The sequence below is a fragment of the Rattus norvegicus genome, chromosome 16, assembly GCF_036323735.1.
Source record: "Rattus norvegicus strain BN/NHsdMcwi chromosome 16, GRCr8, whole genome shotgun sequence".
Taxonomy (NCBI): domain Eukaryota; kingdom Metazoa; phylum Chordata; class Mammalia; order Rodentia; family Muridae; genus Rattus; species Rattus norvegicus.
The window spans coordinates 22919253-23063431 of NC_086034.1; the positions used below are offsets into that span (position 1 = coordinate 22919253).

The following is a 144179-nucleotide window of genomic DNA, read 5'->3' on the forward strand; positions in this document are numbered from 1 at the left end:
CAGGGCTTAAGAAGTAGTTCTAGCGTAATGAGCTCCAATTGCCAAAATGAAAGCCAAAGATGATTGCACTGTGACATAGGAAGAACCTATATGGGGGTTGCAGGGATGGCTCAGTATTGATAAGGGCCTGGTGCATTTGCCAAAAATCTATGTTCTATTCTCAGAACTTATCCAGTGGCTCAAGAGTACCTGACCTTATCTTCTGGATGCTCTAGATATGACATAGGTGGCAAACACAGACGCACATGACAAGCGTTTATTATTTTGATGTTTGACCTGTATAGATATTTTGTCTGCATGTATTTCTGTGCACCGAATGAATGTAGTGCCTGAAGCATTCAGAAGTGGGTACCACTGCCAGATCTCCTTCAAACTGTAGTTACAGACAGCTGATGGCCACCATGTACAGCTAGATATTAGGCTCATGTCTCCTAGAAGAGCAGTTAGCCAGTGCGTTTAACCACTGGGCCACATCTCCTAAAAATATTCTAAATGATAAAATACTATAGAATCAATTTTAAAAGTGCTCAGAAAATCTCAGAGTTGCATAAGAGTGTAGGGGGTTGCGATTATTGCAACCAAAGAAACAACAAACTAGTTGTAGACTCATAAACAGGGAATTTAATGAGAGAACCACTTTCTTGATCACTAAGCATGGAAGTGTAGGAATCAAGTGGACCTCACTCTCCTACAGGATTGAGAAAGGTGACAGTCAGTGAAAGAGATTAACCTTAAGAATGCAGAAGACAAATTTGTGTTCAACATACAAAATGAAATGTTTTGAAGTCTCTTGACATCGTCTAAAATTGCCACAGCCATGTACTTCTTTAAACTACTCTTAGCGAATGATTTAGCTCCCTTGAATTTAAGTTTTTATAGGAATAGCCCTCCACTGTTTTTTATTGCTTTTATTAGATAATTGCTTTATTTACATTTCAAATGTTATCCTGCTTCTCTGCTTCCAGTCCAGAAAACCGCTACTCCATCCCATCTCCTCAACCCCTGCCTCCATGAGGGTGAACTCCCACACACCCACACACTCCCTCCTGCCTCCCTGCCCTGGCATTCCCCTATACTTGTCATTGAGCCTTCACAGGACCACGGGTCTCTCCTCCCATTGATGCCCAACAAGGCCCATCTTCTGCTACACATGCTGCTGGAGCCAGGGTTCGTTCCATGTGTACTCTTTACTTGGTGCTTTAGTCCCTGGTAGCTCTGCGGTATCTGGTTGGTTGATACTGTAGTTCTTCCTATGGGGTTGCACATCCCCTCAATTACCTCAGTCCTTTCACTAACTCCCCCATTGAGGTCCCAGTTCTCAATCCAATGGCTTGCTGAGAGCATCTGCCTCTGATTTGTCAGGCTCTGGCATATTCTCTCAGGAGGCAGCTGTATCAGGCTCCTGTCAGCATGTACCTCTTGTCACCCCAATAGTGAATGGGTTTGGTGACCTCATGTGGGATGGATCCACATATGTGTTACTCTCTGGATGGCCTTTCCTTCAGTCTCTGCTCCATACTTTGTCTTCATATTTCCTCCTGGACTATTTTGTACCCCCTTCTAAGAAGTACTGAAGCATCAGATTTTTGTCGTTCGTCTTCTTGAGCTACAAATAGTCTCTAAATTATATGGTCAGTATTCTGAAATTTTGGGATAATATCCACCACTCCACTGTATGTTTAGATTCACCAAGCATGCTGCGGTTTAGGCAAATTAGGGAATTTTAGGATGTGGACATCAGTGGGACTGCTCCGTTATCCACCAGAAAACTCAGGTTTCCTTAGCTATTAACTAAAGATTTAGTGAGTATTATCAAGGAATAAAAACATTAAGATTATGAAGAATCAAGTTAAAAAATCTATTATAATTACAGCCATGATAAATATCCCAGAAAGTTTTATAAAGAAAAGCTTACCAGACAGCCTGAAGTCCGTGGCTTTCATATGAGAGGAATAGTGTAGATCCACAAATTAATATTTGAAGAAGTAACATTTCTAAGAAGAACTTAAAGCAAATTGTGTGAATGAGGAAATAGAGACAGAGTAGCAGGATCCAGCCCACGAACATCAAAACCTAGGGTAGGAAAATGAGTGCTGCCCGTTCAAACGAACTGCAATAAGAAAGGTGTGCCTGGCAAAGAGCCAGGGAAAAACTGCAGAAAGAACACTGTCTCCTAATGTGATCCCGATTTTCCCCCTGAAAATACTTCAGGAAGCACATTCAACTTACATCCATTGTTATAAAGAATTATTTTGCACCTAGTCTCTGTGATTCTCTCTGAAATATCTACACACAAAACCTTGAATGTTTCACTCTCTGACTGTCTTAAATGGCATCTTGTTTCAGCATTTAGTAAGTAAAAACTCAGAATTATTGGCAGAAGGTGAATTAACCATGTGGAGATTAAGCAATGGCCTATCTACGGTACTGATCAAGATATATCAAAACATAAAACCTTTGTGTGTGTGTGTGTCTGTGTGTGTGTCTGTGTGTCGGTGTGTGTGTCTGTGTGTCGGTGTGTGTGTGTGCATGTCTGTGTGTGTGTCTGTGTGTCGGTGTGTGTGTGTGCCTTTCATACAGGAACGTAAACCATTAAAGCAGGTTACAAACCTGTCAATGTGATTTACTCATAAAATATTAACTCTACGCTCACATTGTTAAAAACATTGGTGTTTGTGTGTCCATGGTAACCTGTGATCATTCAGAATGAGGAGTTTCCTTTATTTTTTCTGAACTTTTCGCTATTGTCAATATAATCAAAATAATATGAGGATGGACTCTTGAATGGACACAAACTTGCTGCCTTGTTTTCCTATTATACAATCTTCTGCTTTATCAGGAGCTCTGAAGAATTAGCTACCTGTATGCAGAAAAAGTGTTCTAAATCCTTCTGAAAATGTGCTGTCAACAGAAACAAAATCCTGCGCTTCCTTCACTACATTATTTTTCATAAAGAATAAATACATGAAGTTCATCATCACAAACATCTCCCCATTTTATTTCAAGCAGGCATGGTAACAGGATCGGCTCTGCATGGCAAACCTGAGGCCTGAATGATGTAGGAGGAGGAGCCTGAGGCAGAGATGAATCTTTGCTCTCGGCATGATTTATTGTGTGCTGTCTCCCAGGTTTATCACGTCCCTATTTATGATATCAGTGTGTGAGGGTTGTGGGTTTTTGAAATTTTTCTGTTTAATCTTAATTGAATACTGTTGCTGTTTACTTTGGATAATTGAAAGACTGTGTGAATTTTCTCTTGATAACTGACAGACTGTTGGAGATTCCTATGCATGATTTACTGGTTGTGTTCATTTCCTTTGTATGCATGACAGGCACTTAGCTTTTCCTATGGATGACTCTCACGCAATGTATGTGATGTGTGGATGACTGACAGACTGTGTGTGTTTCTAATAGATGACAGGATATGGTCATTTCTTATAAATGATTCTAAGGCTGTAGGGAATTCTTATGGATGATTGATAGGACGTAGGTTCTTCCTCCAGATGATTGCCAGCTTGGGGGTGTGCCATGTGTATTGATGACTAACAAGCTGTAGCTATTTCCTATAAATGATTGACAGGCTGTGGGCATTCCCTATGAATGCCTGACAGGATGTGGGTACTTCCTATGGATGATTTGCAGGTAGCACTCAGTTAATATGGATGACTGACTAGAAGGCTGTACATGTTTACTGTGCATATTGAACAATTGTAGATATGTACTATGTATGGTTGACAGGCATTGGGTGGTTTTTTTTTGTTTTTTTTTTTAATTAACTTGAGTATTTCTTATATACGTTTCGAGTGTTATTCCCTTTCCCGGTTTCCAGGCAAACATCCCCCTCCCCTCTCCCCCTCCCCTTTCTTATCGGTGTTCCCCTCCCCATCCTCCCCCCATTGCCGCCCTCCCCCAACAATCTAGTTCACTGGGGGTTCAGTCTTAGCAGGACCCAGGGCTTCCCCTTCCACTGGTGCTCTTACTAGGATATTCATTGCTACCTATGAGGTCAGAGTCCAGGGTCAGTCCATGTATAGTCTTTAGGTAGTGGCTTAGTCCCTGGAAGCTCTGGTTGCTTGGCCTTGTTGTTCATAAGGGGTCTCGAGCCCCTTCAAGCTCTTCCAGTTCTTTCTCTGATTCCTTCAATGGGAGTCCTATTCTCAGTTCAGTGCTTTGCTGCTGGCATTCGCCTATGTATTTGCTGTATTCTGGCTGTGTCTCTCAGGAGAGATCTACATCTGGTTCCTGTCAGCCTGCACTTCTTTGCTTCATCCATCTTGTCTAATTGGGTGGCTGTATATGTATGGGCCACATGTGGGGCAGGCTCTGAATGGGTGTTACTTCAGTCTCTGTTTTAATCTTTGCCTCTCTATTCCCTGCCAAGGATATTCTTGTTCCCCTTTTAAAGAAGGAGTGAAGCATTCACATTTTGATCATCCGTCTTGAGTTTCATTTGTTCTAGGCATCTAGGGTAATTCAAGCATTTGGGCTAATAGCCACTTACCAATGAGTGCATACCATGTGTGTTTTTCTGTCATTGGGTTACCTCACTCAGGATGATATTTTCCAGTTCCAACCATTTGCCTACGAATTTCATAAACTCATTGTTTTTGATAGCTGAGTAATATTCCATTGTGTAGATGTACCACATTTTCTGTATCCATTCCTCTGTTTAAGGGCATCTGGGTTCTTTCCAGTTTCTGGCTATTATAAATAAGGCTGTGATGAACATAGTGGAGCACGTGTCTTTTTTATAAGTTGGGGCATCTTTTGCGTATATGCCCAAGAGAGGTATAGCTGGGTCCTCAGGCAGTTCAATGTCCAATTTTCTGAGGAACCTCCAGACTGATTTCCAGAATGGTTGTACCAGTCTGCAATCCCACCAACAATGGAGGATATACTGCTTGAGTTCAGGGATAGTGATTCGTGTTGGGTGTTTCTTATGAATGATGGTCAGGGTGTAGTCATTTCTTATGAATGACTGACAGACTGTAGGCTTGTCCTTTAGAGAAGTGACAGAGTTGGTATGTGTTTCTTGGGGTTGATTCACAGGCTGTTGACATTACCTATGAATGATTTACAGGCTCTGAGACTGGGCACAGAAACAAAAGGTTAAGAATGGGACGATTTTGAGAGATAGTAGAATGTGTATTGTACTCAGTACACATCTAAGTTACATGTGGGGAGTAAATGGACTGACAGAATGAAAAACTACAGTAGGACAAGTCAGTGTATTTAAAGAAAATATTCAATAAAGAGGAAGATCTTGGAATTCTAATTCAGAATTTATTATTTATATGAAACTGTAACTTAAAGACTAAAGGCCTTTAGATCTACAAAATTATCAAGAAGCATGTGGATTATGGAATATCTACTACTGTGCTATGGTTCTCCTTCATAACCTAGTACAGCCTAACAATAGGAAATAAGGATTAGAGCCTGAGGTGTTTGGTAAAACACGTTTCCTGAAAACCTCACTGCAGATGTGGAAATAAGGGGATCCCCAAAACTTGCTTTCATGCAAGGATGAAGATCAGTGTGCTCCAAGACACTAGGATTTGAGTGAATGAACATGTCCCCAGAACTGAGGGACCAGGGGTGGAACCCATACAGAGGGATGATGGCCTGAGTTCAGTCCCTAGAACCCACAATGTGGCGGAACAGAACTGTAGAGTGGCATTGTCCTTTGACCCACACAATTACACATGTGAGTGGGGTACAGGAAATAGAGAGGAAGACAATATCAGTCTCTATCCTTCACATGTGGATCAATGCACACACAAGATGTACACAAGGTTTATACTGGGGTTCAGGGTTATAGATCCAATTCAAAATGTCTTTGTTTGACCCATCTGCAAGCACAAGTCATATTGGTGTAAATATCTCTTGGTGAAAATTTTTGCACTATACTAGAAAATTTATTGAAGTTTCATGATAAAAATTTATCTTATGGTGAAATTTACCATGTTGTATAATATTAACATACATATACATATACATACACACACACACACACACATACATACACACATATGGCCTAGAGAGATGGAGACGCAGTTAAGAGTTCTAGTTTTGTTTGTAGAGCACTCAGTTTTAATTGCTAGCACATCGCTGGCCACTCAAAACCAACCATCTGTAAATCCAGTTCCAGGGGAACCAGCACTGGGTTCTATCACACATACTGCATAGAAAACGCACAGCAGTAAAAACTCCTACATATAAATCTAATCAATTTAATGATAGACAAAGAAAATAAAATGTATTAACTTCTTGACCTAAAACATGTGCCCAATAACGGGCTCTAAAGGAGACCATGGAAAAGAATTGATAAACTAACTCAATGTTTCTGTTTTCTGTACAGAAGGCCTATGAGCTGCTGTCTTCAGGTACGCAGCTCTCATATGCCTAGGAGCCTAAAGTAGGTATGCAATCCAGTGGGGCTCAGTGAAAAGGAAGCTAAGCATGACCTCTCCCCTCTCAGTAAGGAGCCTATAAAATAAAGGATGCCCAGTGCTACACTCCACAGAGCCAAGAAGACTGAACAAAAGAAGGGCACAAGAAAGGATAATTGAGAATATGGAAGGGTCATGGAAGGCATATGGATGAAGGGAAGCAGTTGGGAAAGGAGAAAGGAAGGAATAGGGTCACTGAGGGTCCAGTGTGGGGAGGGGGAGGGAACTATGATAATGAATGGAAATCTGCAACAGATAGGGGTGGTGAGTGAGGAGGCGACCTCAGAGAGAGACAGAGACTGAGGTAGGGGAGGCAACAAGAATCACTGGAGCTTGTGACTCACTGCACTGGGGATACAGAGCATGGGGATCCTGGCTCTTCTCGCTATGCAGGAAGCCCAGTGGAGGAACTGGAACATCGACCCAACCACAAAACTTTAAATCCAAATTTTTTCCTGTCTACAGGAAATGAAGGAATAGGGCTGGAGGGGAGACTGAGGGAACAGCCAACCAATAACCCACCCAACTTGAAACTGATCCCTTGAACAAGCGACAGTCCCTGACTCTGAATGATACCCTGTTATGCTAGCAGACAGAGTCTAGCACAGGCTGTCTGGAGAGGTTGCACCCAGCAGCTGACTTAGATGTACACACCCACAGCTAAAATTGGATGGATCTTGAAGACTCTTATGGAAGAAAAAGTAGAAGGATTGCAGTCCCTCAGAGGATAAGAACGCAACAGGAAGACTAACAAAATCGATTGACCTGGACTCTTAGGGCTCTTAGAGACTGATCCACCAACCAAAGAATATACAGAGGCTGGTCCTAAGCCTCCACACACATAGGTAGCACATATGGAGCTCGATCTTCGTGTGAGTCCCAAAAAAAACTGCAGCAGGGACTATCCTTAAAGCTGTTGCCCCTATGCGGGATATGTCCTTCTATCTAGACGGCCTTGTCTGGACTCAGTGGGAGAGGAAGGGCATAGTCTCACAGAGACTTCATGTTCCAGGGTGGGAAGATAACCAAGTGGCCCCTACCCTCTCAGAGGAGAAGGAGGTGGGGCGCAAGGGAAGGATTGTGGGAGAGGCTGACAGGGAGGGGGCAGTGAGCAGGATGTAAAGTAAACAAGTAAAAAATAAAATTGAAAATAATTGAACATTTTTTCTAGGAAGCATCACATGGCACAACTGAGTCTCCAGTGAAACAATAAATTTTTACTTCAGTCTACTATCACATTATACCTTTAACTCTACAATTTATATATATGATCAATTCTCCCACACAGACTGCTGTGGCATTCCAATCGATCCTGGAGGAATATCAAGGGTCTAGGGATCAGGAGCCGCAGCCACTAGAAGAAAAACAAGAATTATCAACAGCATCATCAGGCACATCACTGGTGATATTGTCATGCCCAGCATCAACAACATCAGTATCATTATCATCGGGATCAATGTAGTGAGAAACAGTGAGAAGGTGGATGCTTCTCTTGTTATTTTTAATCTCAGAAGTTGCTTCTTTTGGAATGTTGCGGTCAAAGGCTATGCTAACCTCAGAAGTCAGAGTTCAGAATGACAGCATTAAATAGACAATAACATTTAACAGGAAGTTACCCCTGCTTAGTCATTCAGGAAACACAAGGTCTTCACTGGGAGTGACCATAATCTCCTCATTCTAGACTAGAAAACAACCAATCAGAAAACAGTTTTACATGTCACTTGTATTTGTCCAAACTGGATTTATCATGTTACTAAAAATATATAAATTGAAAAAAAGTTTCAGGTTCTAGGTTATTCATGAATAGCCCTATAGAAGCATGAAATTTATTAACAAAACAGACCTAGGTTTCAAGGGAAAAAAATTCATCTATTTTAAGCTACTATTTTTGTCTAACTAATCTGATCCAACTTTTTTGTCAGTGGGAGCTCCTTGGCCATTTTCTTCATGCCATGCATGTTGAATTTGGATTTTCATCCATGTTATGACAGAGAAAAGTGAGGATACAAGCCATAAAAAAGGCAAAAAGGGGATGTGTGCTATCGCTGGTGCCGGAAGATATCCACCCACCCTGAGAGGGTTCATGCTGTGGTTTATTGGTTCAGCTGACGCAGAAGCATCAAAATTATCAACAGGTGCCTGAGTAGCAGGCAGACCTTCTTCTATGTCAGGAATAAAAGAAGATTCCTCATCTGAAGAAGCAGTATAAAATATTTCTTCTTCACTAAGGGATATCAAAAGAGTCAGGTTAGTCATTTGAATGGAGTCAAGGGAATCACAAGTGCAGGAACCAGGAGTGGGCTCTGGGTCAGCATGGGGTTTGTACCTTGTACTCTCCTTGTAAAGAGGTAAATCAACTACATAATCCAATCCAATGTGACTAGCTGGTCCTGAGTCACCTGACACAGTACTGTCATCAGCATTTGTATGGGACAGCTCGGGCTCATCTGCAGTCAGACCGTCAGCGGAATTGGTGGACTTAGTCAGCGCAAGCTCAGCTGCAGTCAGACTGGCAGCGGCAGTGGTGGACTTAGTCGGCACAGGCTCAACTGCAGTCAGACTGTCAGCGGCATTGGTGGACTTAGTCGGCACAGGCTCAACTGCAGTCAGACTGTCAGCGGCAGTGGTGGACTTAGTCGGCGCAGGCTCAGCTGCAGTCAGACTGGCAGCATCCTTGGTGGACTTAGTCAGTGCAGGCTCAGCTGCAGTCAGACTGGCAGCCTCCTTGGGGGACTTAGTCTGCGCAGGCTCAACTGCAGTCAGACTGTCAGTGGCAATGGTGGACTTAGTTGGCGCAGGCTCAACTGCAGTCAGACTGTCAGCGGCAATGGTGGACTTAGTTGGCTCAGGCTCAACTGCAGTCAGACTGGCAGCCTCCTTGGTGGACTTATTCTGCGCAGGCTCAGCAGCATCCAGGCTGTCAGCAGTAGAAGTGGAAGGTCCAACATCAGCAGCAGCCTCAGAAGGCACGGAATGGAAATTTTCCATTTTAGTTTTTTCATCCTATAAGGAAAATTATCATTGTTATTTTTGATTTAAAATTCACTGATTTTATTCATTTCATCACCCTTCTGATAAAGTCAGGACCTTGATTTATAGTCCCCAAACTATTTCTGTATTCCGTCGATATTTAGCACTACATTCAATGATATTCAGTAACGTCTGATTCCTTTCAGGATGAGTAAACGGCCCAGAGTCTTTAAAAGTCTTTAATGTGGACATGCTTAGGTTTAAACTTACCACTATTCTGCTCTTTGGGATCTAAACTCATGGTACCTTTTAAGATGGAAATATATAAAAAGAAGTGACAAAATGTGTTTCTTGGCCTCTGATGTTTTGCTCTGCTTCTCCTCGAAATAACGATTTTGTAATATTCTCTCTCCTTCACATTCTATGGTTCATCCCAAAAGTTCCACCAGAGAACTACTACACCTGATAAAAAACTTCAGCAAAGTGGCTGGGTATAAAATTAACTCAAATAAATCAGTAGCCTTCCTCTACACAAAAGAGAAACAAGCCGAGAAAGAAATTAGGGAAACGACACCCTTCATAATAGTCCCAAAGAATATAAAGTACCTCAGTGTGACTTTAACCAAGCAAGTAAAAGATCTGTACAATAAGAACTTCAAGTCTCTGAAGAAAGAAATTGAAGAAGACCTCAGAAGATGGAAAGATCTCCCATGCTCATGGATTGGCAGGATTAATATAGTAAAAATGGCCATTTTACCAAAAGTGATCTACAGATTCAATGCAATCCCCATCAAAATATCAATCCAATTCTTCACAGAGTTAGAACAATTTGCAAATTCCTCTGGAATAACAAAAAACCCAGGATAGCTAAAACTATCCTCAACAATAAAAGGACTTCAGGGGGAATCACTATCTCTGAACTCAAGCAGTATTGCAGAGTAATAGTGATAAAAACTGCATGGTATTGGTACAGAGACAGACAGATAGACCAACGGACTAGAATTGAAGACCCAGAAATGAACCCACACACCTATGGGCACTTGATTTTTGACAAAGGAGCCAAAACCATCCAATAGAAAAAAACATAGCATTTTCAGCAAATGGTGCAGTTCAACAGAAGGTCAACATGTAGAAGAATGCAGATCGATCCATGCTTATCACCTTGTACAAAGCTTAAGTCCAAGTGGATCAAGGACCTCCACATCAAACCAGATACACTCAAACAATAGAAGAAAAAGTGGGGAAGCATCTGGAACACATGGGCACTGGAGAAAATTTCCTGAACAAAACACCAATGGCTTATGCTCTAAGATCAAGAATGGACAAACAGGATCTCATAAAACTGGAAAGCTTCTGTAAGGCAAAGGACACTGTTGTTAGGACAAAACGGCAACCAACAGATTGGGAAAAGATCTTTACCAATCCTACAACAGATAGAGGGCTTATATCCAAAATAGACAAAGAACTCAAGAATTTAGACCGCAGGGAGACAAATAACCCTACTAAAAAATTGGGTTCAGAGCGAAACAAAGAATTCACAGCTGGGGAATGCTGAATGGCTGGGAAAAAACCTAAAGAAATGTTCAACATTTTTAGTCATAAGGGAAATGCAAATCAAAACAAACCTGTGATTTCATCTCACACCGGTGAGAATGGCTAAGATCAGAAACTCAGGTGACAGCAAATGCTGGCGAGGATGTGGTGAGATTGCAGACTGGTACAACCATTCTGGAAATCAGTCTGGAGTCTCCTCAGAAAATGGGACATTGAACTACCCGAGGACCCAGCTATACCTCTCTTGGGCATATACCCAAAAGATGCCCCAACTTATAAAAAAGACACGTGCTCCACTATGTTCATAGCAGCCTTATTTATAATAGCCAGAAGCTGGAAAGAACCCAGATGCCCTTCAACAGAGGAATGGATACAGAAAATGTGGTACATCTACACAATGGAATATTACTCAGCTATCAAAAACAATGACTTTATGAAATTCATAGGCAAATGGTTGGAACTGGAAAATATCATCCTGAGTGAGGTAACCCAATCACAGAAAAACACACATGGCATGCACTCATTGATAAGTGGCTATTAGCCCAAATGCTTGAATTACCCTAGATGCCTAGAACAAATGAAACTCAAGATGGATGATCAAAATGTGAATGCTTCACTCCTTCTTTAAAAGGGGAACAAGAATATCCTTGGCAGGGAATAGAGAGGCAAAGTTTAAAACAGATGCAGAAGGAACACCCATTCAGAGCCTGCCCCACAAGTGGCCCACACATATACAGCAGTCCAGTTAGACAAGATGGATGAAGTAAAGAAGTACAGGCCGACAGGGGCCGAATGTAGATCTCTCCTGAGAGACACAGCCAGAATACAGCAAATACATAGGCGAATGCCCGCATGAAACCACTGAACTGAGAACGGGACCCCCGTTGAAGGAATCAGAGAATGGACTGGAAGAGCATGAAGGGGCTTGAGACCCCATATGAACAACAAGGCCAAGCAACCAGAGCTTCCAGGGACTAAGCCACTACCCAAAGACTATACATGGACTGACCCTGGGCTCCGACCTCATAGGTAGCAATGAATATCCTAGTAAGAGCACCAGTGGAAGGGGAAGCCCTTAGTCCTACTAAGACTAAACTCCCAGTGACCAAGATTGTTAGGGGGAGGGAGGTAATGGGAGGAGGATGGGGAGGGGAACAGGGGGGAGGGGCTAGGGGGACGTTGGCCTGGAAATCGGGAAAGGGAAATACAATCGAAATGTAAATAAGAAATACTCAAGTTAATAAAGAAAAAAAATAAAAATAAAAATAAAAAGTACCTGAGTTCCATGTCTTTGCTAAGTTCTTCCTAGAATAAAAATTACTCAGGTTCATCACCTGTAGTAGTTAATTGGAAACCAAATTGATCTAGGCATAAACGAAGAGCATTTGAGTTTGGTTTCTATAAATTTACAGTTTCTAATGATTCCATTATGTGTAATAATTATATCTGAACTTCCTCTTTCCTAATGATGAAATTAGAGGTCTAGAGGAAGGTAGTTAGCTATGTGTTGACAGTATGCAGTGGAGTAAGGAGTAAGTAGTGTGTGTAAGATCAGCAGACACACCCTTCTGCTTGCTTTGTAACTTCTGAAAGGGGATTTAAACAGGAAAGATGGCTGTTGCTTTTGAATTTGTTTCTGTACTTTCTGTGACAAAATATCTGATGGGGAAAACCAGTCACTTATTTCAAGGAAGGAACAGGGAGGCCTGACTTTTGGCAGTACATTATTGGTTCTCACAGGCTGGTAGACCGGGAAGCAGATAACACAGTACTGGTACCACAAGTAGTCACAGCCATTAAAATCTACCACTGAAAACCTTCTGCTAGCGAGGCCAGACCCCAAAAGTTAAACAATCTCCCAAACAGTGGCCAAGTGTTCAAACACATGAACTCACATCTCTTTGTCTGATCCTCCCATGCACTGCTTAGCATTTGTGTTAATGTTAAATAACCCCGCCCCACACACACACATGCAGAGTTTATCTACTGTTTGTCTGTTAATGCTAACCAAAGTGTAAATCATGCTACAAATGTGATAAACCTACTTGGAAGCCTGACTGATAACTTGAATTTGATACCTGAGACTGGAAACAGAGGAAGGGAAAGATTGATTCATACAAGTTATCTTTTGATACCCACAATTCAACTTACATTCTCCTACTCCCCAAATAAATTAAGAACAGGACGTCCTTGAACTGACAGAGACCACCCTGCCTGCTTTATGAGTTCGTGAATTAACTGTGTACTCCAACATACCCAGCCACATGTTGTGGGCACCCTGCCTATAAGTACTTTGGACTTCAATGGGTAAAACCAGAATGCTGAGGTCCTGTCCAGGAAGTTAAGAAATATCAGAAGACTGACTTCTTATTTCCCCTGATGATAATTTTAATCTTTTTGCCTATCAAACATATTAAATCTGTGTGCTGGAAAAGGGGCTGAGGAGTTTAAAACATTCATTGCTCCTCCAGGACACCTGGCTTTGCTTTGTAAAACACATAATATTGGCTGACAAAGTTCTGGAACAACAAGAACAAAGGATGAAATGACCTCTTCTGATTTTTGTGGGAAGCACACGCACATGGTATACAGACAGAATACACGCAAAACATTCACACACATAAAGTCAGTCAATCCAAAGTAAATGAAACACAACTATGGTGGTCGCTTTCATGTTGACTGTACCTATTTCCAGGAGCATGTACTATTTGGTTTCTGTATTTTTATGAGTTCTCCTCAGTGAGTTAAAAACATGCTCATTTTCTGTTTTTTCTTCTGTTTCCATAGTCTAATTTACTATTATTACATTTTATGACAGTGATTCTCAACCTGTCTGTCATACCCTATTGGAGGAGGGCATAGAACAGTCTCACACAGGTTGGCAAAGACCTTCTGAAAATACCAATACGACATTACAGTTGATGATATTATCAATCTGACACTGATGCAGTAGCAACAAAACAGTTGTATGGTTGGGAATCACCACAGCATGAGGAACTGTATTAAAGGTCACAGCATTAGGAAGGTTGAGAAGCACTGCCTAATGCAGTGACTGGCAAGGAGTGAGGATATGGAGAGTGTGAAGGGAATGCTCAAGGCTGATCTTTCTCTACTCGTTCACTACTTGCACTAGGAAGGCATAGGCACAAACACCCATCACTCCCCTTCACAAAAGGAAATAGGTTACTTCTCACATCAGTGGGGATTACCGTTGCAGATGTATTTTCTTCCCATACTTCAAGAATTGGGTCTACCCGAGAAGACACATAAACTCCAGATTTTCTAAAACTGTTCTGGCTCTTCTTAGGTTTTATGTGGATCTTTCTCCCTGATTCTCCCTGCAATGCAGAGGGGACAGTTAACTTTTTATTTGGTCCCGAAATTAACTCTTTTCTTTTAGGATGCATGCTTTTAAATCAACTTTATTACTTAGGAATTACAGGATATTGACACATGAAAATTAAAATTCATTATTAAATATAAAATATCTTCTAATATGCCTACTTACAACTTAGCAGAGGAGGACGGTAATGGGGGGAGGATGGGGAGGGGAACACACATAGAGAAGGCGACAGGGAGGGGCTAGGGGGATGGGGAGGGTTTAGGGAGATGTTGGCCAGAAACCCGAAAACAGAATAAGAATCGAAATCTAAATAAGAAATACCCAAGTTAATAAAGATGAAAAAAATTGCATGCATTTTCCTGAGGGTCAAGTCACTTAGGAGATTCCTGGATTATAGAAATGTCTGGACTTACTAAGAAGTACTTATTATATATAAGTACACTGTAGCTGTCTTCAGACACACCAGGAGAGATCATCAGATCTCATTATAGATGGTTGTGAGCCACCATGTGGTTGCTGGGAATTGGATTCATCAAGACCTCTGGAAGAGCAGTCAGTGCTCTTAACCACTGAGCCATCTCTCCACTCCAGGAAAACCCGTATGGGAGAGGGTGAGGGGGAAGGGATGGGGGCTCATGGACAGGAAACCGGGAAGGGGAAAAACATTGGAAAAGTAAAGAAATATATCTAATAAAGAATTTTTAAAAAAGAAATATTATGGTCTAGTAAGAGTCACATTTTAAAATCAGTCAAATGTGTACTCATCTCTGCAAACAATACTTGTCAAACATCAGACATCTTCTATTGTACAAGGACTGTGCTCAATCTTCCACTCACTATGTATTTTGAGTCCATTCTCTTATTGGCCACCACTACCCACAAGGACTTACTGCTCACTTGCAGTTTGTAGAAATCTCCACATCTACAATGTAGACTCCCTTGAGCAATCTTTCCATATAAAACTGATCCCAGTTACACTATTGCTGAATTATAACAAAATTCATAAGAAAATTAATTTCACAAAGAAGCATTTTACCTTCACAGAGGAGGTAGAGCTGACATTATCCACATTCACACACCTAGGAACAACAAAGGAGGGCTTGTCAGGGAGCCTTTAGAATAACAGCATGCAACATTCTTCCAACCTCAGTTAGGTGGCTCAATCCCTTCTTCTTGAATAAGAAACCCAGGCAAACTAGCCAGTAAACTTCAGGGGATTCTCTGTCACCACCTCCTGCCTCATCGTACGTGCCCCAGGATTCAGATGCACGTGAGATCATCAGACTTCATGTGGATTCTGAGAATCCAAACTTCCATTCTCACAGACTCATGGCAAGCACTTTATCCACTGAATCATCTCCCTTCCTAAGGATGTTTGTCCATATCTCATGCTGTGTGGGAGATAGGTCTAGTAGTTTGAACATGGTTTGCTCTACAAATAATTGTTTAGCTTGTGATTATAGAAGAAATAAAGAAGCTGAAATCGTTGTACACAAAGGCAAAGACAGTGTCATGTTCTGAACATTATACTTTTTACAGATTAATGTATTGTACAATGCACACATTCTTACCACGGTGATCTTCCTGTAAGTTGCATACCAGCTTCTAAATAGGGAAGCAAAATTTGTCACTAAACAACTATAGGAAACATGACAATAAGTGCAAAGGCTAATATTTGTGACCCTATATCTTTTGGCACCATTTATGAAAAGCCTTTAAAGTGAATAATTATTTGTAAATAATAAATATATGCAAAAACCTTCCTTCCCATTTCCTAGTATATTTTAAAGACAAAGAGAAAATTTCATCAAAAGTTACTACTTATAAAAATTGTTGTGCAAATTACCTATGATCCTGATCACTATCAGACACAGAAATTACCATCTTAGCCTGAATTGTTGTCCCATAGTGAAGGGTTAAAAGGACAGCGTCATGTTGCCACTGCTGCTTTTTGCCTCTGGACTGGGGTTGTTTGCAGCGCTCTAAGTGAGCATGCTCATCTCATACAGTAGTGAAAGGGGCTGCTACAAAGGTCGACTTGAACTTCCTTCACTGTGGAGGAACATTCATTGCTACCACCGGGAAGCACAGTCTCTGGTGACTGTCATTGCAGGACAGTCAAGTATAGGAGACCCAAAGAACTTTACAAAACATTTCCAGCTGCAAGTGTGACAAAGCTCTTGAGAGATCAGTGTGTTACTGTAGTCGAGATCTTCTGAAGAAGATGTTAAGGGCCCTCAGATCTAGCATTGACCCCTAGCTCATTTCCATCAAAAAGAAGTTCAACATCAACTTCCATTGCCGGCCATGGCAAGAGCAACTGGAAAGACTTCCTTAGTAGTTATGCAACATGAATTATTACTCCAGAGAGAGAAGCATGAAAGAAACTTGCAGATAGAGCAGCAATCTCACATAAAACATTTTTAAAATATATTTCCACATATAAACCATAGTGTGTCTCAAGTTTCACTCTCTGGATAAAGCCTGCCCTCGAAACATGCTTCAGAGAATGAACAACCCTAGTTCATTTCCTTTACAGTATGTAAAACTCCACTGCACACCCCTTGGCATTGCCCATGACCAGAGCAAGTTTTTTGTCCTATCAACAAATGGGCTGAGAAAATGTCTCTATGGTGGACCGTATGCTCAGCATGTGTGGGGCCTCTTTCAGTCCTCGACAACACAAACAAAACTCCAGTGCTGAAATACATTTTTAAAAAAGACACCCACATTATGATAATTCTGTTTCCCTCAGGGTTATGTGAAGAGGGTCATTTAGGTTCCTCTACACTATTCTCTGGCTGGCTCTCTCCAAAGGCACAGTAGGTATGAGAGATGCTGTGGTGTAGGTTGCTGAAAGGATAAATTCTGTGGTGCTTCTCCCACTGTTGGAATCTAATCTTATTCAGACTCAATCAAGGGATCATTCAGTGCTGTGTACTGGAGAATGATGTGGTTTTTCAACCTTCCATCTACTGTGTCAATGTTGTTTTTACTGGAAATTTTGTCTTGCAGCATATAAATCAAGTAGCACTATATCTTTTGCTAATTAATAGGACTACAGGGAAAAGGTGCTGTCAGAGTAGCCCATATGGAAGCCGCTTTCATTGAATGCTAAGAATATCAGTTTTTATTCCCCAGCACTACCTACAAATCTCACACACTATTCACTTCTCCAAGGGTTCCTGAGTGAGCCAGATATTTATAATATCAAGATATTTACATTAAATGGAAGACATCTAAAAATAACTATAAGATAATCTATGAATTATCAAATAAGTATGATTGAAATATTATGAAGGGAAAAATTCCAGATTATGCTAAAAACATTTAGTCTCCAAAACATAATGAAAGTAATTGAATATTGTTTTGGTTTGTTTTTTAACCTTATCATATTTTACAGACACTAACACCTATAATACGTAGCATTAATCATATATATATTATATATAAAAACTGAAATAAAAATGTATTTTATTACAAAGTCAACTTACTGCTATGTGTCTAGAGAAGACACAAATCATGGAATAGTGTATTTTTTGTATCATAAGACACTACACGCATGAGTAGTTCAATTTGAAGAAGCTAACACGTCAGACGGTATAATTTGAATTTGACATTGCTTAGAAACAATACCTTAATAAATCTATAGTCTAAAAATGGTTGCCAGCAAGTGAACAAAGAATATAAATATATTCGTATTTGATTTCCTTATTCTTTTTATAGTAAGGGTAGAATCAGTAGAGGACTTACACTTAATCTTACCTGAATTATGCTGGATAGATGTTTTCAGAATGGATTTTAGCTGTCTTGGTGATCTTACTCGACTGCGGGGTATTTTAAGAATGTTATGTTAATATTCATATTAAACATTAATCCAATGCATTGAATTACTTCTTGTTTGATTTCCTAACTTATATTACATTACAAGTCTGGGAATACTTTCCTTTCAACTTTTCCCCATGTGGAAAAAAGGGAAGGAATTTAGCAACACAAATGAAACCATTACACAGTTACACACACACACACACACACACACACACACACACACACACACCTTTCCAGCTTTTGCTCTCATAGCTATACCAAGTGATATTTTTAATCCGTAGATGCAATGGAATTAGTCCCCTGACTACATTAATCATAACAGTCTCTGCCCCTGATGCAACAAAGCACCTTTTCCCATGATACTTTGTGAATATTTCACTATCTATGATGGTATCACCCAAGTGGTTTGCTTGTCGAACATCAAATAGATTTCTGTTGCTGCTAGAACTCTTCAAAACCCACCACTGCTTTTGTAATGTTCAAGCTGCTCCTTCTTAACTCATGCATGAATGAATCCTGAAGTCACAATATGCCTGTTTCTGTGCCATTTATGCGTTTTTATGAACATAAGAAGGTAATAACAGAAAAAAAGAACAATAAGACTAAGCGCATTGAGACTGTGAAACTGTTTGCACTTCCAAGTATAAGTTAAAATGCATATTTTGCAAGGAGTCTTTGAACAGTTTTAGTATGGAAAAGTTTGAATCTTGATTTTTGACATTAGCTTGTATGATTTAGGAAATTTTAAACATGGAGGAAATAAGTCATTTGATAGTATTTATAAAATGTTTTCCTGATGTAGAGCCCAAATAAAGAGAACAACATAATTGTCTTCTCTTGTGGAGGTAATTACTCTTAATGAGCACAGAATTAGCTTGAAATACACCTTTTAATTTTCTACCAAACCAGTGTCTAACCTAGCATCCTGGACAGGAATGGATGGGCCTTCACCTGTATGTTCATGTCCAACTGATGTGGAAGGCAAAAACCCCTTTTATACAGAGATAAATAATTGTCACATGGTCATTTAGTTCTATACATTCAGCTAACCTATTGAGATTCAAAGGATCTGTTACTGTGGAAAGCAGATCATATGAATGGATAATTGACGGGTGGAACTTTCAGGAAGACATTGGACTTGTGGAATAATTAAAAGGTGAATGATTCCCTCGAGTTCCAATGCCAGGTGGAATTACATGCTCTAGATGTTTCTCTGTCCTCCATTTTCACACACTGTCTCCATAAAGGGTTGTTCCCAACCTGAAACCCACATCACGTTCCGTGGGCCATGCTAGTGTGGCCAAATGTCAAGCTAGCCCCAAGCATTCTATAGCCTAGCACGGCTTCCTGTCACAGACTCTTCTCACACTCCCAACAACCCAGTGAAGTCATGACTCAACAAACTGTAGCCCAGCAACCAGAGTCATATGTTAATTACTTAATGAACAATACATTCGCACAATTAACTTATAACTAACTTATAAGGACATAAACCGCCCACCAAGATAAGATATAGTTTGTTCATCTAGACACCCAAAATCCTGTACATATCCATCCCTTCAGAATAACCATAACACCCAATAAATGTACAGAGAGAATTCTTAACATCCACCTTCAAATTCTCTCAGCCTGTCATTGGATGGACTGCAACTCATGGGTGTCTTCCAACATCTATGATATATGCTACACCTTTGCATTCATAGCTGGTGCCAAAGGAGGAAAGAAATTGTTGCCATCCTCTAGTAATGACTGACTGAGAATCATTCCAAATTATGTAACATGTCAGACAAGATGAATGACTGAAATGATAACTATGAGTGTGGGTCTTAGTGTACAAGTATTTAGTAAGGCTTTGAAAAGCCAAAGAATCTTAAGTAGACACTAACTTGCACAGTTAATCCTAGCAGGCTCTTTTTAAAAACTGTATAGTTTGTTCTTGGAAATGGTGGGTGAGTATAATTTTCATTTTCTTATGAAATACACCGAACAAGTTTTCAACCTAAAATTATATTCAGAATATTGTGGGACCTGTAAGACACAAGTCTCAAAGTATACCCAAAATAATTTACTTATTATCTTTGCATTTCTCTAGTATTAATGTATTGTTAAACCTTACCGGGACAAAGGCCTTTCATTGTTAAAAACAAATACTTCTGAAAATAAAAACAAAGAATGTATTATTACAAGTATAGAAGAATATTACGAATAATCAGACTCATTATTAGTATCAATGTCTATAAGAGCAATCTAGAGAGTATTCTAGAGTAAATATTCATTTGTAGCCAATTACTTCACTTAGAACCAATCCATTCCCTATATATTTCAAATCAAGGATGACAGCAATTTATCAAACATTAATGTCTAGAAATAAATAGCCGTAAACAATTGCGATGATCCTAACTGAACTCTCTCAGAATGACAGGAAGCCCAATCCTTACCAGTATGAATATAATCAACTGTGATTCTTTTTACTCTGGGCTAATGATTCTGGAAAGAATAACAGATTGGGTCTGGTGGTGCATAACATGAATACCAACACTGAGGAAGCAAAAACACATTGATCACTGTGATTCCTTAGACAAACAGAACTACAATTTAGTGAGACAATGTCTCAACTTCACCCGTAAAAAGAGAAAAACCCAGAGCCCACCTCAGGACACTGCACCTGAAAAACACCCAGGGATAAACAGTTGGCTGAGGGCCAGCATGAGAATACATTCAACAAGAGCCAAATCAACATGACACATCCTGAGCCCAGATATCCTACTACAGCAAGACCTGGATATCCTAACACAATCAAAGCACAATGAAATTACTTTGAAACCAATCTTATAGATATGATAGAGGAATTTAAAGGAGAAATTAATAAATCCCTTAAAATGTACAGGAAAATATAATCAAACAGGTGAAAAATGAATAAAACATGTCAATACCTGCAAATGATAAAAAAAGAAATAAAGGAAACAAACTGATGGAACCTTGGAGATGGAAAATCTACAAAAGAGAACAAGAACAGAAGCACAGCCAACACAATAAAAGAATTGGAAGAGATGATCTCAGGCATAGAATATATACTTTAAGAAATTAATACATCATCCAAAGAAAAGGTTACCTAAAAAAATGACTGACCCAAAATGTTCAGGTAGTCTGAGACACTGTGAAATTTCCTACTAAGAATAATAGCCATGAGCAAAAGTGGAGAGTACGAGCTCCAAGGATGAGAACATATGTTCAGCAAAATCATAGAAGATAATTTATACAACGTAAAGAAAGAATGCTTATGAACATAAAAGAACCTCACAGAACACCAAATTGATTAGTGTTCCCAACACATAATAATCTCTTCACAAAACGAGAATGGTAGGAATTAACACTCATTGGCTATTAATATCTCTCAATATAAGTGAACTCATCTTCCCCACTAAAAAGACACAGCCTGACAAGCAGGATGTGAAATTAGGACCAAATCTATGAAAAATAAGAATGGAAGAAGTTTCCCAGATTAAAGGCACAGAAAATATCCTCAACAACATCATAGAAGAAAACATCCCAAACTTCAAGAAAAAGATGCCTATCTACACACAAGAAGCTTAAAGTACAAATAGTACTTTATTGTGCCAGAAAAGAAAATCCTCCAGCTACATAATAACCAAAACAGTAAATCCACCAAAAAAGAGAGAAAATTAAAAAGCGGCAAGGAGAAAGAGGCAAGTAACATATTACATATAAAGGCAAACCAATCAGAAATATACCGAACTTCTCAACAGAGAATTAAAAGCCAGAAGTGCCAATGAGATGTCTTCTAGAACCTAAGAGACTACAACTGTCAGCCCAGACTACAACACTTAACAAAATTTTCAAACAACATACATGGAGTAAAAAGATATTTTGTGACAAAACCAAATACAAACTATATCTTTCTACTAATCCATACCTACCAGGGATGCTACAAGCAAAACTCCAAGACAAGTAGAGTAACTGAACTCAACAAAACAGAAGAAATTAATAATCACACAGCAAAACCAATAGAAGAGAAAGACATGCAAACCAACATCAAAATAATAAGTAAAAGCAATCGTTAGTCATTAATACCTCTGAACAGGAACAGATTCACTTGCCAAACAAAAAGACAGGGTCTAAGAGAGCAGATGTATAAACAGAATCTATCGTTCTGTTGCATATCGAAACGGAACTCAGCCACAAAGATAAAAACTACCACAAAATAAAGGGCTGAACCAAAGGACTGAAAAGCAAATGGACCCAAGACACAAGCTGAAGCAGTCAATCTAATAACTGGTAAAATAGACCTTCGATCAGAAATAATCAAAAGAGATGGGAAAGGACACTGCATACAAATCAAAGGAAAATACACCAACATGATGTCTCAATTCTGAACAATGCCTGAGATGCAAGGGCATCCTGCTTCATAAAAGAAACATTTACTAATTTGGCTAAAGCTTAAACCACACCTCAAACCTCACAAATTAAGAGTAGGGGGCATCAACTACATATTATCACTATTATGACCAAAGGACATGTCACCAAAAGAGAAACTAAACTGAAAAATTATGCAACTCATAGATGGCATGTACCAAATGGACCTAACAGATATCTACAGAACCTTTCACACAAATAAAAAATATGTACCGTCTCAGCATCTCATGGAATGTTCTCCAAAATTGAACATATATAGATACAGATCTACATCAACAGATAAAAGAAAAGGGAAAAAAAGAACCAACAACAATCCCCCCAAAAAACTCTTGCATCTAATAAGGTCACCATGGACTAAAGCTGGACTACATCAACAAGAAAACAACAGAAAGCATACAATCTGATAGAAACTGAACAATGCTATGCTCGGTGACCACTGGTGCAAGAAGAAATCGAAGACTTTCTAGAATTCAATGAAAATGAAGGCACAAAACATCCCAACTTAGGGAACACAATAAAAGCAGTGCAAAAGGAAAGTTCATAGCACTATGTCCCTTCATAAAATGGAGCGATTTCATAAAAGCAGCTAAACATCAAATCTGAAATATTGAAAAAAAGAAGCAAACAGGCTCAAGAGAAGATGGTATGAAAATTAAACATAGAAACATGGCAAACAATACAGAGAACAAAACCAAGGGCTGCTTACTCAAACCCACTGACATGTGATTTGACACCCATCACAAAACAAGGTGACAAACTCAAGTGAGAGTAAATGCTGGCAGGATGTGGAGCAAAGGGAAGTCTACTCCATCACTGGTGGGTGTCAACAATAACTGGATATCAATTGGGTGGTTTCTCAGAAAACTGAGAATAGTTCTACCTCCAGGGCCAGCTATAACTCTCCTGGGTGTAGTCAGAAAGATGTCACACGATACCAAAGAACCACATCTTAAACTATGTTCTAGTAGCTTTGCTATGAATTTCATAAAGGCATTGTTTTTGATAGGTAAGTAATATTCCATTGTGTAGATGTACCACATTTTCTGTATCCATTCCTCTGTTGAAGGGCATCTGGGTTCTTTCCAGCTTCTGGCTATTATAAATAAGGCTGCTATGGGCTGGAGAGTTGGCTCAGCAGTTAAGAGCACTGTCTGCTCTTCCAGAGGTCCTGAGTTTGATTCCCAGCAACCACATTGTGGCTCATAACCATCTGAAATGGGATCCGATGCCCTCTTCTGTGTGTCTGAAGACAGCTACAGTGTACTCATATAAATAAAATAAATCTTAAAAAAATAAATTTTTAAAATGAAAAAAGACAATGTGGGATACCATTCACCTACTAAGGACAAAGATAATGAATTTTGCTGGTGAATGAATAGAACTTGAGAGTATCTTCCTGAGTGACATAACCCAGACCCAAAAGACATGGATGGTGTATACTCACTTCTAAGTGGATATTAGCAATAAAGTACAGGATATCACTACTATACTCAGGACCGAAAGAAGATGAGCAAGAAAGAACCAAGAGAGGATTTTGAATCTAACTTAGAACATACTGTAAAATAGTCAGAGGAGGCAGAGGAAGGAAGGAACTAGGTGGGAGTGGGTAAATTTGGGACAATTGAGTGTTTCAGGATCGGGTCTGGGGAGATACAGAGGAGATGGCTTGACAGCCATGAAAATGAATGGATAGCTGCAGCTGGTAGGGGTGGGGTTATGGAAAAATTTTACTTGATCATCACATTAGATGCTGATAAAGCCATATAAAAACAAACACCCCTTCATGTTAAAAGTCTTAGAGACCTCAGTGATCAAATTTGCATACCTAAACCAGCCAATAGACAATAACAACTTAAATGCAGAGAAACTTAAAACCAGAGAGTAAGCAAAGCTGCCCACATACAAAGGAGACCTCGCAAAATCTACCAAAGTACACCTACACCAAAGGTGATAAACCCTTACAGAAAAGTGTCTGGATACAAGATTAACTCTGAAAACCAGCAGCCCTCCCTCATACAATAGTTAAAAGAGATAAGAAAAAATTTAGCCAAGCAAAACCCTTCACAGTAACCACAGGGAACATTAAATAGCCCAGTACAACTCTAATCAAGCTACTTAAAGTCCTGTCTGTCAAAAACATTATGTCTCTGAAAAAGGAATTAACAGGACATCTGAAGATGGAAAGGTCTCCTATGCTACAGATGGATAGGATTAACAAGGTGAAAATGGCCATCTTATAAAAAGCATCATCACATTCACTGCACTTCCCATCAAAATTGCAAGACAGTTATTTACAGACCTTGAAAGAGCAATTCTTTCAAAAAAAAAAACCCAAGATCGCTAAGACATAGATAGATAGATAGATAGATAGATAGATAGATAGATAGAGTTAGATATCGATATAGATATAGATCTTGAATAATAAAATAATTCTTGGAGGTATCACCATCCCTGATCTCAAGACATATCACAAAGCAATCATAACAAAAGTTGTATAGAATTAGTACAGAAACAAAAAGTTGATAGGTGGAATCAAATCAAAGAAAAGACACACATATCTACCAACACATGATTATGACAAAGAAGGCAAAACCATACAATGGGGGAAAAATGAAAGTATCTTCAACAAATGATGCAGGTGTAACTGGATGTCTGCATGAAGAAGAATGCAAATAGATGAGTATTTATCACCCTGCACAAAACTCAAGTTCACATGGATGAAAGACCTCAGCATTGAAGCAGAAACATTAATATCCTTGGAACATTAGTACAGTAGACAATTTCCTAAACAGAACACCAATGTCCCAGCCTCTAAGACCAACAACTGATAAATGGGGACTCATGAAACTGAAAACCTTCTGTAAAGCAAAGGAAACCATTAAAGGACAAAACAGAAGCCTACGCATTGGGAAAAGATCTTCACCAGTCCTGCACTTGAAAGAGAAATAATGGTCAAATTATATATAAAAACCCAAGGAGTTAGACACCAATAAACCAATTGGAAAGTGAGGTAAAGTGGTAGATGGAGAATTCTCAACAGAGGAATCTCAGGAGGCAGAGAAATAGTAAATGTTCAGTCTTCAGTCATCACTGAATGCAAATAAAAAGAACTCTTAGATTCCATCCTACCCCAGTCAGAATGGCTAAAATAGAAAACACAAGTGACAGCACATGCTGGCAAGGATATTGAGCAAAGGAAACACTCCTCCATTGTTGGTGGGAGGACACATTTACAACCCCCTTTGAAAAGGAACTTGACAGTTTTTTTTTTTTCTAAAAATTAAGAATGGATGGGATTGGCAAACATCATAATGGATGAGGTAACTGAAACCGAGAAGGACAGGCATGGTATGTACTCACTTAAAGGTGAGGACCTTAGCAGCCATAAATTACAGAATAACCAGGCCACAGTGCACAGACCTAAAGAAGCTAAGTAATGAGGGCCCAAGGGAAGATGCGTGAATCTCACTCAGGAGAGAAAATGAAATAGATATCAGGATTCAATTGAGGGAGGGAAATTTGTGGGAGATGGGGAGGGGAACTAAGGTGCAGAGCAGGTGTGGTGTGGGAGCTGGGACAGAAGATACCAGTGGAGAGGCATCTCTATCGTGAAACAAAGACCAGGAACCATGGGGGCTCTTAGCAGTCTATCTATGGAGCTGAGACTCGCGGAGCCTACTAGCAGCAGGTGATATGCAGCTTTCAGTGGTCATCTTCTGTACACAGGGGAGACTTCCAGGAGAAGGAGGAGAACACCAAAGCACTTAGAAAAACATCAACCCAAAATTTATCCTACCAGCAAGATAGGCAGGTTAAAATGGAACGGACATTAAGGAGATACCAAACCAATAACTGGACCAACTTGAGACCCACCCTGTGGAAGAGAGCCAATCTTTGACTCCATTAATGATATTTTGCTATGCTTGCAGACAGAAACCTTGGCTAATTGTTCTGAGAGTCTTCATCAAGCCCTGGATAGAAACAGATGTGCACACCCACAGCCAAATAAATATCAGGTGGAGGTTGGGGCGTCTTGTGAAAGAGTTGGGTGAAGGATATTGAATTCAAAGGAGGACAGTGCCATTGAAGGTTCAGAAACACAACAAGAAAACCTACAGATTAACCAACAGGGGACCATGAGGGCTGACAGGGACTGAACCACCAATCAAAGAGCACGCAAGGCTGCACATAGACCCCATATTCACAGGTAGCAGATGTGCAGCTTCATGTGCTCTTCATGTGGACTCCTGGTTTACTGAACTGAGGGCAGGTTCACATTCTGTTCACATTTGGATTCCTTTCTGCTAGCTGGGCTGCCTTGTGTGGTCACAGTAGGAGAGGAGCTAAAATGTCTGCACTATTTTATCTAGGGTGAATAAGACCAGCTACAATATAGTAAATTTATATATGATATAAAAATCTTACCTTTGTTAAATCTGACATGCTTCACTTTTTTTTTATGTGCTGGTCTTCTTGCACTGTGGCATAGATTTTAAAGTTATGGTTATCGTACTATTCATAAGAAAAACATTTAGCGAGCATTTGAAGCCCTTTATATTTGAGTCCCCTGTGTCTTAGTTTAGATGTTTACAAACATTCTTTTTTGAAACCGGATCTCACTATGTAGCCATGCTGGTCTGAAACCCACCCCATAGACCATGTTGGACTTAACTCACAAAGGTCTGTGTGTCTCCTACCTCCCACAGTCTGGGATGTAATTCATGGAACTACAGGTCTAGGCAAATAATCTTTAATTCATTTTTCAGCAAATGATTATGATTATTGACTGGTATCCTCCCGAATTTCACAAGAGAAAACATGAGGCATGGTTAAGTTTTAAATAGAGCACAAACTAAAAGGCTCGAGAAAGCATACACACAATCTTTCCCTCTTTCCCTCCCTTCCTCCCTCCCTCCCTCCCTCCCTCCCTCCCTCCCTCCCTCCCTCCCTCCCTCCCTCCCTTCCTCCCACTTAAAAACTCTAATGACAAGATTTGCCTTGCTCAGGGATGTATGGCAGTAGACTCTTAGGGAACACTAGGAGGAAAGATTCCAGGTCTGCAAGGAGATAAGAACTCCAGAGGACAAACAACAGAGTGAAATAACCTGGACACCTGGGGCTCTCAGAGACTGAACCACCAACCACAGAAAATACACGGGCTGGACTCACACCTTCCCACTCATATGTAGCAGAAGAGTAGCTGGATTTTCTTATAGGTCCCAGTCAACTGGGATGGGGCCTATCAAAAACTGTTCCTTATACATGGGATACCTCCTTCTAGCTGAGCTGCCTTGTCTGACCTTGGAGAGAGAGGAAGTGTCTACCCTTGCAGAGACTTGAAGTGCCTGGGTGTGGGGATATATAGGGGATCCATGACTGCTCAGAGGTGAAGGGGAAGGGGAACCGGAAAGGACTGTAGAATAGGGAGACTGAGACAGGGTCAGTGAGTTTGATGTAAAGTGAATAAGAAAAAATAAAATTACATATTTCAAAGAGCATTAAAGTTTTGAAATGAGAGTGAGCTCTCTCTAGAAAGGCTCACCTTAAAGCACAGATCTGTTGTCTGGAAATAATGGCTCAACATAAACAATAGGTAAACATGTGTACTAAACAGGGAATTTCAGCATAAACAATTTTATTTCATATGGAAAGGAATATAGCTTTGTAAGATCATTTTGTAGAGCTAAACATTAACAAAGTCTAGGACAAGATTTATAATTCTACAATACCAGAATATGTGGAAGGAAATGAACTATTTATATATCCACATTGAAAGCTCCATCTGAAATATGACAAAAAAATGTCTTGGACTGCAGTATCAAGAACATTGCTGGTTCATTACAGGATGAAAGTTTACAGAAAACCTCCTAGCAAAAGGTAGTTTTCTGCTGCATTGGACATTTCAAAACTCAAACAGATCATTAGGAAACACTATTTATTACCTGTGATTATGTATGTATAATTCTAAACATGTGGCTTATGCTGTCATTTTTAGAGTCAGAAATTATAAAATTTCAGACTCAGGGACTGGGGGTGTTTATTCATGGTAGAACATTTGCCAATGACACACATGACCTTTAATTCAGTGGCAAACTGTGTCAAAATAAAAAATACTGAAGTGGACCAACAGCTGATCTAGCTTATTCTTTGTCTTGGTTCATGACTCACGAATTGAACTACTGAACTATGTAGTAATCCTGGTACTGCTGTTCTTTTGTTGTGTTGGAACAGTCTCCGTATATTCCTGTGTCATAAGCTTTCTAAATATTTGTCTCTGAGTTTTTCAAATCATTTAATATCATTTTAATATTCATACTTAAGTAATTGTCACCATCAAGAACAACACTAAGATTGTAGGGAAGGGAGAGGTAGCAATGAATATCCTAGTAAGAGCACCAGTGGAAGGGGAAGCCCTGGGTCCTGCTAAGACTGAACCCCCAGTGAACTAGACTGGTGGGGGGAGGGCGGCAATGGGGGGAAGGTTGGGAGGGGAACACCCATAAGGAAGGGGAATGGGGAGGGGGATGCTTGCCCGGATACCAGGAAAGGGAATAACACTCGAAATGTATATAAGAAATACTCAAGTTAATAAAAAAAAAAAAAAAAAAAAGAACCTATTCTGCATACAGGCAACATCCTTTAGGATAACCCATGCTGTAATTGTTTGGGACTCACACAAAGATCAAGCTGCACATCTCCTACCTATGTGTGTTGAGGCTTAGGACCAGCCTCTGTATGTTCTTTGGTTGGTGGTTCAGTCTCTAAGAGCCCTAAGAGTCCAGGTCAGTTGATTTCGTTAGTCTTCCTGTGGCGTTCTTATCGTCTGAGGGACTGCAATCCTTCCACTTATTTTTCCATGACAGTCTTCAAGATCCATCCAATTTTAGCTGGGAGTGTTCATCTAAGTCAGCTTCTGGGTGAACCCTCTCATGGGACAGCCTATGCTAGACTCTGTCTGCAAGCATAACAGGATATCATTAATAGTGTCAGGGACTGTTGCTTGACAATGTGATGGGTTTCAAGTTGGGTAGGCTAGTGGTTGGCTTTTCCCTCAGTCTCTCCTCCAGTGTCCCGCGCGAGCTCGCCAGCAAGAATACATGGGAACACACGAATTCTTACTGCAGCTAAACATTTTTTGAATCTTAAGGAGAGGCCCGGGACGCCGGCAGGGCGCGGCTTATATACACCCTAGCGCGGCACATCCACACCTGATTGGTCGCTTACCCAAGATCTCATTAGGCACACCCCGGAGTGGGCAAAGACCTGGCACGAAGGCACTCTTGCACATGCACACACAGTTAACTTCCTGAAAGGAAGTCGGCTGGCGCGGCGGAGGCCCGCGCCATCTTGTGGTGGCGAATGTTATTGCGGCCCTCTACACTCCAGCCCTGTTCCTTCATTGACTGTAGACAGGAAAAAAATTGGATGTAAAGTTTTGTGGTTGGGTCGATGTTCGAATTGCTCCAGTGGGCTTGCTGTGTAGCTAGAAGAGCCAGTCACCCCAGGTTCTGTATCCCCAAGGCTATGATTCATAACCTCCACTGATTCTTGTGTGCCTCCCCTATCCCATTCTCTGTCTCTCTCTCTGAGGTTGTACCCTCACTCAACACTCTTACAAGTTACAGATCTCCATGTAAGGTTTGTATGTAAGCTTGTGGACATGACCTGTGGATGATTAACAGACTATGGCTATTTTTTATGCGTGATTGACAGGCTGTGAAAATTTCTTCTGGATGACAGAGAGTTGAGAGTTGCTTGTAGATGACTGACAGGACAAGGAGGTTTCCAGTGGATGATTGACAGGACTTAGGCAATTCTTATTGATGATTGCCAGGCTGTGGGATTTCCCTATGGATAATTGACAGACTATGGAGGGTTTGCGGACAGATTTTTTGATAAGCTGTGTGTCTTGTGGATGAGTGACAGGCTGTGGGTCTTAGGCTGGATGATTGACACAATGTAGACATGACCCACTGATGCAGTTTTCAGACCACGTGTATCTATGTAAATTCTTACCAACAAATGAACAAGGAAACCCCCAGTCACTAGTACTTTGATTTTTTTTTCGTTTCCAAATTTCATTTTTTATGCCCAGGAGTAATGTTTCTGTATTTGCTTCCATCAGGATCACAACATGCTTCTTAGGTAATAGATACAGTATCAATGGTAACACAGGGACTAAAAGGTAGCAAAGCAGGACTTCACGCTTTATGGTAAAATGGTCAGTGTGTGCCTGGACTTACACCAAAATTGGTAAATATCACTATGAGGTGAGAAACAATGGCACCCCAGCTCCTGGATTTTAGATTCAAAATGGTTTAAGCAAAATGAAATGAGGGTCCCAAAGACCAGGGTTCATTTCATAATATTTAAATTTATGAAGTGTAAGGATCTTGACTGGCTAAAGAAACAAAAAGGTGTAAGAATGGGACAATCTTGAGAAATAGTAGAATGGGGATTCTACACAGTACATGTGGGAAGTTACATGTGGGGAGTAAATGGACTGACAGAATGAAAAATTCCAGTTCATCAAGTCGGAGTATTTAAAGAATATGTTCAATAAACAGAGGAATATTTTGGAATTAGAATGCATAATTTATTATTTATATGAAACTGCAGCTTAAAGACTAATTAATTAAGCCTTTAGAACTACAAGATGATCAAGAAGCATGTGGACAATGGAATGTCTACTACTGTGCTACTGGTTCTCCTTCCTAAGCTAGTACAGCCTAAAAATAGGAAATAAGGGATAGAGACTGGGGTGCTTGGTAAAACTCAATTGGCAAAACACTTGTCCTGAAAACCTCATTGCAGATGTGGGTATAATGGGATCCCCAAAGCTTACTTTCCTGCAAGTATGAAGATAATTTTGCTCCAAGACAGAAAATCAAACACACTAGGGATTTGAGTGAGTGAACAGTCTCCAAAATGGAGGGACCAGGGGTGGAACGAAAATGAGGGTTGATGGTCTGTATTCAGTCCCTAGAACCCACAGTATAGCAGAACAGAACTGTCAAGTGGCATTGTCCTTTGGCCCAAACACAGTAATCCACGTGTGGGGGGTAAAGTGAGAGAAAGACAATATCAGTCTCTATCTTTCATATGTGGATCAATGCACAAACAAGATGTACACATGTACACAATGTGAGTACTGGGGTTCAGGGTCATAGATCCAATTCAAAATGTCTTTGACCCATCTGCAAACACAGGTCATATTAGAGTAAAATGTTCTTAGTGAATTTTTTTTTACATAAACTAGACAATGTATTGAAATTTCATAAGATTTTATGATAAAATTTACCATGTTGAGATATATATATATATACATATATATATATATATATATATATATATATATGTATATATATATATATACCTTTAGAGATGGATGGGCTGTTAAGAGTTCTAGTTTTGACTGTAGAGCTCTCAGTTTTAATTGCTAGCACATTGCTGGTCACTCACAACTATCTGTAACTCCAATTCCAGGGGAACCAGTACTGAATTCTATCACACATACTGCATAGAAAATGCACAGCAGCAAAATCTTCTACATATAAATCTAATCAATTTAATGATATAAAAAAATGTAATTTCTTTAACTTAAACATGTTAAAGTGCTGAATAGATGGGCTCTAAAAGAAACATTGGAAAAGTATTTATGACTTAATTCAATGATTATGTTTTCTTATAGAAGGCCTAGGATTGGCTCTCTTTAGTTATACAGGCCTCTTATGCCTAGGAGCCCTAAATAGGAATGCAATCCAGTGGGGCTCAGTGAAAAGGAAGGTAAGCATGACCCCTCCCTCTCAGGAGGCAGCCCATAAAATACAGGATGCCCATGATAGACTCTACAGACCCAAGAAGGTAGAAAAAGAAGGGCACAAGAAAGGATATTTGAGAATATAGAATGGTCATGGAAGGCATATGGATGGATGAAAGGAGCTGATTAAGAAAGGAGATAGAAAGGGATAGGGTCAGGCAGGGTTCAGTGTGGGAAGGAGGAGGGAACCATGATAATGAATGGAGATCTGTAACTTGTAAGGGTGTTGAGTGAGGGTACAACCTCAGAGAGAGAGACAGAGAATGGGATAGGGGAGGCACACAAGAATCAGTGGAGGTTGTGAATCATAGCCTTGGGGATACAGAGCCTGGGGTGACTGGCTCTTCTAGCTACGCAGCAAGCCCACTGGAGCAATTCGAACATCAACCCAACCACAAAACTTTAAATCCAATTTTTTTCCTGTCTACAGTCAATGAAGGAACAGGGCTGGAGGAGAGACTGAGGGAAAAGCCAACCACCAGCCTACCCAACTTGAAACCCATCGCATTGTCAAGCAACAGTCCCTGACACTATTAATGATATCCTGTTATGCTTGCAGACAGAGTCTAGCATAGGCTGTCCCATGAGAGGGTTCACCCAGAAGCTGACTTAGATGAACACTCCCAGCTAAAATTGGATGGATCTTGAAGACTGTCATGGAAAAATAAGTGGAAGGATTGCAGTCCCTCAGACGATAAGAACGCCACAGGAAGACTAACCAAATCACCTGACCTGGACTCTTAGGGCTCTTAGAGACTGAACCACCAACCAAAGAACATACAGAGGCTGGTCCTAAGCCTCCACACACATAGGTAGGAGATGTGCAGCTTGATCTTTGTGTGAGTCCCAAACAATTACAGCATGGGTTATCCTAAAGGATGTTGCCTGTATGCAGAATAGGTTCTTCTAGCTAGATTGTGTCCTAGATTAGTCTCACAGAGACTTCATGTTCCAGGGTGGGAAGATAACCAAATGGCCCCTACCCACTGAGAGGAGAAGGAGAGTGGGGCACAAGGGAACAATTATGGGAGAGGCTGACAGGGAGGGGGCAGTGAGCAGGATGTAAAGTAAATAAGTAAATATTAAAATTGAAAATATTAAAATTGAAAATAATTGAAAAAAGTTTCCAGGAAGCATCACATGGCACAACTGAGACTCCAATGAAACAATCAATTTTTACTTCAGTCTACAATCAGACTGAACATTTTATTTTAAAATTTATATATATGATCAATTCTCCCACACAGACTGTGTTTTGATATTCCAATCGATCCTGGAGGAGCATCAAGGGTCTAGGGATCAGGAGCCGCAGCCACTAGAAGAAAAAGAAGAATTATTAACAGTATCATCAGGCACATCTCTGGTGATATTGTCATGCCCAGCATCAACAACATCAGTGTCATTATCATGTAGATATCAATGTAGACATATCAATGTAGAGAGAAACAGTGAGAAGGTGGATGCTTCTCTTGTTATTTTTAATCTCAGAAGTTGCTTCTTTTGGAATGTTGCGGTCAAAGGCTATGCTAACTTCAGAAGTCAGAGTTCAGAATGACAGCGATAAATAGACAATAACATTTAACAGGAAGTTTTCCCGGCTTAGTCATTCAGGAAACACATGTTTTCACTGGAAGTGACAATAATCTCCTCATTCTAGAATAGGAAACATCCAAGTAGGAAAAAATATTACCTGGTCAGTTGTATTTCTCTAAACTGGATTTGTTACATTATGAAAATTATTTTCTATAAATTGAGAAAAAATAAAGTTTTCAGGTTCTAGGTTATGCGTAAATAGCCCTATAGAAGTATGAAATTTATTAACAAAAGAGACCTAGGTTTCTAGTAAAACAATCTTAATCTATTTTAAGCTACTATTTTAGTTTAACTTACCTGGTCCGACTCTCTTCTTAGTGGGAGCTCCTTGGCCATTTTCTTCATGCCATGCTTGTTGAATTTGGATTTTCATCCATGTTATGATGGATAAGAGTGAGGATATAAGCCATATGAAGAGCAAAAAAGGTATGCGTGGTATCTCTGTTGCCCGAAGATATCCACTCTCCCTGAGAAGGATCAAGCTGTGGTTTATTGGTTCAGCTCGTGCGGAAGCATGAAAAATATCCTCAGCACCCTGAGTAGCAGGCAGACCTTCTTCTACGTCAGGAGTAAAAGAAGATTCCTCATCTGAAGTAGCAGAATCAAATATTTCTTCTTCACTAAGGGATATCAAAAGAGTCAGGTTAGTCATTTGAATGGAGTCAAGGGAATAACAAGTGCAGGAACCAGGAGTGGGCTCTGGGTCAGCATGGGGTTTGTACCTTGTACTCTCCTTGTAAAGAGGTAAATCAACTACATAATCCAATCCAATGTGACTAGCTGGTCCTGAGTCATGACTCTCAACTAACACACTACTGTCAGCAGCACATGTAACAGACAGCCGAGGTTCAAGAGCAGCCAGACAGTCAGCAACAATGGCAGGATCTGTAGGCCCAGCATCAATAGCAGCCATACTGTCAGCAGGGTGGGTGGACATACTGGACTCAGGCTGAACAGCAGGCAGACAGTCAGCAGTACTGGAGCAATTAGTATGTTCAGGCTCAACAGCAGTCAGAATGTCAGCATGGTGGGTGGCCATAGTTGGCTCTGGCTCAGCAGAGTCCAGACAGTCAGCAGCTTTGGTGGAATTAGTCAGTTCAGGCTCAATAGCTACCAAACTGTCAGCAGGGTGTGGGGACATAGATGACTCAGGCTGAACAGAATCCAGACAGTCAGCAGGGTGGTTTGACCTAGTTAGCTCAGGCTGAACAGTAGCCAGACAATCAGCAGCTTTGGTGGAAAAAGTAGGCTCAGGCTCAACAGATGCCAAAGTGTCAGCAGGCTGGGTGGACATGGTTGGCTCAGCCTTGAGAGAAGCCAGACAGTCAGCAGCTTTATTGGCATGAGACAGCTCATGCTCAAGAGCAGCCAGACTGTCGGAACGGGGGGTGGGCATAGCTGGCTCTTGTTCAATAGAGTCCAGACCGTCAGCAGCATTGGTAGAATTATTATGTTCAGGCTCAACAGCTGCCAAACTGTCAGCAGGCTGGGTGGACATGGTTGTCTCAGTCCCAACAGAAGCCAGACAATCAGTAGCATTGGTGGAATTAATCAGCTCAGCCTTGAGAGAAGCCAGACAGCCAGCATCTTTGTTGGCATGAGACAGCTCATGCTCAAGAGCAGCCAGACTGTCGGCACGGTGGGTGGACATAGCTGGCTCTGGCTCAACATAGGCCAGGCAGTCAGCAGCACTGGAGGATTTAGTCGACTCAGGCTCAAGAGCAGCCAGACAGTAAGCAGCATTGGTGGAATGTGTAGGCTCAAGCTCATCAGTAGCCATATTGTCAGCAGGGTGGGTGGACATAGTTGTCTCAGTCCCAACAGAAGCCAAACAATCAGTAGCATTGGTAGAATCAATTGACTCAGCCTTCTGAGAAGCCAGACAGTCAGCAGTGTTGTTGGAATTAGTCAGCTCATGCTCAAGAGCAGCCAGACTGTCGGAACGGTGGGTGGGCTTAGCTGGCTCTTGTTCAACAGAGTCCAGACCGTCAGCAGCATTGGTGGAATTATGTTCAGGCTCAACAGCTGCCAAACTGTCAGTAGGCTGGGTGGACATGGTTGTCTCAGTCCCAACAGAAGCCAGACAATCAGTAGCATTGATGGAATTAATCAGCTCAGCCTTGAGAGAAGCCAGACAGTCAGCATCTTTGTTGACATGAGACAGCTCATGCTCAAGAGCAGCCAGACTGTCGGCACGGTGGGTGGACATACCTGGCTCTGGCTCAACATAGGCCAGACAGTCAGCAGAATTGGAGGATTTAGTCGACTTAGGCTCAAGAGCAGCCAGACAGTAAGCAGCGTTGGTCGAATTTGTAGGCTCAAGCTCATCAGTAGCCATATTATCAGCAGGGTGTGTGGACATAGATGACTCAGGCTGAACAGAGTCCAGACAGTCAGCAGGGTGGTTTGACCTAGTTAGCTCTGGCAGAACAGTAGCCAGAAAATCAGCAGCTCTGGTGGAAATTGTAGGCTCAGGCTCAACAGCTGCCGAACTGTCAGCAGGCTGGGTGGACATGGTTGGCTCAGCCTTGAGAGAAGCCAGACAGTCAGCAGCTTTGTTGGCATGAGACAGCTCATGCTCAAGAGCAGCCAGACTGTCGGCATGGTGGGTGGACATAGCTGGCTCTGGCTCAACGGAGTCCAGACTGTCAGCAGCATTGGTAGAATCATTATAGTCAGGCTCATGAGCAATAGGAATATCAGCAAGGTGGGTAGACATGGTTGTCTCAGACCCAACAGAAGCCAGAATATCAGCAGTATTGGAGGAATTAGTCGACTGGGGCTCAAGAGCGGCCAGAAAGTAAGCAGCATTGGTGGAATGTGTAGGCTCAAGCTCATCCATAGCCATATTGTCAGCAGGGTGGGTGGACATAGTTGTCTCAGTCCCAACAGAAGCCAAACAATCAGTAGCATTGGTAGAATCAATTGACTCAGCCTTCTGAGAAGCCAGACAGTCAGCAGTGTTGTTGGAATTAGTCAGCTCATGCTCAAGAGCAGCCAGACTGTTGGAACGGTGGGTGGGATTAGCTGGCTCTTGTTCAACAGAGCCCAGACCATCAGCAGCATTGGTGGAACTATTATGTTCAGGCTCAACAGCTGCCACACTGTCAGTAGGCTGGGTGGACATGGTTGTCTCAGTCCCAAAAGAAGCCAGACAATCAGTAGCATTGATGGAATTAATCAGCTCAGTCTTGAGAGAAGGCAGGCAGTCAGCATCTTTGTTGGCATGAGACAGCTCATGCTCAAGAGCAGCCAGACTGTCGGCACGGTGGGTGGACATACCTGGCTCTGGCTCAACATAGGCCAGACAGTCAGCAGCATTGGAGGATTTAGTCGACTCAGGCTCAAGAGCAGCCAGACAGTAAGCAGCGTTGGTCGAATTTGTAGGCTCAAGCTCATCAGTAGCCATATTATCAGCAGGGTGTGTGGACATAGATGACTCAGGCTGAACAGAGTCCAGACAGTCAGCAGGGTGGTTTGACCTAGTTAGCTCTGGCAGAACAGTAGCCAGAAAATCAGCAGCTCTGGTGGAAATTGTAGGCTCAGGCTCAACAGCTGCCGAACTGTCAGCAGGCTGGGTGGACATGGTTGGCTCAGCCTTGAGAGAAGCCAGACAGTCAGCAGCTTTGTTGGCATGAGACAGCTCATGCTCAAAAGCAGCCAGACTGTCGGCATGGTGGGTGGACATAGCTGGCTCTGGCTCAACGGAGTCCAGACTGTCAGCAGCATTGGTAGAATCATTATAGTCAGGCTCATGAGCAATAGGAATATCAGCAAGGTGGGTAGACATGGTTGTCTCAGACTCAACAGAAGCCAGAATATCAGCAGTATTGGAGGAATTAGTCGACTGGGGCTCAAGAGCGGCCAGAAAGTAAGCAGCATTGGTGGAATGTGTAGGCTCAAGCTCATCCATAGCCATATTGTCAGCAGGGTGGGTGGACATAGTTGTCTCAGTCCCAACAGAAGCCAAACAATCAGTAGCATTGGTAGAATCAATTGACTCAGCCTTCTGAGAAGCCAGACAGTCAGCAGTGTTGTTGGAATTAGTCAGCTCATGCTCAAGAGCAGCCAGACTGTTGGAACGGTGGGTGGGATTAGCTGGCTCTTGTTCAACAGAGCCCAGACCATCAGCAGCATTGGTGGAACTATTATGTTCAGGCTCAACAGCTGCCACACTGTCAGTAGGCTGGGTGGACATGGTTGTCTCAGTCCCAAAAGAAGCCAGACAATCAGTAGCATTGATGGAATTAATCAGCTCAGTCTTGAGAGAAGGCAGGCAGTCAGCATCTTTGTTGGCATGAGACAGCTCATGCTCAAGAGAAGCCAGACTGTCGGCACGGTGGGTGGACATACCTGGCTCTGGCTCAACATAGGCCAGACAGTCAGCAGCATTGGAGGATTTAGTCGACTCAGGCTCAAGAGCAGCCAGACAGTAAGCAGCGTTGGTCAAATTTGTAGGCTCAAGCTCATCAGTAGCCATATTATCAGCAGGGTGTGTGGACATAGATGACTCAGGCTGAACAGAGTCCAGACAGTCAGCAGGGTGGTTTGACCTAGTTAGCTCTGGCAGAACAGTAGCCAGAAAATCAGCAGCTCTGGTGGAAATTGTAGGCTCAGGCTCAACAGCTGCCGAACTGTCAGCAGGCTGGGTGGACATGGTTGGCTCAGCCTTGAGAGAAGCCAGACAGTCAGCAGCTTTGTTGGCATGAGACAGCTCATGCTCAAGAGCAGCCAGACTGTCGGCACGGTGGGTGGACATAGCTGGCTCTGGCTCAACGGAGTCCAGACTGTCAGCAGCATTGGTAGAATCATTATAGTCAGGCTCATGAGCAATAGGAATATCAGCAAGGTGGGTAGACATGGTTGTCTCAGACCCAACCGAAGCCAGAATATCAGCAGCATTGGAGGAATTAGTCGACTGGGGCTCAAGAGCCGCCAGAAAGTAAGCAGCATTGGTGGAATGTGTAGCCTCAAGCTCATCAGTAGCCATATTGTCAGCCGGGTGGGTGGACATAGTTGTCTCAGTCCCAACAGAAGCCAAACAATCAGTAGCATTGGTAGAATCAATTGACTCAGCCTTCTGAGAAGCCAGACAGTCAGCAGTGTTGTTGGAATTAGTCAGCTCATGCTCAAGAGCAGCCAGGCTGTCGGCACGGTAGGTGGGCTTAGATGGCTCTTGTTCAACAGAGTCCTTACCGTCAGCAGTATTGGTGGAATTATGTTCAGGCTCAACAGCTGCCAAATTATCAGTAGGCTGGGTGGACATGGTTGTCTCAGTCCCAACAGAAGCCAGACAATCAGTAGCATTGGTGGAATTAATCAGCTCAGCCTTGAGAGAAGCCAGACAGTCAGCATCTTTGTTGGCATGAGACAGCTCATGCTCAAGAGCAGCCAGACTGTCGGCATGGTGGGTGGACATAGCTGGCTCTGGCTCAACATAGGCCAGACAGTCAGCAGCATTGGAGGATTTAGTCGACTCAGGCTCAAGAGCAGCCAGTGTGTCAGCAGGGTGATTGGACATAGTTGGCTCTGGTTCCACATCAGGCAGACTGTCAGCAGGGTGGGTGGACATGTTTGGCTCAGGCTCAAGGTCAGCCAGACAGTCAGCACCTTTGGTAGAAGTATTATGTGCAGGCTCGTCAGCAGTCAGAATGTCAGCAGGGTGGGTGGACATAGTCGGCTCAGGCTCAACAGCTGCCATACTGTCAGCAGGGTTGGTGGACATAGCGGGCTCTGGTGCAACAGCAGCCCGACAGTCAGCAGCATTGGTAGAAATAGTCGGATCAGGCTCAAGGTCAGCCAGACAGTCAGCAGTGTTGTTGAAATTAGTCAGCTCAGGCTCAAGAGCAGCCAGAGTGTCAGCAGGGTGGGTGGACATAGTTGGCTCTGGTTCCACATCTGGCAGACAGTCAGCAGGGTAGGTGGACATAGTTGGCTCTGGTGCAACAGCAGCCTGAAAGTCAGCGGCATTGGTAGAAATAGTCGGATCAGGCTCAAGGTCAGCCAGACAGTCAGCAGTGTTGTTGAAATTGGTCAGCTCAGGCTCAAGAGCAGCCAGAGTGTCAGCAGGGTGGGTGGACATAGTTGGCTCTGGTTCCACATCAGGCAGACTGTCAGCAGGGTGGGTGGACATGTTTGGCTCAGGCTCAAGGTCAGCCCGACAGTCAGCAGCTTTGGTAGAAGTATTATTTTCAGGCTCGTCAGCAGTCAGAATGTCAGCAGGGTGGGTGGACATAGTCGGCTCAGGCTCAACAGCTGCCATACTGTCAGCAGGGTTGGTGGACATAGCGGGCTCTGGTGCAACAGCAGCCCGACAGTCAGCGGCATTGGTAGAAATAGTCGGATCAGGCTCAAGGTCAGCCAGACAGTCAGCAGTGTTGTTGGAATTAGTCAGCTCAGGCTCAAGAGCAGCCAGAGTGTCAGCAGGGTGGGTGGACATAGTTGGCTCTGGTTCCACATCAGGCAGACAGTCAGCAGGGTGGGTGGACATAGTTGGCTCTGGTGCAACAGCAGCCTGAAAGTCAGCGGCATTGGTAGAAATAGTCGGATCAGGCTCAAGGTCAGCCAGACAGTCAGCAGTGTTGTTGAAATTGGTCAGCTCACGCTCAAGAGCAGCCAGAGTGTCAGCAGGGTGGGTGGACATAGTTGGCTCTGGTTCCACATCAGGCAGACTGTCAGCAGGGTGGGTGGACATGTTTGGCTCAGGCTCAAGGTCAGCCAGACAGTCAGCAGCTTTGGTAGAATTATTATGTTCAGGCTCATCAGCAGTCAGAATGTCAGCAGGGTGGGTGGACATAGTCGGCTCAGGCTCAACAGCTGCCATACTGTCAGCAGGGTTGGTGGACATAGCAGGCTCTGGTGCAACAGCAGCCTGAAAGTCAGCGGCATTGGTAGAAATCGTCGGATCAGGCTCAAGGTCAGCCAGACAGTCAGCAGTGTTGTTGGAATTAGTCAGCTCAGGCTCAAGAGCAGCCAGAGTGTCAGCAGGGTGGGTGGACATAGTTGGCTCTGGTTCCACATCTGGCAGACAGTCAGCAGGGTAGGTGGACATAGCAGGCTCTGGTGCAACAGCAGCCTGAAAGTCAGCGGCATTGGTAGAAATCGTCGGATCAGGCTCAAGGTCAGCCAGACAGTCAGCAGTGTTGTTGGAATTAGTCAGCTCAGGCTCAAGAGCAGCCAGAGTGTCAGCAGGGTGGGTGGACATAGTTGGCTCTGGTTCCACATCTGGCAGACAGTCAGCAGGGTAGGTGGACATAGTTGGCTCTGGTGCAACAGCAGCCTGAAAGTCAGCGGCATTGGTAGAAATAGTCGGATCAGGCTCAAGGTCAGCCAGACAGTCAGCAGTGTTGTTGAAATTGGTCAGCTCAGGCTCAAGAGCAGCCAGAGTGTCAGCAGGGTGGGTGGACATAGTTGGCTCTGGTTCCACATCAGGCAGACTGTCAGCAGGGTGGGTGGACATGTTTGGCTCAGGCTCAAGGTCAGCCAGACAGTCAGCAGTGTTGTTGAAAGTAGTCAGCTCAGGCTCAAGAGCAGCCAGAGTGTCAGCAGGGTGGGTGGACATAGTTGGCTCTGGTTCCACATCAGGCAGACAGTCAGCAGGGTGGGTGGACATAGTTGGCTCTGGTGCAACAGCAGCCTGAAAGTCAGCGGCATTGGTAGAAATCGTCGGATCAGGCTCAAGGTCAGCCAGACAGTCAGCAGTGTTGTTGGAATTAGTCAGTTCAGGCTCAAGAGCAGCCAGAGTGTCTGCAGGGTGATTGGACATAGTTGGCTCTGGTTCCACATCAGGCAGACTGTCAGCAGGGTGGGTGGACATGTTTGGCTCAGGCTCAAGGTCAGCCAGACAGTCAGCAGTGTTGTTGAAAGTAGTCAGCTCAGGCTCAAGAGCAGCCAGAGTGTCAGCAGGGTGGGTGGACATAGTTGGCTCTGGTTCCACATCAGGCAGACAGTCAGCAGGGTGGGTGGACATAGTTGGCTCTGGTGCAACAGCAGCCTGAAAGTCAGCGGCATTGGTAGAAATCGTCGGATCAGGCTCAAGGTCAGCCAGACAGTCAGCAGTGTTGTTGGAATTAGTCAGCTCACGCTCAAGAGCAGCCAGACAGTCAGTAGCATTTGTAGAATTTGTTGGGTCAGGCTCGGCAGCATCCAGGCTGTCAGCAGTAGAGGTGGAAGCTTCACGATCAGCAGTAGCCTTAGGAATAGAATTTCTATGCTCAGAAGACACCGCATAGAAATTATCTGTTTTATATTTTTCATCCTAAAACGAAAATTAGCAGTGATACTTTTGATTGAAAATTTACTGATTTTATTCATTCTATCACCCTTCTGATAATGTCAGAACCTGGATTCATAGTCCCCAAACTATTTGTGTATTCTGTCGAAAGTTAGCACGACATTCAGTGACATTCAGTGAAGTCTGCTTCCTGTCTGCTTGAGTAATTGGCCCAGAGTTTTTCAAAGTCTTTACTGTGGATCTCTTTAGGTTTATACTTAGATTTCTTCTGCTCTTTGCTACCTGAAGTCATTTTTCCTTGTAAGATGGAAATATATAAATAGAAAGGACAAAATGTGACTCTTGGCCTCTGATGTTTTGCTCTACTCTTCCTCTAAATAGTGATTTTGTAATATTCTCTTTCCTTCATATTCTATGTTTCATTCTGCACTGTTTCTCTCTAAAACTCTCCAAGTAAAAAGGCCACCTCCCTCCCTCCGCCCCTCCCTCCCTCCTCCCTCTCTCTCTCTCTCTCTCTCCCCCTGTCTTTTTGTACTTTCTGCTGCACTACCCCTCAAGTAGCCACTTTTCTTATTCCTTCGTGAGAGAGATGGGAATATTCTTTATACCAAATCTTTCTCTGGATAATCACCTTCTCTTTCATGCAATTAAGCATCACTTTTAAACGAGGTGCTTCATTCTATAAACTAAGGTTACATTGATTACTTAGCATTAAGGGTGGGTACTAAGGAAATGTCTACATTCCAGTTTGAGAGATTAAAGGTCTGTGCAAAGGCTGAACCACAGCAATTAGTAGAAATTTGTTTATAAGTAAACAACGCAATCTGGGAGGAGGGCACAGTATCGTCAACTATTCTGTAACATCATGACTATTGCTACACTTACAGGATGTATATTAAGACCTCATCCAGCACCTCTGTGGTGGCTTGAATGTCAACAGCCCCATAGGCTCACATTATGCTTGCTGTGCAGAGCGCTGAATTATTTTCAAAAGGAGTAGGTGGTGGGGCTGTTTTGTAGTAAAACTGTTGCCAGGATGAGGTTTAAGATTTCAATAGAGAGACAGAGCTGGAAACAGAGTAGAACAACAGTGCTTTCTTTTGGCATCTGAGACACCGCCAGAACCTGAAGGGACTGACCATATAAACAGTTCTCTACACCCAAATCCTGTGGGAGGGAGAGCTAAACCTTCAGAGAGGCAGACATGCCTGGGAAACCAGAAGAGACTGCACTCTGCACACATTACTGACTCCAGAGGAAAACACCAAACGCCATCTGGAACCCTGGTGCACAGAAGCTCCCGGAAAGGGCGGTCAGAACTTCCTGGTGGCTGCCGCCGCGGAGAGCTCATAAGCAACACCCCATGAGCAACCTTGAGCCTCCGGATCACAGGTAAGACCAACTTTTCTGCTCCAAGTGACCTGCCTGGTGAATTCAGGGCACAGGCCCACAGGAACAGCTGAAGACCTGTAGATAGGAAAAACTACACGCCCCAAAGCAGAACACTCTGTTCCCATAACTGGCTGAAAGAAAACAGGAAAACAGGTCTACAGCACTCCTGAAAAACAGGCATATAGGACAGTCTAGCCACTGTCAGAAATAGCAGAACAAAGTAACACTAGAGATAATCTGATGGCGAGAGGCAAGCACAGGAACCCAAGCAACAGAAACCAAGACTACATGGCATCATCGGAGCCCAATTCTCCCACCAAAGCAAACACAAAATATCCAAACACACAAGAAAAGCAAGATCTAGTTTCAAAATCATATTTGATCATGATGCTGGAGAACTTCCAGAAAGACGTGAATAACTCCCTTAGAGAACAAGTAGAAGCCGACAGAGAGGAATCGCAAAAATCCCTGAAAGAATTCCAGGAAAACATAAATAAACAAGTAGAAGCCCATAGAGAGGAGTCACAAAAATCCCTGAAAGAATTCCAGGAAAACACAATCAAACAGTTGAAGGAATTGAAAATGGAAATAGAAGCAATCAAGAAAGAACACATGGAAACAACCCTGGAAATACAAAACCTAAAGAAGAGACAAGGAGCTGTAGATACGAGCTTCACCAACAGAATACAAGATATGGAAGAGAGAATCTCAGGAGCAGAAGATTCCATAGAAATCATCAACTCAACAGTCAAAGATAATGTAAAGCGGAAAAAGCTACTGGTCCAAAACATACAGGAAATCCAGGACTCAATGAGAAGATCAAACCTAAGGATAATAGGTATAGAAGAGAGTGAAGACTCCCAGCTCAAAGGACCAGTAAATATCTTCAACAAAATCATAGAAGAAATCTTCCCTAACCTAAAGAAAGAGATACCCATAAGCATACAAGAAGCCTACAGAACTCCAAATAGATTGGACCAGAAAAGAAACAGCTCCCGTCACATAATAGTCAAAACACCAAACGCACAAAATAAAGAAAGAATATTAAAAGCAGTAAGGGAAAAAGATCAAGTAACATAAAGGCAGACCTATCAGAATCATACAGACTTTTCGCCAGAAACTATAAAATCCAGAAGATCCTGGACAGATGTCATACAGACCCTAAGAGAACACAAATGCCAGCCCAGGTTACTGCATCCTGCAAAACTCTCAATTAACATAGATGAAGAAACCAAGATATTCCAGGACAAAACCAAATTTACACAATATCTTTCTACAAATCCAGCACTACAAAGGATAATAAATGGAAAAGCCCAACATAAGGAGGCAAGAGATACCCTAGACGAAGCAAGAAACTAATCGTCTTGGCAACAAAACAAAGAGAAGAAAAGCGCACAAACATAACCTCATATCCAAATATGAATATAACAGGAAGCAATAATCACTATTCCTTAATATCTCTCAACATCAATGGCCTCAACTCCCCAATGAAAAGACATAGATTAACAAACTGGATACGCAACGAGGACCCTGCATTCTGCTGCCTACAGGAAACACACCTCAGAGACAAAGACAGACACTACCTCAGAGTGAAATGCTGGAAAACAACTTTCCAAGCAAATGGTCAGAAGAAGCAAGCTGGAGTAGCCATTCTAATGTCAAATAAAATCAATTTTCAACCAAAAGTCATCAAAAAAGATAAGGAAGGACACTTTATATTCATCAAAGGAAAAATCCACCAAGATGAACTCTCAATCCTAAATATCTATGCCCCAAATACAAGGGCACCTACATACATAAAAGAAACCTTACTAAAGCTCAAAACACACATTGCACCTCACACAATGATGGTAGGAGATTTCAACACCCCACTCTCATCAATGGACAGATCATGGAAATAGAAATTAAACAGAGACCTAGACAGATTAAGAGAATTCATGAGCCAAATGGACTTAACGGATATTTATAGAACATTCTATCCTAAAGCAAAAGGATATACCTTCTTCTCAGCTCCTCATGGTACTTTCTCCAAAATTGACCATATAATTGGTCAAAAAACGGGCCTCAACAGGTACAGAAAGATAGAAATAATCCCATGCATCTTATCAGACCACCATGGCCTAAAGTTGGTCTTCAATAACAATAATGGAAGAACGTCCACATATACGTGGAAATAAAACAATGCTCTATTCAATGATAACCAGGTCAAGGAAGAAATAAAGAAAGAAATTAAAGATTGCTTAGAATTTAATGAAAACGAAGGTACAACATACCCAAACTTATGGGACACAATGAAAGCTGTGCTATGAGGAAACTCATAACGCTGAGTGCCTGCAGAAAGAAAGAGGAAAGAGCATATGTCAGCAGCTTGACAACACCCCTAAACGCTCTAGAACAAAAAGAAGCAAACACACCCAGGAGGAGTAGAATGCAGGAAATAATCAAACTCAGAGCTGAAATCAGCCAAGTAGAAACAAATGGACCATAGAAAGAATCAACAGAACCAAGAGATGGTTCTTTGAGACAATCATTAAGATAGATAAACCCTTAGCCAGACTAACTAGAGGACACAGAGAGTGTGTCCAAATTAACAAAATCAGAAATGAAAAGGGAGACATAACTACAGATTCAGACGAAATTCAAAAAATCATCAGATCTTAGTATAAAAGCCTGTATTCAACAAAACTTGAAAATCTGCAGGAAATGGACAATTTCCTAGACAGATACCAGGTACCAAAGTTAAATCAGGAACATATAAACCAGATAAACAACCCCATAACTCCTAAGGAAATGGAAGCAGTCATTAAAGGTCTCCCAACCAAAAAGGGCCCAGGTCCAGACGGATTCAGTGCAGAATTCTATCAGACCTTCATAGAAGACCTCATACCAATATTCTCCAAACTATTCCACAAAAATGAAACAAACGGAGCACTACCGAATTCCTTCTATGAAGCCACAATTACTCTTATACCTAAACCACACAAAGACCCAACAAAGAAAGAGAACCTCAGAACAATTTCCCTTATGAATATCGACACAAGAATACTCAATAAATATCTGGCAAACCAAATCCAAGAACACATCAAAACAATCATCCACCATGATCAAGTAGGCTTCATCCCAGGCATGCAGGGATAGTTTAATATACGGAAAACCATCAACGTGATCCATTATATAAACAAACTGAAAGAACAGAACCACATGATCATTTCATTAGATGCTGAGAAAGCATTTGACAAAATTCAACACCACTTCATGATAAAAGTCCTGGAAAGAATAGGAATTCAAGGCCCATACCTAAACATAGTAAAAGCCATATAGAGCAAACCAGTTGCTAACATTAAACAATATGGAGAGAAACTTGAAGCAATCCCACTAAAATCAGGGACTAGACAAGGCTGCCCACTCTCTCCCTACTTATTCAATATAGTTCTTGAAGTTCTAGCCAGAGCAATCAGACAACAAATGGAGGTCAAGGGGATACAGATGGGAAAAGAAGAAGTCAAAATATCACTATTTGCAGATGATATGATAGTACATTTAAGTGATCCCAAAAGTTCCACCAGAGAACTACAAAAGCTGATAAACAACTTCAGCAAAGTGGTTGGGTATAAAATTAACTCAAATAAATCAGTAGCCTTCCTCTACACAAAAGAGAAAAAGCTGAGAAAGAAATTAGGGAAATAACACCCTTCATAATAGATCCAAATAATATAAAGTACCTCGGTGTGACTTTATCCAAGCAAGTAAAAGATCTGTACAATAAGAACTTCAAGACTCTGAAGAAAGAAATTGAAGAAGACCTCAGAAGATGGAAAGATCTTCCATGCTCATGGATTGGCAGGATTAATATAGTAAAAATGGCCATCTTACCGAAAGCAATCTACAGATTCAATGCAATCCCCATCAAAATACCAATCCATTTCTTCAAAGAGTTAGAAAGAACAATTTGCAAATTCATCAACAAAAAGCCCAAGATAGCTAAAACTATCCTCAACAATAAAAGGACTTCAGGAGGAATCACTATCCCTGAACTCAAGCACTATTACAGAGCAATAATGATAAAAACTGCATGGTATTGGAACAGAGACAGACAGATAGATCAATGAAACAGAATTGAAGACCCAGAAATGAACCCACACACCTATGGGCACTTGATTTTTGACAAAGGAGCCAAAACCATCCAATGGAAAAAAGATAGCATTTTCAGCAAATGGTGCTGGTTCAACTGGAGGTCAACATGTAGAAGAATGCAGATCGATCCATGCTTATCACCCTGTACAAAGCTTAAGTCCAAGTGGATCAAGGACCTCCACATCAAACCAGATACACTCAAACTAATAGAAGAAAAACTAGGGAAGCATCTGGAACACATGGGCACTGGAAAAAATTTCCTGAACAAAACACCAATGGCTTATGCTCTAAGATCAAGAATCGACAAATGGGATCTCATAAAACTGCAAAGCTTCTGTAAGGCAAAGGACACTGTGGGTAGGACAAAACGGCCACCAACAGATTGGGAAAAGATCTTTACCAATCCTACAACAGATAGAGGCCTTATATCCAAAATATACAAAGAACTCAAGAAGTTAGCCCGCAGCGAGACAAATAACCCTATTAAAAAATGGGGTTCAGAGCTAAACAAAGAATTCACAGCTGAGGAAGGCGAAATGGCTGAGAAACATCTAAAGTAATGTTCAACATCTTTAGTCATAATGGAAATGCAAATCAAAACAACCCTGAGATTTCACCTCACACCAGTGAGAATGGGTAAGATCAAAAACTCAGGTGACAGCAAATGCTGGCGAGGATGTGGAGAAAGGGGAACACTCCTCCATTGTTGGTGGGAAAGCAGACTGGTGCAACCATTCTGGAAATCAGTCTGGAGGTTCCTCAGAAAATTGGACATTGAACTGCCTGAGGATCCAGCTATACCTCTCTTGGGCACATACCCAAAAGTTGCCCCGACATATAAAAAAGACACGTGCTCCACTATGTTCATAGCAGCCTTATTTATAATAGCCAGAAGCTGGAAAGAACCCAGATGCCCTTCAACAGAGGAATGGATACAGAAAATGTGGTACATCTACACAATGGAATATTACTCAGCTATCAAAAACAATGACTTTATGAAATTAATAGGCAAATGGTTGGAACTGGAAAATATCATCCTGAGTGAGGCAACCCAATCACAGAAAAACACACATGGTATGCACTCATTGATAAGTGGCTATTAGCCCAAATGCTTGAATTACCCTAGATGCATAGAACAAATGAAACTCAAGACGGATGATCAAAATGTGAATGCTTCACTCCTTCTTTAAATGGGGAACAAGAATACCCTTGGCAGGGAATAGAGAGGCAAAGATTAAAACAGACACAGAAGGAACACCCATTCAGAGCCTGCCCCACATGTGGCCCATACATATACAGCCACCCAATTAGACAATATGGATAAAGCGATGAAGTGCATGCCGTCAGGATACGGATGTAGATCTCTCCTGAGAGACACAGCCAGAATACAGCAAATACACAGCCGAATGCCAGCAGCAAACCACTGAACTGAGAACGGGACCCCCGTTGAAGGAATCAGAGAAAGAACTCGAAGAGCTCGAAGGAGCTCGAGACCCCATATGAACAACAATGCCAAGCAACCAGAGCTTCCAGGGACTAAGCCACTACCTAAATACTATACATGGACTGACCCTGGACTCTGGACTCTGACCTCATAGGTAGCAATAAATATTCTAGTAAGATCACCAGTGGAAGGGGTAGCCCTTGGTCCTGCTAAGACTGAACCCCCAGTGAACGTGATTGTTGGGGGGAGGGCAGCAATGGGGGGAGGATGGGGAGGGGAACACCCATAAAGAAGGGGAGGGGGAGGGATTAGGGGGATGTTGGCCTAGAAACCAGGAAAGGGAATAACACTCGAAATGTAAATAAGAAATACTCAAGTTAATAAAAAAAAAGATTTCAATAGACTGGTGTCATTTCCACTAAGTTCTCTCTTTCCTGTGTAGGTCAAGATGTGATCTCTCAGCTGCTGCTTCATCGTCATGCTTGTCTGCCTGAATCATGATGGTGATTTCTGTATCCAATTTAACCAAGAGACCCACTTCACACCATCTCTTTCTTCTAAACATTTTCTTTCCCATGATATTTTTTACAACTATAGAAAGTGACTAACATAAGCATCAGCTAGTTACAATAAGAGTGTATTTAACAGAGTCTGAAGGATTCATTCAAAGCTGTGAAGTGGTGTTACCCAGGGGATTTGGTCACAAAATGTGTTATCAAATTCCATAAAGCTAGCTTAGATAGGATGCCCGGAACACTCGTTGATTTAAATAGATAAATTCAGGAAGTTGGGCTTGTGAATGGGTTTGATGCTGCATTGTAAATGGGAAGCCTCATTGACTCATACTGCATAAGAAATAAGATCTTCACATGTTTGTTCTTCCTTACACCTCAGGGAAACCCATAACATGGCAGTCTACTTTTGACTTTCAGTGCCAGGTTTGAGGATGATTTACGTTTCTTACTTGCAAAACTGACACGTCAAACATTCTCTGCATCAACAAGCAATATATCACAGAGAAGATTCAACAGAACAGGTGAAGGAGGACTGTTGATCAAAGAATAATGTTGAAGAAGCATGCATTTCCTCTTAGTGTTCACACTATTAAAATGGATCATGAGAGAATTTAAGTTCCTTGGATTTCCTGAGAAAGACAGACTTGAATATAGCAAACCATGGGGTATGTTACACACATAGTCATGTTTTCATATGCAATGTGTTACCAGACTACTTATCACTACCCCATTGAACCATCTGGCTGGCAAATATGCATATACACATGTGTGTGCACTTATACGCATGTATGTATTTGTAACTACATATGTGTACGTGAGAAGATGTGTATACATGCATATATATGCAAGTATATGTATATATGTATATATGTATATATATTTACTGCTTTTAAAATAAAAGGAGAAAGATTGGTGTATAGCCGTTTAGAATAAAAATGAAATGTAGTAAGTGTGAATTTCTCATTCATGTGATCTTTTTCTTTCAGCCAAACTAGGCATCACCTTTGAAATGTGCCTGTGTCATTGTAAATCCTGCTGGCTGTACTTGTTTATAATGACTTATACCTGGTATTCCGCTAGCATGGGGTAGAGAACTGGTATTAACTAGCTAAGGTCTTTCATTTTTTTATTTTATACTCATTACACTGCATTTCCCATGTAGTCTTGTGGGAAGTCTTGTGTTCGTTTGGTTTTATTCAAATTTAACATCAGAAATGATGTTTAGTTTTACTTCAGTGACATTTATTCCTTGGAAGAATGGAAACTACCTTTGTCTTAGTTGTCTCTGTAAGATCCCACTGCTGTAATGATATTGTGGATTGTATTCTAATCATGGGCATATAAAATTTAGTTACTATATTCATCACCATTATTTGTACATTCCATAGCATCATAAAATTCTAGTTAGGATAAAATGTGTTTGCATTAGAAATTTTAGTTTAGAAAATTCTAATGACTTTTCACTGCAATAGAAGGTGATTGCCGAGTGAATTTCTGTTTATTAAAGTACCTGAGTTCTATGTCTTTGCTAAGTTCTTCCTAGAATAAAAATTACTCAGGTTCATCACCTGTAGTAGTTAATTGGAAACCAAATTTATCTAGGCATAAACGAAGAGCATTTGAGTTTGGTTTCTGTAAATTACAGTTTCTAATGATTCCATTATGTGTAATAATTATATCTGAACTTCCTCTTTCCTAATGATGAAATTAGAGGTCTAGAGGAAGGTAGTTAGCTACGTGTTGACAGTATGCAGTGGAGTAAGGAGTAAGTAGTGTGTGTAAGATCAGCAGACACACCCTTCTGCTTGCTTTGTAACTTCTGAAAGGGGATTTAAACAGGAAAGATGGCTGTTACTTTTGAATTTGTTTCTGTACTTTCTGTGACAAAATATCTGATGGGGAAAACCAGTCACTTATTTCAAGGAAGGAACAGGGAGGCCTGACTTTTGGCAGTACATTGTTGGTTCTCACATGCTGGTAGACCGGGAAGCAGATAACACAGTACTGGTACCACAAGTAGTCATAGCCATTAAAATCTACCACTGAAAACCTTCTGCTAGCAAGGCCAGACCCCGAAAGTTAAACAATCTCCCAGCAGTGGCCAAGTGTTCAATCACATGAACTCCCATCTCTTTGTCTGATCCTCCCATGCACTGCTTAGCATTTGTGTTAATGTTAAATAACCCCCCACACACACACATGCAGAGTTTATCTACTGTTTGTCTGTTAATGCTAACCAAAGTGTAAATCATACTACCAATGTGATAAACCTACTTGGCAGCCTGACTGACAACTTGAATTTGATACCTGAGACTGGAAACAGAGGAAGGGAAAGATTGATTCCTACAAGTTATCTTTTGATACCTACAATTCAACTTACATTCTCCTACTCCCCAAATAAATTAAGTACAGAATGTCCTTGAACTGACAGAGACCATCCTGCCTGATTTATGAGTTCATGAATTAACTGTGTACACCAACATACCCAGCCTCCTGTTGTGGGCACCCCGCCTATAAGTACTTTGGACTTCAATGGGTAAAACCAGAATGCTGAGGTCCTGTCCAGGAAGTTAAGAAATATCAGAAGACTGACTTATTTCCCCTGATGATAATTTTAATCTTTTTGCCTATCAAACATATTAAATCTGTGTGCTGGAAAAGGGGCTGAGGAGTTTAAAACATTCATTGCTCCTCCAGGACACCTGGCTTTGCTTTGTAAAACACATAATATTGGTTGACAAAATTCTGGAACAACAAGAACAAAGGATGAAATGACCTCTTCTGATTTTTGTGGGAAGCACACGCACATGGTATACAGACAGAATACACGCAAAACATTCACACACATAAAGTCAGTCAATCCAAATAAATGAAGCACAACTATGGTGGTCGCTTTCATGTTGACTGTACCTATTTCCAGGAGCATGTACTATTTGGTTTCTGTATTTTTATGACTTCTCCTCAGTGAGTTAAAAACATGCTCATTTTCTGTTTTTTCTTCTGTTTCCATAGTCTAATTTACTATTATTACATTTTATGACAGTGATTCTCAACCTGTCTGTCATACCCTATTGGAGGAAGGCATAGAACAGTCTCACACAGGTTGGCAAATACCTTCTGAAAATACCAATACGACATTACAGTTGATGATATTATCAATCTGACACTGATGCAGTAGCAACATAACAGTTGTATGGTTGGGAATCACCACAGCATGAGGAACTGTATTAAAGGTCACAGCGTTAGGAAGGTTGAGAAGCAATGCCTAATGCAGTGACTGGCAAGGAGTGAGGATATGGAGAGTGTGAAGGGAATGCTCAAGGCTCATCTTTCTCTACTCGTTCACTACTTGCACTAGGAAGGCATAGGCACAAACACCCATCACTCCCCTTCACAAAAGGAAATAGGTTACTTCTCACATCAGTGGGGATTACTGTTGCAGATGTATTTTCTCCCCATACTTCAAGAATTGGGTCTACCCGAGAAGACACATAAACTCCAGATTTTCTAAAAATATTTTGGATCTTCTTAGGTATTATATGGAATTTTCTTCCCGATTCTCCCTGCAATGCAGAGAAGAGAGTTTACTTTTTATTTGGTCTTGAAATTAACTCTATTCTTTTAGGATGCATGCTTTCACATCAACAATGTTCTTTAGGAATTACAGGATATTGACACATGAAAATCAAAATTATTAAATATAAAATATCTTCTTATATGCCTATTTACAACTTAATAGGATACCATCAAGAAGTTAAAATATTTATGCTAGCCTAGATTAAGAGAAAATCATTAACTGACAAACTTGACCTTGTTCTTGTTGAGACTAAGCTTAATTCATTATCAGTCAATTATTCTGCTTCTAGTTTAAGATGATTATTAATATTAATGAGGCCCCTTCTAACAGTCTTCCTCTTCCATTGTGGGGAATCACAAAATGCACAGTTTTCATTTACAAATAAATGGCAATTTAATTGCTAGCACTGTCCATACCATAGAACCGGTGAAACTGCTTTATAGAAACACAATTGTCCACTGAGTCACATTCAAAAATCATTAAATTGCCACTCTTCATTCACACAGCCCCTCACTATAGGGCTATAGGTTATATAGAAACAGGTTTCTTAACCTGGAGCAGCTCACAGTGATAAAGCAGCCTCAGACTGGATATGGAAATATCTAAGTAAAGCACTACAATATTTTAACTGTTTGAATGTGGCACAAAGAATATAAGTTTATATTATTTTAAAATCCATAAAGAAGAACTTAAATGGAAATATACAGTAATTGACTCCCTGCATCTAAAAATGCTGGATAATTGGGAAAAACACTTGTTGTTTTTCTAGATGAAGAGCTTTCAACATACCCTCATAGAATCAAATAGAAAATGCTCTATTCTCATAAGACAAACTTGATGAACATATTACAAACTGCTACATAGCCACAATTTCTCCTTAGTGTAAATACACATGAAATAGAGAAACCAAGGAGATGCTCTCATACAGGATCCTAAAATAGCAGTGTCCAAAGGTAGATAAAAATTGCATGCATTTTCCTGAGGGTAAAGTCACTTAGGAGATTCATGGATTATAGAAATGTCTGGACTTACTAAGAAGTACTTATTATATATAAGTATACAGTAGCTATCATCAGACACACCAGGAGAGATCATCATATCTCATTATAGATGGTCGTCAGTCAACATGTGGTTGCTGTGAATTGGATTCATCAAGACCTCTGGAAGAGCAATCAGTGCTCCTTTTTTTTTGGTTTTTTTTTTTTTTTTGGTTCTTTCAGTCAGTGCTCTTAACCACTGAGCCATCTCTCCAGCCCAGGAAAACCGATATGGGAGAGGGTGAGGGGGAAGGGATGGGGGCTCATGGACCGGAAACCAGGAAGGGGAAAAACATTGGAAAAGTAAGTAAAGAAATATATCTAATAAAAATTTTTTAAAAAAGAAATATTATGGTCTAGTAACAGTCACATTTTAAAATCAGTCGAACATGTACTCATTTCTGCAAACAATACTTGTCAAACATCAGACATCTTCTATTGTACGAGGACTGCGCTCAGTCTTCCACTCACTATGTCTTTTGAGTCCATTCTCTTATTGGCCACCACTACCCACAAGGACTTACTGCTCACTTGCAGTTTGTAGAAATCTCCACATCTACAATGTGGACTCCCTTGAGCAATCTTTCCATATAAAACTGGGATAGTTACACTATTGCTGAATTGTAACAAAATTCATAAGAAAATTAATTTCACAAAGAAGCATTTTACCTTCACAGAGGAGGTAGAGCTGACATTATCCACATTCACACACCTAGGAACAAGAAAGGAGGGCTTGTCAGGGAGCCTTTAGAATAACAGCATGCAACATTCTTCCAACCTTGGTTTTGTGGCTCAATCCCTTCTTCATGAATAAGAAACCCAGGCAAACTAGCCAGTAAACTCCAGGGGATTCTCTCTCACCACCTCCTGCCTCACCATAAGTGCCCCAGGATTCAGATGCACATGAGATCCTCAAGACCTCATGTGGATTCTGAGAATCCAAACTTCCATTCTCACAGACTCATGGCAAGCACTTTATCCACTGAATCATCTCCCTTCCTAAGGATGTTTGTCCATAACTCATGCTGTGTGGGAGATAATTGTTCAGCTTGTGATTATAGAAGAAATAAAGAAGCTGAAATCGGAGTACACAGAGGCAAAGAGAATGTCAGGTTCTGAACATTATACTTTTTACCTATTAATTGTAAAATGCACACATTCTTACCATGGTGATGTTCCTGTAAGTCTCTTACCAGCTTCTAAAGAGGGAAGCAAAATTTGTCACAAAACAACTATAGGAAACATGACAATAAGTACAAAGGCTAATATTTGTGACCCTATATCCTTTGGCACCATTTATGAAAAGCCTTTAAAGTGAATAATTATTGGTAAATAATAAATATATGCAAAAACCTTTCTTCCCATTTCCTAGTATATTTTAAAGACAAAGAGAAAATTTCATCAAAAGTTACTACTTATAAAAATTGTTGTGCAAATTACCTATGATCCTGATCACTATCAGACACAGAAATTATCATCTTAGCCTGAACTGTTGTCCCATAGTGAAGGGTTGAAAGGACAGCGTCATGTTGCCACTGCTGCTTTCTGCCTCTGGACTAGGGATGTTTGCAGCGCTCTAGGTGAGCATGCTCATCTCGTACAGCAGTGAAAGGGGCTGCTACAAAGGTCGACTTGAACTTCCTTCACTGTAGGGGAACATTCATTGCTACCACCGGGAAGCACAGTCTCTGGTGACTGTAGTTGCAGCATAGTCAACTATAGGAGACCCAAAGACCTTTACAAAGTGTTTCCAGCTGCAAGTGTGACAAAGCTCTTGAGAGATCAGTGTGTTACTGTAGTCGAGATCTTCTGAAGAAGATGTTAAGGGCCCTCAGATCTAGCATTGACCCCTAGCTCATTTCCAGCAAAAAGAAGTTCAACATCAACTTCCATTGCTGGCCATGGCAAGAGCAACTGGAAAGACTTCCTTAGTAGTTATGCAACATGAATTATTACTCCAGAGAGAGAAGCATGAAAGAAACTTGCAGATAGAGCAGCAATCTTACATAAAACATTTTAAAAATATATTTCCACATATAAACCATAGTGTGTCTCATGTTTCACTCTCTGGATAAAGCCTGCCCTCGAAACATGCTTCAGAGAATGAACAACCCTAGTTCATTTCCTTTACAGTATGTAAAACTCCACTGCACACCCCTTGGCATTGCCCATGACCAGAGCAAGTTTTTGTCCTATCAACAAATGGGCTGAGAAAATGTCTCTATGGTGGACCGTATGCTCAGCATGTGTGGGGCCTCTTTCAGTCCTCGACAACAGAAACAAAACTCCAGTGCTGAAATACATTTTAAAAAAAGACACCCACATTATGATAATTCTGTTTCTCTCAGGGTTATGTGAAGAGGGTCATTTAGGTTCCTCTACACTATTCTCTGGCTGGCTCTCTCCAAAGGCACAGTAGGTATGAGAGATGCTGTGGTGTAGGTTGCTGAAAGGATAAATTCTGTGGTGCTTCTCCCCCTGTTGGAATCTAATCTTATTCAGACTCAATCAAGGGATCATTCAGTGCTGTGTACTGGAGAATGATGTGGTTTTTCAACCTTCCATCTACTGTGTCAATGTTGTTTTTACTGGAAATTATGTCTTGCAGCATATAAATCAAGTATCACTATATCTTTTGCTAATTAATAGGACTACAGGGAAAAGGTGCTGTCAGAGTAGCCCATATGGAGGCTGCTTTCATTGAATGCTAAGAATATCAGTTTTCATTCCCCAGCACTACCTACAAATCTCACACACCATTCACTTCTCCAAAGGTTCCTGAGTGAGCCAGATATTTATAATATCAAGATATTCACATTAAATGGAAGACAACTAAAAATAACTATAAGATAATCTGTGAATTATAAAATAAGTATGATTGAAATATTATGGAGGGAAAAATTCCAGATTATGCTAATGATATTTAGTCTCCAAAACATAATGAAATTAATTGAATACTGTTTTTGGTTTGCTTTTTAATATGATCATATTTTCACACACTGACACCTATGACATGTAGCAATAATCATATATATAGTATATATGCTAAAAACTGAAATAAAAATGTATTTTATATCAAAGTCAACTTGCTGCTATGTGTCTAGAGAGGACACAAATCATGGAATAGTTTTTTTTTTTATCAAAGGTCACTACATGCATCAGTAGTTCGATTTGAATATAGTAGCATTGCAGATGATATAATTTGAATTTGAAATTTCTTAGAAGCTCTGGTTGGTTGGCATTGTTGTTCATATGGGGTCTCAAGCCCCTTCAAGCTCCTTCAGTCCTTTCTCTGATTCCTTCAACGGGGGTCCCGTCCTCAGTTCAGTGGTTTAATGATGGCATTTGCCTATGTATTTGCTGTAGTCTGGCTTTGCCTCTCAGGAGAGATCTACATCCGGTTCCTGTCGGCCTGCACTTCTTTGCTTCATCCATCTTATCTAGTTTGGTGGTTGTATAAATTTTTAAAAATCCCATAAAAGAAAAAAGGAAAAAAAAGAAAAAAAAAAGAAATACAGGGTAAAAAATGGAGCAGAGAGGAAAGGAAAGGCTGTCCAGTGACCGGCCCAACTTGGGATCTATCCCATGCATAGGCACCAAACCCTGATACTATTACTGATGCCATGTTGTGCTGGCAAACAGGAGCCTAGCATGGCTGTCCGCTAAGAGGCTCTACCAGAAGCTGACTAAGACAGACGCAGAGACAGCCAACCACTGGATTGATGTCTAGAATGCCTATGGAAAAGTTGTGTAAAGAAATAAAATGTAATTCAATAAAAAGAATGCAAATACATAAAACAACTTTAAAAGAAAAAAAGAAATTTCTTAGAAACAATATCTTAAGTAAATCTGAATTCTAAAAATGGTTGCCAGGAAGTGAAGAATGGATATAAATATATTCATATTTGATTTCCTTACTTTCCTAGCACAAACAAAGTTCTTTCTATAGTTAGGGTAGAATCAGTAGAGGACTTACACTTAATCTTACCTGAATTATGCCGGTTAGAGTTTTTCAAAATGGATTTTAGCTGTCCTGGTGGTCTTACTCCACTGTGGTGTATTTTAAGAATGTTATGTTAATATTCATACTAAACATTAATCCAATGCATTGGATTACTTCTTGCTTGATTTTCTAACTTATATTACATTATAAATTGTTTTAAAAAGCTATTCATTTGTTCTTTAACCAGTTGAGTATGTCTGGGAATACTTTACTTCCAACTTTTCCCCATGTAGAAGAAAGGGAAGGAAATTAGGCCCAAAAATTAGCCCAATGAAACCATTATACAGATACATATATACACACAACCACCTCTCTAGCTTTTGCTCTCATAGCTATACCGAGTGATATTTTTAATCTATAGATGCAATGGAATTAGTCCCCTGACTACATTAATCATAACAGTCTTTGCCCCTGATGCAGTAAGGCACCTATTCCCATGATACTTTGTGAATATTTCACTATCTATGATGGTACCACCCAAGTGGTTTGCTTGTCGAACATCAAATAGATTTCTGTTGCTGCTAGAGCTCTTCAAAACCCACCACTGCATTTGTAATGTTCAAGCTGCTCCTTCTTAACACACGCATGAATGAATCCCGAAGTCACAATCTGCCTGTTTCTGTGCCATTTATCCATTTTTATGAACATAATAAGGTAATAACAGAAACAAAGAACAATAAGACTAATTGCATTGAGACTGTGAAACTGTTTGCACTTCCAAGTATAAGTTAACATGCGTATTTTGCAAGGAGTCTTTGAACAGTTTTAGTATGGAAAAGTTTGAATCTTGATTTTGACATTAGCTTGTATGATTTAGGGAATCTTAAACATGGAGGGAATAAGTCATGTGATAGTATTTATAAAATGATTTCCTGATGCAGAGCCCAAATAAAGAGAACAACATAATTGTCCTCTCTTGTGGAGGTAAGTAATCCTAATGAGCACAGAATGAGCTTGAAATACACCTTTTAATTTTCTACCAAACCAGTGTCTAACCTAGCATCCTGGACAGGAATGGATGGGCCTTCACCTGTATGTTCATGTCCAACTGATATGGAAGGCAAAAACCTCCTTTATAGAGAGATAAATAATAGTCACATGGTCACTTAGTTCTATACATTCAGCTAATCTATTGAGATTCAAAGGATCCATTCCTGTGGAAAACTGATCATATGAATGGATATTTGATGGGTGGAGCTTTCAGGAAGACATGGGTCTTGTGGAATAATTAAAAGGTGAATGACTGGTTCCCATGAGTTCCCATGCCAGGTGCAATCACATGCTCTAGATGTTTCTCTGTCATCCATTTTCACACACTGTCTCCATAGCGGGTTGTTCTGTGGGCCATGCTAGTGTGGCCACATGCCAAGCTAGCCCCAAGCATTCCATAGCCTAGCACCGCTTCCTGTCACAGACTCTTCTCACACTCCCAACAATCCAGTGAAGTCATGACTCAACAAACTGTAACCCAGCAACTGTAACCCACAGTCATATGTTAATTACTTAATGAACAATACATTTGCACAATCAACTTACAACCAATTGATAAGGACATAAACCACCCACTTAGGTAAGATATAGTTAGTTCATCTAGACACACACAAACCAGTATATATCCATCCCTTAAGAATAGCCATAACAACCTATAAATGTAAAGTGAGAAATGTTAATATCCACCTTCATGGAATCTCAGCCTTTCATTGGATGGACTGCAACTCATGCGTTTCTTCTAAGATATATGATATATGCTACACCTGACAAAAAGTTCCTTTGCCTTCATAGCTGGTGTCAAAGGAGGAAAGAAATGGTTGCCATCTTGTAGTAATGACTGACAACTGAGAATCATCCCACATTATGTACCGTGTCAGAGAGATGAATGCCTGAAATGATAACTATGAGTGTGGGTCTTAGTCCACAAATACAATTTAGTAAGGCTTTGAAAAGCTGAAGAATCTTAAGTGGACATTAACTTGCAGAGTTAATCCTAGCAGGCTCTTTTTAAAAACTGCATAGTTTTTTCTTGGAAATGGCATACTTGTGAGCATACTTTTCACATTCATATAAAGTACACTGAACAAATTTTAGGCTAAAATTATATTCAGAATACTGTGGGACCTGTAAGACACAAGTCTCAAAGTATACCCAAAAAGAATTTGCTTTTTATCTTTGCACTCCTCTAGTACTAATGTACTGTTAAGCCTTACCAGGACAAAGGCCTTTCATCTTTAAAAAACAAGACTTCTGAAAATAAAAACAAAATGTGTATTATTACAAGTATAGAAGAATATTACAAATAAAATTATGAAACTCATTTTTAGTATCAATGTCTATGAGAACAATCTATTGAGTACTCTAGAGTAAATATTCATTTGTAGCCAATTACGTCACTTAGAACCAATCCATTCCCTGTATATTTCAAATCAAAGATGGCAGTAATTTATCAAACATCAATGTCTAGAAATAAATACCCGTGAACAATTGTGATGATCCTAACTGAACTCTCTCAGAATGACAGAAAACCCAATCCTTACCAGTATAAAAACAATCAACTGTGATTCCTTTTACTCTGGGCTAATGATTCTTGAAAGAATAACAGATTGGGTCTGGTGGCGCACAACATGAATCCCAACACTGAGGAAGCAAAAGCATATGGATCACTGTGATTCCTTAGACAAAGAAAGCTACAATTTAGTGAGACCATATCTTAACCTAACCCCTAAAAAGAGAAAAACCCAGAGCCCACTTCATGACTCTTGCACCAGTAAACACCCATGGATAAAGAGTTGGCTAAAGGCCAGCATGAGAATACACTCAACAAGAACAAAACAATATAACACACCTGGAGCCCAGCTATCCTACTACATCAAGACCTGGATATGCGAATAAAATCAAAACACAATAAAATGACATTGAATCCAATCTTATGAATATGATAGAGGAATTTAAAGGAGAAATTATCAAATCCCTTAAAATATACAGGAAAATACAATCAAACAGGTGAGCAAAATGAATAAAATATGTCAACACCTGCAAATGATTAAAGAAGCAATAAAGGCAACCCAAAATGATGGAACCTTGGAGACAGAAATACTCCAAAAGAGAACAAGAACAGAAGCACAGCCAACACAATAAAAGAATTGGAAGAGATGATCTCAGGCATACATGATATACTCAAAGAAATTAATACGTCAACCAAAGAAAATATCACCTAAAAAGTTACTGACTCAAAATATTCAGGTAGTCTGAGACACTGTGAAATTTTGTACTAAGGATAATAGGAATTGTTCAAAAGTGAAGAGAGTACCAGCTCCAAAGATGAGAACACATGTTCAACAAAATCATAGAAGGAAATTTATACAACATAAAGGAAGAATGCCTATAAACTTAGAGGAACCTTACAGAACACCAAATTGATTGGTGTTAACAAAAATAAATAATAATCACTCATTCACAAAATGAGAATGGCAGGAATTAACACTCATTTGTTGTTAATATCTCTCAATATCAGTGAACTCATCTTCCCCATTAAAAAGGCACAGCCTGATAGGCTGGATGTGGAATCAGGGCCAAACTTAAGAAAAATAGGAACAGGAGAAGAAGATTCCCAGATGAAAGGCCCAGAAAATATCTTCAACAACATCATAGAAGAAAACATCCCAAACCTCAAGAAAAAGATGCCTACATACACACAAGAAGCTTACAGTACAAATAAGAGTTTACTGTGTCAGAAAATAAATCCTCCAGCTACATAATAACCAAAACATTAAATCCCCAAAACAAAGAGAGAAAATTAAAAAGCCACAAGGAGAAAGAGGCAAGTAACATATTACATATAAAGACAGAACAATCAGAATTATACCAAACTTCTCAACAGAGAATTAAAAGCCAGAAGAGCCAGAGAGATGTCTTACAGACCCTAAGAGACTATAGCTGTCAGCCCAGACTACAATACTTAGCAAAATTTTCAATCAATTTTACTCAAGATGGAGTAAAAAGCTATTCTGTGACAAAACCAAACGCAAACTATATCTTTCTACTAACCCATCACTAATCAGGATGCTACAAGCAAAACTCCAAGACAAGGAGAGTAACTGAACTCAATGAAACACGAGAAACTAATAATCGCATAGTAAAACCAACCAAGAGAAACACATGCAAACCAAAATCAAAATACCAAGTAAAAGCAATCATTAATTATTAATATCTCTGAACAGGAACAGATTCACTTACCAAATAAAAAGACATAGTCTAAGAGAGTAGATGCATAAACAGAATCTATGCTTCTGTTGCATATAGAAATGCAACTCAGCCACAAAGATAATCACTGCCACAGAATAAAGGACTGGACAAAAGGTCTGTAAAGCAAATGGACCCAAGAGTCAAGCTGCAGCAGCCAATCTAATATCTGGTAAAATAGACTTTCAATGAGAAATAATTAAAAGAGATGGGAAAGGACACTGCATATAAATCAAAGGAAAATCCAACAAGATGGTGCTTCAATTCTAAACATCAATGCTTGCGATACAAGTGCATCCTCCTTTACAAAAGAAACATTTACTAATTTTGTTAAAGCTTAAACCACACCTCCAATTCCACACATTAATAGTAGGGGACATCACCTACATATTATCACGTTAATGACCAACAGGCATGTCACCAAAAGAGAAACTAAACTGAAATGTAATGCAACTAGTAGATGACATGAATCAAATGGACCTAACAGATATCTGTGGTGGTTTGCCCTGAAGTTTCTGTATTTTGATGCTAATTCCACTGCCCCAAGGACAGCTGCCTAGTCACATACTCAGAACTCAGATGACTTCACCAGAACCACCTCCCCATTGAATTTGTAAAATACAGGTGAGGGGCAGGTACAGGATAGTAGGAGACCTGACACTGGAGGAGAAGCAAGGATGGGCAGGAGAGAAGCTTGAAGGAAGAGAAGGGGATTAACACAGAGAAGAGGAGAGAGAGGGGGGAGGAGCCATGGCAGGTGATGTTAAGATTCTGCTCTGTGTATTTACAGGTTGTTATCAATCTTCCTAAGGGATGGATGGTACCAGGCCTTGTATGTTTAAGTGGCAACTATACCTTACCAATTGGATCAAAGATTATTGTGTTGTGTGTTCTTTTATGTGAGGGTTTGAGTGTAGGAAAATGTGCGGCTGGGCTGTGTTTCCGCCAAGATATCTAGCAGATATCTTGGGGCACCGAGGTGCGGACCTAGCGGGGTAAAAGACAACTTTTACTTTTTTATTTTAATATTTTTACAACAACATATATCTATAGAAGCTGTCACTCAAATAAAAAAATATGTATCTTCTCAGCACCTCATGGAACCTTCTCCAAAATTGAACATGTACAGATACAGATCTACAACAGATACAAGAAAATACAAAAACAACAACAACAAAAGAACACCAAAATGCTTTTGTGTCTGATAAGGTCACCATGGACTAAAGTTGGACTATGTCAACAACAAAAACAATGGAAAGCCTACAATCTCATGGAAACTGAACAACTCTATGCTAAGTGACCACTGTTGAAAGAAGAAAAGTCTTTCTAGAATTCAATGAAAGTGAAGGCACAAATCATACAAACTTAGGGAACACAATAAAAGCAGTGCAAAAGGAAAGTTCATAACACTATGTCCCTTCAAAAGAAATGGAGAGATTTCATAATAGCAGCTAATCAGCACATATGCAATATTAAAAATAAAAACAGAAGCATACACGCTCAAGAGAAGATGGTATGAAAATTAAACATAGAAACATGGGAAACAATACAAAGAATGAACAAAACCAAGAGCTGCTTACTCAAAACCACTCTGACATGTCATTTGACACCCATCACAAAAGCAAAGATGAAAAACTCAAGTGAGAGTGAATGCTGGCAGGTTGTGGAGCAAAGGGAACACTAATCCATCACTGATGGACGTGAAACTTTGAACAACAACTTTGGAAATCAATTGGGTGGTTTCTCACAAAACTGAGAGAAAAAAACTGTTCTACCTCAAGGGCCAGCTATAACGCTCCTGGGTGTGTAGTCATAAAGATGTCACACTGTACCAAAGAACCACTTGTCAAACTATGTTCATAGTAGCTTTGTTCATACTAACCAGAATCTGGAAACAACCTGGATGTGCCTCTACTGAACAATGAATAAAGAAAGTGATGTATGGCTCCCAAACCCCGTGGGAGGACCGGACACTTCCAGTTTTTAGCGGGAGTCCGAATCTCGTGCTCCCTGCCTCCAGCTCACTGCTCCCAAACCCCGTGGGAGACAGAGCTCACCGCCCGGACAGGTGGGCACTCCTGAGACTGCAGAGCAGAAGAGACCACCAACACTGCCCACCCCTGCCCATATCCCTGGCCCAAGAGGAAACGGTCTCTGGGTTCCCGTAGATAAGGGCACAGGAGCAGCAGGTCCACTGCGTCTGAGACACCGCAGGAACCTGAAGGGACCAGCCAGATAAACGGTTCTCTGCACCCAAATCCTGGGAGAGGGAGAGCTAAACCGTCAGAGAGGCAGACACGACTGGTAAACCAGAAGAGACTGCACTCTGCCCACATCTCTGACTCCAGAGGAAAACACCAAACGCCATCTGGGACTCTGGTGCACGGGGGGCTCCCGGAAAGGGCAGCGCAGGTCCGCCTGGTTGCTGCCCCTGAGGAGAGATCATTAGCAACACCCCACGAGCAATCTTGAGCCTTGGGACCACAGGTAAGACCAACTTTTCTGCTCCAGGTGACCTGCCTGGTGAATTCAGGGCACAGGCCCACAGGAACAGCTGAAGACCTGTAGATAGGAAAAACTACACGCCCCAAAGCAGAACACTCTGTTCCCATAACTGGCTGAAAGAAAACAGGAAAACAGGTCTACAGCACTCCTGACACACAGGCTTATAGGACAGTCTAGCCACTGTCAGAAATAGCAGAACAAAGAAACACTAGAGATAATCTGATGGCGAGAGGCAAGCACAGGAACCCTAGCAACAGAAACCAAGACTACATGACATCATCGGATCCCAATTCTCCAACCAAAGCAAACACGGAATATCCAAACACACCAGAAAAGCAAGATCTAGTTTCAAAATCATATTTGATCGATGCTGGAGGACTTCAAGAAAGACATGAAGAACTCCCTTAGAGAAACGCAGGAAAACATAAACAAGTAGAAGCCTACAGAGAGGAATCACAAAAATCCCTGAAAGGATTCCAGGAAAACACAAACACTTGAAGGAATTAAAAATGGAAATAGAATCAATCAAGAAAGAACACATGGAAACAACCCTGAATATAGAAAACCAAAAGAAGAGACAAGGAGCTGTAGATACGAGCTTCACCAACAGAATACAAGAGATAGAAGAGAGAATCTCAGGAGCAGAAGATTCTATAGAAAACTATCGACTCAACTGTGAAAGATAATGTAAAGCAGAAAAAGCTACTGGTCCAAAACATACAGGAAATCCAGGATTCAATGAGAAGATCAAACCTAAGGATATAGGTATAGAAGAGAGTGAAGACTCCCAGCTCAAAGGACCAGTAAATATCTTCAACAAAATCATAGAAGAAAACTTCCCTAACCTAAAGGAAGAGATACCCATAAGCATACACGAAGCCTAGAGAACTCCAAATAGATTGGACCAGAAAAGAAACAGCTCCCGTCACATAATAGTCAAAAGATCAAACACACAAAATAAAGAATATTAAAAGCAGTAAGGGAAAAAGGTCAAGTAACATAAAGGCAGACCTATCAGAATCACACCAGAAACTGTGAAAGCCAAAAGGTCCTGGACAGATGGCCTACAGACCTTAAGAGAACACAAATGCCAGCCCAGGTTACTTTATCCTGCAAAACTCTCAATTAACATAGATGGAGAAACCAAGATATTCCAGGACAAAACCAAATTTACACAATATCTTTCTACAAATCCAGCACTACAAAGGATAATAAATGGTAAAGGCCAACATAAGAAGGCAAGCTACACCCTAGAAAAAGCAAGAAACAAATCGTCTTGGAAACAAAACAAAAAGAAGAAAAGCACACAAACATAACCTCACATCCAAATATGAACATAACAGGAAGCAATAATCACTATTCCTGAATATCTCTCAACATCAATGGCCTCAACTCCCCAATAAAAATACACAGATTAACACACTGGATATGCAATGAGGACCCTGCATTCCCTACAGGAAACACACCTCAGAGACAAAGACAGACTCTACCTCAGAGTGAAAGGCTGGAAATCAACTTTCCAAGCAAATGGTCTGAAGAAGCAAGCTGGAGTAGCCATTCTAATATCAAATAAAATCAATTTCCAACTAAACGTCATCAAAAAAGATAAGGAAGGACACTTCATATTCATCAAAGGAAAAATCCACCAAGATGAACTCTCAATCCTAAATATCTATGCCCCAAATACAAGGGCACCTACATACGTAAAGGAAACCTTACTAAAGCTCAAAACACACATTGCACCTCACACAATAATAGTAGGAGATTTCCACACCCCACTCTCATCAATGGACAGATCATGGAAACACTAATTAAACAGAGACGTAGACAGACTAAGAGAAATCATGAACCAAATAGACTTAACAGATATTTATAGAACATTCTATCCTAAAGCAAAAGGATATACATTCTTCTCAGGTCCTCATGGTACTTTCTCCAAAATTGACCATATATTTGGTCAAAAAACAGGCCTCAACAGGTACAGAAAGATAGAAATAATCCCATGGGTGCTATCAGACGACCACGGCCTAAATCTGGTCTTCAATAACAATAATGGAAGAATGCCCACATATACGTGGAAGTTGAACAATGCTCTACTCAATGATAACCTAGTTAAGGAAGAAATAAAGAAAGAAAATAGAGACTTCTTAGATTTAATGAAATCGAAGGTACAACATACCCAAACTTATGGGACACAATGAAAGCTGTGCTAAGAGGAAAACCCATAGCTCTGAGTGCCTGCAGAAAGAAACAGGAAACAGCATATGTCACCAGCTTGACAGCACACCTAAAAGCTCTAGAACAAAAAGAAGCAAATACACCCAGGAGGAGTAGAAGGCAGGAAATAATCAAACTCAGAGCTGAAATCAGCCAAGTAGAAACAAATGGACCATAGAAAGAATCAACAGAACCAAAAGATGGTTCTTTGAGACAATCATTAAGATAGATAAACCCTTAGCCAGACCAACTAGAGGACACAGAGAGTGTTTCCAAATTAACAAAATCAGAAATGAAAAGGGAGACATAACTACAGATTCAGACGAAATTCAAAAAATCATCAGATCTTACTATAAAAGCCTACGTTCAACAAAACTTGAAAATCTGCAGGAAATGGACAATTTGCTAGACAGATACCAGGTACCGAAGTTAAATCAGGAACAGATAAACCAGTTAAACAACCCCATAACTCCTAAGGAAATAGTAGCAGTCATTAAAGGTCTCCCAACAAAAAAGAGCCCAGGTCCAGACGGGTTCAGTGCAGAATTCTATCAGACCTTCATAGAAGGCCTCATACCAATACTATCCAAACTATTCCACAAAATTAAAACAGATGGAGCACTACCAAATTCCTTCTATGAAGCCACAATTACTCTTATACCCAAACCACACACAGACCCAACACAGAAAGAGAACTTAGACCAATTTCCCTTATGAATATAGACGCAAAAATACTCAATAAAATTCTGGCAAACCAAATCCAAGAGCACATCAAAACAATCATCCACCATGATCAAGTAGGCTTCATCCCAGGCATGCAGGGATGGTTTAATATACGGAAAACCATCAACGTGATCCATCATATAAACAAACTGAAAGAACAGAACCACATGATCATTTCATTAGATGCTGAGAAAGCATTTGACAAAATTCAACACCCCTTCATGATAAAAGTCCTGGAAAGAAAGGTATTCAAGGCCCATACCTAAACATAGTAAAAGCCATATACAGCAAACCAATTGCTAACATTAAAATAAGTGGAGAGAAACTTGAAGCAATCCCACTAAAATCAGGGACTAGACAAGGCTGCCCACTCTCTCCCTACTTATTCAATACAGTTCTTGAAGTTCTAGCCAGAGCAATCAGACAACAAAAGGAGGTCAAGGGGATACAGATTGGAATAGAAGAAGTCAAAATATCACTATTTGCAGATGATATGATAGTACATTTAAGTGATCCCAAAAGTTCCACCAGAGAACTACTAAAGCTAATAAACAACTTCAGTAAAGTGGCTGGACATAAAATTAACTCAAATAAATCAGTAGCCTTCCTCTACACAAAAGAGAAACAACTGAGAAAGAAATTAGGGAAACGACACCCTTCATAATAGACCCAAATAATATAAAGTACCTCGGCGTGACTTTAACCAAGCAAGTAAAAGATCTGTACAATAAGAACTTCAAGACTCTGAAGAAAGAAATTGAAGAAGACCTCAGAAGATGGAAAGATCTCCCATGCTCATGGATTGGCAGGATTAATATAGTAAAAATGGTCATCTTACCAAAAGCGATCTACAGATTCAATGCAATCCCCATCAAAATAACAATCCAATTCTTCAAAGAGTTAGACAGAACAATTTGCAAATTCATCTGGAATAACCAAAAACCCAGGATAGCTAAAGCTATCCTCAACAATAAAAGGACTTCAGGGGGAATCACTATCCCTGAACTCAAGCAGTATTACAGAGCAATACTGATAAAAACTGCATGGTATTGGTACACAGACAGACAGATAGACCAAAGGAATAGAATTGAAGACCCAGAAATGAACCCACACACCTATGGTCACTTGATTTTTGACAAAGGAGCCAAAACCATCCAATGGAAAAAAGATAGCATTTTCAGCAAATGGTGCTGGTTGAACTGGAGGTCAACATGTAGAAGAATGCAGATTGATCCATGCTTATCACCCTGTACAAAGTTTAAGTCCAAGTGGATCAAGGACCTCCACATCAAACCAGACACACTCAAACTAATAGAAGAAAAACTAGGGAAGCATCTGGAACACATGGGCACTGGAAAAAATTTCCTGAACAAAACACCAATGGCTTATGCTCTAAGATCAAGAATCGACAAATGGGATCTCATAAAACTGCAAAGCTTCTGTAAGGCAAAGGACACTGTGGTTCGACAAATCGGCAACCAACAGATTGGGAAAAGATCTTTACCAATCCTACAACAGATAGAGGCCTTATATCCAAAATAAACAAAGAACTCAAGAAGTTAGACCGAAGGGAGACAAATAACCCTATTAAAAAATGGGGTTCAGAGCTAAACAAAGAATTCACAGCTGAGGAATGCCGAATGGCTGAGAAACACCTAAAGAAATGCTCAACATCTTTAGTCATAATGGAAATGCAAATCAAAACAACCCTGAGATTTCACCTCACACCAGTGAGAATGGCTAAGATCAAAAAGTCAGGTGACAGCAGATGCTGGCAAGGATGCAGAGAAAGAGGAACACTCCTCCATTGTTGGTGGGATTGCCGACTGGTACAACCAATCTGGAAATCAGTCTGGAGGATCCTCAGAAAATTGGACATTGAACTGCCTGAGGATCCAGCTATACCTCTCTTGGGCATATACCCAAAAGATGCCCCAACCTATAAAAAAGACACGTGCTCCACTACGTTCATAGCAGCCTTATTTATAATAGCCAGAAGCTGGAAAGAACCCAGATGCCCTTCAACAGAGGAATGGATACAGAAAATGTGGTACATCTACACAATGGAATATTACTCAGCTATCAAAAACAATGCCTTTGTGAAATTCATAGGGAAATGGTTGGAACTGGAAAATATCATCCTGAGTGAGCTAACCCATCACAGAAAAACACATATGGTATCCACTCATTGATAAGTGGATATTAGCCCAAATGCTTGAATTACCCTAGATGCATAGAACACATGAAACTCAAGATGGATGATCAAAATGTGAATACTTCACTCCTTCTTTGAAAGGGGAACAAGAATGCCCATGGCAGGGAATAGAGAGGCAAAGATTAAAACAGAGACTGAAGTAACACCCATTCAGAGCCTGCCCCACATGTGGCCCATACATATACAGCCACCCAATTAGACAATATGGATGAAGCAAAGAAGTGTAGGCAGACTGGAGCCGGATGTAGATCTCTCCTGAGAGACACAGCCAGAATACAACAAATACAGAGGTGAATGCCAGCAGCAAACCACTGAACTGAGAACAGGACCCCCGTTGAAGGAATCAGAGAAAGGACTGAAAGAGATTGAAGGGGATGAGATGCCATATGAACAACAATGCCAAGCAACCAGAGCTTCCAGGGACTAAGCCACTACCTAAAGACTATACATGGACTGACCCTGGACTCCGACCTCATAGGTAGCAATGAATGGCCTAGTAAGAGCACCAGTGGAAGGGGAAGCCCTGGGTCCTGCGAAGACTGAACCCCCAGTGAATGTGATTGTTGGGGGGAGGGCGGCAATAGGGGAGGAATGGGAGTGGAACACCCATAAAGAAGGGGAGTGGGAGGGGCTACGGAGATTTTGGCCTGGAAACTGGGAAAGGAATAACACTTGAAATGTAAATAAGAAATACATAAGTTAATAAAAAAAAGAAAGTGATGTATACTTTCAAAATGGCATATTATCCCACTATTACAAACAAAGGCAGAATGAATTTTGCAGGTAAATCAATGGAACTTGAGAATATCCTCCGGAGTTCAAACAGGACATGTGTGTTATGTACTCACTTATAGATGGTTATTGGCCAAAAATACAGACACCATGCTATTATCCACAGACTCAGAAAAGCTACACAAGAAGGAATGCACAAGTGAGGATGCCTGAATCTCACTTAAAGGAGTGCATAAAGCAGTCCTAAGAGGAAGACGGAGGGAGTGAACTGAATAGAGAAGAGATACGGAGGGCTATGGGATGGGTTTGGAATCAGGTGTGGGTAAGGAAGAGGAGAGATGGATGGATGGTCCTGAAAGTGAATGGAAATCTGCAACTGACAAGGGTGAAGTTTTTTTTTTTTAATGAAAAAAGACAATGTGGGATACTATTCACCTACTAAAGACAAAGACATAATGACCTTTGCAGGTGAATGAATAGAACTTGAGAATATCTTCCTGAGTGACATAACCCAGACCCAAAAGACATGGATGGCGTATACTCACTTCTAAGTGGATATTAGCAATAAAGTACAGGATATCAATACTATACTCAGGACCAAAAGAAGATGAAGAAGAAAGGACCAAGAGAGGATTTTGAATCTAACTTAGAACATACCGGAAAATACTCAGAGGAGGCAGAGGAAGGAAGGAACTAGGTGGGAGTGGGTAAATTTGAGACAACTGAGTGTTTCAGGATCGGGTCTGGGGAGATACAGGGGAGATGGCTTGACAGCCATGAAAATGAATGGATAGCTGCAGCTGGCAAGGGTGGAGATGTCAAAAAAATTCACTTGGTCATCACATTAGATGCTGATAAAGCCGTTGATAAAATCAAGCACCCCTTCATGTTAAAAGTCTTAGAGACCTCAGTGATCAAATTTGCATACCTGAACCAGCCAATAAACACTAACAACTTATATGCAGAGAAACTTAAAACCAGAGAGTAAGCAAAGCTGCCCACATACAAAAGAGACCTCACAAAATCTACCAAAGAACTCCTACACCAAAGGTGATAAACCCTTACAGAAAAGTGTCTGAATGCAAGATTAACTCAAATAACCAGCAGCCCTTCCTCATGCAACAGTTAAAATGGATAAGAAAAATTTAGTCAAGCAAAACCCTTTACAGTAACCACAGATAACATTAAATAGCCCAGTACAACTCTAATCAAGCTACTTAAAGACCTGCCTGTCAAAAACTTTATGTCTCTGAAAAAGGAATTAACAGGACATCTGAAGATGGAAAGGTCTCCTATACTACAGATGGATAGGATTAACAAGGTGAAAATGGCCATCTTACAAAAAGCATCTTCACAGTCAATGCATTTCTCTTCAAAATTGCAAGACCATTATTTACAGACCTTGAAAGAGCAATTTTTTAAAAAACAAAAAACCCATGATAGCTGATAGATACATAGATGATAGATAGATAGATGATAGATACATAGATGATAGATACATAGATAGATAGATAGATAGATAGATAGATAGATAGATAGATAGATATCTTGAATAATTAAATAATTTTTGGAGGTATCATCATCCCTGATATCAAGACATATCACAGAGCAATCATAACAAAAGCTGTATAGAATTAGTATAGAAACAAAAAGTTGACCGATGGAATCAAATCAAAGAAAAAACACACATACCTACCAACACATGATTTTGACAAAGGCAAAACCACACAATGGGGAAAATAGGAAAGTTTCTTCAACAAATGGTGCAGGTGTAACTGTATGTCTGCATGAAGAAGAATGCAAATAGATCTGTATTTCTCAACCTGCACAAAACTCAAGTTCATGTGGATGAAAGACCTTGACATTGAAGCAGAAACTTCAATATACTGAGGACATCGGTACAGTAGACAATTTCCTGAACAGCACACCACTGTCCCAGCCTCTGAGATCAACGATTGATAAATGGGGACTCACAAAACTTAAAAACCTCTGTAAAGCAAAGGACACCATCAAAAGGACAAAAGAGAAGCCTACATTTTGGGAAAAGATCGTCATCAGTCTTACACTTCACAGAGAAATAATGGTTAAAATATATAAAAAGCCCAAAAAGTTAGACAGCAATAAACCAATCTGAATATGGTGTACAGTGGTAAACGAAGCATTCCCAGCCGAGGATGCTCAGGAGGCCGAGAGACATCAAATGCTCATCTACAGTCATCACTGAATGCAGATCAGAAGGACCCTGAGTCCATCCTACACCAGTCAGAGCAGCCAGAATCAAAACCTCAAGGGACAGCCATGCTGACAAGGATATTGAGCAAAGGGAATATTCCTCCATTGTTGGTGGGAGAGACATTAAAATCCCTTTTCTTTTTTTTTTTCTTTTTTTCAGAGCTGGGGACCGAACCCAGGGCCTTGCGCTTGCTAGGCAAATGCTCTACCACTGAGCTAAATTCCCAACCCCTAAAATCCCTTTTGAAAAGCAATTTGGCGGGTTTTTTTTCCAAAAAATTTGAAATAGTTTTTACCTTAAGACACAACTATGTCAATCATGGGCATATACCCCAAACTTGCTCCACCATACCACCCAAGCACACTTGCTTAACTATGTTCATAAAACCTCTCCTTGTAATAACCATGGACAGGAGACAACTGAAAAACTGATTAAGGAAATGTGGTATATTTGCACAATGAAATAATACTCGGCTATGAAAAACATGGAATTTGAGAAAACTGCAGGCAAATGGATGGGATTGGCAAACATCATACTGGATGAGGTAACTGAAACCGAGAAGGACAGGCATGGAATGTACTCACTTAAAGGTGAGGACCTTAGCAGCCATAAATTACAGAATAACCAGGCCACAGTGCACAGACCTAAAGAAGCTAAGTAATGAGGGCCCAAGGGAAGATGCGTGAATCTCATTCAGGAGGGAAAATGAAATAGATATCAGGATTCGATTGAGGGAGGGAAATTTGTAGGATGGGGAGGGGAACTAAGGTGCAGAGCAGGTGTGGTGTGGGAGCTAGGACAGAAGATACCAGTGGAGAGGCATCTCTGTGGTGAAACAAAGACCAGGAACCATGGGGGCTCTTAGCAGTCTATCTATGGAGCTGAGACTTGCAGAGCCTACTAGCAGCAGGTGATATGCAGTTTTCAGTGGTCATCTTCTGTACCAGGGGAGACTTCCAGGAGAATGAGGAGAACACCAAAGCACTCAGAAAAACATCAACCCAAAATTTATCCTACCACCAAGATATGCAGGTTAAAATGGAACGGACATTAAGGAGATACCAAACCAATAACTGGACCAACTTGAGACCCACCCTGTGGGAGAGAGCCAGTCTTTGACTCCATTAATGATATTTTGCTATGCTTGCAGACAGAAGCCTTGGATAATTCTTCTGAGAGTCTTCATCAAGCCCTGGATAGAAACAGATGTACACACCCACAGCCAAATAAATATCAGGTGGAGGTTGGGGCGTCTTGTGAAAGAATTGGGGGAAGGATATTGAATTCAAAGGAGGACAGTGCCATTGAAGGTTCAGAAACACAACAAGAAAACCTACAGATTAACCAACAGGGGCCCATGAGGGCTCACAGGGACTGAACCACCTATCAAAGAGCACGTCAGGGCTGCACATAGACCCCATATTCAGAGGTAGCAGACGTGCAGCTTCACGTGCTCTTCATGTGGACTCCTGGTTTACTGAAGTGAGGGCAGGTTCTCATTCTGTTGCCTGCATTTGGATTCCTTTCTGCTAGCTGGGCTGCCTTGTGTGGTCACAGTAGGAGAGGAGCTAAAATGTCCGCACTATTTTATCTAGGGTGAATAAGACCAGCTACAATATAGTAAATTTATATATGATATAAAAATCTTACCTTCCAAAAATCTTACATGCTTCACTTCTTTTTTATGTGCTGGTGTTCTTGCACTGTGGCATAGATTTATAAGTTATGGTTATTGCACTATTCATAAGAAAAACATTTAGCGAGCATTTGAAGCCCTTTATATTTCAGTCCCCTGTATCTTAGTTTAGATGTTCACAAACAATGTTTTTTGAAACCGGATCTCACTATGTAGCCATGCTGGTCTGAAACCCACCCCATAGACCATGTTGGACTTAACTCACAAAGGTCTGTGTGTCTCCTACCTCCCACAGTCTGGGATGTAATTCATGGAACTACAGGTCTAGTCAAACAATTTTGAATTTATTTTTCAGCAATTCACTATGACTGTTGACTGGTATCCTTGTGACTTTCTCAAGAGAAAACATGAGGCATGGTTAGCTTTTAAATAGAACACAAACTAAAAGGCTCAAGCATGCATACACACAATCAGTCAATCAATCTCTCTCTCTCTCTCTCTCTCTCTCTCTCTCTCTCTCTCTGTCTGTCTCTCTCTCTCTCTCTGACTCTCTGTCTCTCTCTGTCTCTCTCTCTGTCTCTCTCTGTCTCTGTCTCTCTCTGTCTCTCTCTGTCTCTCTCTGTCTCTGTCTCTGTCTGTCTGTCTGTCTGTCTCTCTCTCTCTCTCTCTCTCTCTCTCTCTCTCTCTCTCTCTCTCTCTCTCCTCCCTCCCTCCCTCTTAAAAACTCTAAAGAGAATATTTGCCTTGCTCAGGGATGTATGGCAGTAGACTCTTAGGGAACACTAGGAGGAAAGATTCCAGGTCTGCAAGGAGATAAGAACTCCAGAGGACAAACAACAAAGTGAAATAACCTGGACGCCTGGGGCTCTCAGAGACTGAACCACCAACCACAGAACATACACGGGCTGGACTCACACCTTCCCACTCATATGTAGCAGAAGAGCAGCTAGGTTTTCATATGGGTCCCAGTCAACTGGGATGGGGCCTATCAAAAAGCTGTTGCTTATACATGGGATACCTCCTTCTAGCTGAGTTGCCTTGTCTGACCTTGGAGAGAGAGGAAGTGTCTACCCTTGCAGAGACTTGAAGTGCCAGGGTGTGGGGATATATAGGGGATCCATGACTGCTCGGAGGTGAAGGGGAAGGGGAACCGGAAAGGACTGTGGAATAGGGAGACTGAGACAGGGTCAGTGAGTTTGATGTAAAATGAATAAGAAAAAATAAAATTAAATATTTCAAAGAGCATTAAGTTTTGAAAGGAGAGTGAGCTCTCTCTAGAAAGGCTCACCTTAAAGCACAGATCTGTTGTCTGGAAATAATGGCTCAACATAAACATTAGGTAAACATGTGTACTAAACAGGGAATTTCAGCATAATAATTTTATTTCATATGGAAGGGAATATAGCTTTGTAAGATCAATTTTTTTAGAGCTAAACATTCACAAAATCTAGGAGAAGATTTATAATTCTAAAATACCAGAATATGTGGAAGGAAATGAACTATTTATATATCCACATTAAAAGCTCCATCTGAAATGTGACACAAAAATGTCTTGGACTGCAATATCACCAACATTGCTAGTTAATTACGGGATGAAAGTTTACCGAACACCTCCTAGCAAAAGGTAGTTTTCTACTGCATTGGACATTTCAAACAGATCATTAGGAAACACTATTTATTACCTGTGATTATGTAACATATAATTCTAAAGATATGGCTTATACTGTCATTTTTAAGGTCAGAAATTATAAAAACTGTGTCAAAATAAAAAATACTGAAGTAGACCAACAGCTGATCTAGCTTATTCTTTGTCTTGGTTCATGACTCACGAACTGAACTACTGAGCTATGTAGCACTCCTGGTACTGCTGTTCTTTTGTTGTGTTGGAACAGTCTCTTTTCTAGCTCATATTTCGTGTGTAATAAGCTTTCTAAATATTTCTCTGAGTTTTTCAAATCATTTAATATCATATTAATATTCCTGACTTAAGCAATTCTCACCATCAAGAACAGCACTAAGATTGTAGAAGAGAAGAAACTGTACCTGTTTGACACTTGCACGGCCTGTGCATCTGCACTCATTGATTCTAAGAAGTTTATCATTTCAGTCTGATTTTCATATGTTGCAAGTTGCAGTGGTGTCAAGCCATACTGTAAAGAAAACAATATTACATTTTATAAAACAACTTGTTTCTCAACTGAAAGTTCATCACAGATTTTGTGAACATAAACACACACTGTACTGAGTCACAAGGCATCATTTTTCCTACAACACCTGCTGTGCTTTCCACACACAGCTCTCTTCTTCCCTTTGACACATCTTTTGTCTACACAACACTGCATATGAACACCAATCCCTTCCAGAATTTTCCCCAAACACTCAATGGTTCCAATCTTCTTAGCTCCAAAGACTAGGACCTCCATGGACACAACCCCAAAATATAAAGTTTGGTATGCCCCTGTTGAAGGAGTGTGCTCAAGAGGTATCTGGAGCAGAGTTTCTCAATCTGCACTCCAAATATATTTCTTTTCTAAACTAAAAATTATCTCCCAAGGGCAATAGCATCTTCTATGAATACCAAAACTTTTGAAAATCATAAAAATGTTTTGTATATTTTCTCAATGATCAGATTTTCTAATTTGCCTGACACCTCTCTCCTTTCCCAGTCTGCCCTCATCCCTGAGCCAAACACACATCAATACCTTCTTAGCAGCAACCCAGTTCTATATATTCTATAATCATTAAACTTGAAATGTATTTCTTTTTCTTGTTGGTGTAGATGTGATGTGATGTGTGTGTGTATGTGTGTGTGTGTCTGTGTGTGTCTGTGTGTGTCTGTGTGTGTCTGTGTGTAATCCTAAAGCCTATAATCTTGAATTTCAAACTTAAAGTCAACGCTGAGACAAAATATGCTATTCTGTGGGTTTTTTGGCACTAATTATAAATACACACACACACACACACACACACACATATTTAAAGAGAAAAAGCGTTCCTCTGAACACATTCAGTGAGAATGCTTGAGGTTCTGCATGTAGAAAATAGGTCTGAGTGTCCCAGCTAGAAGTAGCTAGAAGTGCATTGGGAATGAAGTTGAATGACCTTTACCTCTGTTTTGGCTTCAATATCTACGTTGTACTCCAGGAGCATCTTTACAATTGCTATGCTGCCCCTGGAAATGGCATGGTGAAAGGCTGTATTCCCACTGTAATCCATCAAATTTGGATTAGCATTGTGCCTGAGCAATACACAAACACAATGTGTGTTGTCCCGCTGCGCAGCCTGTGGAAATTGTACAAAGAAATACATCTTCACTTCAAGGAAGCCAAGGGAGACATTTCTACAATGGCACTGAATAGTTTCTCTGAAATCAGACAGAGTTTTAGTTATTCATATTTTCCCTCCATTTTGACACAAGGTCTTCTTAAATACTCCAGGCTTGACTCATTTAATGATCTCCCCACCACATCTTTTTCCAAGTGGTAGAATTAAGGGGTTCTACCAACCCACCTAGATGTCCTAAGCACTCAGGTCTGTGCTGGTTGGCTGTCACAATGCAGAGATTGCTTGTTTGCTTAGATTTTGTTCTTTTTGCCAATGTGATACATGCTTAATACACCTGGAAAGATCCTCACTTGAGGAATTGGACTGGCCTCTGGGGCACTGTGTGGAACTATTTTTTTTTATTTAGACAGAAGTAGGAAAGCCCAAGGTCTTGTGGTAGGGGCATGCCTGAGTTCAAAGTTGTATAAAAAAAAGCTGACCAAACCTGTGTAAAAGCCATGGAAAGCTGCATTCTCCCCTGATCTCTAGTTTAGTTCTTCCCCCCAGTTCCTTATTTGAGTTCCTGACCAGGTTTCCCATGAGGATCAACTGGGATGAATAAATGTAAGCTAAATAACTTTTTCCTCTCCTGAGTAAGTTTTGGTCTGTGTTTTCTCACAACAACAGAAACCAAACAAGGACACCTCTAATCCATTTCATACCAAAACAGATGGCCAATAGCTACCTTAATCAACGGTGTGCAGCCTTCATCATCCTGGATGTTAATGTTGGACTTATTTTCTAATAACAGTGTCACTACATCTGGATGGTTGTGGGCACTCGCATAATGCAGCGATGTCCTGCAAATTGAAAACACATTTAGCAACATCTCTGAATTCCCAGTAAGACTATCATCACCTGTAAGTACTACATAATATGAAGGTGATTTCTATCTGATGGAAGAAAGTAACTACAATGTTCTTATTTATTGAGGTCTACTCGAATGTTCATTTACTGTGCTAGGGATATGGTACATGACTCTTCCTATTTAAGGCAGGTGTTCTATCCTGACCTTCTTCGCTGCTCAAAGCAGCCTGTCTGAATCCTAGAAAAGTTCCCAAATTGATCTCAGCTTGAATTTAACTCATACTCTAATATCTGGAACTTACTAGTTACTCCTCGGTATTTTCAGGAGCTCCATGACTCCATGTCCCCATCCAAGGGATGAACATTAAACATATCTTAATAGGGGCTACTCTGATGTTTCAGTTCGAATGGGGAAGAAATCTGCTACAACACAACAAGCATTTCCAGCTCCTGAGAGCTCAGCATTTCCTGATCATGGTAATGATTTCTCTTCCTAGTGATAACAAACAGAACTATTCTGTGAGAGAAAAACAGGATTTTATCAGCAGTACACATAAAAAAATTCATATAAAAGAAGTTTACATTTCTTAATCCTCCTATCTTATCTATTGTGGTTACCTTCATTTTCATTCACATTTTACCCTCTCTAAGAATGGAAGGTCATTTATCCTTTTTATTATTTTACAACTATAATTAGCAATACTTTTAGCACTTTACAAAATTAAAGGTAATTATCATGCAACCCATTGTGGCCTACATTAAACAAAATATGTCACAATCAACAGGTAAGTGGCAATTTTACCGGTCACTTGCATCTATGTACATTTTTAACAGTGAACAAAATATAAGCCCTCAGTCCTCAATACTTTCTTTTATTTTTATTTTCACATTTCATTTTTTATGCCCATATGTAACACTTCTATACTCGGTATAGAAACCAGGACCTCATGCTTTGCCGTATATTGATCAATGTGCCCATGGACTCACACCAAAATCAGGTAAATATTGCTACAAGGTAATAACCTATGGTGGCATAGCTGCCTTGCTTGAGATTCATAGAGGTTCAGTAAAATGAAAGAAGGGTTCCAAAGAGTAATGTTCATTTCATGTTATATTTAAATTTATAGAATGTAAGGAAGCTTGACTGGGCAGAGAAATGAAGTTTTACAAATGGGAAGATCTTGAGAGATATTAGAACGTGTATTCTACACAGGGGATATCTAAGTTACATGTGGGGAATAAATGGACTGACAGAATGAAAAATTACCATTGGACAATTCAGTGTTTTTAAAGAAAATATTCAATGAACAGAAGAATATTTTAAAACTAAACTTCATTCTTGTATTCTTTACATGAAGCTCCACCTTAAAGACTAATTAACATCTTAGAATAACAAAATGATCAAGAAGCATGTGAACTAGGGAAAATATGCTGGTGTGTCATCGATTCCCCTTCAACCATAAAGACAGGATATAAGAATGAGGTGCTAACCTTTAAAAGTCTTGGAAAAATCAGGAATTCAAAGCTTACTATAAACATAGGAAAAGCAATATACAGCAAACCAATAGCCTACATCAAACTAAATTGAGAGAAAGTTGAAGGAATACCACTAAAATCAGGGAGTAGTCAAGGATGCCCCCTTAAACAAATTCAGCAAAGTGGCTGGATACAAAATTAACTCAAACAAATCAGTAGCCTTTCTCTATTCAAAGGATGAATAGGCTAAGAAAGGAATTAGGGAAACAACACCTTCAGAATAATCACAAATAAAATAAAATAACCCAGTGTGACTCTAACCAAGCAAGTGAAAATCCTGTTCGGTAAGAACTTCAAGTCTCTGAAGAAAGAATAGAAGATCTCATAAGATGGAAAGATCTCCCATTCTCACAGATTGGCAGGATTAACATTATAAAATTGGCCATCTGTCCAAAAGCAATCTACTGATTCGACGCAATCTCCATCAAAATTCTAACTCCATTCCCAATGGAGGTAGAAAGAGCGATTTGGAAATTCACTTGCATTAACAAAAAAACAGGATCCTGAGAACTATACTCAACAAGAAAAAAAAATTCTGGGGGAATCACCCTCCCTAACCTTAAGCTGTATTACAGAGCAATAGTGATAAAAATGTTATGATACTGGTACAGCGATAGGCAAGTAGATCAATGGAATAGAATAGGAGACCCAGAAATGAACCCATACACCTACCTATGGTCACTTGATTTTTAACAAAAGAACTAAAACCATCTAGTGGGAAAAAGATAGCTTTTTCAACAACTGGTGCTGAATCAACTGGCACTCAGCATGTAGACTGCAAATCAAACCTTTCTTATCACCCTGTACACAGTTAAAATCCAAGCAAATCAAGGATCTCCACATAAAACCAGATATACTCAACTTAAAAGAAGAAAACATGGGGAAGAGCCTAGAATACATGAGCCTGGAATACTTGGGAAAATTTCCTGAACAGAACAGCAATAGTTTATTCTCCAAGATCAAGAATCAACAAATGGGACCTCATCAAATTGCAAAGCTTCTGTAAGGCAAAGAGTACTGTCATTAGAAAAAAATGGCTACTAACAGATTGGAAAAGATTTTTATGAATCCTACATCTGATAGAAGGCTTACAACCAATATACACATAGAATTCAAATAGTTGGACTCCAGAGAATCAAATTACTCTATTACAAAATGGGGAGCAGAGCTAAACAAAGAATTCTCAATTGAGGAATATCAAATGGCCAAAAAGAACCTAAAGGACTGGTCAACATCTTTAGTCATCAGAGAAAATGCAAATCAGTATCACCCTGTGATTCAACGCCACACCAGTCAGAATGGCTAAGATCAAAACTCAGGCAACAGAGGTAGGCGAGGATTTGGAGAAGGAGGAACACTCCTCCTTTGTAGGTGGGAGAGCAAGCTGGGACAACTCTGGAAATCTGTTTGGAGGACCCAGCTTTACACACTCCTGTGCATATACACAAAAAGGGCTCCAACATAAAACAAAGAAACATATTCCATTACATTCACAACAGCCTTATTTACAATAGCCAGGAGCTGGAGAGAACCCAGATATCCGTTCATCTAAAGAGTTCACATGGAAAGACCCCTGGCTTCAACTGCATATGTAGCAGAGGAGGCCTTGTTGGGCACCAATAAGAGGAGAAGCTCGTGGTCCTGCCAAGGCTCTAGCCCCAGTGGAACGGAATGCTAAGGCAGGGAATCCGGAAGGAGTGGGCAAACGGGTGGGGGTGAACCCTCATATAAGAGGAGGAGGGACGATGAGCAAGGGGGTTCATGGTAAGAACCCACACACACACAGAGAAAAAGGAATGAGGGGCTGGGGTAGTTGTTAAAACTCAACTGGTAAAGCATTTGTCCTGAAAACCTGACTGCTGATCTTGGGATAAGGGGATCCGCAAAGGTCACTTGCCTACAAGTGTGAGGATCAGTGTGCTCCAAGACAGTAAATAAAGCACACCATGGACTTGCTTGAGTGGAGTCTCCAGAACAGAGGGACGATGGGCTGGAACCCACAGGGAGGCCTGCTTGCCTGAGCTCAGGCCTTAGAACCCCATGGTGGTACAACATAACTAGCAGTCGACATTGTCTCTGACCACCACACCCTAAGCTCCACACGTGTGGGGCACAGGAAGTGAGATGAGGACAATCTCTGTCCTTCACATGTGTATCGATGTAAAAACAACAGTACAGAAGGTGATTACATGGGAGCATGGTCACAGTTCCAGTTCTAAATGTCTTTGATCCATTATTATTTTATACTATATTATTATATTGTATCATATACATTATATTATATTATACATTATTATATTGCATCATATTATGTATTAAGAAAGTCGTCATAGAATCAGGGGGAGTGGGAAGTGGGATGGAAGAGGCAGGACAGGATATAACATTGAAATGTAAATGTATGAACTATCTAATAAAAATGAAAAAACAGAAAACAACAACAAAGAAGAAAGAAAATCTAGATAGGGGTCTTGGCAATAACAGCTCTAGTTTTGTTTAGTAGAGAACTCAGTTTGATTGCTAAGACACACAGGGCAGCTCACAACTGTCTATAGCTGCAGTTCCAGGGGATCCTGCACCAGGTTCTATCACAATGGTACACAGAAAATACACAGAGGCAAAACAACGGTATTTATGTGTGTGAGTGTGTGTGTCTTTTTGTATGTTTACAAAATGTAAGGGTTAACATAAGAATAAAATTATGTAGTTTCATTAAGGCCTAGGAGCTGCTGTTCCACAGTGTGGAGGTCTCATACGACTAAGAGCATTTAGCAGGTATAAAACCCAGGGGTCCCCAGTGAAAATGAGCCTATGTATGACCACTCTCTACCCTCAGATTGTAGCCCTGGAAGTTGATTTGTCTTCCTCCTTAGCCCTGAGTGTCCCTAACAGTTCCTACCCTCCTCCTTTTACTCCCCTCATCAATTTGAAGCCCCATTACCTGCCCCTCCAATCAGATTCATCCACATGATGATGACACTCATGGATCATACTTTCAATTTTCTCCACGTCCCCAACACAGGCCGCTGTTTGTAATCGACCCACGGGATCATACCCGATCAGATAGAGGGGAAATTTCGTCGTTTTCTTTTGACGCAGGCATCCAAAACCAGGACAGGAGCGCCACAGACGGGTGTACCAGCGTCCCCTTCTGGGGAACTTCAATGCCAGAGCATCATATTCAAAATCTTCCTCCATTATGGAGTGCTAGGGCCACCCAGGACCTTCTTACCCTCTCTTCCCTCCCATTTAGCTAATCTCCACCTCCCAAATTATACGATAAGAGTTTGCTAAAATCACCAATTCTTGCCAAAGAAGTGTAGGCAAGACCTGCTCGTTCAGGGTTAACTGAACTATACTTCATCACCTAGTAACACAGCTGCACTGGCACCACCATAGTGACATGCTCTGAGCTCACAATGGAGCTGGCTTACGGACTGTACCCTATGCTTATGCTCCATGTGTGCCCCCCTCAGACTCCACTGTTAGGAGCCCAGCCCCCTCAGTGCTTGTTCAAAGCTCTGTCAATGTTGACGCTGAAGTAGATCTATTTGCATGGCCTTCAAAGGGAGTACTGAGGGCAGTTAGGGCAGCCATTGCAATCTGTAACCCTAAGACTGGCCTGATGGACCTAAAAAAATCATCCTGATTTGGCAAACCCAGACCCAAAACAACAAACATTTCATGTGTCTGCTGTTAAGGATGTTAGGTTTTAAGTATCTGATATGAGAACTACAATCTGGATAACCACACAGGATTCCTGACTATCTACTAGGGAACTAGGGAGCAGAAGAATATCGCCCCAGGAAGAGGAAGGAGTGTATAGTGTTGGGAAGAGATAAAAGCTAGAATAGGAGGGGTTAATGAGAGGGAACCGGGAGAAATGGGTAGAGGCAAAGGGTACACACTTCTACCTCCCTCGCATTTTTCAAGCCCCATTACCCTCCTTTCATATTCATCAACATGATGTTGACTGGAGTTGATCACTCTCTCCAGTGTATCCTGGTCACCTGCTGGCTGCATGTTGGAATGGGCATACAGATTCATACTTGATAAGGAAGAGGGTCAGTTTCTTTTTCTTAACCAGGCACCCACAGCCCTGGTATGCAAGCCTAGGTAAAGTAGGAAATAAGGGGAGGGACAACAAACACTAAAGTCCCTTTGAAAAAATTAAATGGAAATCTGCTACTCTATTAGCTTCCTATATGTATGGAATACATATGGAGCCAAAAACTAACATGACACGAGGCTCCACCTAGACATCTTGTGCCACCAAGTTACAAATCCAGCAACAGGAATGGGTGACAACCTGTTGAGTCATTACCCAAAGGGTCCTATAGAAAACCTTGACCATCACAAGCCAGTGCCAAGACTATTGGTTGCTCTACACAATCTGATGTTCAGGACTGACTTCTGAAGATAACATTTCTGTCATCACAGGGGGGGGAGGGATAGGTTGAGCCGGGGTCTAACTAGACTCTTCACACTACTAACCAGAGTTCATAATACTGGAAGGTAACCTGTCTGCTACTGGAGGGCAAAGGTAATCCTCAACATCAGTCAGCTTCAAACCCTGAAACCTACAGTAACACCTACAAAGAAGCTCAAAGGCATCTTCAAATCTAATTATAGGCGATCTAGAACTCTCATATCTTCACAGGCCCAGACATACATATAGTGCACACACAGACACGTAGGCAAAACATTCATACATGTGAAAGAAGCATTATCTTTCAATAATAACATGTTTACAGGTATGTAATACACTTATGCAGCAAATTCATCTTTTTCAAGTATATAATCTAGGAGTGCATTCTTACTATGTCATTAAATTATGCATCCCTTATACTATTGGTTTTAAAAATATTTTAAGTTTGAGAAAACTCTGTGGCCATTAGAAGGTACTCTTTATTCCTCCAGATCCTACCCCCTATCAACTTGTTAGGCACCAGCTCAGCCTATCCCTCTTTAATGACAGAAGTGTTACTTTAAGTATAGGAACTTAAGATCAGGATGTGTAGAGCACACCATAGCCCATGATGTGCCTGGGTTTCATGGATGCTTTGAGTTAAGGAGTAAACTGGCTGCAATCCAATCTAACATTTGGTCTCATTCGGTTGGTTTTTGGTGTAGATGTTGTCGTCGTTGTTGTTGTCGTTGTTGTTGTTGCTGCTGCTGCTGCTGCTGCTGTTGCTTCTGACATTGTTTGATAGATTGATTGGTTTTTTGGTGTCTGGTTTTTTGAGGTTTTTGTTTGTTTAAGTGATTCCTTGTGTGAGTAATTGGTTGATTTTCAAGAAAGTTTGTCTCTGCCCACCCCCTTTCTCTCTCTCTCTCTCTCTCCCTCTCTCTCTCCCTCTCTCTCTCTCTCTCTCTGTCTGTGTGTGTGTGTGTGTGTGTGTGTGTGTGTGTGTGTGTGTGTTTGAGTGTGTGTAGCTCTGGCTCTCCTGAATCTACCTCTGTAGACTAGGCTGGCCCCAAACTCGTGAAAATCTACATGCCTCTGCTTCCTGAGTGCTGGGATAAATTTCTATGCCCCCACGAACCAGGTCATTTTGCGTATTTAACAAAAATGAAGTCATCTAATATAGAAATATCCCCTTTCTTGGTCATTAAATAATAGCTTCTTTTATCATAAGATACTGTCAATGCCTCTGTCCATCTCTAGAGACTAGTCCATTGTATCAATATGATAAACTCTGTTTACCCATTCATCATGCTGGACCATTTGGGGTTCTCTCTTTTGTCTTTTACACTTAGCAGGGCAATTATACATCAATCACAAAAAAATGAGCTTCAGACTTGCCCTCAGGACAATGTGATGGAGAAGATACCTCTACTGTGATTCACTTTTCCCAGATTATATCCACATTTTGTAGAGTTGCTTAAAATCAACCAGCATCCTAGCCTCCAAGGCTCCAGTGCTGCTGTTGAGCAGAGTCAGAGAGGATGGAAGAGTGAATTTTGGGGGCATTCCTGTAAAACTAGGTCTTCCGGATGGAACAAATGCTAGCAGTCATGAGTCCAATACAGGGGCCTTTGCTGAAAACACCCCACACAGAATGGGGCATCCTAATTCCATCAGGTACTGGAAGGAGCTCCTGAAGTTTTAAAGGGTACCAGTTGAAGACTGGTTTTCACTTGAAAAATACACTAAAAAGCTACTGATGTAATAAAGAGTATAGAAACTTGTGGCTTTCACTTAGAACATTTTAATGGGAAACTTTTTTTTAATTAACTTGAGTATTTCTTATATACATTTCGAATGTTATTCCCTTTCCTGGTTTCCAGGAAAACATCCCCCTAATCCCTGCCCCTCCCCTTCTTTATGGGTGTTCCCCTCCCCATCCTCCCCCCATTGCCGCCCTCCCCCCAACAATCTAGTTCACTGGGGGTTCAGTCTTAGCAGGATCCAGGGCTTCCCCTTCCACTGGTGCTCTTACAAGGATATTCTTAATGGGAAACTCTTAATTAAAAGGCAAACAGTTTAGGTCAACACTCATAGGATGAGTCACTAGGACTAGCAGCAGAGTCCTTGACAAGAGGGAGTCCTACTTAGCAATCTCATGATAAACCCTCACAAATCAGAGGCCCACTGCTCTCCTTGGACTGTTTTACTAACAGTGCTGTGCTGGCTTTCTTTTACAACTTTACAGCGTACGCAGACCAGACTCCATAAATTGTCATGTCTGCAAACGTCATCTGCTGTTCGTGACGTCACTTTATCTCTGAAAAAAACTGAGCTTCACTAAGGATCACCTTGGACATGGATACATCTACTGTCATGGTATTGGCCTGCTGCCTGCCCGATGGCAAAGAAGGACAAATGAGTCACCTCCAGGACACTGCAGTCACAGAGACATGGATTCTCCTTGATCAAGGTTCCAATCTCCTGGATTGCATCATCTGGTAAATGCGTGAGAAGTATTTGTTCTTTTCACACATAAAATCCTGTTCACCAAAATCAGTGAGTGCACAGTGCACCCTTCAGGTGCAGACCTGACCTATTAGACTGAGAATAAATTTTAACAAACATCCATGCTCAGTGGAATCCAAACATCACATCTGTCTTCCCAAGTGGAGGATATTTATACTCATTAAATTGCAGAAATTACTAAAATACCTAAATGCTGAAGGGAAATCCAGGGTGGCTGGTGCCATTGTGCTGTCTTTAGGTGATGCTCCCACAGGTCCTCTGAATGCACGAAAGGGAAAGTACTGACCTCTACCTTCATCCACTCAGCAATTCCTTGTTTGAATCCTATTGACTTCTTAGTATTACTTCTCAGATTCCATGTTGTTTTTTCTTCTCTTTTACTAGTTACTTGGTATTATGTCTGTAAGTCACTCACTACAGTAATCTATCACCCCAATCTCTTAGAATCTCTACGTTTATTTGCTATAGAGATAATGAAGTCTTGAGGGAGAGATGTAAAGGAGTCATACCATTTAAAATGGAGTTACCACCTTCTCTGTACACTTTCCAGGTTGGGGTCTCTGTGTTAGTGTCTATAGCCTACAAGAAGATGATGCTTTTCTAACGAGGGTTCCAAACACAGATCTATAGCTATGACAGTCATTTCATTGATACGGATAAGAGTACTGAGTTTTCCTCTTGGCTCAGGACATATCTACTCTTAGGGTTTTGGCTGCTTTAGCAGTTTCAGGCCTGGCTTCCATCACATAGAGTGTGTCTGAAATAGAATCAGGAAATAGAATTATTTCCATAATATGTGTTCCACTACTGTACCAGAACATCTTACGAGCCAGTAACTGGTTTACTTTGCAGGATTTGTAGCTTTGGAATAACCATGTTTGCATTTCTGTTCTGAAATCATGCAGACTACTTTACGTATCATGAATGCTACTTGGTAGGTGTGAAGCTTAATAGATAAGGTTTATCTTGTGTTTATAGAGTAAATATACTTATTTTTTATAGGAATCTATTAAGATTTTTACGAATGGTAGAGGCATCATTTTCAGCTAAATGATGATGATCATTGATTTATGCCATGTTTTAAATTTCAGGAGGTATGATTTATGAATGGATGTTTTTATTCTCTGTGCTATAGGAGTAATGTTCAGGAAGTACGATTCTGCACAGCGAAGTCAAACATATTTCCTATTTTCTCATCTCCCACATCTGTGGTATGAAGTCTTATGTTTTGTTCCATGATGCATGTGGCATTGACTTTTGTGCTTGTTCTGTGTAATGGACCAAGTTTCTGTCTTCTCCATGAAGCTGTCTCTATTCATCAGTATAATTTGTTAACGTGCTGTCAATTCCCCATATACCATGGATTTATTTTTAATTTTTATTTTTTAATTAATTAGTTAATTAATATATACTTTCCTTCAATCTCTTCTCCAAATTTTGGCTTCATATTTCCTGCTATAAATATTTTTGTTCCCCCTTCTAAGAAATACTGACACAAACACATTTTGGTTGTCCTTCTTCTTGAGCTTTATGTGGTCTGTGGATTGCACCTTGGCTCATCTGAGCTTCAGGGCTACTATTCACTTATCAGTGAGTGCACACCATCTGTGTTATTTTCTGGGGTCACCTCACTCAAGATGATATTTTCTAGTTCCATCCTTTTGCCTATGAATTTCATGAAGTCATTGTCTTTTTAATAGCTGAGTAGTACTGCGTTTGTGTAATTGTACCACATTCTCTGTATCCATTCTTTTGTTGATGGACTTCTGGGTTCTTTCCAGCTTCTAGCTATTAAAAATAAGGCTGCCATGGACTTACTGGAGCATGTTTGTCTGTTATATGTTGGAGCATCTATTGGCTCTATGCCCAGAAATGGGTATACCTGGGTCCTCAGGTAGTACTATGTCCAATTTTCTGAGGAAACCCCCAGCTGATTACCAGAGCAGTTGTACCAGCTCGCTATCCAAGTAACAGTGGAGGAGTGTTCTGCTTTCTCCACATTCTTGTCAGAATCTGTGGTCACCTGAGGTTTGTTCCTAGCCACTCTGAGGGGTGTGAAGTAGAATCTCAGCATTGTTTTGATTTGCATTCCCCTAATGACTAAGATTGTTGAAGAACATTTCTACAGGTACTTTTCAGTTGTTCGATATTCCTCAGCTGAGATTTCTCTGTTTAGTTCTATATCCATTTCTCTAATAGGATTATTTGGCTCTCTGGAGTCTAAGTTCTTGAGTTCTTAGTACATATTGGATATTAGACCTCTATTGAATGTAGGATTGGTAAAGACCTTTTCCCAATCTCTTGGTTGCCGTGTTGTCCTAAAGACAGTATCCTTTGCCTTAGAGAAGCTTTGCAATATTATGAGGTCCCATTTGAAAGTCCTTGAGCAGAAGCCATTGGTGTTTCTTTTCAGGAAAATTTCCGCAGAGTCCCTACGTTCGAGGCTTTTCTCCACAGTTTCCCCTCTGGCTTTGAGTGTTTTCTTTTTATGTGGATGTCCTTGATCCACTTGCCCTTGAGCTTTGCACTAGGGAAGAAGATCAATATGCATTCTTCTGGGTGCGAACTTCCAGTTGATCCAGCAACAATTATTGAAAAAGCTATCTTTTTTCTACTGTATGGTTATATTTCCTTTGTCAAACATCAAGGGACCATAGGAGTATTTGTTCATTTCTGTGTCTTCAATTCTATTACATTGATCTACCTGCTTGTCTCTGTTTTTAATACCATACAGTTTTTAAAACTATTGCTCTGTAATACAGCTTGAGGTCAAGGACGGTGATTCTATCTTTTATTGTTATTATTTCTTTATGTTGAGGATAGTTTTCTCTATCCTTGTTTTTTTTTGTTGTTATTCCAAGTGAATTTCCAAATTCATCTTTCTGACTCTATGAAGGATTGAATTGGAATTTTGATAGATTGTATTGAATCAGTAGATTGCTATCAGCAAGATAGCCATTTTTTATTTATTTACTTTTACACTTCAGATTTCATTCCCCTCCCAATCCACCCCCTGACAGTTCCACATCTAAATATTGCATACCTCCTCCCCCTACCCCTTGTCTCCTCCACAAGGATATCCCCAGCCCAGCAACTCCACCATATGTATAAGCTTCCTGGAGCCTCTAGTCTCTTGAAGGGTAGACATCTGCTTTACCTGAACCCAGACAGGGGTGTTCAATGACTCATGGCTGTCTGTGTACAAAATTATGGACAGATGCTTAATTACGTTTCCCAACCTATGAGCCTTTGAATACTGTTGCAGATTTCATTATTGCTTTACCTCTATGGTGTATTAACTCCAAATCTGTGTCGGTGAGGGCTCAAGCTGCGCTAATGTTGATGACTGTGCTGACCTACATGGCTCCTTTATATTGACCTATTAAATTAATGATGGATTTCTAAATGTCATTAAAGAATCGTGTTGGTATTCTTAGGGGATTGCACAGACTATCTAGATGAATTTTTGTGTTATGGCCACTGTCTTACGTAGGACTTTAGTTGTGTGAACAGACACCACGGCCAATGCAACTCTTAAAAGGAAACCATTTCATTAGGGCTGGTTTACAGCCTCAGAGGTTCAGACCTGTTATCATCACAGCAGGATCACTGCAGCCACCAATCAGACATGGTGAAGGAGGATCTGAGAGCTGTAGATCTTCATCTGGATGGTCCTGCAGAATACGGCCTTCTAGGCAGCTAGGATGAGTGTGTTAAACCCCTTACACACAGTCGCACACCTACTCCAACAGGGCCACTCCTACTCCAACAGGACCACGCTTCTAATAGTGCCACCCCTGAGCCAAGGAAATATAAACCATCACATCCAACTCCACCATATTAATCCTTCTGACCTAGGAGCATGGGGCTTTTCCATATTACTGTATCTTCTTCTGTTAATTTACATTAAGTTTAGAGTTTTTACTGTACAAGTCATTCAATTCCTTGGTTATATTTAATCTATAATGTCTGTGAGAATCTGTTAGTTTGCTTATTTGCAGAGTGTGCTGGGTATTTGGATTTAGGAAACTAACTTGGTTTTATGCATTGCTTTTCCTCTAATACAATGCTGAATAATTGAATAGCTGCAGGGGAATTTTGGTGGAGGCTTTAGAGTCTTTTGTGTATATCAACCACCCAGGCCTAAATAAAGTGACATTGGCTTCATTCTTTCAAGGGTGTACATCTATCTCATTCACTTGTGCTGTTATTCTAGCTAAGACTTCAATGATTTTATTGAACAGGGGAAGATCAAATATACTTTTCACATTTCTGATTTCTGATTTAGTGTGAATGCTTGGCATAAATATTTTAGAATGATATTTGCTGTGTACCATTCTTATCTTGTCTTTATTATATTGAACTGTATCCTGGGTCTGATGGTTTGTATGTGTGAAGCCGAGGAAGTAGCAGTATTAGAAGTTGTGACCCTGTTGGAATAGGCATGTCACTGTGGGTGTGGGCTTTAAGACCCTGATCTTAGCTGCATGGCTGTCAGTCTTAAACTAACAGCCTTCACGTAAACATGTAGACTACTCAGCTATCAAAAAACAATGACTTTATGAAATTCAAAGGCAAGTGGATGGAACTGGAAAATATCCTGAGTGAGGTAACCCAATCACAGAAAAACACACATGGTATGTATGCACTCATTGATAAGTAGATATTAGCCCAAATGCTCGAATTACCCTAGATGCATAGAACACATGAAATTCAAGAGGGATGACCAAAATGTGATTGCTTCACTCCTTCGTTAAAAGGGGAACAAGAGTACCCTTGGGAGGGAATAGGGATGCAAAGTTTAGAACAGAGGCTGAAGGAACACCCATTCAGAGCCTGCCCCACATGTGGCCCATAAATATACAGCCACCAAACTAGATAAGATGGATGAAGCAAAGAAGTGCAGGCTGACAGGAACCAGATATAGATCTTTCCTGAGAGACACAGCCAGAATAAGGCAAAAACATTGGCGAACGCGAACAGCAAACCACTGAACTGAGAACAGGACCCCCGTTGAAGGAATCAGAGAAAGGACTGAAAGAGATTGAAGGGGATGAGACGCCATATGAACAACAATGCCAACCAACCAGAGCTTCCAGGGACTAAGCCACTACCCAAAGACTATACATGGACTGATTCTGGGCTCCAACTGCATAGGTAGCAATGAATAGCCTAGTAAGAGCACCAGTGGAAGGGGAAGCCCTAGGTCCTGCCATGACTGAACCCTCAGTGAACGTGATTATTGGGGGGAGGGCAGTAACAGGGGAAGATGGGGATGGTAACACTCATATAGTAGGGGAAGGGGAGTGGTTGGGGGATTTGGCCTAGAAACTGGCAAAGGAAATAACAGTTGAAATTTAAATAAGAAATACCCAAGTTAATAAAGATGGAGGAAAAAATACTGAATAAAAGAAAGGAATGTAAACCTTTGAGGCAAGTTGTAAACCTGTCACTAGAATTCATTAATTAAATATTAATTCTATGTGCATATTGTTTAAACATCTGTGTTTCTTTCAATGGCAAACTGTGATCATATTCAAAATGAGGCATTTCCTTTCATTTTTCTGACGTTTCCTTTTGCTATTGTCAATATAATTGAAATAAGGTGAGATAGGACTCTTGAATGGACATACACTTCCTGCCTTGTTTTCCTATTATACAATCTTCTGCTTTATCAGGAGCTCTGAAGAATTAGCTAACGTATGCAGAAAAACAGTAGACTAAACCCTTCTGAAAATGTGCTGTCAACAGAAACAAAATCCTGCGCTTCCTTCACTACATGATTTTTATAAAGCTATTAGAATAAATTGACGAAGTTCATCATCACAAACATCTCCCCATTTGATTTCAAGCAGGCATGGTAACAGAATCGGCTCTGCATGGCAAACCTGAGACCTGAATGATGTAGGAGAGGAGCCTGAGGCAGAGATGAATCTTTGCTCTCGGCATGATTTATTGTGTGCTGTCTCCCAGGTTTATCATGTCCCTATTTATGATATCAGTGTGTGAGGGTTGCGGATTTTGGAAATTTTTCTGTTTAATCTTAATTGTATACTGTTGAATAATTGAAATGTGGGAGCTGTATTGGATTTGGGCCTGGTTGCTTTGTCACTGTGTGGCACAAGAAGTTTACATTCACAGAATGTTGTCAGCCTGAACAAGACCCTTCTGGGTCTCCAACAAGGTTTGACCCCTGCTGAGCCCTGCCCTTGCATGTGGAAGCCTTTTGTCCCCAACTGGGAACAGTCTGGCCGGGTACTTCTCACCTGAGTCAGAATTAGGCTGGCCTTCCTGGTTATTTCCCTAATTTATTCAGGCCACATAGTTGGTCCTTTGTTACCGAAGTCTCAGCCAGGGTTCCCCACTGTGCTTGACAGATACCTGCTAAGTGGTGTTCTTTGGATATATAGTTTGGTCAATAAAGAAACCAGGAGCTCTCTTCCTCTTCTGGCTTGACACGAATAACCTGTGTGTGTGTGCTTCTTTCATCCCGCAGGCTTTCGCCCGATTCTAGGTACCCTGTTGGTGCTGGCCCCGACATTGAAAGACTGTGTGAATTTTCTCTTGATAACTGACAGACTGTTGGAGATTCCTATGCATGATTTACTGGTTGTGTTCATTTCCTTTGTATGCATGACAGGCACTTAGCTTTTCCTATGGATGACTCTCACGCAATGTATGTGATCTGTGGATGACTGACAGACTGTGTGTGTTTCTAATAGATGACTGAGAGGCTGTTGACTTTACTGTGGCTGTTTGAAAGGATATTGAAATTTCTTATAAATGGTTCTAAGGCTATGGGCAATTCCTATGGGTTATTGATAGGATGTAGATTTTTCCCCCAGATGACTACCAAGTTGGGGGTGTGCCATGTAGCTGACAAACAGGCAACTCTTTCCTACAGATGATTGACAGGTTGTTGGTTTTTCCTGTGAATGCCTTACAGGTTGTGGGTACTTTCTATGGATGATTTCATGTAGCAGTCATTTACCATGGAGGACTGACTGAAAGTCTGTGCATATTTGTTATGCATACTGAACAATGGTAGATACATACTATGTATGGTTGACAGGCTTTGGCTATTTCTTATCAATGATGGACAGGGTGTAGGTATTTCCTATGAATGACAGATAGAGTGTAGGCTTGTCCTTTGGACAAGTGACAAAGTTGGTATATGTTTCCTGGGGCTGAGTGATAGGCTGTTGACACTACCTATGAATAATCCACAGGCTTTGAGATATGTTGTGAAAGACTGACAGGCTGTGGGTCTCTCCATTGAATGACTGGCTATGGGAGTTTCTAATGTATGACTGACCGGCTCTGAGAGGTTTGTATATAAGTTAGCCGCCATGTCCTGTGGTTGATTAACAGACTATGGCCATTTGTTATGTCTGATTGACAGACTGTGATAATTTCTTCTGGATGACTGACAGGTTTTGTGAGTTGCTGGTAGATGATTGACAGGGTGAGGGGATTTCCAGTGGATGACTGACAGGACATGGGCAATTCTTATGGATGGTTGCCAGGCTGTGGGCTTTTACTTTGGATGATGTAGGTGTTGGGGACAGATTTTTGATAAGCTGTATGACTTGTGGGTGACTGACATGTTGTGCTTCTTAAGATAGATGATTGATACATCATAGGCATGACCTACAGATGCAGATCTACAGACCACTTGTTTCACTGTAAATTTTATAAACAAATGAAAATTGAAATCCCCAGTCACCAATACTTTGACTTTTTCAATCCAAATTTCATTTTTTATGCCCACGATTAAGCTTTCTATATTTGCTACCATTATGATCACAACATATTGCTTAGGTAATAAATAAAGTATCCATGTTAACCCGGGAGCAAAAACGTAGCAAAGCAGGACCTTCCATTTTGTTTTAAAATGGTCAATGTGTCCCTGGACTTACACTAAATTTGGTAAATATAAGTAGAAGGAGATAAACTATGGCATCCAATCTCCTATATATGAGATTCAAAAAGGTTTCAGCAAAATGAAATGAGAGTTCCAAAAAGCAAGGTTCATTTCATGCTATATTTACATTTATATGATGTAAGGAAGCTTGACTGGGCAGAGAAACATAAAGGTTTAAGAATGGGAAGACCTTGAGATATATTTTTTTTTCGGAGCTGGGGACTGAACCCAGGACCTTGTGCTTGCTAGGCAAGGGCTCTACCACTGAGCCAAATCCCCAACCCGACCTTGAGATATATTAAAATGTGTATTATACACAATAGACATTTAATTACATGTGAGGAATAAATGGACTGACAGAATGAAAAACTATAGTTGGACAAATCAGAGTTTGAAGAAAATATTCAATAAGCATAAGAATATTTTCAAACTATAATTCATTCTTGTATTATTTATATGAAGCTCTACCTTAACAACTAATAAACACCTTAAAATAACAAAATGATTAGGAAGCATGTGGACTTCGGAAAAATATGCTGGTGTGCCATCAATTCCCCTTCAAGCAAAAAAATATGAAATACGAATGAGGGCCTAGCCCATCACACTGCTCCCTGATCTCAAATCCCACGGAGAAGAGAGCTAAACACCAAGAAGTATGGAACATCCTGAGACCAGAGGACAGACAGACACATCTGTCCACTTTCAACACCACATTCTCATCAATGGACAGATAAGAGAAACAGAAATTAAACAGCGACATAGAGAAACTAACAGAAGTTATATACTAAATGGATTTAACAAATATTTATAGAACATTAAATAATAAAACAAAAGGATTTATATTCTTCTCAGTACCTCATAGTACCTCCTCGAAAATTGACCATATGATTTGTCAAAAAAATAGGCATCAATAGATACAGGAAGATAGAAATAATTCTATTTGTCCTATCAGATCACCATGGACAAAGGCTGGTCTTCAATAAAAACAATAATGACAGAATGCCCTCAGATACATTGAAGTTTAACAACACACTACTCAATGAAAACTTGGTCAAGGAAGAATTAATGATAGAAATTAAAGATTTCTTAGCACTTCCTTCGGATGCAAGTTACTAGATGACTGCTTCTCGGCCTCGCCAGGAAACTAGTAAGTTCCTCTGGGATCAAGTAGAATTTTATAAGAACATAATGGATGGAGAGGAGAAAACCTATGGTGGCTGTGAAGGCCCTGATGCCATGTATGTGAAATTAATATCTTCTGATGGTCATGAATTTATTGTAAAAAGAGAACATGCATTAACATCAGGAACAATAAAGGCCATGTTGAGTGGTCCAGGTCAGTTTGCGGAGAATGAAACCAATGAGGTCAACTTTAGAGAGATCCCTTCACATGTGCTATCGAAAGTGTGCATGTATTTTACCTACAAGGTCCGCTATACTAACAGCTCCACTGAAATTCCTGAATTCCCAATTGCACCTGAAATTGCACTGGAACTGCTGATGGCCGTGAACTTCTTAGATTGTTAAATAAGATAAATTAAAATAAACTGTTAATTTTTTTTCAGTATTTAATACCTGTAGTTCAGTTAGTAATTTTTTCACATATAGCATGTTGCCTGTATGAAATTGAACTCTAAAGTTAATTGCTGAGCACATTTCTTCTGTCATTTGCATAGCAGAGTTGAAATTTGTTTGCTACATCAACAAATTAAGGAAGTTTCACAAGCCAAAAAATAAATAAATAATGCCAGTTTTAAAACAAAGATTTCGTAGAATTTAATGAAAATGAAGATACAACACACCCAAACATTTAGGACACAGTGAGAGCAGTACTAAAAGGAAAAATAGCTCTGAGTGCCCCCAAAAGAAACAGGAGAGAGCATACTCAGCAGCTTGACAGCACATCTAAAATGTCTACAGCCAAAAGAAGTAAATACACACAAGAGGAATAGAAGGGAAGAAATAATAAAACTAAGAGCTAAAATCATCCAAGTTTTAAAAAAAAAGGAGTACACAAAGAATCAACAAAAGCAGGAGCTGGTTCTTCGACAAAATCAACAAGATAGATAAACCCTTAGCAAGAATACCCAGAGTGTATCCAAATTAACAAAATCAGAAGGGAAAAGGGAGACATAACAAAAAATCTGAGGAAATTAAAAATATCAACGGATCCCACTACAAAGGCATATATTCAACAAAACTGGAAAATCTGGAGGAAATAGACAATTTTCTAGACAAATACAAGGTACTAAAGTTAAATCAAAAACAGATAAACATCTAAACAACACCATAATTCCTAAAGAAGTAGAAGCAGTTATTAAGAGTCTCCCAACCAAAGAGAACCCAGGACTCCATGAATTTACTGCAGAATTCTATCAGGCCTTCATAGAAGACCTCATATCAACACTATCCAGATTAGTTCCCAAAATAGAAATAAGCAGAGCACTACCAAATTCCTTCTTTGAAACCACAGTTACTCTTATAACTAAACCACACAAAAATCCAACAAAGAAAGAGAACTTGAGACCATTTACCCTTATGATTATTGATGTAAAAATACTCAATAAAAATCTTGCAAAGTGAATACAAGAACACATCAAAATAATCACCCATCATGATCAGTTAGGCTTCAGCCCAGGGATGAAAGGATGGTCCAATATACTAAACGATAACCTGGGCAAGGAAGAAATAAAGAAAGAAATTAAAGATTTCTTAGAATTTAATGAAAATGAAGGTACGACATACCCACACGTATGGGACACAATTAAAGCTGTGCTAAGAGGAAAACTCATAGTTCTTAGTACCTGCAGAAAGAAACAGGAGAGATCATATATCAGCAGCTTGACAGCACACCTAAAAGCTCTAGAACAAAAAGAAGCAAATACACCCTGGAGGAGTAGAAGGCAGGAAATAATCAAACTCAGAGCTGAAATCAACCAAGTAGAAAAAAAGAGGACCATAGAAAGAATCAACAGAACCAAAAGTTGGTTCTTTGAGAAAATCAACGGGACAGATAAACCCTTAGCCAGACTAACGAGAAGACACAGAGAGTGTGTCCAAATTAACAAAATCAGAAATAAAAAGGGAGACATAACTACAGATTCAGAGGAAATTCAAAAAATCATCAGATCTTATTATAAAAGCCTATATTCAACAAAACTTGAAAATCTGCAGATAATGGAAAATTTCCTAGACAGATACCAGGTACCGAAGTTAAATCAGGAACAGATAAACCAGTTAAATAACCCCATAACTCCTAAGGAAATAGAAGCAGTCATTAAAGGTCTCCCAACCAAAAAGAGCCCAGGTCCAGACAGGTTTAGTGCAGAATTCTATCAGACCTTCATAGAAGACCTCATACCAATATTAGCCAAACTATTCCACAAAATTGAAACAGATGGAGCACTACCAAAGTCCTTCTATGAAGCCACAATTACTCTTATACCTAAACCACACAAAGACCCAACAAAGAAAGAGAAATTCAGACCAATTTCCCTTATGAATATAGACGCAAAAATACTCAATAAAATTCTGGAAAACCGAATCTAAGAGCACATCAAAACAATCATCCACCATGATCAGGTAGGCTTCATTCCAGGCATGCAGGGATGGTTTAATATATGGAAAACCATCAATGTGATCCATTATATAAACAAACTGAAAGAACAAAACCACATGATCATTTCATTAGATGTTGAGAAAGCATTTGACAAAATTCAACACCCCTTCATGATAAAAGTCCTGGAAAGAATAGGAATTCAAGGCCCATACCTAAACATAGTAAAAGCCATATACAGCAAACCAGTTGCTAACATTAAACTAAATGGAGACAAACTTAAAGCAATCCCACTAAAATCAGGGACTAGACAAGGCTGCCCACTCTCTCCCTACTTATTCAATACAGTTCTTGAATTTCTAGCCAGAGCAATTAGACAACAAAAGGAGGCAAAAGGGATACAGATTGGAAAAGAAGAAGTCAAAATATCACTATTTGCAGATGATATGGTAGTACATTTAAGTGATCGCAAAAGTTCCACAAGAGAACTACTAAAGCTGATAAACAACTTCGGCAAAGTGGCTGGGTATAAAATTAACTCAAATAACTCAGTAGCCTTCCTCTACACAAAAGAGAAACAAGCCAAGAAAGAAATTCGGGAAATGACACGCTTTATAATAGACCCAAATAATATAAAGTACCTCGGTGTGACTTTAACCAAGCAGGTAAAAGATTTGTACAATAAGAACTTCAAGACTCTGAAGAAAGAAATTGAAGAACACCTCAGAAGATGGAAACATCTCCCATGCTCATGGATTGGCAGGATTAATATAGTAAAAATGGACATTTTACCAAAAGCGATCTACAGATTCAATGCAATCCCCATCAAAATACCAATCCAATTCTTCAAAGAGTTAGAACAATCTGCAAATTCATCTGGAATAACAAAAAACCCAGGATAGCTAAATCTATCCTAAACAATAAAAGGATATCAGGGGGAATCACTATCCCTGAACTCAAGCAGTATTACAGAGCAATAGTGATAAAAACTGCATGGTATTGGTACAGAGACAGACAGATAGACCAATGGAAGACAATTGAAGACCCAGAAATGAACCCACACACCTATGGGCACTTGATTTTTGACAAAGGAGCCAAAATCGTCCAATGGAAAAAAGATAGCATTTTCAGCAAATGGTGCTGGTTCAACTGGAGGTCAACATGTAGAAGAATGCAGATCGATCCATGCTTATCACCCTGTACAAAGCTTAAGTCCAAGTGGATCAAGGACCTCCACATCAAACCAGATATACTCAAACTAATAGAAGAAAAACTAGGGGAGCATCTGGAATACATGGGCACTGGAAAAATTTCCTGAACAAAACACCAATGGCTTATGCTCTAAGATCAAGAATCGACAAATGGGATCATAAAACTGCAAAGCTTCTGTAAGGCAAACGACACTGTGGTTAGGATAAATCGGCAACCAACAGATTGGGAAAAGATCTTTACCAATCCTACAACAGATAGAGGCCTTATATCCAAAATAAACAAAGAACTCAAGAAGTTAGACCGCAGGGAGACAAATAACCCTATTAAAAAATGGGGTTCAGAGCTAAACAAAGAATTCACAGCTGAGGAATGCCGAATAGCTGAGAAACACCAAAAGAAATGTTCAACATCTTTAGTCATAAGGGAAATGCAAATCAAAACAACCCTGAGATTTCACCTCACACCAGTGAGAATGGCTAAGATCAAAGATCAAAAACTCAGGTTACAGCAGATTCTGGAGAGGATGTGGAGAAAGAGGAACACTCCTCCATTGTTGGTGGGGTTGCAGACTGGTACAACCATTCTGGATATCAGTCTGGAGGTTCCTCAGAAAATTGGACATTGAACTGCCTGAGGATCCAGCTATACCTCTTGGGCATATACCCATAAGATACCCCAACATATAAAAAAGACATGTGCTCCACTATGTTCATAGCAGCCTTATTTATAACAGCCAGAAGCTGGAAAGAACCCAGATGCCCTTCAACAGAAGAATGGATACAGAAAATGTGGTACATCTACACAATGGAATATTACTCAGCTATCAAAAACAATGACTTTATGAAATTCGTAGGCAAATGGTTGGAACTGGAAAATATCATCCTGAGTGAGGTAACCCAATCACAGAAAAACACACATGGTATGCACTCATTGACAAGTGGCTATTAGCCCAAATGCTTGAATTACCCTAGATGCCTAGAACAAAGGAAACTCAAGACGGATGATTAAAACGTGAATGCTTCACTCCTTCTTTAAATGTGGAATGAGAATACCCTTGGCACGGAAGGGAGAGGCAAAGATTAAAACAGAGACTGAAGGAACACCCATTCAGAGCCTGCCCCACATGTGGCCCATACATATACAGCCACCGAATTAGACAAGATGGATGAAGCAATGAAGGGCAGGCTGACAGGAGCCGGATGTAGATCTCTCCTGAGAGACACAGCCAGAGTACAGCAAATACATAGGCGAATGCCAGCAGCAAACCACTGCACTGAGAATAGGACCCCATTGAAGGAATCAGAGAAAGAACTGGAAGAGCTCGAAGGGGCTCAAAACCCCTTATGAACAACACTGCCAAGCAACCAGATCTTCCAGGGTCTAAGCTACTACCTAAAGACTATACATGGACTGACCCTGGACTCTGACCTCATAGGAAGCAATGAATATCCTAGTAAGAGCACCAGTGTAAGGGGAAGCCCTGGGTCCTGCTAAGACTGAACCCCCAGTGAAGGTGATTGTTGGGAGGAGGGCAGCAATGGGGGGAGGATGGGGAGGGGAACACCCAGAACGAAGGGGAGGGGGAGGGATTAGGGGGATGTTTGCCCTGAAACCGGGAAAGGAAATAACACTCGAGATGTAAATAAGAAATACTCAAATTAATGAAAAAAATTTGACTTCAACAAGTTTCTAACCCCTGGACCATTTCTAAAATTCAAAGATTGTTTTCTCTACTATAAAGTATATGTATATTTAATGGTTTTATCTTATAATTATTATATAACTTCTATCCATTATATGATAATGAACTCATCTTTTTCAGTAGCACATACATTTTATACTTTATTATGTAAAAGGTATGGCTCAGGTACAATATTTCATTGCATAAATGTTATATTTTGTAATAAAGAGAAAACAACAACAAAAAAAAAGTCCTGGAAAGATCAGGAAATCAAAACCCATAACTAAACATAGTAAAAACAATATACAGTGAACCAGTAACTAACATCATACTAAATGGAGAGGAACTTGATGAAATCCCACTAAAATCAGGGACTAGATAAGGCTGCCTGCACTGTAACTACTTATTCAATACAGCCCTGGAATTCCGAGCCAGAGCAGTCAGACAACAAAAGGAGGTCAAGGGATACAAAGTGGGAGGGAAGATGTCACAATATGGCTATTTGCCAACGATAGGATAGTATATTTAAGTGACGCCAAAAGGTCCACCAGAGAATTACAAAACCTGATATTAACTTCAGCAAATTTTTGGGTACAAAATGACTCAAAAAAAATTAGTAGCCTTCCTCCACTCAAAGGAAAAACAGGCTGAGTAAAATTAGGGAAATGACACCCTTCACAATAGTCGCAATAATATAAAATACCTCAGTGTGACTTTAACGAAATAAGTGAAAGATCTATATAGCAAGAACTTCAAGTCTCTGAAAAGACATTGAAGAAGATATCAGAAGATGGAACGGCCTCACATTCTCATGGATTAGCAGGATTAATATAGTAAAAGTGGCCATTTTGCCAAAAGCAATCTACAGATTCACTGCAATCCCCATCAAAAATCCAACTCAATTCTTCAGACATAGAAAGAGCAATTTACTAATTCATTTGGAATAAAAAAAACCCAGGATAGCAAAACCTATACTCAATGATAAAAGAACTTCTGGGGAAATCATCATTCCTGACCTCAAGCAGTATTACAGAGCAATAGTGGAAAAAAAAAAAGCTGTATGGTTTAGTAACATAGACAGCTAGACAGATCAGTGAAATATAATTGAAGACCCAGACCTGAACCCACCCACCTTTGGTCAATTGATCTTTGACAAAGAACAAAAACCATCCATTTGTAAAAAGATAGCATTTTCAATAAATGGTGCTCATTCAATAGGTTAGCATGTAAAAGATACAAATCAAACAATTCTTATCTCCCTGTACAAAGCTTAAGTCCAAGTGGATCAAGAACATCAACATTAAAACATATACAGTGGAACTAATAGAAGAAAAACTGGAGAATAGACTCACACACATGGGCACTGGGGAAATTTTCCTAAACAAAACAACAATGGCTTATGTGCTAAGGTCAAAAATTGACAAATGGAACCTCATAAAACTGCAAAGCTTCTGTAATGCAATGGATACTTTTCAATAGAACAGAACAGCAACCAACAGATTTGGAAAAGATCTTTACCAATATTACATCTGATGCAGGGCTAATATCAAAAATATACAAAAAAAAAAAACCCCAAGAACTTAGAGTCCAGAGAGCCAAATAACCCTATTAAAATTTGGGTTCAGAGCTAAACAAAGAATTCTCAGCTGAGGAATATCAAATGGCTGAGAAGCACCTATAGAAATGTTTAGCATTCTTAGTCATCAGGGATGTACAAATCAAAAAACCCTGAGATTCCACTCACACCAGTAAGAATGGATACGATAAAAAAACTCAGGTGACAGCAGATGCTGGCCAGGATGTGGATAAAGAGGAAAACTCTTCCATTGTTGGTAGGATTGCTGACTGGTACAACCACTCTGGAAATCAGCCAGGAGGTTCCTGAGAAATTTCCACTACCTGAGGACCCAGCCACACCTCTCCTGGGCATATACCCAATAGATGCCCCAACAAACAATCAGGAAACACGCTCCACTATGTTCATAGCAGCCTTATTTATAATAGCCAGAAGCTGGAAAGAACCCAGATGCCCTTCAACAGGGGAGTGGATTCAGAAAATAAGGTACATCTACACAATGGAGTACTACTCAGCAATCAAAAACAATGACTTCATGAAATTCATAGGCAAATGGAATGAACTAGAAAATATCATCCTGAGTGAAGTAACCCAATCACAGAAAAACACACATGGTATGCACTCATTCATAAGTGGATATTAGCCGAAAACCTCGAATTACTCTAGATGCAATCCACAGACCACATGAAGCTCATGACAAAGGATGAATAAAATACAGATGCTTCCACTCCTTCTGAAATGGGATAACAAAAATATCCATAGGAGGGAAATAGAGGCAAAGTTTAGAGCAGAGCCTGAAGGAACAGCCATTCAGAGCCTGGCCCACATGTGGCCCATACATATACAGCCACCAAAACTATATTTGACTGATGAAGCTAAGAAATGTGTGATGACACGGACCGGATATAGATGTCTCCTGAGAGACACACAGAGCATGTCAAATGCAGAGGTGAACACTAACAGCAAACTACTGAACTTAGAACAGGACTCCCTTTTGGGGAATTAGAGAAAGGATTGAAAGAGCTGAAGGTGCTTGCAACCCGATAAGAACAACAATGTCAGAGATGCCCAGGGACTAAACCACTACCCAAAGAGTATACATGGACCCAGGGCTCCAACTGCATATGTATCAGAGAATAGACTTGTTGAACACTAGTGGAAGGGGAAACCCTTGGTCCTACCCTGGGTGACCCACAGTGCAGGGGAATATAGGGGTAGGTTGTAAAGGGTGTGGGTTTGGGGGGAGAATACCCTTATAGGGAAGGGGGAGGGGACGGGGGCATATGGAGAGGAAACTAGGAAAGGGAATAAAGCAGCAGCAGCAGCAGCCTGAGGAGGAGGAGGAGGAGGAGGAAACAGACTGGAGGAGCTGAAGGGGTTTCAACACCACAGGAAGAACAACACTATCAACCAACCAGAATCGCAGAGTTCCCAGAGACTAAAACACCAACCAAAGAGTAGCTTGATACTCATGTATTGCTTTTCTAGGTATCACATTATCTATTTACTGACTAACTGATTTATGGGATTTTGCTGTTCATGGTTTGTTTTAGATACAGGCACTGTAGAATAGGATAGAAGCCTCCAAAAGGGCTTTTATCTGTCCCTCTTGAGACACTAATCCTGTCTAGCTCCAGATGGCTCCAGGCATTTAGAGAACATTAATTAGCTCAGTAATGCCACTGTGTGCTCACAGAAAGGGATTGATTCAAAATTGCCAACATTATCTCTGGAGCTAGTTAAGTTTGCCACAGTCAAAACAAATCTAAATAAACTTGTATCTAATAAAGGTATAATATATTTAAAGTAAAAAAAAAAAGAATGAAGGCTAGCCTTCATTTTAAAAGTCTTGGAAAGATCAGGAATTCAAGTCCCAAATCTAAACATAGTAAAAACAATATACAGCATACCAGTAGCCAACATCAAACTAAATGGAGATGAACTTGAAGAAATACCACTAAAATCAGTAGCCTTCCTCTATTCAAAGGATAAACAGGCTCAAAAAGAAATTAGGGAAATAATGCACTTCACAATAGTAACAGATGTTAAAAAACTACCTCGGTGTTACTCTAACCAAGCAAGTGAATGATCACTTTGACAAGACCTTCAAGTTTCTGAAGAAAGAATTTGAAAAAGATCTCATAAGATGGGAAGATCTCCCATGCTCATGGATTGACGGGAATAAAAATGTAAAATGGCCATCTGACCAAAGGGAATTTACAAATTCAATGTAATCCCCATGAAAATTTCAACTCTATTCTTCATAGAGTTAGAAAGAGCAATTTGCAAATTCGTTTGAAATGACAAGAAATCCAGGATAGTGAAAACTATCTCCAACTATAAAAGAATTTCTGGGAGAATCACCATCCCAGGCCTCAAGCTGTATTATATAGCAATAGTGATAAAACCTGTATGGTTTGGTACAGATTCAGACAGGCAGATCAATGGAATAGAAGTGGAGACCCAGAAATGAGCCCACACACCTTTGGGCCCTTGATGTTTGACAAAGGACCTAAAACCATCCACTGGAAAAAATATAGCATTTTGAACAAATGTTGCTGGATCAACCAGCAGTCAGCATGGACAATGCAAATCAAATGTTTCTTATCACCCCGTACACAGCTAAAATCCAAGAGAATTGAGGATCTCCACATAGAAGAAGATACACTCCAAATAATAAAAGGAAAATTGGGGAAGACCCTGGAACACGTGGGCACTAGGGAAAATTTCCTGAATAGAACACCAATAGCTTATGCTTTAAGATCAAGATTCAACAAATGGGACCTCAAAAAATTGCAAAGATTATGCAAGGAAAAGGACACTGTCATTAGGACAAAATGGAAAACAACAGATTGGGAAAAGATCTTTACCAATCCTATATCTGATAGAAGGGTAATATGTAATATATATATATATAAAGAAATCTAGAAGTTTAGACTGCAGAAAATCAAATAACTCTACTACAAAATGAGGTACAGAGCTAAACAAAGAATTCTAAGCTGAGGAATATCAAATGGCCCTGAAGCTCCTAAGGAACTATTAAACATCCTTAATCATCAGCAAAAATCAAACCAAGAAAATGCTGAGATTTGACCTCACACCACTCAGAATGACTAAGGACAAAATCTAAGGTGACAACAAATGTTGACGGGGATGTGGAGAAAGAGGAACACTCCTCCACTGTATGTGGGAGAGCAAGCTGGCAAAATAATTCTGGAAATTAGTTTGTAAGTTCCTCAGAAAATTGGACATAGTACTACCTGAGGACCCAGCTATACCCCCTAGTGGGCATATACCCAAAAGGGGCTCCAAAATATAGCAAGGAAATATGCTCCATTATGTTCATAGAACCCTTATTAGTAAATGCCAGGAGCTGGAAAGAATTCAGATGTCCCTCCATCTACAGAGTACACATTGGCTGACCCATGGCCTCAGGTGCATATGTAGCAGAGGATGGCCTTGTTGGGAACTAATTGGAGGAGAAGCCCTTGGTCTTGCCAAGGCTCTATCCCCCAGTGTAAGAAAATGGTAAAGCAGTGAGGTGGGAAGAGGTGAGTAGATGGGTGGGGGAAAACCCACATAGAAATTGGGAAGGGGCGATGTGATAGGCTGTACATGGATGGGAAACCAGGAAAGAAGATAACATTTGAAATGGAAATAAAAAAAATTAAACAAACCCCTCCCAAAAAAATGAAGGGCTGTGGTGGCAGGTAAAACTCATTTGGTAAAACATTTGCCCTGAGAAACTGACTGTAGATGTGGGGATAAGGGGAGCCCCAAAGCTTACTTGCCTGCAAGTGTGAGTATCAATGTGCTCCAAGATAGTAAATCAATAACACCAGGAACGTGGGAGAGTAAAGTTTGTCTCCAGAACAGAGGGACTAGAGGTGGAACCCACAGGGCGGCCTGATGGCCTGAGTTCAGTCCTCAGAAGCCACAATGTGGTAGAACAGAACCGTCAGTTGGCTCTGCCCTCTGACCACTACACACTTAGCTCCACGTGTGTGGAAAGTGAGAGGAAGTCAATGGCAATCTCTGACCGTCACATGTATATCAGTGCAAAATCAACAGTACAGAAGGTCCTCACTCACCTTCTGTGAGGGGGCATGGTCACAGTTCCTGTTCAATATGTCTTTTATCCATTAGCAAACAGGTAATATTGATCTAATATTCATTATTGATATTTTTGTCCCAAAGTTGACAATTTGTCTTATGATTAATTTTCCAGTACTGTCTATTAACATTAATGCTCTATATATTAAGAAAGTCTTCATAGAATCAGGGGTTGTAGAGAGGAATGGGAGAGGCAAAGAAGGGGATAACATTTAAAATGTAAATACATAAAATACACAAACACCTCCAGCAAAGTGGCTGGGTATGAAATTAACTCAAAGAAATCCGTAGCCTTCCTCTATACAAAAAAGAAATAAGCCGAGAAAGAAATTAGGGAAATGACACCCTTCATAATAGTCCGAATTGATATAAAATAACTCGGTGTGACTTTAACCAAGCAAGAGAAAGATCTGTATGATAAGAACTTCAAGCTTCTGAAGAAAGAAATTAAAGATGAGCAATGCTCTACTCAATGATATCCTAGAAAAGGAAGAAATAAAGAAATTAAAGACTTCTTAGAATTTAATGAAAATGAGGGTACAACATACCCAAACTTATGGGACAAAACGAAAGTTGTGCTAAGAGGAAAACTCATAGCTCTGAGTGCCTGCAGAAAGACACAGGAGAGAGCATAGGTCAACAGCTTGACAGCACACCTAAAATCTCTAGAACAAAAAGGAGCAAATACACCCAGGAGGAGTAGAACGCAGGAAATAATGAAACTCAGAGCTGAAATCAGCCAAGTAGAAACAAAAAGGACTATACAAAGAATCAACAGAGCCAAAAGCTGGTTCTTTGAGAAAATGAACAAGATAGATAAACCCTTAGCCACACTAACAAGAGGACACAGAGAGTGTGTCCAAATTAACAAAATCAGAAATGAAAAGGGAAACATAACAACAGAATCAGAGGAAATTCAAAAAATCGTCAGATCTTACTACAAAATCCTACATTCAACAAAACTTGAAAATCTGCACGTAATGGACAATTTCCTAGACAGATACCAGTTACCAAAGTTCAATCAGGAACAAATAAACCATTGAAACAACCCCATAACTTCTAAAGTAGTAGAAGCAGTCATTAAAAGTCTCCCAACCAAAAAGAGCCCAGGTCCAGACGGGTTTAGTGCAGAATTCTATCAGACCTTCATAGAAGACCTCATACCAATACTATCCAAATATTCCAGAAATTTGAAACAGACGTAGCGCTACCGAATTCCTTCTGTGAAGACAGAATTACTATTATACCTAAACCACACAAAGACCCAACAAAGAAAGAGAACTTCAGATCAATTTCCCTTACAAATATTGACGCAAAGATACTTAATAAAATTCTTGAAAACCAAATCCAAGAGCACATCAAAACAATCATCCATCATGATCAAATCAGCTTCATCACAGAAATGCAGGGATGGTTTAATATACGAAAAACCATCACCGTAATCCACTATATAAACAAATTGAAAGATAAAAACCACATGATCATTTCATTAGATGTTGAGAAAGAATTTGACAAAATTCAACACCCCTTCATGATAAGAGACCTGGAAAGAAGAGAAATTCAAGGCCCATATCTAAACATAGTAAAATTCATATATACCAATCCAGTAGCTAATATTAAACTAAACGGAAATAAACATGAAGCAATCCCACTAAAATCAGGGACTAGACAAGGCTGGCCACTCTTTCCCTACTTCTTCAATATAGTTCTTGAAGTTCTACCCAGAGCAATCAGACAAGAAAATAATATCAACGGGATACGGATTGGAAAGGAAGAAGTCAAAATATCACTATTTGCACACGATAAGATTGTATATTTAAGTGATCCCAAAAGTTCCATCAGACAACTACTAAACCTAATAAACACCTTCAGAAAAGTGACTGGGTATAAATTTAACTCGAATAAATCAATAGCCTTCCTCTAACACAAAAGAGATACAAGCCAAGAAAGAAATTAGGGAAATGATACCCTTCAAAATAGTCCCAAATGATATAAAATAACTTGGTGTGACTTTAACCAAGCAAGTGAAAAGATAAGAACTTTTATAAGTGTATGATAAGAACTTCTAGCCTCTGAAGAAAGGAATTGAAGAAGACCTCAGAAGATGGAAAGATCTCCCAGGCTCATGGATTGGCAGGATTAATATAGTAAAAATGGCCATTTTACCAAAAGCAATCTACAGATTCAATGCAATCCCCATTAAAATACCAATCCAATACTTCAGAGAGTTAGACAGAACAATTTGCAAATTCATCTGGAATTACAAAAAACCCAGGATAGCTAAAACTATCCTCAACAATAAAAGGACTTCCAGGGGAATCACTTTCGTGAACTCAAGCAGTATTACAGAGCAATAATGATAAAAACTGTATGGTATTGGTACAGAGACAGACAGATAGACCAGAGGAATAGAATTGAAGACCCAGAAATGAAGCCACACACATATGGTCACTTGATTTTTGACAAAGGAGCCAAAACCATACAATGGAAAAAAGCATTTTTTAACTAATGGTACAGGTTCAACTGGACATCAGCATGTAGAAGAATGCAGATCAATCCATGCTAATCACCCTGTACAAAACTTAAGTCCAAGTGGATCAAGGACCTCCACATCAAACCAGATACACTCAAACTAATAGAAGAAAAAGTGGGGAAGCATCTTGAACACATGGGCACTGGAGAAGATTTCCTGAACAAAACACCAATGGCTTATACTCTAAGATCAAGAATGGACAAATGGGATCTCATAAAACTACAAAAACTCAATAAAACTCTTGCAAACTAAATCTAAGAAAACATCCATCAGCATCAAGTAGGCTTCATCCCAGGCATGCAGGGATGGTTTAATATACGGAAAACCATCAATGTAACCCACTATATAAACAAATTCAAAGATAAGAAGCACATGGTCATTTCATTAAAAACTGAGAAAGCATTTGACAAAATTCCACACTCCTTCATTATAAAAGTCCTGGAAAGATCAGGAATTCAAGGCCCATATCTAAACATAGTAAAAGCAACATACAGCAAACCAGTAGCTAACATCAAACTAAATGGAGAGAAACTTGAAGCCATCCCACTAAAATCAGGGACTACACAAGGCTGCCCATGCTCTCACTACTTATTCTATATAGTACCGGAAATCCTAGTCAGAGCAATCAGACAGCAAAAGCAGGTCAAAGGGATACAAATTGGAAGGGAAGAAATCAAAATATCACTATTTGCAGATGATATGATAGTGTACTTAAGCGAACACAAAAGATCCACCAGAGAACTCCTTAACCTGATAAACAACTTCAGCAAAGTGCCGGGGTGTAAAATTAACTCAAACAAATCAGTAGCCTTACTCTACCCAAAGGATAAACAGGCTGAGAGAGAAATTAGGGAATGGCTCCCTTAACAATAGTCCCAAATAACATAAAATGCCTTGGTGTGATGTTAACCAAGCAAGTGAGAGATCTGTATGACAAGAATTTCAAATCTCTGAAGAAATTGAAGAAGATCTCAGAAGATGACAAGATCTTCCATGCTCAAGGATTAGCAGGATTAATATGCTAAAGTTGGCCATTTTGCCAAAATCAATCTACAGGTCAATGCAATCCCCATCAAATTTCCTGCTCAATTCTTTATAGAGATAGAGAGAGCAATTTGCAAATTCATTTGGAATAACAAAACCCCAGGATGGCGAAAACTGTACTCAACAATAAAAGAAATTCTGGGGGAATCACCATCCCTGACTTCAAGCAGTATTACAGAGCAATAATCTTCAAAACTTTATGGTATTGGTACAGAGACAGGCAGGTAGATCAGTGCAACAGAATTGACGATCCAGCAATGAACCACACACCTGTAGCCTCTTGATCTTTGACAAAGGAGCTAAAACTGTCCAATGGAAGAAAGATAGCATTTTCAACAGATGGTGCTGGTTCAACTGGAGGTCAGCATATAGAAGAATGGAAATGGATCCATTCTTATCACCCTGTACAAAGCTTAAATCCAAGTGGATCAAGAACCTCCACATCAAACCAGATACACTCGAATTGATAGAAGAAAAATTGGAGAAGAGTCTCAAACACATGGGCACTGGGGAAAATTTCCTGAACAAAACAAAAATGGCTTATGCTCTAAGATCAAGAATCAACAAATGGGACCTCATAAAACTACAAAGCTTTTGTAAAGCAAAAGACAATGTCATTAGGACAAAACAGCAACCAGCAGATTGGGAAAAGATCTTTACCAATTCTACATGTGATAGAGAGCTATTATCAATCCAAAATATACAAAGAACTCGGGAGGTAGACTCCAGAGAGCCAAATCACTCTATCAAAAATAGGGTACAGAGCTAAAGAAAACATTCTCAGCTGAGGATTATCAAATGGCCAAAAAGCATCTAAAGAAATGTTCAACATCCTTAGTCATCACGTGAATGCAAATCAAACAGCCCTGAGATAAAAAAAAAAAAAAAAAAAAAAAAAACCTCAGGTGACAGCAGACGCTGGTGAGGATGTGGAGAAAGAGGAACACTCCTCCATTGTTGGGGGGATTGCAAACTTCTACAACCTCTCTGGAAATCAGGCTCTCCAGCCTCAGAAAATTGGACATTACACTACCTCAGCACCCAGCTCTACCACCCTTGGGCACATACCCAAAAGATGCTCAAACATACAACAAAGACACATGCTCCACTATGTTCATAGCAGTCTTATTTATAATAGCCAGGAGCCGGAAAGAACCCAGATGCCCTTCAACAGAAGAAAGGATTCAAAAAAATGTGATAAATCTACACAATGAAGTATTACTCAGCTATCAAAAACAATGACTTCATGAAATTCATAGGCAAATGGAATGAACTAGAAAATATCATGCTGAGTGAGGTTACTCAATGACAAAAAACACACTTGGTATGCACTCATTGATAAGTGGATATTAGTCAAAAACCCAATTTCCCAAGACACAATCTACAGACCACAGGAAGCTCAAGAAGAAGGATGACCAAAATGCAGATGCTCCTACATTTTCTTAAAATTGGGGAAAATATTCATGTGATGGGATATGGAAGCGAAGTTTAGAGCAGCGACTCAAGAAATGGCTGTTCAGAGCCTGACACACATATGGCCCATGTATATACAACCACCAAAACTAGATAAGATTGATGAAGCTAAAAAGGGACCGGATATAGATCTCTCCTGAGAGACAATCCAGAGCATGTCTAATACAGAGGTCAATGCTAGCAGCAAACCACCAAACTGAGAAGAGGACCCTGTTGGGCAGAATTAGAGGAAGTATTGAAAGATTTGAAGGAGCTTGCAACCCCATAAAAACAAGAATGCCAACCAACCAGAGCCTCCAGGGACTAAACCATCACCTAAAGACTATACATGGACTGACCCAGGTCTCCAGCTGCATATGTAGCAGAGAATAGCCTTGTTGGGGCACCAGTGGAAGGGAAAGCCCTTGATCTTTCCACGGTTGGACCGCCAGTTCAGGGGAATATGGGGGAGGGCAATGAGGGGGATGTATAGGAGGAATACCTGTATAGGGGAGAAGGAGTGGAAGGAATGTGGGCTTATGGACAGGAAACCAGGAAGGGGAATAACCTTTGAAATGTAAGTAAAGAAACATATAATAAAAAATTAAAAATAAATAAATTTAAAAATAAGAAAATAAATAAATAAATAAATAAATAAATTAATAAATAAATAAATAAGGCTGCAATGGAACATAGTGGATCATGTGTCCTTGTTAAATGTTGGGGAATCTTTGTAGGTATATGCCCAGGGTTATATATCTGGTTCTGAGGCACGGTGTCCAGTTTTCTGAAGAACCTCCAGCCTGATTTCCGGAGTGATTGAACAAGCCTGCAATGCTAACAGCAATGGAGGGCTGTTCCTCTTTTTCCACATGTTGGCCAGCATATGCTGTCACATGAGTTTTTACTCTTTGCCATTCAGACTGATATGAGGTAGAATCTCATGGTCATTTTGAGTTTCATTTCCCTCATGACTAAGGATTTTGAACACTTCTTTATATGCTGCTTGGACATTTGAAATTCATCAGTTGAGAATTCTTTACCTCTGTACCCCATTTTTAATAGGGTTATTTTTCTCTCAGGAGTTTAACTTCTGGGAATTCCATGAAGCCACAGTTATGTTGATAACTAAACCACACAAAGACTCAAAAAAGAAAGAGAACTTCAGACCAATTTTTCCTATGAATATCGAGGCAAAAATACTCAATAAATTTCTAACAAACCTATTTCAAGAACGCCTTAAAATAACCATTCATCATGATAAAGCAGAGTTCTGCCCAGAGACGCAGGGATGATTCAATATATGAATATCAATCAACATAATCTACTATATAAACAAACTAAAAAATACATTATCATTAAAAGCCTTGGGCAAAATACACCACCCCTTAATGTTAAAAGTCTTGAATAATCAGGAATTCACGGCCCAAATCCAAACATAATAAAAGCAAGGAACAGCAAACCAATGTGCAATATCAAACTGACAGAACGTTCACATATTCATGGAAGTTGAACAACTCTATCCTCAATGACAACTTGGTCAAGGAAGAATTAAAGAAATAAAGACTTCTTAGAATTTAATGAATATGAAGATACAAAATATCGAAATATAAGGGACACAATGAAAGCAGTGCTAAGAGTAAAACTCATAGCTCTGAGTGCCTGCAAAAGAAACAGGAGAGAGCATACTCAGCTACATGACAGCACACCTAAAAGCTCTAGAACAAAAGAAACAGATACACCCAAGTGGTGTATTTGTAGAGGGCAGCAAATAATCAAACTCCGGGCTAAAATTAAGCAAGTAGAAACAAAAAGGATTACATAAAGATTCAACAAAACCTGGAGCTGTTTCTTTGAGAAATCAACAAGATAGATAAACACTTAGACAGACTAACCAGAGATCACAGAGAAGTGTAGCCAAATCAAAAAAAAAATCATAAATGAAAAGAGAGACATAGCAAAATCTGAGTAAATTAAAAAAATCATTAGATCATCCAACAAAAGCCTATATTCAGCATAACTGGAAAATCTGGAGGAAATGGACAATTTTCTAGACAAATACCACTTACCAATGTTAAATGAGGAACACATAAACCATCTAAACAATCCTGTAACTCCTAAAGAAATAGAAGCAGTGATTAAGAGTCGCCTAACCAAAAAGAGCCCAGGACGAGATGGATTTAGTGCAGAATTCTATCAGAATAGAAGATATCACAGCAATACTATCCCGATTATTCCCCCAAATAGAAACAGATGGAGCACTCCCAAATTCCTTCTATGAAGCTACAATTACTCTTATACAGAAACCACACAAAGACCCCATGAAGAAAGAGAAGTTCAGACCAATTTCTTTTATGAATATTGACACAAAAATACTCAATAAAATTCTTGTAAATGGCAAACAGAATCAAAGAACACATCAAAACCATCATCCATCATGATCAAGTAGGCTTCATCCCAGGCATGCAGGGATGGTTTAATATACAGAAAACCATCAACATAATCCACTATATAAACAAACCGAAAGAACAAAACCACATGATCATTTCATTAGATGCTGAGAAAGCATTTGACAAAATTTCAACACCCCTTCATAATCAAAGTTCTGGAAAGAATAGGAATTGAAGGCCCATACCTAAACATAGTAAAAGCCATATACAGCAAACCAGTTGCTAACATTAAACTAAATAGACAGTAACTTGAAGCAATCCCACGAAAATCAGGGACTACACAAGGTTACCCACTCTCTCCCTACTTATTCAATATAGTTCTTGAAGTTTTAGCCAGAGCAATCAGACAACAAAAGGAGATCGAAGGGATAAAGATTGGAAAAGTGGAAGTCAAAATATCACTATTTGCAGATGATATGATAGTATATCTAAGTGAACCCAAAAGTCCCACCAGAGAACTACTAAAACTGATAAACACCTTATGCAAAGTGGCTGGATCTAAAATTACTCAAATAAATCAGTAGCCTTCCTCTACACAAAAGAGAAACAAGCCAAGAAAGAAATAGGGAAATGACACCCTTCCTAATAGTCCCAAATAATAAAAAATACCTCGGTGTGACTCTAGCCAAGCAAGTGAAAGATCTGTATGATAATAACTTTAAGCCTCTGAAGAAAGAAATTGAAGAAGACCTCAGAAGATGGAAAGATCTCCCATGCTCATGGATTGGCAGGATTAATATAGTAAAAATGGCCATTTTACCAAAAGCGATCTACAGATTCAACGCAATCCCCATCAAAATACCAATTCAATTCTCCAGAGAGTTAGACAATTTGCAAATTCATCTGGAATAACAAAAAACCCAGGATAGCTAAAACTATCCTCAAAAATGAAATCACTTCCAGGGGAATCACTATCCCTGAACTCAAGCAGTAATACAGAGCAATAGTGATAAAAAAAACTGCATGCTATTGGTACAGAGACAGACAGACAAGTGCAATAGAAGTGAAGATGCAGAAATGAACCCATACACCTATGGTCACTTGATTTTTGACAAAGGAGCCAAAACCATCCAGTGGAAAAAAGAGCATTTTCAGCAAATGGTGCTGGTTCAACTGGTGGTCAGCCTGTAGAAGAATGCAGATGATCCATTCTTATCACCCTGTACAAAGCTTAAGTCCACATGGATCAAGGACCACCACATCAAACCACATACACTGGAAGTTATAGAATAAATAGTGGGGAACTGTGTCAAACATGTAGGGACTGAGAAAAATTTCCTGAAAAAATGCCAATGGCTTATGCTCTAAGATCAAGAATCAAGACATGGGACCTTATAAAACTGCAAAGCTTCTGTAAGGCAATGTACACTGTCATTAGGACAAAACAGCAACCTATAAATTGGGAAAAAATCTTTACCAATACTACATCCGACACAAGGCTAGTATCAAAAATAGATGAACTCAAGAACTTAGGCTCCAGAGAGCCAAATAACACTATTTAAAAATGTGGGGCAGGCTCTGAACGGCCATTCCTTGAGTGTCTGTTGTAAAGATTGCCTCCATATCCCCTCCTATGAATACTTTTTTCCCCCCATTTTAAGGATTGCAAGCGTCTGCATTTTGCTCATCCTTCTTCTTGAGCTTCATGGGGTCTGGGGATTGCATCTAGGGTAATTTGAGCTTTTGGGCTAACATACAATAATCACTGAGTGTACAACATGTGTGTTTTCCTGTGAATGGGTTAACTCACTCAGGTTGATATTTTCTAGTTCTTTCCATTTGCCTCTGAGTTTCATGAAGTCATTGTTTTTGATAGTTGAGTAGTACTCCATTGTGTAGATGTACCACATTTTCTGAATCAATTTCTCTGTTGAAGGCATCTGAATCCTTTCCAGTTTCTGGCTATTATAAATAAGGTTGCTATGAAAATAATGGAGCATGTTTTCTTGTTGCATGTTGGAGCATCATTTGGGTCTACGCCCAGGAGAGGTATAGCTGGGTCCTTAGGTAATGCAACGTCCAATTTTCTGAGGAACCTCCAGACTGATTTCCAAAGTGGTTATACCAGTTTGCAATTCCACCAACAATGGAGGAGTGTTCCTCTTTCTCCACATCCTCACCAGCATCTGCTGTCACCTGAGATTTTTATCCTAGCCTTTCTGACTGGTGTGAGGTGGAATCTCAGGGATTTTTTGATTTGCATTTCCCTGATGTCTAAGAATATTGAACATTTCCTAAGGTGCTTCTCGCCCATTCGATATTCCTCACCTTTTAATTTGTGTGTGTGTGTGTGTGTGTGTGTGTGTGTGTGTGTGTGTGTATCCACCAAAACTAGGTAAGATTGATGAAGCTAAGAAGAGCATGCTGACAGGAACCAGATATAGGTCTCTCCTACAGACACAACCAGAGCATGTCAAATACATAGGTAAACACTAGCACCAACCCACTCAACTGAAAACGGGACTCCCTTGGGGAAATTCCAGAAGGAATTGAAAGATCTGAAGGTTCTTGCCACCCCATAAGAATACCAAGGCCTACCATCCAGAGCTTCCAGGGACTAAACCACTACCCAAAGACCATACATGGACTGACCCAGGACTCCAAATGCATATGTTGCAGAGTTGGAATATCATTTCTTAGGCACCAGTGGAAGGGGAAGTCCTTGGTCCTGCCAAGGTTGGACCCCAGAGCGGGGGAATGTCTGGGGGTGTAGAACGGGAGAATGAATGGGAGGGCCTCAGTTATGGTGAAGGAGGAGGGGATAGGAGGCTTATGGATAGGAAAATGGGAAAGGAATGTACATCTAAAATGTAAATTAAGAAATATATCCCATCAAAAAAGAGAAGAAGAAGAAGAAGAAGAAGAAGAAGAAGAAGAAGAAGAAGAAGAAGAAGAAGAAGAAGAAGAAGAAGAAGAAGAAGAAGAAGAAGAAAAAGAAAACGGACTGGAGGAGCTGAAGGGGTTTCAACCCCATAAGATTAATTACAACATCAACCATTCAGACCCTCCAGGGCTCCCAAAGACTAAACCAGCAACCAAAGAGAAGCTTGACACCCGTGTGTTGCTTTTCTAGGTATCACACTATTTATTTACTGACTAACTCATTTATGAGATTTTGCTTTCTTTGTTTGTTTTGAATACGGGCACTGTAGGATAGGCTGGAAGCCTCCAACAGGGCTTCTAGCTGACCCTCTTGACACACTAAACCTGTCTAGCTCCACATGGCTCCTGGCACTTAGAGAACTTTAATTAGTCCAGTAACTGCTCACAGTTAGTGAATGATTCGAAATTGACAACAATGTCTGTGGAGCGTGTTAAATTACAACAGTCAACACAAATCTAAGTAATCTTCCATCCAATAAAAACTATAATGTATGTAAAGTAAAAAGTGAGGGCTAGCCTTCATTTTAAAATTCTTGGATTGATCAGGAATTCAAGGCCCATACCTAAACATAGTAAAAACAATATAGAGCAAACCAGTGGCCAATATCAAACTAAATGGAGAAAACCTTGAAGAATTAGCACTAAAGTCCACTGCCTTCCTCTATTCAAAGGATAAACAGGCTCAGAAAGGAATTAGGGAAATGACACCCTTCAAAACAGTAACAAATGATATAAAATACCTCGCTGTGACTCTAATCAAACAAGTGAATGATCTCTTTGACAAGAACTTTAAATTTCTAAAGAAAGAACTTGAACAAGATCTCATAAGATGGAAAGATTTCCCATGCTCACATATTGGCAGGATTAAAATTGTAAAAATGGAAATCTGACCAAAAGCAATCTAAGATTCAATGTAATTCCCATGAAAGTTCCAACTCTATTCCTCATTTAGGTAGAAAGAGGAATGTGCAAATTCATTTGGAATAATAAAAAATCCAGGGTAGTGAGAACTGTCCTCAAAAATGAAAGAACTTCTGGGAGACTCACCATCCCAGGCGTCAGGCTGTATTACATATCAATAGTGATAAAAACTGCATGGTTTAGTACACAGACAGGCAGGTTGATCAAGGGAGTAGAATTGGAGACAGAGAAATGAACCCACACAACTTTGGTCACTTGATGTTTGACAAAGACACTGAAGTCATTCAGTGGAAAAAAGACAGCATTTCCAGCAAATGCTGTTGAATCAACTGGCAGTCAGCATGTAGAATGCAAATCAAACTTTTCTTGTCACCCTGTACACAGCTAAAGTCCACGTGAATTGAGGATCTCCACATAGAAGCAGATACACTCAAAATAATAAAAGGAAAATTGGGGAAGAGCCTGGACCACATGGGCACTGGGGAAATTTTCCTGAATAGAACACCAATAGCTTAGGCTCCAATTTCAAGTATCGAAAAATGAGACCTCAAAAAATTGCAAAGATTATGCAAGGAAAAGGACACTGTCATTAGGACAAAATGGAAACTAACAGATTAGAAAAAGATCTTTACGACTCCTACATCTGATAGAAGGCTAATATGCAACGTATACAAAGAAATCTATGTTTAGACTCCAGAGAATCAAATAGCTCTATTACAAAATGAGGAGGTGCAAACTTAAATAAAGAATTCTAAACTGAGGAATATCAAATGTCCCAGAAACTCCTAAGGAACTATTGAATATCCTTAATCATCAGGGAAATGTAAATCAAGAAAATGAAGAGATTCCACCTCACACCAGTAGAATGACTAAGAACAAAATCTCAGGTGACAACAGATGTTGGTGAGGATGTGGAGAAAGAGGAACACTCCTCCTTGTAGGTGGGAGAGCAAGCTGGTACAACTCTAGAAATTACTTAGCATGTTCCTCAGAAAATTGGGCATAGTACTACCTGAGGACCCAGCTATACCCCATCCTGGGCATACATCTAAAAGGGGCTCCAACATATAACAAAGACACATGCTCAAATTATGATCATAGCACCCTTTTTGTAATTGCCTGGAGCTGGAAAGAACCCAGATGTCCCTCCATGTACAAAGTACACATTGACACACTCATGTCTTCAGGTCATATGTAGCAGAGGATGACCTTTTTGGGAACCAATGAGAGGAGAAGCCCTTGGTCTTGCCAAGGCTCCACCTCCCAGTGTAAGGGAATGCTAAGACAGGGAGGTGGGAAGGGGTGAGTGGATGGGTGGGAAAACACCCTAATAGAAGAGGGGGAGGGGCAATGTGATAGGCGGTTCATGGATGGGAAACTAGGAAAGGGGATAACATTTGAAATGGGAACAAAAAATATCAAATAAAAATCCCCCCACCCCCAGAATAGGGAGGCTAAGTTTAGAATAGACGTAGAAGGAACACCCATTCAGAGCCTGCCCCACATGTGGCCCATACATATACAGCCACCAAACTAGATAAGATGGATGAAGCAAAGAAGTGCAGGCTGACAGGAACCAGATGTAGATCTCTCCTGAGAAACACAGCCAGAATACAGCAAATACATAAGTGGATGCCAGCAGCGAACCACTGAACTGAGAACGGGACCCCCGTTGAAGGAATCAGAGAAAGGATTGAAAGAGCTTGAAGGGACTTGAGACCCCATATGAACAACAATGCCAAGCAACCAGAGCTTCCAGGGACTAAGCCACTACCTAAAGACTATACATGGACTGACCCTGGACTCCAACTGCATAGGTAGCAATGAATAGCCTAGTAAGGTCATCAGTGGAAGGGGAAGCCATTGGTCCTGCCAAGGCTGGACCCTTAAATAATGGGATTCTTGGGGTGAGGTAATGGGGGGAGAATGGGGAGGGGAACACCCATATAGAAGAGGAGGAGGAGGGGTTCGGGGGATGTTGGCCTGGAAACCGGGAAAGGGAATAACAATTGAAATGTAAATAAGATACATCCAATTTAATATTGACCGGGAAAATAAAAGAAAAGGAAAAAATCGCCCCCCCGCAGAAAAATAATGAAGCGCTTTTGCGGTTGGTAAACCTCACTTGGTAAAACATTTGCCCTGAAAACCTGACTGTAGATGTGGGGATAAGGGGAGCCCCAAGGCTTACTTGCCTGCAAGTGTGAATAGCAATGTGCTCCAAGATAGTAAATCAATCACACGAGGGTGTGGCTGGGTGAGGTTTCTCTCCAGAACAGAGGGACCAGGGGTGGAACCCACAGGGAGGCCTGATGGCCTGAGTTCAGTCCTCAGAAGCCAGAACAGAACCGTCAGTTGGCTCTGTCCTCTGACCACTACACACTTAGCTCCACATGTGTGGGGCACTGGAAAGTGAGAGAAAGACAATGGCAATCTCTAACCTTCACATGTATATCAGTGCAAAATCAACAGAACAGAAGGTCCTCACTCACCTTCTGTGAAGGGGACATGGTCACAGTTCCTGTTCAAAATGTCTTTTATCCATTAGCAAACAGGTAATGTTGATCTAATATTCATTATTGATATTGCCCTAAAGTTGACAATTTGTCTTATGATAAATTTTCGAGTGTTGTCTATTATAATTAATGCTCTATATATTAATAAAGTCTTCATAGAATCAGGGGTTATGGAGGGGGGATGGGGATAACATTTGAAATGTAAATACATAAAATATCTAAGAAAAAAGAAAAAAGAACAAAAAGAACAAAAACAGGAAAAACAAAAAGAAAATCTACATGGGGGCATGGCAGTGACCAGCTCTAGTTTTGGTTTGAATAACACTCAGTTCTGATTGCTAGGACACACAGGGCAGCTCACAACTGTTTATAGCTGCAGCCCCAGGGGAACCAGCACCAGGTTCTACCACATATGGTACACAGAAAATACACAGAGGTAAAACGATTGTGTGTGTGTGTGTGTGTGTGTGTGTGTGTGTGTGTGTTTGCCCGCGTGCATGTGTGTCTGTATCTGTGTGCCTTTTTGTATGTTTACACAACTTAAGTTATACATAAAAATAAAATGAGGTAGTTTCATTAAGGCCTAGGACCTGCTGTCACACAGGGTGGAGGTCTCATATGACTAAGAGCTTTCAGCAGGTATAGACTCAGGAGTCCCCAGGCTTGGGCTCTGTCTTCAAATCATGGGTCACCTGGTACCCATCATGAAAAGGATGCTTAGGGATCCTGAAGAAAGACAAGCAGCTAGGGAGAGCAGCAGAACGCCTTGACTTGCTGTTTGGCAAATGGTGCTGCAGAGACTTGTGAGATTGCCTGGGCTCTGTTAATGTTTTTGGGGTTTTGCTTTGGTTTGGTGTTTTGAGCCAGGGTTTCTCTGTAGACCAGGCTGCCCACAAAGTGAGATTCTATCTCAGAAGTAGTAAGTTACCTTGCCAGAGACGGTGTCATCTGCTTCAGATGTCTTCTGTGAGCCCTTGTAGAAAGGTTGCTGACTGATTTATGTGATGCCACAGAGCTGTTTGTAATGAGGCAGGAAAACAGGGACGTATGTGAGGGCTGCCTTTGCTCCTTGTGTATCACAGGCCAAATCCTTCCTTCCTAAACTCCAGACTTGCGCGCTGCCCCTTTACCTCTTGAGCAGATGAAGTCCTTGTGGAGATGACCGCAGCTCCATCCTGCAGTTGTTGGTTCTGACAGACAGCCCCGAGAGACCACAAAGCCTTTAAGGATAGGGCGTGTTCTGGAAGTCCGCTGATGTGGGGTTCACCCACACTGGACAGCCTAGACGGAGCAAGTCTCACATCCGCCATCTTGGTGAAGGCCCACAACAGCTCCAGGAAGCAGAAGTACATGGATCGGGGGAGGAGTCCTCCAGCACTGGTTAGAATGGACAGTCTCAAAACGGCCAGGGAGGTAAACGCCCCAAGCATGTCCAGGATCGAGGCCACTTCTCTTTTCATCACGGAGAGGTCTCTGTGACCTCTGTCTCAGTACTTTTCTCCCTGACATGATTTATTAATACATGTATGTTATTTTGGGGTTATTTATTTTTCCACTACTGTCAATGCCAGTCACCTTAAAAGGCAATCATTCACCTATTCCAAAAACACTGTGGGTTTATTCTACATTTCTCTCAGCGAACAAAAGCAAAAAGTGCCAAGTATAACAGTTTAATATTTGTCACCAAGTTAAAAAAACAAATGAAAAAAATACATATATAAATACATATATATACACATATATATTTTTATATATATATGCATGCATGCGCCAAGGGAATACATACGGAGCCAAAAACTAACAGAGGACACAAGGCTCCACCTAGACATCTTGTGTCACACAATTTCACCTCCAGTAACAGGAATGGGTAACAAACTGCTGAGTCATTAACCATAGGGTCCTATAGGAAGCCTCAACTGTCACAGGCTTGTGTCAAGACTATTGGTTGGTCTACACAATCTGATGTTCAGGACTGATTTCTGATGGTAACACTTCTGTCATCACAGTGGGAGAGGTTGAGCCGGGGTCTAGCTAGACTCTTCACCCTACTAACCAGAGTTCATAATACTGGAAGGTACCCTGTCTGCTACTGGAGGGCAAAGGTAATCCTCAATATCTGTCACCTACAAACCGTGCAACCTACAATGACAACTATGTGGAAGCCCAAAAGCATCTTCAAATCTAATTCCAGGTGATCTAGACCCCTCTTATATCTTCACAGGCCCAGACATGCATGTAGTGCACCGACAGACACATAGGCAAAACTTTCACACATAGGAAATAAGCATAATGTTTCAATAATAATAGGTTCACAGGTATGTAGTAAACTTATGTGCTAAGTTCATTACTTACAAGCGTACAATGTAGTAGTGGTTTCTTAGTACTTTATTAAAGTCATGCTCCCATTACCCTATTGTTTTAAAAACATTCTCATCTTTGACAGGAAACCCTGGGCCATTACAAGTTACTCTTTTTTACTCCACAGCCTACCCCCTATCAACTTTTTAGGCACCAGTTCCAACTATCCCTCTTTGATGATAGAAGTATGACCTTCAAATATAGAACCTTAAAACCAGGTTGTGTACAGCTCCAATGCCATTGCAATAGCCCATAATATGAATGGTTTTCTGAGGGGCCCTTTGATTAATGAGGAAACAAGCTGGTACCCAATCTAACTTCTGCTTTACGTTTCTCATTCTGTTAGTGTTTGTTGTTGCTGTTGTTGCTGCTGCTGCTGCTGCTCCTGCAGTTGTTGTGTTTAATTGATTGATTTCTTTTTGTTGTCTTGTTTTTGAGGTTTTGTTTGATTGATTGATTGATTGATTGATTGATTGTGTGAGTGCGTGTATGTCCGTGTGTGTGTGTGTGTGTGTGTGTGTGTGTGTGTGTGTGTGTGTGTGTAGCATCCCTGGCTGTCCGATACCTAACTCTGTAGACCAGGCTGGCTTTAAACTCATGGAGAACTACATGTCTCAGCCTCTTGAGTGCTGGGATTAAAGGCATATGTCACCACCAACCAGTTCATTCTAGGTATTTAATAGAAATTAATGATCTAATATAAAAATAAAGCTTTTTGGTCATTAAAAATGCTATTTTCACTGAGTTTACGGATTGTAATGTGTTTTCATGTTTTAGGATTATTATGAATACCTCTTGTCATTGCTAGATACTAGTCCATTGTATTGATACGCCACACTTTGTTTACCTATTCATCATGCTATACTTCTTGGGGTTCCTCCCTTTTGTCATTTGTAAGTTCTGTGCACATTCAGCTGCTTGAGGCTGAACCATTTTATATTTATAGTTCCAACAGTAATATAGAAGGTTGCTATTTCTCAGTTCCTTTACAGTCTCACATGTGCCATACAAGTGCTCCACCACTGACCTACACACTCAGCATATGAATATATATATATCATTTTATTATACTATATGTTATATATAAATGAGAAACTTATAAGAGTATTTGTGAAATGTATGTGTCAACTACACTCCAGTGCTCTGTGAACTGAGCTATCGAAGTCTCTTCAAAACAACTACAGAAAATACTTGCAAAGTAGGTTTTATACCAGGAAAGCAGGGATGGTTCAGTTACAAACACTCAACAAGTCATCTGCCATATAAACAAACTGAAAGAAAAAATCAGCAATTGATGACAGAGTGGAGACTGAGGGATACTAGCCAAACTTGATACCCATCTGTGGGCAAGCACCAATCCTTGACATTTCATAATACTCTATAACAGAGTATTTTATAACAATTATAACAATTACAGACAAGTGTTTAGCATGGCTGTCCTCTGAGAGGCTCCACTGAACAGCTTACTCAGACAGATGCAGACATCCACAGCTAAACACTGGGTAGAACTTAAGGACTCATATACAAGATTCAGAAGAAGGATTGCAGCCCTCAAGGGGAATGAAACTCCATAGGCCGTCCAGCAGAGTTAACTAAACTTGACACTTTGGGCTCTCAGCATCTGAACCACCAGCAAAAGAACATACAGGGGTTGGAGACAGGCCTCCCAGTACATGTGTGGCAGATATGCAGCTCGATATTCATGTGTGGCCTGAGCAACTGGAGCAGGGGCTGGACCAAAAGTTGTTGCTTTTCTGGTTGGTATGTTCTTCTAGCTAGGTATCTAGCTGGAAATCTCTGGAGAAAGGTCTTGAAATCCATTGCCCATGCTGACCTTTTACTGTTGAGATTTTAGACATCTTTATATATTTTGGACAAAAAATTGCTATAAGCCTATACCTTTACATAAACTTCTGGAAATATTTCAAACAGCAGGAAAAACACACTGACTTCTTCTGGACACAAATGAATTAAAAAAATCAGGAACTTGAGTGTCAGGCCCTGGTGTCTTATACAATTATTTATTGTACTAAAAATTATTTACTTCCCTTAAAATGTTGTGCTTGTCTTCACAGTTCGAGAGCTGCCTTCCATGTGTGAAGCAAACTCGCACTGCCTCTAAAGTACTTGCACATCCTTACGTGTTCCTTAATATTGTCTAAGATTTGATGTACTTAGAAAGTGACAGAAATATTAGAAATGCTTCTGCTTTTTAAATGAAAAGAATGTCAATGGGAAGAAATTTGTAGAAAAGCAACCATTGAGATGACACAGCACCTAAGATCATTTTCCATTCAAGCCTGATGACCTGCAATCTTGGTAGGAGGATCAAACCAATTCTAAGACATTGCACTCTCACCTCTACATATGGACTTTGTCACTTACAAACACACACACACACACACACACACACACACACACACAGAGAGAGAGAGAGAGAGAGAGAGAGAGAGAGAGAGAGAGAGAGAGAGAGAGTGGGGAGGGGCAGAGATTACTGCCTTGTTCACATGATTTGCTCAACCTGTTTTCTTTTTTTTTTTTTTTTTTTTTTTCCGGAGCTGGGGACCGAACCCAGGGCCTTGCGCTTCCTAGGCAAGCGCTCTACCACTGAGCTAAATCCCCAGCCCCTCAACCTGTTTTCTTATACAACTGAGGCCCATCCACCCAGAAGTACCAACATCTAGTATCACCACCTACAATTACAGGGGACATTCTACCTTAACCACAGAAAATGACCCACAGACTTCCTTCAAGACAATGTGATGGAGAAGATTCCTCTACTCTGATTCAGTCTTCCCAGATTATATGTAGATTTATGGAAAGTTCATTAAAATCAAACAGCACAACATCCTCCAAGGCTCAGTTACTGTTGTGGAAGAGGGAGTCAGAAAAGATATAAGGACAAAATGTGGGGAGACGTGCTGTGAAACTAGGTCTTCTGGATGTGACAAAGTAATGACAGTCATGAATATAATAAGGGTGATTTCCTCAAAACGCCCTACACGAGAATGGAGCATCACCATCATCTCAGGTATTTGGAATGGCTCATAAAGTCACCATTAATGGCCACTTGTGGAGGGAGCAGAATAAACGTTTTACAAAAATAAAGAAAGAAAAAAAGGAAAGAAAGGAGGAAGGAAAGGAAAGAAAGAAAATTCAGAGAAGCCACATTTCAACTGTCTTCTCTTTGCCAACTAATAACACATGACTTGATAATATGAGAAGTAAGAGTAGGGTTAAAGATTGTTTTCCCTTGAAAATACACTAAAAAAGCTACTGATGCAATAAAAATTTTAAAATGCAAGACTTTCACTTTGAACATTTTAATGGGAAACTCTTACAATTAAGAGGCAAGCAGTTTAATTCAAAACTCATATGCTAAGTCCCTTGGACAAACAATACAGTCTGTGACACCAAGGTGCTCTATTTAGCAACTTTATGATATATCCTCACAAATCAGAGGGACAGGCAATGTACACTCCCTTCACATATTAAGTGCATGTAGTATATATCGGGAAGAGATTTAACTGAAAGACGGAGTTAGAGGTCAGTGTTTGGTCAAACTATAGGCTCTATGGTGGAGGGTTACAGTGAAGACAGCACAAACCAGAAACCTAGAAGCACTACATACAAACAGCTAAAGGCAAGAAGGCACATGTGTGATGGGAAGCTACAAAGGAGTGGACTGAGAGTCTCTGAGAGATTAAAATGAATACTGAACAGTGGCCTGATTGATAAGGTTGGCTTAGTGCAGGCTGTGAACACTGACAACTAACCTAAAGGAAGGGCTAAGTCCTGAGGAAGCAGTGCATGAGCCTAAGTGGTATCTGATTTTGTGCAAAGGGGGACAGAGCTGCCATCTCAACAATGCAACACATTGACCTCTGTTGAAACCCTGGGCAGATAGCTACAGGGTTACACATCTGGGTCCATTGATCTCCTTGGACTGTTTTTCTCACAATGCTCTGCTGCCTTTCCTTTACAACTTTATAACATGTGAAGACCTGACTCCATAACTTACCATTTCTCCAATTGTCATCTGCTGTTCATGATGTCACTTATTTCTGAAAAAATTTAATTCAATTGGATATATATATTCATTCTTGTTCCTGGCCTGCTACCTGCCTAATCACGAAAAAGAAGAAGAAATGAGTCATTTTCAGGACACTGCAGTCACAGAGACATGGATTCTCCTTGATCAAGGTTCCAATCTCCTGGATTGCATCATCTGGTAAATGCGTGAGAAGTATTTGTTCTTTTCACACATAAAATCCTGTTCACCAAAATCAGTGAGTGCACAGTGCACCCTTCAGGTGCAGACCTGACCTATTAGACTGAGAATAAATTTTAACAAACATCCATGCTCAGTGGAATCCAAACATCACATCTGTCTTCCCAAGTGGAGGATATTTATACTCATTAAATTGCAGATATTACTAAAATACCTAAATACTGAAGGGAAACCCAGGGTGGCTGGTGCCATTGTGCCGTCCTTAGGTGATGCTCCCACAGGTCCTCTGAATGCACGAAAGGGAAAGTACTGACCTCTACCTTCATCCACTCAGCAATTCCTTGTTTGAATCCTATTGACTTCTTAGTATTACTTCTCAGATTCCATGTTGTTTTTTCTTCTCTTTTACTAGGGACTTGGTATTATGTCTGTAAGTCACTCACTACAGTAATCTATCACCCCAATCTCTTAGAATCTCTACGTTTATTTGCTATAGAGATAATGAAGTCTTGAGGGAGAGACGTAAAGGAGTCATCCCATTTAAAATGGAGTTACCACCTTCTCTGTACACTTTCCAGGTTGGGGTCTCTGTGTTAGTGTCTATAGCCTACAAGAAGATGATGCTTTTCTAATGAGGGTTCCAAACACAGATCTATAGCTATGACAGTCATTTCATTGATACGGATAAGAGTACTGAGTTTTCCTCTTGGCTCAGGACATATCTACTCTTAGGGTTTTGGCTGCTTTAGCAGTTTCAGGCCTGGCTTCCATCACATAGAGTGTGTCTGAAATAGAATCAGGAAATAGAATTATTTCCATAATATGTGTTCCACTACTGTACCAGAACATCTTACGAGCCAGTAACTGGTTTACTTTGCAGGATTTGTAGCTTTGGGATAACCATGTTTGCATTTCTGTTCTGAAATCATGCAGACTACTTTACGTATCATGAATGCTACTTGGTAGGTGTGAAGCTTAATAGATAAGGTTTATCTTGGTTTGTATTGTAAATATACTTATTTTTATAAGAATCTACTAAGATTTTTATGACTGGCAGAGGCATCATATTCAGTCAAATGATGATGATCATTGATTTATGCCATGTTTTAAATTTCAGGAGGTATGATTTATGAATGGTTGCTTTTATTCTCCGTGCTATAGGACTAATGTTCAGGAAGTACCATTCTGTACAGTAAAGTCAAACATATTTCCTACTTTCTCCTCTGCCACATTTGTTGTGTGAAGTATTATGCAGATCCGTATGTATGTGATGTATGTGGTATTGACTTCTGTGCTTGGTGTTGAAATGGACTAAGTTTCTGTCTTCTGCATGCAGTTATCTCTATGGATCAGTGTAATTTGATAAAGTGCTGTCAATTCCCCATATACTGTGGATGTTTTCTTTATTTTTATTTTGATTTTTTAAATTTATTTATTTATTTATACTTTTCTCCAAACCCTTCTCCAAATTTTGGCTTCATATTTCCTACTATAAATATTTTTGTTCCCCCTTCTAAGAAATACTGACACATAGACATTTTGGTTGTCCTTCTTCTTGAGCTTTATGTGATCTGTGGATTGCACCTTGGCTCATCTGAGCTTTGGGGCTACTATTCACTTATCAGTGAGTGCACACCATCTGTGTTATTTTCTGGGGTCACCTCACTCAAGATGATATTTTCTAGTTCCATCCTTTTGCCTATGAATTTCATGAAGTCATTGTCTTTTTAATAGCTGAGTAGTACTGCGTTTGTGTAATTGTACCACATTCTCTGTATCCATTCTTTTGTTGATGGACTTCTGGGTTCTTTCCAGATTCTAGCTATTAAAAATAAGGCTTCTATGGACTTACTGGAGCATGTTTGTCTGTTATATGTTGGAGCATCTATTGATTCTATGCCCAGGAATGAGTATACCTGGGTCCTCAGGTAGTACTATGTCCAATTTTCTGAGGAAACTCCCAACTGATTTCCAGAGCAGTTGTACTGGCTTGCTATCCAAGTAACAGTGGAGGAGTGTTCCTCTTTCTCCACATCCTTGCCAGCATCTGTCATCACCTGAGTTTTTGTTCTTAGCCATGCTGAGGGGTGTGAGGAGGAATCTCAGCATTGTTTTGATTTCCATTCCCCTGATGACTAAGGTTGTTGAACATTTCTATAGGTACTTCACAGCCATTCAATATTCCTCAGCTTAGGACTTTAGTTGTGTGAACAGACACCATGGCCGAGGCAACTCTTAAAAGGACACCATTTCATTAGGGCTGGTTTACAGCTTCAGAGGTTCAGACCTGTTATCATCACAGCAGGATCACTGCAGCCACCAATCAGAAATGGTGAAGGAGGATCTGAGAGCTGTAGATCTTCATCTGGATGGTCCTACAGAATACTGCCTTCTAGGCAGCTAGGATGAGTGTGTTAAACCCCTTACACACAGTCGCACACCTACTCCAACAGGGCCACACCTACTCCAACAGGACCATGCTTCTAATAGTGCCACCCCTGAGCCAAGGAAATATAAACCATCACATCCAACTCCACCATATTAATCCTTCTGACCTAGGAGCGTGGGGCCTTTCCATGTTACTGTATCTTCTTCTGTTAATTTACGTTAAGTTTAGAGTTTTTAACTGTACAAGTCATTCAATTCCTTGGTTATATTTAATCTATAATATCTGTGAGAATCTGTTAGTTTGCTTATTTGCAGAGTGTGCTGGGTATTTGGATTTAAGAAACTAACTTGGTTTGATGCATTCCTTTTCCTCTAATACAATGCTGAACAATTGAATAGCTGCAGGGGAATTTTGGTGGAGGCTTTAGAGTCTTTTGTGTATATCAACCACCCAGGCCTAAATAAAGTGACATTGGCTTCATTCTTTCAAGGGTGTACATCTATCTCATTCACTTGTGCTGTTATTCTAGCTAAGACTTCAATGATTTTATTGAACAGGGGAAGATCAAATATACTTTTCACATTTCTGATTTCTGATTTAGTGTGAATGCTTGGGCATATATATTTTAGAATGATACTTGCTGTGTACCATTCTTATCTTGTCTTTATTATATTGAACTGTATCCTGGGTCTGATGGTTTATATGTGTGAAGCCCAGGGAATAGCAATATTCCAAGTTGTGACCATGTTGGAATGTGTGTCACTGAGGTGTAGGCTTTAGGACCCTGATCCTAGCTGCATGGGAGTCAGTCTTAAACTAACAGCCTTCACATAAAGATGTAGTCTCTCAGCTCCTCCTGCACCATGTCTCCCTGGATGCCACCATACCCCTACCTTGATGATAATCAAGTGAACCTCTGAACACATAAACCAGCCCCAATTAAACGTTGTCCTTCATAAGATTTGTCTTGGTCATGGTGTCTATTCACAGCAGTAATACCCTAACTAGGACACTGGGTATCCCTATTCTCTCAAGGATGTCTTTCAATACTAACGTTGAATAATTTCAAAACCATTTTACCTCTCCTCAGTTGGTCATATAGACTCTGACTTTAATAATGCAATAAATAATATTTAATCCTCTAGATAGACAAGATCTTATCTGCATCTCTAGGATCATGAGAGCTTTATAATGGTGAATTATCATTTTGATGTAGATATGAATAATTTCTTAAAGGGTTATACTGACAATTTTACATCTACAAAGATCCAAAGAATTTTTAATTAGTAAATAAATTAATCAATTCTACACTCTAGATATTATTCCCCTCCTGGCCCATTCCCCAAGAATTCTGGATCCCATAACCCCCCGCCAATTCTACTGGGGATATCCACACCCACAAAACGTCTAAACTTCCTGGGGCCTCCAATCTCTTGAGGATTAGTGGCATCTTCTGTGACAGAAGCCTGACCAAGGGGTCCTCTGCTATATATTACATATACTTTTGTTTTATTTTTTATATTTTTATTCACTTTATATCTCAATCATTGCCCCCTCTGAGACCATCCTAACACCATTCTTCCTTCCATCCCACCTCTCCTCCTCCTCTAAGAGGTTGAACTCCCCAGCCCCGTGAGTATTCCCGCACCTTGCCACATCAAGAAACAGCAGGATTACGTTCATCCACTCCTACTGAGTCTAGAAAAAGTATCAGATTTCACAGACAAGAAACGGCTTTAAAAAGAGCTCCCACCCCACTTTTAGCACTCGAAATAAAGAGTGAGCTGCACATCTTCAACAAATGTGTGTCAGACAAGGTCTGCTTCATGTACTACATAGTTCAGTCTCTGAGAGGTCCCAAAGGTTCAGTTTAGATGACTCTGTTGGTATTCTGTGTAGTTGATGTTCTGTTCCAGGCCCTCACTCATTCCCCTAAATCTCCCATAAGAGTCTGTAGGCATGATACAATGTTTCACTATGGGTTTCTGAATCTGTTTCAGTCAGCTGCTAGGTAGAACCTGTCAGCGGAGGGTTAAGTGATTCCTTTGTCTTCTAGTATAACAAAGTATCATTAATATTGTCAGGAACTTGTACTTGCCTGTGGATGGGTCTAAACTTGGACCTTTATAGGTTGTCCATTCCCATAGTCTCTGCTCCACATTTCTCTCTGCATTTCTTGTAGGAAGGATAAACTTGGGGTCAAAAGTTTTGTGTCTTCTTATGGGTTGTTGTCCTTATATTCCCACTGGAGTTCCTGTGTGGCTACAGAAGTGGCATCTTCAGTTTCCATATCCCCACTGCCAGGAGTATCAGCTAATGTCACCACTATTTACCGTGGGAAATTTCCCACTCCAGGTGTCTGGTATATCCTCAAGATGTTCCCACCTTCCGCACCCCACAACTCTGTCTCTCTCTGCCTCTGTCTGTCTCTCTCTCTGTCTCTCTGTCTCTGTCTCTGTCTCTCTCCTCTCTCTCTCTCTGTCTCTCTCTCTCTCTTATTCTCTCTGTCTCTCTCTCCCTCTCTCCAGCTATAGGTTTTCATTTACACTTCTGGTTCTCCAGCCCTCTCTTCTGTCTCTCCTCAAACTTCATACTCAACTCATTCCCTATTCCTCTTCCTATCCCTCTCTTACTCAGTCCTCTCCCTACATATTTCTCCTATGACTATTTTATTCCCCCTCCTAAGTGAGAATCAGGTATTTTATATTGAGCTTTCCTTCATATTCAGTATCTTTCTGTATATACGGTATATTATGATTACACTGTAATTTTGACTAATAAGCACTTATAAGTCAGTACATTCAATGCATGTTTTTGGGTGTGGGTTACCTAACGCAGGATGATATTCTCAATTTCCACCTATTTGCTTGCAAAATTCAAGATGTCTTTGTTTTTCATAGCTGAATAGTATTCTACAGTGCAAATGTACCACATTATTTTTTATCCATCCTTGTTTTAGGGGCAATTGAATTGTTTCTAGTTTATGGGTATTATGAACAAAGCTACTATGATCATAGTTGAGCAAGTGTCCCTGTTGTATAGTAGGTAACCGTTTGTGTAAATGCCTAGGAGAGGTATAGCTAGGTCTTGAGGTAAAATTATTTTGAGTATTCAGAGAAAATGCCAAATTAATTTTCCAAATTGATTGTACAAATTTCTACTCCAGCAACAATGAAAAAATCTTTTCTGTGCTCCACATCCTTACCAGCATGTACTATCACTTGAAATTATGGACTTAGCCTTTCTAACAGTGTATATGAAATCTCAGCATCATTTTGATTCTCATTTCAAAGATGGTTAAGGACTTTGAAGATTTCTTTAAGTGCTTCTTGGCCATTTGAAATTCCTTTGTTGAGAATTCTCTGCTTATCTTTGTACCCCAATTTTAATTGATAAACCCAGGGACCCGAAAGCCTGACCTGGGAGGGCTTAAGAAGTAGTGCTCTCTTGAAGAGCTCCAACTGCCATGGACAAAAACAAAGCAAAATTACACTATAAAATAGGGAAAATCAATGTGGGGCTTAGAGGAATGACTCAATATTGATAAGGGTTGGTTGCATTTTCCAACAACCTATTTCTATTCTCAGAATCATCCAGTGCCTAAGAGCACTTACATCTCTGGGACCTGAACCTCTCTTCTGGACACTATAGGTGCAACATAGGTGGTAAAAACAGACACCCATGGGTAAGTATGTATTATTTTGATATTTGACCTGTATAGATACTTAGCATGTATTTCTGTGCACCAAATGAATGTAGTGTCTGTAGCATCCAGAATAGAATTCAACATCCCCTTCAAACTGTAGTTACACACAGTTGAAGGCCAAAATGTACAGCTGCATATTAGGCTCAGGTCTCCTAGAAGTGCAGTTAGCCAAAGCTCTTAACGACTGAGCCATATCTCTAGACCTAAAAATATTCCAAAGGATAAAATACTATAGAATCAATTTTTAAAGTGCACTGAAAATTTCAGAGTTGCAACAGAGTGTAGGGGGATGCAATTGTTGCAACCAAAGTAACAACAAAGAAGTTCTAGACTCATAAACAGTGAATTTAGAAGGAGAGAACTATTTTCTTGATCAGTAAGCATGAAAGAGTAGGAATTAGGTGGACCTCGCTCTCCTACAGGATTAAGAATGGAAAAAGAGTCAGTTTTAGAATTCAGAAGACAAAATTCTCTTCAACATAGAACATGGAATGTTTTGAGGTCACTTACCATCTTCTAAATTTCCACAGACATTTTCTTCTTTAAACTGCCCTCAGAAAATATTTAGTTCCATTGATTTCCAGTTTTTATAGGAATAGCCCTCTACTCTTTTTCATTTCATTCGTAAGATTTTTTATTTACATATGAAATGATTCCCCTCCAGAAAACCTCAGCCCATCACATCACCCCACACCATGCCTCCACAAGGGCACTCCCCACCCTCCCACCCACTCCCACCTGCTTCCCTGCCCTGGCATTCTCCTTCACTGGGGCATTGTGTCTTCACAGGACCACAGGCCTCCCTTCCCATTGATGCCCAACAAGGTCCATCTTCTGCTCCATATTCTGCTGGAGCCAGGGGTTGCTCCATGTGTATGCTTTACTTGGAGCTTTAGTCCCTGGATGCTCTGCGGTATCTGGTTGGTTGACATTGTTTTTCTTCCTATGGGGTCCTTTCTCTAACTCCTCCATTGTGGTCCCACTTCTCAGTCCAATGGTTTGTTGAGAACATTGCCTCTAAATTTCTCAGGCTCTGGCAGAGCCTCTCAGATGACACCTATATCAGGCTCCTGTCAGCATGCACCTCTTGGCATCCCCAAGAGTGCCTGAGTTTGGTGACTGCATGTGGGATGGATCCCCTTACGTTGCACTCTCTGGATGGCCTTTCCTTCAGTCTCTGCTTCACACTTTGTATTCCCTCCTATGACTAATTTATACTCCCTTTGTGTAGGGGTGTGTGTGTGTAGGTGTGTGTGTGTTTGTGTGCGTGTGTGTGTGTGTGTGTGTGTGTCTTTCATTCAGGAATGTAAACAATTGAGGCACGCTGTAAACCTCTCACTGGGATTTATTAAATAAATATTAATTCTATGTTCATATTGTGTAAACATTTGTGTTTATATCCTTGGTAAACTGTGATCATATTCACAATGAGGCATTTCCTTTCATTTTTCTGACGTTTCTTGTTGCTATTGTCAATATAATTGAAATAAGGTGAGGTTGGACTCTTGAATGGACACACAAGGCAGGGCCTTGTTTTCACACTTTTCTGCTTTATCAGGAGCTCTGAAGAATTAGCTACCGTATGCAGAAAAACCGTGGACTAAACCCTTCTGAAAATGTGCTGTCAACAGAAACAAAATCCTGCGCTTCCTTCACTACATGATTTTTATAAAGCTATTAGAATAAATTGATGAAGTTCCTCATCACAAACATCTCCCCATTTGATTTCAAGCAGGCATGGTAACAGGATCGGCTCTGCATGGCAAACCTGAGGCCTGAATGATGTAGGAGGAGGAGCCGGAGGCAGAGATGGATCTTTGCTATCAGCATGATTTATTGTGTGCTGTCTCCCAGGTTTATCATGTCCCTATTTATGTTGTGAGTGTGTGGGGGTTGTGGGTTTTTGAACATTTCTATGTTTAATATTTAATTGAATACTGTTGATATTTACTTTGTATAATTGACAGACTGTGTGAATTTTCTCTTGATAACTGACAGACTATTGGAAATTCCTATGCACAATTGGCTTGCTGTGGTCATTTCCTATGCATGCATGGCATGCACTTAGTTTTTCCTATGGATGACTCTCAAGCAATGTGTGTGTCCTCTAGATGACTAACAGACTGTGTGTGTTTCCAATAGATGACTGAAAGGCTGTTGACTTTCTCTGTGGATTTTCAGAGGATATGGGCATTTTTTAGAAATGGTTCTAAGGCTGTGGGCAATTCCTATGGGTGTTTGATAGGCTGCAGGTTTTTCCCACAGATGGTTGCCAGGTTGGGGGTCTGCCATGTAGGTGACAATCAGGCTGTAACTCCTTCCTACGGATGATTGACATGTTGTAGGTGTTTCCTATGAATGCCTGACAGGTTGTGGGTACTTTCTATGGATGATATGCAGGTAGCAGTCAGCTAATATGGATGACTGACTGGAAGGCTGTGCATGTTTGCTATGCATATTGAACAATTGTAGATGTGTACTATGTATGGTTGACAGGCGTTGGGTGTTTCTTATGAATGATGGACAGGGTGTGGGTATTTCCTGTGAATGACTGACATAGTGTGGGCTTGTACTTTGGACAAGTGACAAAGTTGGTATGTGTTTCCTACGGTTGAGAGACAGGCTGTTGACTCTACCTATGAATAATTGACAGGCTCTAAGATATGTTATGAAAGACTGACAAGCTGTGGGTCTCTCCATTGAATGAGAGGCTATGGGAGTTTCTAATGAATGACTAACAGGCTCTGAAGGGTTTGTATATAACTTTGTGGGCATGTCCTGTGGGTGATTAATAGACTATGGCCATTTGTTAGGTCTGATTGACAGACTCTGATAATTTCTTCTGGGTGACTGACAGGTTTTGTGAGTTGCTGATAGATGATTGACAGGATGAGGGGGTTTCCAGTGGATGACTGACAGGACATGGGCAATTCTTATGGATGGTTGCCAGGCTGTGGGCTTTTCCTTTGGATAATTAACAGGCTATGTAGGTTTTAGGGACAGATTTTTGATAACCTGTATGACTTGTGGGTGACTGACATGTTGTGGGTCTTATGCTAGATGACTGACACAACATAGGCATGACCTACAGATGCAGATCTACAGACTATTTGTATCTCCGTAAATTTTAGCAACAAATGAAAAATTGAAACCCCCAGTCACCAATACTTTGACTCTTTTCATTTCCAAATTTCATTTTTTTACACCCACGATTAAGGTTTCCATATTTGCTGCCATTAGGATCACCACATACTGCTTAGGTAATAGATAAAGTATCCATGGTAACACAGGGGCTAAAAGGTAGTAAAGCAGGACCTCAGGCTTTGTGGTAAAATGGTCGATGTGTCCCTGGACTTACAACAAATTGGGTAAATATAAATACAAGGAGATAACCTATGGCATCCAATCTCCTATACATGAGAGTCCAAAAGGTTTCAGCAAAAAGAAACGAGGTTTCCAAATAGCAAAGTTCATTTCATGTTATATTTACATTCATATAATGTAAGGAAGCTTGACTGGGCAGAGGAATGTAAAGGTTGAGGAATGGGAAGATCTTGAGATATATTAGAATGTGTATTATACACAATAGATATTTAAGTTACATGTGGGGAATAAATGGACTGACAGAATGAAAAAGTAAAGTTGGACAAATCAGAGTTTTAAAGAAAATATTCAATAAGCAAAAGAATATTTTCAAAATATAATTCATTCTTGCATTATTTACATGAAGCTCTACCTTAACAACTAATTAACACCCTAAAATAACAAAATGATCAAGAAGCATATGGACTTCAGAAAATATGCTGGTGTATCATCAATTCTCCTTCAAGCAAAAAAAATAGGAAATGAGAATGAGAGTGTAGATCCCTAATCTCAAATCCCGTGGGGAAGAGAGCTGAAAACTGAGAAGTGCAGAACATCCTGAAACCGCAGGACACTTCTGCTCACCTCTGCCCACATCCCTGGTCAGACAGGAAACTGCATAGTTCCTCTGGACACAGTAATATAGGAACTGTTAGCAGCAGGTACCTGCAGTTCTGGTCGGTGCCCAGAACTGAACTGAATGAGTCAAACAGCTCCCTGCTCCCAAATCCTGTGGGGGAGAGAGCTGGACCCTCAGAAGTGAGGACACTCCTGAGAAATCAAAGGAGACTACCCTCTGCTCACATTCCCAGCCTAAGAGGGAATGGTCTAGTGTCATCTCTGCCTGCTGGGTGCAGGGACATAGGAGCAGTCGGGGGTGGGGGATCCTTCCAATTCCTACCTGTGCCAAGAGCTCAAAGACAGTCACCAGGAGCACCTCCATACCTGAGAGCAGAGCACCTCTTCCCAGAAATGGCTGAAAGAAAACAGGAAAACAATTCCACCTGAGTGCTGACACAGAGGCCCGTTGAAAGAACAAAAAAACAAGAATAGCAAAAACTATACTCAACAATGAAAGAACTTCCTGGGGAATCACCATCCCTCACCACAAACAGTATTACAGAGCAATAGTCATAAAAACTGTATGGTATTGGTACAGAGACCTGCAGATAGATCAGCGAAATAAAACTGAAAATCCAGAAATGTTTCCACACACCGTTGGTCACTTAATCTTTGAAAAAGGAGCTAAAATCATCCAATGGAAAAAAAGCGTTTTCAACATATGGTTCTAGATCAATGGAGGACAGCATGTAGAAGAATGCAAATAGTTACGTTCTTTTTTTTAATCTTTTATTAGATATGTTTCTTTATTTACATTTTAAAAGTTATTCCCCTTCCCAGTTTCCGGTCCATCTGCCCCCATCCCCTCCAATATCCTCCCCCATATGGGTATTACCCCATACATTCCCCTTACTGCCCCCCCACATACCCCTGCACTGGGAGTCCAACCTTCGGAGGACCAAGGGCTTTGGGTCCATTCTTATCTCCCTATACAAACCTTAAGTCCACATGGATCAAGGACCTCCAAATCAAACCACATGCACTGAAAGTAACAGAAGAAAAAGTAGGGAACTGTCTCAAACACGTGAGAACTGGGAAAAATTTCCTGAACAAAACACCAATGGTTTATGCTCTAAGATAAAGAATCAACAAATGGGATCTCATAAAACTATAAAGCTTCTATGAGGCAAAGGACACTGTTGTTAGGACAAAATAGAAATCGACAAATTGGGAAAAGATCTTTACTAATACTACATCTGATACAGGGCTAATATCAAAAATATAGAAAGAACTCAAGAACCTATGTTCCAGAGAGCCAAATAACACTATCAAAAACTGGGGTACAGAGCTAAACAAAAATTCAAAGGTGAGGAATATCGAATGGGTGAGAAGCACCTTAGGAAATGTTCAACATCCTTAGTCATCAGGGCAATGCAAATCAAAACAACCCTACAATTTCACCTCACACTAGTCAGAATGGCTAGGATAAAATCTCAGGTGACAGTAGATGCTGGTGAGGATGTGGAGAAAGAGGAACACTCCTCCATTGTTGGTAGGATTGCAAACTGGTACAACCAATTTGGAAATCAGTCTGGAGGTTCCTCAGAAAATTGAACATTCCACTACCTGAGGACCCAGCTACACCTCTCCTGGGCAAAGACCCAAATGGTGCTCCAACATATAACAAGGACACATGCTCCACTATGTTCATAGCAGACTTATTTATAATAGCCAGAAGCTGGAAAGAACCCAGATGCCCTTCAACAGAGGAATGGATACAGAAAATGTGGTACATCTACACAATGGAGTACTACTCAACTATATGATTTCATGAAATTCAGAGGCAAATGGATGGAACTGGAAAATGTCAACCTGAGTGAGTTAACCCATTCACAGGAAAACACACATGGTCTACACTCAGTGATAATTGTATGTTAGCCCAAAAGCTCAAATTACCCAAGATGCAATCCCCAGACTCCATGAAGTTCAAGAAGGATGACCAAAATTCAGATGCTTGCAATCCTTCTTAAAATGGGGAACAAAAATATTCATAGGAGGGTATACGGAGGCAAACTTTACAGCAGACACTCAAGAAACGGCCATTCAGAGCCTGCCCAACATGTGCCCCATATATATATATATATATATATATATATATATATACACAGAAATACTCACACACAGAGAGAGAGAGAGAGAGAGAGAGAGAGAGAGAGCCACCAAAACTAGGTGAGACTGATGAAGCTAAGAAGAGCATGATGACAGGAACCGGATATAGGTCTCTCCTGAGAGACACGAGCTGAGCATGTCAAATACATAGGTAAACACTAGCAGCAACCTACTCAACTGAGAATGGGGCACCCTTGGGGAAATTACAGAAGGGACTGAAAGATCTGAAGGTTCTTGAAACCTCATAACAATATCAAGGCCTACCATCCAGAGCTTCCAGGGACTAAATCACTACCCAAAGACTTTACATAGACTGTCCCAGGACTCCAACTGCATATGCTGCAGAGTTGGAATATCATTTTTGGGCACCAGTGGAAGGGGAAGTCCTTGGTCCTGCCAAGGATGGACCCCAGAGCAGGGAAATGTCGGGGGCATAGAAAGGGGGAGTGAATGGGATGGCCACAGTTATGATGAAGGAGGAGGGGATAGGAGGCTTACGGACAGGAAAATGGGAAAGGAATGTACATTTGAACATAAATAAATATATCCAATTAAAAAGAAGAAAAATAAAACAGACTGAAGGAGCTGAAGGGGCTTTCAATCCCATAGGAATAACAACAACATCAACCATCCAGACCCTCCAGAGCTCCCAGAGACTAAACCATCAACCACTAAGCCACTACCCAAAGACTATACATGGACTGACCCTGGTCTCCAACTGCATAGGTAGCAATGTAGTAGGGCACCGGTGGAAGGGGAAGCCCTTGGTGCTGCCAAGACCTAATGCCCAGTGAACAGGATTGTTGTGGGGAGGGTTGTAAGGTGAGGAGGATGGAAAGGGGAACACCCATATAGAAGGGGAGGGGAAGGGGTTAGGGGGATGTTTGCTTGGAAACCCGGAAAGGTAATAACAATTGAAATGTAAATAAGAAATACTCAAGTTGAGGAAACAGACCAGATAAACAGTTCTCTGCACCCAAATCCTGTGGGAGGGAGAGCTAAAACTACAGAGAGGCAGACACACCTGGGAAACCAGAAGAGACTGCACTCTGCACACATCCAGACGCCAGAGGAAAACACCAAACGCCATCTGGAACCCTGGTGCACGGAGGCTCCCGGAAAGAGCGGCGCAGATCTCCTCGGTTGCTGCCGCCGCGGAGAGGACTTAGGCAGTACCCCACAAGCACACTTGAGCCTCGGAACCTCAGGTAGGACCAACTTTTCCCCTGCAAGTGACCTGCCTGCTGAACTCAAGACACAGGCCCACAGGAACAGCTGAAGACCTATAGAGAGGAAAAACTACACGCCCGAAAGCAGAAAACTCTGTCCCCATAACTGGCTGAAAGAAAACAGGAAAACTGGTCTACAGCACTCCTGACACACAGGCTTATAGGACAGTCTAGCCACTGTCAGAAATAGCAGAAAAAAGTAACACTAGAGATAATATGATGGCGGGAGGCAAGTGCAGGAACCCAAGCAACAGAAACCAAGACTACATGCCATCATCGGAGCCCAATTCTCCCACCAAAATAAACATGGAATATCCAAACACACCAGAAAAGCAAGATCTAGTTTCAAAATCATATTTGATCATGATGCTGGAGGACTTCAAGAAAGACGTGAAGAACTCCCTTAGAGAACAAGTAGAAGCCTACAGAGAGGAATCGCAAAAATGCCTGAAAGAATTCCAGGAAAACACAATCAAACAGTTGAAGGAATTAAAAATGGAAATAGAAGCAATCAAGAAAGAACACATGGAAACAACCCTGGATATAGAAAATCAAAAAAAGAGACAAGGAGCTGTAAATAGAAGCCTCACCAACAGAATACAAGAGATGGAAGAGAGAATCTTGGGAGCAGAAGATTCCCTAGAAATCATTGACTCAACTGTCAAAGATAATGTAAAGCGGAAAAAGCTACTGGTCCAAAACATACAGGAAATCCAGAACTCAATGAGAAGATCAAACCTAAGGATAATAGGTATAGAAGAGAGTGAAGGCTCCCAGCTCAAAGGACCAGTAAATATCTTCAACAAAATCATAGAAGAAAACTTCCCTACCCTAAAAAAAGAGATACCCATAGGCATACAAGAAGCCTACAGAACTCCAAATAGATTGGACCAGAAAAGTAACACCTCCTATCACATAATAGTCAAAACACCAAACGCACAAAATAAAGAAAGAATATTAAAAGCAGTAAGGGGAAAAGGTCAAGTAACATATAAAGGCAGACCTATCAGAATCACACCAGACTTTTCGCCAGAAACTATGAAGGCCAGAAGATCCTGGACAGATGTCATACAGACCCTAAGAGAACACAAGTGCCAGCCCAGGTTACTGTATCCTGCAAAACTCTCAATTAACATAGATGGAGAAACCAAGATATTCCATGACAAAACCAAATTTACACAATATCTTTCTACAAATCCAGCACTACAAAGGATAATAAAGGGTAAAGCCCAACATAAGGAGGCAAGCTATACCCTAGAAGAAGCAAGAAACTAATCGTCTTGGCAACAAAACAAAGAGAAGAAAAGCACACAAACATAACCTCACATCCAAATATGAATATAACAGGAAGCAATAATCACTATTCCTTAATATCTCTCAACATCAATGGCCACAACTCCCAAATAAAAAGACATAGATTAACAAACTGGATACGCAACGAGGACCCTGTATTCTGCTGCCTACAGGAAACACACCTCAGAGACAAAGACAGACACTACCTCAGAGTGAAAGGCTGGAAAACAACTTTCCAAGCAAATGGTCAGAAGAAGCAAGCTGGAGTAGCCATTCTAATATCAAAAAAAATCAATTTTCAATTAAAAGTCATCAAAAAAGATAAGGAAGGACACTTCATATTCATCAAAGGAAAAATCCACCAAGATGAACTCTCAATCCTAAATAACTATGCCCCAAATACAAGGGCACCTACATACGTAAAAGAAACCTTATTAAAGCTCAAAACACACATTGCACCTCACACAATAATAAAGGGAGATTTCAACGCCCCACTCTCATCAATGGACTGATCATGGAAACAGAAATTACACAGAGACGTAGACAGACTAAGAGACGTCATGAGCCAAATGGACTTAACAGATATTTATAGAACATTCTATCCTAAAGCAAAAGGATATACCGTCTTCTCAGCTCCTCATGGTACTTTCTCCAAAATTGACCATATAGTTGGTCAAAAAACGGGCCTCAACAGGTACAGAAAGATAGAAATAATCCCATGTGTGCTATCAGACCACCACGGCCTTAAACTGGTCTTCAAAAACAATAAGGGAAGAATGACCACATATACGTGGAAATTGAACAATGCTCTACTCAATGATAACCTAGTCAAGGAAGAAATAAAGAAAGAAATTAAAAACTTTTTAGAATTTAATGAAAATGAAGATACAACATACCCAAACTTATGGGACACAATGAAAGCTGTGCTAAGAGGAAAACTCATAGCGCTGAGTGCCTGCAGAAAGAAACAGGAAAGAGCATATGTCAGCAGCTTGACAGCACACCTAAAAGCTCTAGAGCAAAAAGAAGCAAATACACCCAGGAGGAGTAGAAGGCAGGAAATAATCAAACTCAGAGCTGAAATCAACCAAGTAGAAACAAAAAGGACCATAGAGTATCCACAGAACCAAAAGTTGGTTCTTTGAGAAAATCAACAAGATAGATAAACCCTTAGCCAGACTAACGAGAGGACACTGAGAGTGTGTCTAAATTAACAAAATCAGAAATGAAAAGGGAGACATAACTACAGATTCAGAGGAAATTCAAAAAATCATCAGATCTTACTATAAAAGCCTATATTCAACTAAACTTGAAAATCTACAGGAAATGGACAAGTTCCTAGACAAATATCAGGTACCGAAGTTAAATCAGGAACAGATAAACCAGTTAAACAACCCCATAACTCCAAAGGAGATAGAAGCAGTCATTAAGGGTCTCCCAACCAAAAACAGCCCAGGTCCAGATGGGTTTAGTGCAGAATTCTATCAAACCTTCATAGAAGAACTCATACCAATATTATCCAAACTATTCCACAAAATTGAAACAGATGGATCACTCCCGAATTCCTTCTATGAAGCCACAATTACTCTTATACC

The 144179-nt window shown here is 40.4% G+C and overlaps 2 protein-coding genes and 1 long non-coding RNA gene across 3 annotated transcripts; 1 reads left to right on the forward strand and 2 right to left on the reverse strand.

The window, feature by feature from the left end:
- Positions 1–33574: 33574 nt before the first annotated feature.
- Positions 33575–54855, reverse strand: LOC134482345 (uncharacterized). The gene is made up of 2 exons (XM_063275838.1): positions 53129–54855; positions 33575–42248 (listed from the first exon to the last, which is right to left on the reverse strand). The coding sequence occupies exon 2, from the start codon at positions 41958–41960 to the stop codon at positions 34275–34277; it is 7686 nt and encodes a 2561-aa protein (XP_063131908.1). The 5' UTR covers positions 41961–42248; positions 53129–54855; the 3' UTR covers positions 33575–34274.
- A 4704-nt stretch (positions 54856–59559) lies between these two features.
- On the reverse strand, positions 59560–86783 carry LOC134482346 (uncharacterized). The gene is made up of 2 exons (XR_010058368.1): positions 76867–86783; positions 59560–74890 (listed from the first exon to the last, which is right to left on the reverse strand). It is a non-coding gene; the product is annotated as an uncharacterized LOC134482346 (long non-coding RNA).
- A 9666-nt stretch (positions 86784–96449) lies between these two features.
- LOC134482344 (elongin-C-like) lies at positions 96450–96902 on the forward strand. Its single transcript, XM_063275835.1, has one exon. It carries the CDS (start codon positions 96465–96467, stop codon positions 96873–96875), a length of 411 nt encoding a protein of 136 aa, XP_063131905.1. The 5' UTR covers positions 96450–96464; the 3' UTR covers positions 96876–96902.
- Positions 96903–144179: the final 47277 nt, after the last annotated feature.

Excerpts from the sequence above, each read along its gene's own strand:
- LOC134482345 (XM_063275838.1), bottom strand. The coding sequence starts at position 41,960 with ATGTCCACCCACCCTGCTGACTGTCTGCCTGATGTGGAACCAGAGCCA.
- LOC134482344 (XM_063275835.1), top strand. The coding sequence starts at position 96,465 with ATGACTGCTTCTCGGCCTCGCCAGGAAACTAGTAAGTTCCTCTGGGAT.